The sequence below is a fragment of the Equus caballus genome, chromosome X (assembly GCF_041296265.1).
Source record: "Equus caballus isolate H_3958 breed thoroughbred chromosome X, TB-T2T, whole genome shotgun sequence".
NCBI lineage: Eukaryota > Metazoa > Chordata > Mammalia > Perissodactyla > Equidae > Equus > Equus caballus.
In genome coordinates this window covers 75,818,105-75,935,251 of record NC_091715.1, presented here as the reverse complement: position 1 = coordinate 75,935,251, position 117,147 = coordinate 75,818,105, and the positions used below count along the sequence as shown (strand labels likewise).

At 36.2% G+C, this 117,147-nt stretch overlaps 2 protein-coding genes and 2 non-coding genes across 8 annotated transcripts in view; 2 read left to right on the top strand and 2 right to left on the bottom strand.

Annotated features, from left to right (window-relative positions):
* The window catches only part of LOC102148267 (TLR adapter interacting with SLC15A4 on the lysosome), a 15,346-nt gene extending 1,712 nt beyond the window's left edge, over positions 1-13,634 (bottom strand). Inside the window, exons 1-3 of one of the 3 annotated variants that reach the window (XM_070257919.1) lie at positions 13,569-13,634; positions 1,784-1,959; positions 1-749 (exon numbers count right to left, since the gene is read on the bottom strand). The exon at positions 1-749 is cut by the window's left edge and continues 1,712 nt beyond it. In XM_070257919.1, the coding sequence (XP_070114020.1) occupies positions 1-707 (707 nt within the window). In that variant the 5' untranslated portion in view covers positions 708-749; positions 1,784-1,959; positions 13,569-13,634. Of the gene's footprint in view, positions 750-1,783; positions 1,960-3,272; positions 4,011-5,233; positions 5,481-13,568 lie in introns of those variants that run through there. The other 2 variants (XM_023633399.2, XM_070257918.1) reach the window with 2 other exon arrangements.
* On the top strand, positions 5,005-8,985 carry LOC100630699 (uncharacterized). 2 transcript variants are annotated; one of them, XR_291139.4, is made up of 3 exons: positions 5,005-5,153; positions 8,237-8,404; positions 8,802-8,985. It is a non-coding gene; the product is annotated as an uncharacterized protein (transcript). The 2 variants fall into 2 exon arrangements; XR_011434943.1 differs by lacking the exon at positions 5,005-5,153 and adding an exon at positions 5,262-5,751.
* A 2,066-nt stretch (positions 13,635-15,700) lies between the features above and the next one.
* On the top strand, positions 15,701-15,804 carry LOC111771676 (U6 spliceosomal RNA). The gene has a single exon (XR_002805604.1). It is a non-coding gene; the product is annotated as a U6 spliceosomal RNA (small nuclear RNA).
* Positions 15,805-26,029: 10,225 nt separating this feature from the next.
* Positions 26,030-88,994, bottom strand: SH3BGRL (SH3 domain binding glutamate rich protein like). Of its 2 annotated transcripts, none has more exons than XM_001501152.7 (4): positions 88,517-88,994; positions 37,397-37,582; positions 33,610-33,690; positions 26,030-27,371 (listed from the first exon to the last, which is right to left on the bottom strand). In XM_001501152.7, exons 1-4 carry the CDS (start codon positions 88,559-88,561, stop codon positions 27,339-27,341), a joined length of 345 nt encoding a protein of 114 aa, XP_001501202.1. In that variant the 5' UTR covers positions 88,562-88,994; the 3' UTR covers positions 26,030-27,338. The 2 variants fall into 2 exon arrangements, with proteins under 2 accessions (XP_001501202.1, XP_005614359.1); XM_005614302.4 differs by lacking the exon at positions 88,517-88,994 and adding an exon at positions 46,689-46,833.
* Between the last annotated feature and the right edge of the window lie 28,153 nt (positions 88,995-117,147).

Sequence of the window (117,147 nt, the reverse complement as noted above, 5' to 3'; positions counted from 1 at the left end):
AGATTGGTTATGGAGTGGCACCTAGTGAGATTTTCTTCCAAAAATTGTTTGTAGAGTTCGTCCACCTTTTTTTCCATATAACTATTAAGCATAGAATTAGAGAGGGGCTGCTTATGAAACAGCATACTTTTGTCTCGAATTTCATCCCCATTCAAAAGCTTTGAGGCAGGTAGATTCTCTAGAGGCTCAATGACAGGAGAATGACCCCATGGTATATCTACTGAAAGTAAAAGTGGACCATTAAAAGCATCATCACGTATGTGTTCCACAAAGCAGCCCGAGTCATACATGTTTCCCACATGGTCTCCTCCAATCTGTAGGTCAGGATAATGCTGGCAAATACTTGTACATGACCAAGATCGGTATAAATCCAGTCGTCTTTCATCATGTTGTTCTCTCTTTGGAATGGGCAATGCAACAGACACATTTCCTGGAAGGGATGCACTTTTGCATTTTGCTACAGTTATCTCATCCACAGATTTTATTTTATTTTTACTATTACTTTGCTCTGTTAAGCATTCTTTCACAACCTTATCTTGATTTTCCATTTTATCAGAGGAAAGTGAATTGTATTCTACATCTAAAAGCTGCTTTTTCCAAGTTTCCTTTTCATCATTTGAGGTCTTCTTATATGTAAGTGGTCTGCAATATTTTGTATATTTCTGTTCTTTGTATAGGAATTCAATTAGGAAAGCTTCTCCAAGCATTTTGTTAGACAATGTTTCTAAACAGAAGAGTGCAGTATATTCCTGTAATATAAAAGAACTCATTAAGGCAACATACATTAAAATGTCAAATGAAGACTCATCTCCTACATGAAACACATGTGATTTAGAGAGGCAGTATTGCTCAAAGGATAGAGAATAGGACCAGAAGTAAGGTGACTTGGGTTTCGATTCTGCCATTAACTTTTTAATATCAGGTAATTTATTTACCAATCCTGGGCCTCGATTTTCCTATCAGTTAAATGGTGATAATAATACTCCCTGATTTCTTTACAGGCTTATTATCAGGATAATATTATATGGGGTACATGCAAGTGTTTTAAAAAGTACACTTATACAAATTATATAATTATTTTAATACATATATTTAGGTGTTATAAATTATTTACTTAAAAGTTATTAAACTGCCTAACCCTTCCTCTATCTTCAAATAGCCTACTTAAAATCAAGCCTACTTTCAAAGAATTGGTCTTAACTGTGCTTTTATTAATGTCATTTGAGTCAAACATTAGAAAAATTACTATATTTTTTAAATGTATACAAGAGATGGATATTTATATATAGTTTGAATTCACGAAAACTTTCTGATTTAAACTATGGGTGTAGCCACTTACTTTATCAATAATCTCAATGCAAATAGGTTTGTCAAATTCGTTACCATGCTTTTTTCTTTTTCTTTTGTCTTTCTCTCCCTCCCTTTACCCCGCTTTCTTTCTCTCTCTTTCTGCTTTCCTTTCTCTTTCTCCTTTCCTCCCTGCCTCTCCCTCCCTCTCACCCTTCCTTCATTTCTTTTCTTTTAGACAAATCTTACTTCCAAAAGTACTTATTTCAGTCTTTTTAATGGTTCTTTTGTGCAATTTTAAGACTTCTAATTTTCCCTATAAATTCTACAAGGGTACAAAAGGAAAAAGCAGACTTGATTTAAGACACAATTTTCTTTTTATAGATCTATAGCGTCTACTATAAATGTTTTCAGAAAACCTACTTATTGATATATAAAGGCTTTTTGGAAGAAAACAAAATTATATGAACCAAAATATGTAAGAATTTAGACTTACTTTTCTCGAATGTCAGGATATCTAAAGATTCAGTCTTCTGAGATTCCAACAGTACAAACACAGGAAAGTCCCTTTTGACTTGTTTCTCAGCTTTTGCTTACATCTCAGAAAGATAACTTTAACCACACAAAATGAATTGGTTCTGCTTTCCATTCAAACCCTAGGACTGAACGAAACTAATAGGAAAATACAGTGGGTTGGTCACATATATGATATGGTAATGCTCACATACCAAAAGAGGATCTTGAAAGTGTTTATTCAAGATGCAAAATACAATGACGGTGGGAAATGTTAACAGCAATAGCTTTCCTCATTCATGTGAAGATGAGACAAGACTATTTTATTTTTTTTAAGTAAACAAAAGCAGTATGGTAACCAGCATATTTTGTAACAATTAATAATTAAAAATAACTTAAATGGCCATCAGAAAGGCAATGGTTAGATAAATTAAGATACATCTATTACATGAAATACTAAACTCAGGATTTTTTATGATGGAATGATAATAAGCATCTATTAAGTAATTACTACATAATAGTCATTCTAAATGTTCTACATATGCTACATAATTTAAAACAAGAGCTCTTATCTCCATTATACAGAGTAAACAAAGACAGAGAAAGGTTATTTACTTGTTGAAGGTCAGAAAGCTGGTAAATGGTGGAACTACAATTTTCACCAGGCAATTGAATTCAGAACCTATGCTCTTATCACTACACTGTATTACCTCTGTGTGTACTGATGGACTGCAAGTTGTAGAACAATATATACAGTATGATTCCATCATGTATTGAGTGTGTACTATGTGCCAGTCACCATTCTAAATACTTTACATATACTGACTAAGTTAATCCTCATACCATCTCTATGAAACAGATATTATAATCTCCATTTTACCTATGAGGAAACTGAGGTGCATAGAAGTTAGATAAGATGCCCAATATCACACAGTTGTAAGTGACAGTCTGGGTTTGAACCCAGGCAGCCTGGCTTCAAAGCCTGTGTGTTTAACTTCCCTGCTATAACTGACCTTTTCTTACTTTTACTTGACTTAATGTATGTAATTATGCTTGTGGAAAAGGATACAAATCAAATTGTTAATAGTGGTTTCATCTGGGAAGAGGGTGACATGGAGAAGGTGAAGGGGTAATTTTACTTTTTACTCCCTATATTTCTATATTGTTTGAATTCTTCTACAACGAGCACGTATTCTTGCATTATTTGCATGTTTGAAAAACAATTCACATACTTAAAAGGATAAGAAAAAAAGCTATACTACCGTCTTTAGAATGTATTTTCCCAATCTCACAGGTGTCTGGTGCATTCTTTAGAATGATTTTAAACTCAGACCAAACTGCCAAAGTAGATTGTGAAGCATAAGCAAAATTTCTACACAATTGATACTTTTGGCTACAATTATCAATACAGGTTTTGTTTGACAAATAATTATTTCTCGGGCCCGGCCCTGTGGCACAGCGGTTAAGTTCACCTGTTCTGCTTCTCAGCGGCCCAGGGTTCGCCAGTTTGGATCCCGGGTGCAGACATGGCACCGCTTGGCATGCCATGCTGTGGTAGGTGTCCCACACATAAAGTAGAGGAAGATGGGCACGGATGTTAACTCAGGGCCAGGCTTCCTCAGCAAAAAGAGGAGGACTGGCAGTAGTTAGCTCAGGGCTAATCTTCCTCAAAAAAACCCCAAAGAACAAATAATTATTTCAAAGTAAATTATCACAAACATCCTATAGTATAAGTTAATTCTAATTTTGTATGCCATACCACCCAATTTCTTTTGGGTTGTGAAAGGTATTCTCTTGTAAGAAATAGTGTATTAATCTAGCTTGGCACCAAGGGAATGGCTCACAGCGAAGTGAGGAAATATGTCACAATACCACACCAGAAAGATTATGAAAACAATTGTAAAAAATGTATTTTATACATCTACTACCACAAAAGAATACTAAAAGAAAATGGAGATCTCAAGTTGTTCCTAACCTATACGCCTTCATTGATTATATCCCATCTCCTTTGCCTCCTTCACCCCTATATGCAGCTGATCCAAATTCTAGCGTCCCCTGTCCTAAAGATCTCTGCCTTTCACTACCATCTTTTCATTCTTGAATTGCTGCAGTCACTTCCAATCTTGCACCCTTTCAAATCCACTTGACATGTTAGACTGATCCACCTTTCACACAAACCTGCTAAATCCTTCAATGGCTTCTAAGAATCCACAGATCAATAATAAGAATAGATAAAATTTATTGAGTGCCTTATAAGGGAAAGACACTCTTGGGCAACATCTTCACTTATTTAACCTTCACAGCAAATCTGCAAGTTAAGATTTTTCACATTTTTACAAAACCAGGAAACAGCCTCAAAAAGACCAAAAATCAACATCTAACATGAAACCTGAAGGTCTATGTGCTTTTCCCTGTTTACTTTCTCAGCTTTTATTCCTTTACTTGCTCCCCAAACTCCAATTATTGTGTTGCTTTATGACTGCTCCTTCTACCTAAAATTCCTTTATTCTTATAATTTTCTGGCAGACTATGCATCCTCAAGGTTTCATTTTAGCTCTCATTTCTTCAGGGATACCTCCTTGATCCCACCCAAGCTGGTTTAGATATCTCTACATTGCATTTACCTCATATTATCAGTTATCACTCTCTGGGTTCCTTGAAGGTAAATGCTTTGTCTTATTCAAATTGATGTGGCTGTTCCCAAGCAACATGCAAATAATCTGGCATTTGTTATCATCAATAATAATTATCAATTTCTGAACTACCTAAATGTCAGACCGTGTGCCAAACACTTTTACATACTCAATTCACTTAATCTTCACGATGATGCTGTCAGGTAGGCATCACCATTCTCACTTTAACAATAGAGAAACCGACATTCATAAAGAACTAATTTGCCCAAGTTCCATAGTTATTGAGTGGTAGAATCATGGAATCCAAATTTGCCTAACACAAAAGCTGGCGCTGAGGTTCTTTGGCATTTCACTCTCATTTTCCATTGCCCATTTCTAGCAAACTCAAAACATCCTGTAAATATCGCTGTCTTCAACTACTGGAAAATGTTAAAATTTGAAAATAAAAGCTGGAATAATGAGCTGCTAATGCAGTGAAGAGAAAGCGGACATTAAACCTCTGAGGTCATCAAATTACACAAGAGGAAAAGGAAGTGCTAGGAGAGTCATCGACTATTGCACTCACTATTACACAAACCAAAAGGTCAACTCCCAGAAGGAAAGGGTGCCCAGCAAATCACGTCCTCAAGAAAGGAGGGGGTTTGGAGAGGGAAAGGAGGCACCTCCCTGGGCTAGGAGAAAAGGTAACAAAAGTTGCTATGGTGGTCCCGTTCCACCCAGGTAAGCATTGGGACCATTTGTTCTATCCCTTAAACCTAGGCAACAGAAGTTTTAATTTGTCTCTTTTCTTCACTTATTACATTGTATTTTGGCCATTTTCTCCCTCAGATGTCTCGGGCCTTCATTCGCTGCTGCGGCTGCCGAGCACCAAAGCTCGTGCTCGCCACTATTCTCAAGCAGGGAGATGGGAGAAGGAGCAGCAGGAATGCAGAGTCCATTTGCTCTTAACCCCTCCTCCCCTGGGCCTGGCACGTGAGGAGAGAAAAGAGGCCTTAACTGGAGTTTATCACCCCTGAGTTCAGCCTGTCCCCGGGCCAGTGGGGGTCTACTGCCTCCTCGTCACAAAGCTCCTGGCGTTCAGGAACGATCGCTCCCTGCGCCACAAGGGCACTTGTTTCTCAGCCAATCCGGAGCACAGGGGCCGTTGCCAAGGGCCCTGGAGGAGGGCAGGGCCTAGCGCTGGGATTTTGCGTCTTGTAGCTGAGCCAAAAGCAGGAGTGAGGTGGCTGACTCCGGGTTACTTGTGCAAAGTAGCCTTGGAATGGAATCAGTGAGCTCCATTAAAGTCTATTATACCAGCGTTTTAGGGTCTAGGGAGGTGAGTGAAAAGAAAAGGGCCTCAGCAGGCAAAAAAGATTAGAGTGAAGACATTCTAGTTGGAGACTTCAGGATTGTGCTAAGACATCCCCTTCTTGCCTTTCATCTTTCAACTCCCTCCTGTCTAAATTTTTAGGGGTAGGAGGTGCAGGGGAGAACAGAGAATGTAGTTAATGCCCTCAGCCAGGTTGTCCTCTGGAAACTGATTGATCTGGAACGTTTCTGTGTCCTGAGCTCAACCATCTTAAGGGCTTGAATAATTTTGCATATGTTTCAAATGGAAGAGATAAAGAACGCTGTTTAGGATGAGAGAGGAAAAATGCCAATGAGTGAACAGCCAAAATCCTCAGAGAAGACTAGGTAACTTCCAAAAGACAACCTGATAGTTAATTTCTAAGAACAAGGTGTATTTGCATAGATCAGACATTTCTTAGATCAGAATTTAGATGAATTATATTGACCAGGATGTAAGAAGTTTTATAGAATAGTGCTTTCCAACAGCAATATATTGTAAGCCACATATGTAATTTTGAATTTTATACTAGCCATTTAAAAAAAAGAGATGAGATTTTTAATATATTTTATTGAACATGAAATATATAAATGTTATATCATTGCAACATATCAGTACAAAAATAGAGATGTTATGTATTCATTTTTCACATTAAGTCCTCAAAATCCAGTATGTATTTTGCATCTTATAGCACATCTCATTTTGGACTGGCCACATTTCAAGTGCTTGATAGTCACACGTGGCTAGTGGTTATCCCATTAAATAGTTTAGTTAAAGAAACCATTGTATGGCTAATAAACTCATTCTGCAAAGTTATGGAGAAACATGAAAACTGAAGGATTTGGAATTGATTATGAATGGTTGACAGACATTCATCACACTCCTGCGTGTGTCAGACACCATGATAGGCTCAGGGAGGAGTGAGATTTGATCTCAGCCCAGAAAGAGGGCACTGCTTTTGCATAAAAGCTTGTCAGGGAGATTAAGGATTTCATCTGGGTACAAAGAAACAACAAGAACAAGAAACAGTTTAAAAAAGAAAAATACGGGCCATGTGACTAGTTTTTTTTTTAAACGTTATGATTTATGTTATTGGATATGGTACTAAGAGTCTCTAAGAGGGAATGATTAGGAATTAATAAAGACCACAACGAATGCAGCAGAGGACTCACCCAACTGTTGGTCTGTGTCTCTCAAACTGTAACATAAAAATTATCTGGAGGGCTTATTAAAACATCCCTGGGACCCACTCCCAGAGAATCCGATTCTGTCATTTTGAGGTGGGGTAAGGCTTATGCTGCTGGTATTGTGAAGCCCTCTCAGACTAGCACTTGTTTAAGCAACTGTTCTTCTCTTAATGGGTTCCTCTGAAAAGGTTTTGAAAGGTCACTATAAAAATGTGACTTAAGTCACATGCACCATGCTTTTGTAATTTTAAAAACGAATGAACCTCATAAAGTGGAAATGTTGCATTTTGGAATTTCAGAAATTTCTCAGCTATTGGTTGGAAATATGCAGTTTTCTAAGCATGACTGGATTACATTTTCAAGTTATCAAACAAAAACCCTACTGACATGCACTTTCACAGAAATCCCACTTGAATAAGCTGGGGTTTGTACTTGTTAAGTTGCTTTCACATGTTTTCTCATTCTAGCATCAGAAGTTTTATGCAACAAAATTGCTCAAGATCGTCATGTTAAAATATAGAAACCTCAAACTTTAAAATTTATGTTATAGTTATTATCAAAAAAATTATAATTATAAAATATGTTTAAAAGATAGCCAACTATTACAATTTTACTTTAGTAGTAGTGTGTGTTTCAGGAGAAAAGACAATGGAGGAAATAGTCTATTAACACATGATGCAAATCTAACAGTTCATATGAGAGGACATAGCATGAACTGGCCACTTTTATCCACTCACATATTTGTAAATCTTAATCCCCTGGTGTGTTTATTTTATTTTACTTTTTTGCCCCATGAATTTTATCTGTATACTTAGGCATAGTCTCCAATTATGGTTTAGAACATATACTGTGTTTCCCTCAAATTTAAAAACTTGGTATTATGTCCATTTCCTACAGAGAGCTACCATAGATATTAGTATAAATTAATGCAGAGATGAGTTCAAAAGCCTGCTTCAACTGTTAGCAGAATGTTCATACCACTTCATGTGCAGTATGACATCAATCTGATAAATATTCATAACTCATTAGACATATTTAGTCCTGACTGACCTTATTATAATTCTTCATATATATATATAAAACATATTTATATATTACATATATACTCTATATGTGTATGTGGTGTGTATATATCACAAAAAAATTACCTTTTACTCCTCAAATATCACACAATTAAAAGCTGTTCCTTTTCCATAGCATAATGGATGGAGAAAGTAAAAATAAAACAAAATTTGGGGATCAGTTGATTAACATATTTCTATCTCTCTATATCTTTGTCTATCTAGGTGAAACAGAGACAGGAAGAAGTTATCAGAATTTTAGATACTTACAAAATAAAGTATGAATTAATAGATATTTCTCTCAGTTTGGAAGTACTCGAAGAAATGAAGACGAAGGTTTCCACTCCGCACTCTCTACCACCTCAGATATTCAATGGCAATGAATATTGTGGAGTAAGAATAAATGTTCATTTTTGTTTTACTTTCACTTCATATCTTAAGGTCATATACATGGGGAAATAATACATTTATAGGGTGTGAGGGGCTGCTTTCTCCATTTATAAAATAACTTAATTATGTTCCCAAAGTCAAGGCAATTTATACTTTATTATGAAAATGAAACTATATCATGCTGCTTATTTTGGGATACTTATGTAGTATTTTTCATCAGATATTATAGTATGAAATGACTGATGCTCTGGGAAAAATTTATTATCTAACTTAGTTGGCAGAGGTTTGCAAAGGCCCAGGAAAGATAATTAGCAAACTTACCTAGACACTTAAGTTTAATGACTTCATAATTGGGAATTTATCAGCATTGATATTAAAAGTTAATTTTAATTCCATTTAGGATTTTGAAATGTTTCATCAGGCAAAGGAGAACAAAGAGATTCTGAAATTCCTGAAGATGGAATGAATGAGCAGTTCATGATACAAAAGATGTTTACTGACATTGATCTGCGTATACATCTATATTCACCAGTTACTTTTAATTATAACAATAAAACTTTCATTAAAGATAATTGCTACCTAGATTAAGTTGTAATCACTAACATGTTTGTCTTTACTATTTCAATCATGCATTAAAATCATTTTTCTATTACACTGTGAACATTTTATACAGCTGTGTAAAAAAAATTATTAAATACTTAGCATCAAACTTTTCTTCTCACTAATAGTTGTCAATTTATAGGCATGAAATATACTTTTAGTGCAATTTTATATTTACTTTCAGCTTTATTTTTTAAATGTTTCTCAGTATATTTAACAAAGGCTTAGATACTGTAATGGAGCTGTTTAAAAAAGAGAGAGAAAAAAGCAGATCCCTGGGCCCCGTTTTAAGTCCTCCTAAATGGAAATTGGAGAGGGAATAGGCATTTGTATTGTTAACAAACTCCACAGGTGATTTTTTTTTTCCTTTGTACACTAAAGTCTGGAAACCAATACTAAAGAATAACAACAATTTTAGGTCACCCCTCCCTTGACCTCCACTTCTTTTTTTTTTTCCTTAAAGATTGGCACCTGGGCTAACAACTGTTGCCAATCTTCCTTTTTTTTTTTTAAGGATTGGCACCCGGGCTGACAACTGTTGCCAATCTTTTTTTTTTTTTCTGCTTTATCTTCCCAACCACTCCCCCCCCCCCCCCCCCCCCCCCGTCCCGTACGCAGTTGTATATCTTAGTTGCAGGTCCTTCTAGTTGTGGGATGTGGGACGCCGCCTCAACGTGGCCTGACGAGTGGTGCCATGTCCCCGCCCAGGATACGAACCCTGGGCCACCGCAGCGGGGCACGCAAACTTAACCACTCGGCCACGGAGCCGGCCCTGACCTCCACTTCTGATAAAAAAACGGTAGTCTTCTTTCAAACCTGTTTCTCCTCCTGTGGTTTCCATCTTGTTGAATGGTAAATCCATCCACTCAAACTCCAACTCAGAAACTTGGGAGTCATCATTAATATCGCCCACTCCCTAACCCCCATATAAGCAATCAATCACCAAACCCTAGATGAGCTAGTCTTAGTATCTCAGTTACCCCACACTTCTTCAGCTCTCTAGCTATTGCGTTTGTTTGTATCTTCATCACTCTTGTCTGCACTACTGCAATAATATCTTAGCTCACTAATTCCGGTTTTACTATTCTAATACCTCCCCTCCACATTGCTGCTAAATCAGTGCTTTTCAACCTTGACTGAACTTTGGAATCACCTGAGGAACTTTAAAAACCATAATGTCTGGATACCTCTTTAAGGATCCTAAAATGCAGCTAAAGAAGTTTAGAACAATAGCATTAGAGAGATCTTTCTAAAACATAAGTTTAATCAAGTCTACATAGCCTGCAGCAGAAAGTTCTCACAGTGTGGTGTAGGAAAACCGCATTCCTCAGAATCATTGGGCCAAATATGCAGATTCCTAAACCCTCTCCCAGGTCTCTAAAGTGGAGGCAAAGATATTTGAATTTTAAATGAGTAGCTCCAGATGACAATTAATTTTTGAGACGTGTTGATCCATGGGTTAAAATCTAAACTCCATACTCATTCTCTGAAACCTGCTTCTGTAGATCATTCTTTTCCCACCTTTTAGTTGCATCCGCCTCTCTCCCCCATTAATCTTACTTACCCATTTGTAGTTTCCTAAATGTATCAGCTTTTCCCACACTTGCAGGCCTACATAGTCCCGCCATCTGCTTGACAAGTAATTACTGATAGTTGAAGTAAAACTCCACTAGGATGCTTTCTGTGACGTTTTCCCCTAATAGAATGAAATACCGATTTTCTTTATGATCCAGAAGGTACCCAGTACCTACTTCTATCTGAGCACTAGTTAATAGTTTAGAACTATTGCCTCCCTTGAAAGTCATAGTTGCCAACATTTCTTTAGTGCTCACTGTTTAAGGCATTGTTCTAAAGTGCTTTACATGAATTTATCTCATTTAATCCTCACAATCCTATGAGGTAGGTGCTATTATCATCCTCATTCTACGGACAAGGAAAATAAGTTGCCAAGTAATAATTTTCACAAGGCTATACAGCTAATAAGTAATAAACCCAGATTTTGGCCCCATTGCATAGGAAAAGTAAAAGGCCCTTTTTGGACAGAAGGGAGAAGGATCTGAAAGGAGAGAAGGCCCAACAAGTTGAGTCAGTGGTGTGGTTCCCTATAAAATGAGTCCCATAGATTGGCCCTTCTTATGGTCAAAATCTTCAGAGCATTGGGAGAATAGAGTCCTTAAAAATCCCAGCTGGTTGGGGCTGGCCCCGGGGCCCAGTGGTTAAGTTCGCGCGCTCCGCTGCAGGCGGCTCAGTGTTTCATTAGTTCGAATCCTGGGCGTGGACATAGCACTGCTCATCAAACCACGCTGAGGCAGCGTCCCACATGCCACAACTAGAAGAACCCACAACGAATTAATACACAACTATGTACCCAGGGGGCTTTGGGGAGAAAAAGGAAAAAATAAAATCTTTAAAAAAAAAAAAAATCCCAGCTGGTTTTAGGGGGATCAGAAAACAGAAAAAACTGGTGCTTCTTATTTCCAAACTCTAGCCAGAGAAATCTTGCAGCCTCTCATTGCACCACAACTGCAGAGTTGCAGTTCTTAAGAGAGGGTCAAGGATAATGGGAATTGAGGGCAGCCTCATAAAGCCCAAATCTCCATTACATGTAGTGAATGAGAGGGCATCCCAAACTTTCCCATGGCTCCTGTGGAAATGAACAAAGACCAACCAGATGAGAACAATTAAAGGCTATTTTTTCACAAATTGCTATAACAAGGAGTCAGCCACCATCACTTGCATTTCTCAGAGATTCAAAGGTAGGCAAAGGAGTGAGATAGCTTTATAATAGGAAAAAAAGTCTTCAGGTATGCCTTGATTGGAAGCTGCTGGCATGGGGAAGTTGGAAGCAGTCTAACTTACAGGGTATCCTATGTTGCGCTGTTAGAGAGACATATTTGGTTTTCTCCAGTTAGTCCTAAATTTGAAGCAGGGCCAAAAATTAGAGAAGCTGGCAGTTATTGATCAAGTCCTGGTGGTTTTAGATTGATTGCTGCAGAGGTTATTTGATTTCCTGATAGCTTGCGGCAGAGGTTGTGGTTTGGCTTCCTGGGCTGGCTGTTGCAGGTTATGGGTTAGAATTACATTTTTATATAAGGACTGGCCTTTGTGTTTGTATATTTAGTCTCACACTCTACTCCAAGAGAGGATCAAAGGTGGCTGAGTGTGAGCCAGCAGATATAGAAGGCTTCAAGTTCAGGAAATGGATGAGAGACTTTTGTGAACCTGGTGACCAGAGTAGAAGGATATAGCCATATCAACCACAGTTAAAAAATAATTTATCCTTTAAAATAGAGAAAATGCCTACCATGTACAAATGGTTTTTTTCCCCTTTAACACCAGAATTGTCTCTCTAATATGATCAGATTGAAAAGCATCAATGACTCTATTTCCAGCGGTAAAGATGGCATTGATAGTCCAAGGCATTGTGTGTCAATAGAGAAATATAAAATATCACCATTGGATACTCCTAATCAAATACGTGTAAAAGACAAGGTTTGGGTGAGCATGTATTTGATGCCTTAGAACATTTTTGTCAAAATCATGAATATAATGAGACTGGCAAGCTCCTCCTGACTGCATTAGAGAAAGTGGGGAAGGGAAAAAAATACTGTTTTGTGATGTTTCTTTTCCAATTATAAATATATATTGAGAAATAGATTACATGTATATAAATGTAGAGAGAGATAAATGTAGATAGAGATATATATATACCTATAGATATATATTTATTTATTATCATGATTTAAGAGGCATTTTTCACTAGAGATCATAACCAAAAAAGTTTGAAAGCCATTATTCTAATGAGTTGAAACAGATGACCCAAACCTAAAGTTAAGGCTCTTTTACATTCTTTTTTTTATATATTCGTTCTTTCAGACTGTGTGTGTGTGGGTGTTGGTATGTTTGGGTGGATGTGTGACTGGCTAAAGAACATTTGAATTGTTCTGATTCCCTTCCTTTGATGACAGGGGCGTAATATTGAAATTAGAAACTGATTTGTTAGTTTTGAAAAATAGAGGCACTGTATATAACATATCCAACACAGAATAAGGGTCAATAAAGGTAACAGTCCAAAGTATGAATAACCAAGATATATTTCAATAATCTTACCATACTTATACAGAGACAGTCTTCTTAGTAGCATTTGCCTGATTTAATTATTCAATATGAAGTCAGCTTATTAAATCAAGTACATTATAAAGATGAGTCACTAATAATTTGTTTTACACTTAATCTTAGCCGAAAGATCAAGAAGCAATAATAATTTGTTCTATATATCCAGTTTATAGGCATAATTTTGAGGGATAACTGACATATCAGTCTATTAGCCTTTGTGTTCAGAAAAGATATATGGTATCTAAGATGTGAAAATATATTTTAAAGAAGTATGAATATATAAAATTAATAGTTCCTTAAGCAGAAACATTTGTTCCTCAAGTTCAATGGCTTTCAAATTATTCTTGGTAGAGCCTTAGGGGATCCCCAGAGTTATTTGATGTTCAGTAGGGAGTGGGAGAGAGAATAGAGCCAAACTTACACTCCCCCAGATACACATAAGTACACATACCTATTTCAGACAGAAAAACTCCACTTACGCGTCTTCCATACTGGGTCCCTGCATCATATTTTCTTTGAAGAAAAAGTTGCACCAATCACATTTTAAAAAGACTAACTAGTGATTGCTTCATAACCAGAAGTGGTTAGTATTGAAAACAGAAATGTATGTTTTTGAAAAAAATCTTCAAGTGAGCACTTTATAATGATTTTTGTCACTTCATAAACTTCTCTTTCAAGGTGACCTTAAAAGAGGCAGAGTAGAAACATCACTAGATTGAATAAGAAGTCCAAGACTCAACTTATTCTTGCTTTTCAAGTTATCAGCTTTGTGTTCTAGGGTAAACATTTAATTTTTTTGGCTTTCGGTTTCCTGTTTGGTGAAATGAGGTTGGTTTAGACTAGATTAAAGTAGCAAATAAGTTTTAACTCTTGTGCCAAATCTGATGATTGTTAGTGCCTTTCTAAAGCAACGTAACATGCTTTAAAACAAACAAACAAAAAAAAAAACAAGAGCACGTCAAGTAATATGTAAAGCACATGACTAAATGACAAAATGCAATACATTGCTGAGCAGAGACTGACAATCAAGGGATGTGAATGGGGCAGGGAGGGAGGGATGAATAGGTGGAACACACGGGATTTTTAGGGCAGTGAAACTATTATGTATAATATTGTAATGGTGGATACATAACATTATGCATTTGTCAAACCCATAGAACTGTAAAACACAAAGAGTGAAGCCTAATGTAAACTATGGACTTTAATAATTTATCAATATCATTTCATTAATCATAACAAATGTACTACTACACTAATGCAAGATGTTAATAATAGGGAAAGTAGTATATGGGAACTGTACTTTCTGCCTAATTTTTCTTTAACCTTAAACTGATCTAAAAAGTAGTCTATTAATTAATTTAAATTTAAAAAGTGGAAAAAAATGACGTGGACCGCTCACCACAAAAGCAAACTGCAAAATAATGGTAGTAGGGAAAGTTTTAAAGAAGAATAAAAATATATTAAAGACTTGTCTACTTCAGCTTCTTATCTGATCACAGGCACTCCCACATTAGTAATATATGTGCTGACCACACACACTCTGTACTTTACCCATGCTGAAGTACTGGTAGTTTCTTCAATGTTCCATGATATCTCTTGCATCCAAGACCAGGAACATGCTGCTTCACTCCCTTTCTTTACCCGGCTAACTCTTCCTTAGCATTTTTGTCTTAGTTTATACAGCAATCCCCCTTACCTGCAGAGGATATGTTCCAAGACCCCCAGTGGATGCGTGAAACCACAGATAGTACCAAACTCTATATATACTACATTTTTTTCTATACACACATACCTACGATAAAGTTTAATTTATAAATTAGACACAGTAAGAGATTAACAAGAATAACCAATAATAAAATAGAACAATTATAACAATATACTCTAGTAAAAGTTACCATAGATCTCAGCCACCTTAGCATATGATTTTTTTCTTTCCTTAAATCAATAACTTTCACGTTTTCGCTTAAAAGAAGAACTTTCCAGCTTGTCTTTGGCATATCTGAATTTCCAGCATAGCTACACTTGTGCTTTGGGGCTAGTATTAAGTAAAATAAGGGTTACTTGAACACAAGCACTGTGATACCACGACAGTCGACAATCTGATAACCGAGAAAGCTGCTAAGTGACTAACGTGTGGGTAGGGTATGTGGCATGGATACGCTGGACAAAGGGATGATTCATGTCCCTGCTGGGATGGAATGTGACGGCATGAGATGTCATCATGCTACTCAGAACAGTGGGTAATTTAAAACTTATGAATAGTTTATTTCTGGAATTTTCCATTTAATATTTTCGGTCTGTGGTTGACTGCAGGTAACTGAAACCACGGAAAGTGAAACCACGGATAAGGGGGAACTACTGTATATCACTTCCTCTAGGAAATTATGCCTGATCACCTCCTATATCCACTAACACATAATGAGGTATCTATCCTAAATCCTCTCTTAGCACCATTTACTTACCTTTCTCTAATAGAAATGCCTAGTAATTTGTCCACCATCCACACTAAATTATTACTTTCTTGAAAGTAGAGACAATGTCTTGTTCATGGTAGTATTCTCACCCCTAAAAAAGTACCTGCTAGTGCTCACTTTGGCAGCACATATATTAAAATTGAAACAATACAAAGATTGGCATGGTCCTTGCACAAGGAAGACACGCAAATTCGTGAAGTGTTCCATATTTTTAAATTAAATAATTATGTGACCTGATAGAAGTGTTGGCTAATGCTATGGTGGTAATCATATTGCAGTGTATAGGTGTATCAAATCAACATGTGTACACCTTAAACGTATACAACATTACATGTCAATTATATCTCAATAAAAAAATTAAAAGAAAAATTAGAAAAGAGGGAATAAAATAAAAACATCCTTTTAAAAAAAAGTGCCAGCTATATAGTATGTGATTAAAAATATGGGTAAAATGAATGATTAATTATAATTACTACTCACAGTACCACTTTAAAATTTAGACATTACAAAAATGTAGAGAATAAGATTTTTAAGACAGAGTTCCTTGATGACCTAGAACACGTTTTCCTTTTTTGATCTCCTCAGAGCATATCAAATAAATTGTAGGGAACAAAAAGTGTAAAATGAAGATGGAAGGGCTATTCGTTAGTCATTAGCTATATAGACAATGTACCACTTGCTGAGGTGTCAGTCACTGTACCAGGTGCTTAATTGTGTTTTTTTCTGATCTCCACTCCAAGCTAGTTATTATTAATTTAATATACAGTCTTCCCCAATGTTTTCACTTAATATTTTACTCCTTAGAAGTAGTTAAAATCATATTTGGTCTGCATATACTTCCTCTATATATCATGAAGCAAAGTGAAAAGAAATGGAATTATCCATAATTTCTCCCAAACTCCATCTACATGAACAAACCATTTTGATTGTTTTGACTGATAACCAATTCAAGCCAGGCCAGAAGCTGTCAATCCAAAACTTCATTTGATTTCTTCCCCTGACTAGGTTGATAAAGTCAGCACAAGAATAAAAATGTTTGCGAGCAAAAAGCCAGATTAAAATTAAACAAGCTAAATAATTGAGGTAAAATCTGTACTTTTCCTTCTCTGTTTTTCTAAATCGCTTGCATATATTTTTCTCAAAATTCCATTTCAGTGCAGACTTTCTGTGGCCATAGCAACAGCAACATTCAATAAGACCAGGATCTAAATTCTAAGTAAATAAGTGTCTGAGCCTCATTTGACTTTATAGTCAATTTTTCAGAAATGTATTTATTTTACATATGGGGCCTAGGAGTAGAAAGGGGAAGAAAAGGGTGGTTTCTTTCATGCCAACATTTAGAGTTGATGAAATGAGAGGGAAAACCACAGATTTTGAAGTTACTGGGACTTAGGTAACTGCCATTTCCCAACTATGTGACCTTGGGCAAGTTACATAACTTCAGTTTCTCCACCAAAAATATGGCGAGAATAATACTTATTGCATTTAGTTAGGGTTCTCCAGAGAAACAGTACCGACAGGGGCTATATGTATGTGTGTGTGTGTGTACACATACACACACAAACACACATATACATTTTAAGGAATTGCTTCACATGATTGTGGGGGCGAGCAAGTCTGAAATTTGAAGGCCTGTAAGCTGAAAATTCCATCAAGAGTTGATGTTGCAGTCTTGAGTCCAAAGGCAGTCTGGAAGCAGAAATCGTTCTTCCTCAGGGGGCCTAGATCTTTTTATATTAAAGCCTTCAACTGATTGGATGAGGTCTGCCCACATTGTGGAGAGTGATCTGCTTTACTCAAAGTCCAATGACTTAAATCTTAAACACATCTAAAGAATACCTTCACAGCAATATCAAGACTGGGGTTTGACCAAATATCTGGGCATTATAGCCTAGCCAAGTTGACACATAAATTTAACCATTATACCTACTTTTCATGGCTGTTGTAAAGATTAAGTGAAATTATGTAGGCAGAGGACCTAGTAGAGAACTCAGTGTAGGCGCATAGCCTTCACCATGCCCAGTCACAATCTAATACTTGGGATTTGAGTGAAGAAAAAGGTAAAGTAAAAAAGGTGGTCTATATTTTCTGGAGCCATTTTTGCTTTACTTAAATGTGGGGGAATGGAAATAAAATTGCTGAAACAGGTGCCCATTACTGCCTCTCTGCCTCTTCCCCTACATTAATCCATTAGTAATGCTAAGTAATTACTCCAGTAGTAATGAAAATTAACAACTCAATGTCTTCAAGAATCTCAGTCTGTTAAATGATTTGACCAATTTCTGAAATTGAAGTCTTTTCTTTGTCCTTTCATTTTTAATGTGGGTCATTAGGTTAACCACCCCATAGTATGGATGTTTTAATAATAAACCTAGGAAGATCACCTACTTTTAAGGCTGTGTGATTTTGATGAAACTTCAGGGAAATCTATTTTTCCAATAAATCCCATGGCATGATAGGTTAGAGGACTTGAAGGCATACTGTATTTCCATGTACATTCCAAGCAGGTTAGGGCCAAAAAAAATAATATGTTAAAACTTTTGAATTTGTTGAAGAAATCAGATATATTTTATTATGAAAGACAATCATGCTGTGCTTTTGCAATGGTAGACTGAGGAGCATGGCAGAGCTCGCCCCAACAAAACTGCAATTTAACTGAAAAAAATTATTTTAAAAGTAATTGAAAGTTTCTGTAAGTTGTCCTAAGGGCATACAGCTAAATTGGATTAAGACATGACATTAGATGGTAAACTAATTCCACAGAAAGAAAACCAAAATGGTAAATATGGTTAATATGCATATAAAAACACCTCTATATTGGTGTTATCCTCTTTTCTCATAGCTTCTTTAAAAGACATAAGATTATATAAAGTAATGATTAAAACAATGTATTGTTGGATCTATAATATATATAGATGTTATATGTATAACAATACTAGCACAAAAGGGAGAGAAGAGAATAGAGCTATATAGGAGTAAAGTTTCTATATCTTACTGGAATTAAGTCAGTATGAATCTGAGGGTGATTTTGATCATTAAAATGCATGTTGTGTGCTGTAGACAAAGATTAAGAAAATAGTTAAAAATGTAATTTAAAACTACATAAAGAACACATACAACTCAAGAACAAAAAAACAAACAACTCTAGTAAAAAAATGGGCAGAAAATCTGAATAGACATTTTTCCAAAGAAGACATATGGATGGCCAACATGCACATGAAAAGATGTTGAACATTACTAATTAATAGGGAAATGCAAACCAAAAACCACAATGAGGTACCACATCACACCCATCACGATGGCTATTTTTAAAAAGACAAGAAATAACAAATGTTGAGAGATCTTGCCAAGATGGCGGCATAGGCAGACTCTCAACTCATCTCCCCGATTTCAAAATATACTACAAAGCCATAGTAACCAAAATAGCATGTTACTGGCACAAAAACAGACACACAGATCAATGAAGAGAATCAAGAGTCCAGAAACAAACCTACACATTTATGGACAGCTAATATTCGACAAGGGAGCCAAGAGCATACAATGGAGAAAGGAGAGTCTTTTCAATAAATGGTGTTTGGAAAACTGCACAGCCACATGCTAAAGAATGAAAGTAGACCATTCCCTTACACCATGCACAAAAATCAACTCAAAATGGATTCAAGACTTGAATGTAAGACCAGAAACCATGAAACTTCTAGAAGAAAACATAGGCAGTATGCTCTTTGACATTGGTCTTACCAGCATATTTTCAAATACCCTGTTTGACCGGGCAAGGGAACCAATAGAGAAAATGAACAAATGGGACTAGATCAAACTAAAAAGTTTCTGCACAGCAAAGGAAATCATCAACAAAACAAAAAGACACCCTAACAATTGGGAGAAGATATTTGCAAAGCATAGATCAGATAAGGGGTTAATAACCAAAATATACAAAGAACTCATACATCTCAACAACAAAAAAAACGACAACCCAATTAAAATATGGACAAAAGATTTGAACAGAGATTTCTCCAAAGAAGATATACAGATGGCCAACAGGCATATGAAAAGATGCTCAACATCATTAGCTATCAGGGAAATGCAAATCAAAACTACAATGAAGTATCACCTCACTCCGGTCAGAATGGCTATAATTAACAAGACAGGAAACAACAAATGTTAGAGAGGGTGTGGAGAGAAGGGAACCCTTGTTCACTGCTGGTGGCAGTGCAACCTGGTGCAGCCACTATGGAAAGCAGTATGGAGCATCCTCAGAAAATTAAGAATAGATCTACCATGCGATCCAGCTATTCCACTGCTGGGGATTTATCCAAAGAACTTGAAAACACAAAAACCTAAAGATACATGCACCCCCTATGTTCGTTGCAGCATTATTCACAATAGCCAAGACTTGGAAGCAACCTAGGTGCCCATGAAAGGACGAATGGATAGAGAAGATGTGGTATATATACATAACGGAATACTACTCAGCCATAAGAAATGATGAAATCCAACCATTTTTCACAACATGTATGGACCTTGAGGCTATTATGCTAAGTGAAATAAGTCAGAGGGAGAAAGTCAAATACCATATGATCTCACTCAGAAGATAAAAACAACCACAAACAGACACATAGCAACAGAGATTGGATTGGTGGTTACCCTAGGGGAAGAGGGGAGGGGGGAGGGCAAAAGGGAGGATTAGGCTCACACGTGTGGAAATGAACTATAATTAGTTTTTGGGTGGTGAACATGATGTAATCTACACAGAATTAGAAATATATTACGATGTACACCTGAAAGCTATATAATGTTATAATCCAATGTTACTGCAATAAAAAAAAAAGAAATAACAAACGTTGAAGAGGATATGGAGCAAAGGGAACCTTCATACTCTGCTGGTTGGAATGTAAATTGGTGCAGCCACTATGGAATACAGTATGGAGATTTCTCAAAAAAATTAAAAATAAATCTACCATATGATCCAGTGATTCTACTTCTCGGTATTTATCCAAAGAACACAAAAACACTAATTCAAAAAGATATATGAGCTCTTATGTTTATTTCAGCATTATTCGCAATAACCAAGGCTTGGAAACAAGCTAACTGCCCATTTTTGAATGAATGCATAAAGAATTTGTGCTATATAAATATACAATGGAATACTACTCAGCCATAAAAAGATGAAATCTTGGCATTTGAAACAACATGGATGGACCTTGAGGGTGTTAGGCTAAGTGTAATAAGTCAGATGGAGAAAGCCAAATATCGTATGATTTCACTTATATGTAGAAGATAAACAAACAAACAAGTAGATGCACAGAACAGATTGGTGGTTATCAGGCGGGAAGGGAGTGGAGGGAGGGTGACAGTGGTAAGGGAGCACATTTGCACAATGACATATGGGAACTGGACTTTTGATGGTGATCACAGTGTGGTCTATACAAAAGTCAAAATACAATGATGTACACCTGAAATTTATATAATGTCATAAACCAATGTTACCTCAAAAAATATATATATAATCTAAAAATGATCAAAGAAATTAAAAAATTACACTATGAAATATCCAATTGACTTAAAAGAAGGCAATAAAAGGGGAAGACAGGAACAAAAAAGGAGACAGAAAAGAAAAAGCAAAATGACAGATGTCAATCAAATTATATCAAGATAACATTAAATGTGAACAGATTAAACAAACCAAACTAAAGACACACAATATCAGATTGGATAAAAAAGCAAGATCTAATGTTATACTGCCTAAGGGAGACACACTTTAGATTCAAAGATAATAACTGGTTGAAAAGGAAAGGATGGAAAAGATACAGTATGAAAAAAACAACCATCAGAGAGGCAAGTGACAATACTAATATCACACAAAATAGACTTAAAACAACAGAAATGTGATTAGACAAAAGGAGGGACATTTTATAACGATTAAATAGTCATTTCATGAAGAAGATAAAACAATTATAAAACAATATACACCTAACAAAAGATCCCCACAATAAATGAAGCAAAATCTAACAGAATTGAAGTGAGAAGTAGCCAACTGAACAGTAACAGTTGGAGATGTAAATACCCTACTTCCAATAATGGATAGAATAATTAGGCAGAAAAGCCACAAAGAAATAGAAGACTTGAATGAACTATAAACCAATGAGTCCATGTAGTCATCTTTAGAACACCTCAGAGAAAAATGCTAGAATATGCATTCAAGTGCACATAAAACATTCTCCAGGATAGATCATATGTTAGGCAGCAAAACAAGGCTCAATAAATTTAAAAGGATTGGAATCATATAAAGTATGTTATCCAAACACAAAGCCATGCTGTGGTAGGCGTCCCACATATAAAGTAGAGGAAGATGGGCATGGATGTTAGCTCAGGGCCAGTCTTCCTCAACAAAAAGAGGAGGACTGGAAGTAGTTAGCTCAGGGCTAATCTTCCTCAAAAAATAAATAAATGAATAAAAGAGATTAGGCACCATGATCAAGTGGAACTTATTTAATGAATGCAAGGTTGGTTTGACATATGAAAATCAATTAATGTACTATAGCATACTAATAGAATAAAGGGAAAACATATGATGATCTCAATAAATGCAGAAAAAGCATTTGACAAAATTTAAAATTCAACACTGTTTCAAAATAAAGACCCTACAAACTATAAATAGAAGGGAACTTCCTGAACCTGATAAAGGAGTTCTTTGATGAACCCAAAATTAATATCATATTTAATGGCAAAAGACTGAATGCTCCTCCTAAATCAGGATCTAGACAAAGATTTCTGCTCTCAACAATCCTATTCAACATTGTACTGGAGGTCCTATCCAGGACAATTAGTCAAGAAAAAGAAACAAAATACATCCAGATCAGAAAGGAAGAAGTAAAATTTTTTTCTCTTTGGAGTTGGCAGGATTTTGTATGTAAAGAAATTTTAAGGAATCCACTAAGAAAACCTATGAGAAGTAATAAACAAACTCAGCAATGTTGCAGAATACAAAATCAAAATATAAAAATCAATCAGGATCAATTGTGTTTCTATATACTAGAAATGAACAATCTGAAAATAAAATTTAGAAAACATTTCTATTTACAATAGCATCAAAAGTAACAAAATAGGAATAAATTTAGCAAAAGAAGTATAAAATGTATACTCTGAAAACTAAAAACCATTGCTGAGAGCAATTAAAGAAGACCTAAATAAATGGAAAAGCACTCCACGTTTATCAATCAGAAGACTTAATATTGTTAAGATAGCAATGCTCCCCAAATTGAACTAAAGTTTCAATGGAATCCCAATCAAAATCCCAGCTGACTTTGACAAGCTGATCCCAAGATTCATATGGAAATACAAGGGACCTCGAAGAGTCAAAAAATCTTGAAAAGGAAGAACAAAGCTGGAAGACTCACACTTCCTGATTTCAAAACATACTACAAAGCTACAGTAATCAAAACTGTGTGGTACTGGCATAAGCATAGAAATATAGATTGATGGAATATACTTGAATGTCCAAGAATACACCCTCACATTCTTGGTTATTTGGTTTTTGACAAGGATGCCAGGACAATTCAATGCAGAAAGAATGATCTTTTAAGCAAATGTTGCTTGGACAAGTAGATACCCACATGCAAAAAAAAAACAAAACACGAAGTTGAATCCCTACTCCATATCATATAAAAAACCTAACTCAAAATAGATCATAGGCCTAAGCGTATGAAGTAAAAATGCCCTCGAGAAAATAAAAAGACAATATATGGAATTGGAGAACATATTTAGAAATCACATATCTGATAAGACTTGTATTCGAAATATATAAAGAACTTTTACAATTCAACAATAAAATGACAAAAAACCCAATTAAAAAATGGACAAAGGGGCCGGCCCTGTGGCTGAGTGGTTAAGTTCATGCGTTCTGCTCTAGTGGCCCAGGGTTCACTGTTTCAGATCCTGGGCACAGACCTATGCACTGCTCATCAAGCCATGCTCTGGGGGCATCCTACATAGAAGAACTAGAGTGACTTACAACCAGGACATACAACTATGTACTGGGGCTTTGGGGAGAAAAGAAAAAAAAAAGGAAGATTGGCAACAGATGTTAGCTCAGGGCCAATTTTCCTCACCAAAAAAAAGCATACAAAAAAAATGGACAAAATATTTGAAAGGACATATTTATAAAGAAGATATACAAACGATCGTAATCACATAAAAAGATGTTCAACATATTTAGTCAGAGAAATGCAAATCACAACTACAGTGAGATACCACTTTACAGCCACTAGCATGACTATAATCAAAAAGACAGATAATAACAAGTGTTTCCAGGAAATGGAGAAATTGGAACCCTCATATATTGCTGGTGGGAATGTAAAATAGTGCAGCCACTTTGGAAAAGTTTGGCAGATCCTCAAATTTTTAAATGTAGAACTACCATATAACCCACTCCTATATATATACCCCAAAGAACTGAAAACAAGTGTTCAAACAAAAAAATTTGTACACAAATATTCATAGCAGCATTACACATTATAGCCAAAAAGTGGAAATAATCCAACTCTCTATCAACGGATTAATGGTTAACAAAATGTTGTTATACCTGTACAACGGAATGTTATTCAGCAATAAACAAAATGAAGTACTGATGCATACTACAACATGGATTAATTTAAAAAACATGCTACCTAGAAGAAGCTCGTCACAAAAGACCACATATTGTACGATAGCATTTATATGAAATGTTCAGAAAAAGTAAATCCATAGACACAGAAAGTAGATTAGTGGATGCACAGGGCTGAGGGAGGGGAAAATGGGCAGTTACTGCTAATGGATACTGGGTTTATTTGTTGGGTGATAAAATGTTCTACACTTAAATTGTGGTGATGGTTGCACAACTCTGAGAATATACTAAAAAAAACTATTGAGTTGTACACTTTGAATGGATTAATTTTGTGGTATATGAATTACATACAATGAATATGTTAAAAATGCAATCATGTTAAAATAATCATGTTAACAGTATGTTTACTATTTAGATAGAAATTCAAAATTTTGTTTGCCTAATAAAAAAAGAGATAACCGATAACATTCAGGGACAGGGTTGGGGAGGTGGGGAGCAGAAAACCAGAAGGTTCAAATTAATCAAATGTGAATGTCTCTTAATCACTTTTATTGGAATTCTTCAAAAGAAAAGGAATATCTTTTATTTTACATAGAATAAAATGCTATCAATGTAAATGTTTGGATCTCAAACATCCATAACTGGGTAATAAAAATCATGTGAATCTTCTTTTTCCCTTTTGCTGAATGAATGGAATATGTGCAATGAAACCTGACTCCACAAAAATTCTCTCTATTTAGACTCTCCCAAGCAATCTCTGTTTCAAAAATCTGTTTCCCCCTACACTCAGATTTCCAGAGAACTGTTGACATTTAACAATACAATCAACAACCAATTTGCATTGTTTGGTGAAAATGGAAATCTTCCTGAAGGTCACATATTCTTAAGGGAAAATTAGCTCCAAAATGTAAAATAACAAATTAGCAGGTCTGATTTACAAACAGAAAGACGTCAAAGAAATATAACAAGTAGCAAGGATTATATTTTCCAGGCAATTTTGTGAAAATTCTTTGTAAAGCTTACCTTAATATTCAGAATTTCACTTGCTTTTCTTGTATCTACCAGACATATAGTGCTCAGCTGACAGAAGGACAGACCTCAATTAAGGAAGGCTCAATCCAATGTTTTACTTTAAATATACATATTTTAATTGTAAGATATACTGTAGCAGATATAAACATCTCAAAAATGTCACCTATTTTTGGAGAATGTCTGTTTTTGAGTGTTAACTTATTTGATATTAAGATAAAAGTAAAAATGGTCACATAGAATACTGCAAATAGCATCACCCACATTTAATAAAGCTTAGGAGAAAATATAGACCAAATTTTTTCTAGCATTTTCCAGCTACAACAAAGCACCCTGTTTTCTCTAGTCTTCTCCATAGCATTTTTTTTTTCTTTTGGTGAGGTACTTTCACCCTGAGCTAACGTCCGTTGCCAATCCTCCTCTTTTTGCTTAGGGAAGATTGTCCCTGAGCTAACATCTGTAGCAATCTTCCTCTATTTTGCATGTGGGATGCCGCCACAGCATGGCTGGAAGAGTGGTGCACAGGTCTGCACCGGGATCTGAACCCACGAACCCTGGACAGCCAAAGTGGAGTGCACGAACTTAACCACTATGCCACTGGGCCAGACCCTCTCCATAGCATGCTTTTAAACAACAGACTAGTTCTTTGGTTGACTCCTGTGTGCACTGCAAAATTCAGAACCCTAAAAAGGAAATTTAAAAATCGCATTCAAATGTTTTCTGTTATTTTCTCTTTTGCCACCCTCTAAAAAATACATTACTCATCTAAAATTACTATTATATTATTTAGAAATTCCAGGAACACATAAATTATGTTTCTAAAAGTACTGAGTTTATTTTAAAGCATCACATCAAGTTTGAATCTCAGTAAACAAAGCCATATCTTCATTATACGTTGACTTTGGCAAAGAGCACAGACTTGCATATGTCAAATGATATGATAAAGTAATTTAAAGTAAAAGGTGTTTGCTTTTAGTAATAAAGTGGTGTGAAACTAAAGTACAATATGTACATCTTCTGGGTAAGTGATTTAGGCCATAATGTTTCCTGTCTTCTTAGGAGTTTTCAGAATTTAACATTTTAAAAATTGACCCTTTTATCTGATACTTGTGCTATTCACTGGAATAGAGGCATAGAGAAGATTCTCTCTTCTTAGATTAATGTATTCACACAATATGTGCCTAAGCTAACACAAAAAGTTCAAATATCTGAGAGATAGTGGCATTCATGATCACAGTTGTTTTAAAAGGGGGAAACTACTAAGATTTTTTCAGCAAAGACCCAAGGAAAACCAGCCTTGGACAATGAATGCTGATCTATTTTATAAGAGTTAATTAAAAGTCTGAGCTCTTTGCAAAAGGATGCCATTTTAAACTTACTTGCCATCCCGGTTCCATAACATACATGTGCATATTTCACTGGGGCAAGCGACTTAGAAACATGATTGCATCATAGCTGTGTAGTTAAGCAAGGAACTTATCAACTGAATGCATCTATTTTTTTTTGTGGGAGGTCATCTGTTCTGATTGCTGAAATATGCAATAAAAGGCTACATTTAGAAGCCTTGAAAACCTGTGGTTCAGTTCATAGAAGTTTCAACTACAAAAGAATGGGAATGTTATAATTACCATAGGAAATTATAATGTCTGACATATAACCACTACTTGAAACTACTTTTTACTCACAATAACGTCACATCAAATGGTACATATTTCACTAAAATTAATGAGGCAATTTGGGAATAAGAGACAGACTCTTTCTTTCTCTCTCTTATTTTAACTTCCTCAATGTAGAGCTACAGACATACTTAAGCTGCAATAATAATACCAAAAAAGGGGAGAGGTGTTTGCTTTTTAAAATCATTGAAGTATATAAAATGCCTTGGCAGATACTACTATTCTATGACATCTACTTAAAATGTTATGTTCATCTCCCATTCTCCTCATCATAAAGTTCACATTTTAATTATGTTTTCATTTTGATTGCTTGCATGCAAAAACAGCAACTAATCTATTATTTCAACATGAAGCCTATTTCTTTTGAAGCCAAGATAATTTTGTTATTTTATAAAAGCAAGGAGACTCCTTTTTCAGGATGCTTAAGGTGGAATGTTTAAGATTCATGCTTGCTGCTTTGCCTGAGCTTCTGCTTCCTGAAATGAAAAAACAAACAAAACAGATTTAAATATCACAAAGCAGACATCCACGTGTATTTTTGTTAGACTATATGACCTCAAATTACTAAGAATATTCACAAGCAGAAAAATGGCCTTCAACAAGAACTGCTCAAAAATTCTTAATAGAAAAACTATAAAATAGAAACTTCTTTCTAGAAACAGATGTAACAGAGGGCTGCATAATAATCACTAATGGAAATAATTCTATAGAAGCAAGTGCTTTATAATTATATTTGATTCTTTATTTAAAAGTAGCTGATTTACTTTTTGCGTGATTTTTTTTAAAAACTGAGTGTTCAAAAACATTGTCACCTCAAGTTTACAGTTAGTTGAGTTTTGTTTAACTAAGGTTTAAATTACTTAGAAAACGTGCTACTTGTTAAAATGTTGTTGCTTTCAAGTTCCACGATAGTCGGCACAAAAAGAGGACAGGTTATCTTTCTTCTCTTCTCTACAGTGAGTACCTCTAGCATAGGAACTCCGACCTATACGTATGCTCTGGCACCTAACATAGTACATGACAAAAAATACATTTCAAGGAGAGTTTATGGAACTAAAGATGGGTGGCAAGAGTGACTGTGGTGAAAGAAACTTCAGACTTAAGTTGTAGAAATCATGTACGCTAGACAATATCACTCTAAACACCTGTCACTAATTGAACACTTAAATAATTAATAGTCTCAGGAAGAGTGGGAGCAGCTGAATATTCCAAAACGAGTCTTTGATACTAGCCCCCTAAAAAGAGGAAAAAGCCAAAAATGATGCCAGGTTTTTACAAAAAAAAAGGTAAAAATTAAAGAAAGAAGGAAACCAGAGAAAACATTGTAATTTATTCTTAATAAATCCTTAACAAAACAGATGTAATACGCTATTGACTCACCTTCCAAAACCCTTAGTCAAAAAAAAAAAAAAGAGTTCCAAAGCTCTTTTGAAACTTCTAAGGTAGAGTTTGGCTGTCAAAATGAATATATCTTAGACCTACATTATCCCTTTGGTTTCATTTTATAGAACAAGCTTCCAAGAATTTCCTCACACAACACAATGAATTTTATACTAAGATCTTTCAAAGGCCTAGCATATATAGTTGGGGAAGCAGTTGTATAAAAATGTGAATATGTCCCAAAGTGAAGTCCTTTTTCTTATGAGCATATAATGCCTCTGAGTAACTAGTATTTTGGAAACATCCTAGTTCCCTAAAGTCACATCCTATCAATCTTTGCTGTAATTCACAAATTCCTTAGCTCTCACATATCCTTTTTAATGGAAGAAATTACTAACACAGACATCCAAAACAAAAGGCAATTTAAAATTCTTTGTAATTTGTTTTTAGAATACATCATATTTAAAGTAAATTATTACTTATATAATTACATTTTATTCATCAAATATGTAAATTGTGCTAAAAGCCTTCTTGTTACCTAAAAGTAAGTAGTTAGTATTTATAGACTCATTAGCTATCTAATCAACCAGAGAGCTCTAGAAGCAGGCATACGAGATGTTCTCCCCTCTACTCCCAATATAAACATCATTCCATAAATGCATTGGTTTTCAGTCAGATAATCCTGGGTTCAAATTCTAGCTATGCTACTCAGTTATTATGTAGTCTTGGACAAATTATTTAAATTATATGAGCACCAGTTTCCTCCTCTGTAAAATGGCACTGAGGACACCTAGCTCATAAGGATGGTGTAACGATAAAATGAGATGTATGCGAAGTGTCTAGTTCAGTGTTTGGCCCATTGCAGGCATCATGCTTTTCTCCTCCCAACTTTTTGACTAGTAAATAAGACCAAGACCACAGCTAAGTGATATTAACACAGAGTTTCTCTTGGAGATGCAGTAAAATAAGATGGGCTTAGTAGAAATAGGAATACTTCAAATCTCACAGCAGAGACAGATTCCATGGCCCCTCCCTAGAGCAGGGCATTCAATCAGAGCTAATGACAACCTTTCTCTAACCAGCATCATCTATTCCCTCGACATATTAGGGAACATGGCTTTTCTGGGGGAATGGTTTTCCTCTCAACACAAAGATCACCAAGTTTTTATTTTTTAGTAAAATTATATCAGTTATTTTACTTCATATCTCAAAACCATCACTTCTACTGCAAAGCAAGAAATGCTAGTGCTAAGAAATGACCTTTTGTATTGATAAAATAGAGTAAGTAGTAAGTATTAATATACTTTGTTTTAAACACATCCAATACACAAAAGAAAGTAAAAATTATTTGTCTTCTACAGAAAGATTCCTTGCTTTATGGAAATATTTGCCATAAGGCACTGTTAAATATCAGGCTCCTTAGTTCATTGGTTTTCAGTAAGTTTTAAATTTAAAGACAATGTATGGTAATTATTTGGAAAATAAAGAAAGGGAGAAAAAACCCCACATATATTAGCTATGGTTCCTTTTAGTCTCTTTTTGTCCTAAGCATAGATTTTAAATGTAATTAGAATATTGATTATAGGGTAAAAACAATTCTGTAGCTCATTATAATGCATCTTTTCAGAAACTGTCATTTTTTAATGAGAGCACAAGTTCATTCAGTGGATAAACTATTTTTGTTGATCCAATTTTTGGACGTTTAACTTGTTTTCGAAGTTTCAGGATTATATATAACACTTTGACACATACTTACATACATAAAATTCATTCAGTGTTGAATTAATTTGGATGACCCTACTGTTAGACATTTAACTTGCTTCCAAAGTATTAGGATTATAAATAACATTTTGGTTTATGTTTTTATCCATAAAGCTTTTTCCATGTATAGAATTATTTCATTGGGCTATAATACCCAATGTGAAATTACTGGGTGAAGAACTAAAAGGTCTTTTTTTTTTTTTGTGGAGGAAGATTAGCCCTCAGCTAACTACTGCCAGTCATCCTCTTTTTGCTGAGGAAGCCTGGCTCTGAGCTAACATCCGTGCCCATCTTCCTCTAGTTTATACGTGGGACGCCTACCACAGCATGGCTGCCAAGCAGTGCCATGTCCGCACCCGGGATCCGAACCAGCGAACCCCGGGCCGCCGAGAAGCTGAACGTGCGAACTTAACCGCTGCGCCACCGGGCCGGCCCCAAGAACTAAAAGGTCTTTGAGGTCTTTGATACATATTTGCCATTCTGGTTTTCAAAAGGGAGTACCAAGTTATACTATCACCAGTAATATATGAGAGCATCTGTTTCAATGCACCCTTTTAAGTATTCAGTATTATCACTTTGTTTTATCATTGCTAATTTCAGAGTTGAAATTGTATCTCAGTTTATCACATTTCTTTTATTAAGAGTGCATTTTTCCAATGTGAGAAAACTAGCTGTATTTCTTAATTTGTATACTTTCTGTTCAGCCTTCTGTTTTGTATCTTTCTTTTTGGAAAGCTTATTGTCCTGTTAAATTAAAGGTGAAAAACTCTGAAACCTGAGCTGAGGGATAGAGAAATCACCACTCTTATATCAAATTTATCACTTTTAGTCATGGAAAAAACCTATTAAATACCAACATTCATAATCTCCCTCTCACCAATCCACCCTTCAACTCCATTGTCAATTCCAGACTTCTTGTTATCCCATCTATCACAGCTTCCTCTTGTTCCACCTTTGATAACATCCACTGTTCTTTTCTCTATCCCTACTCTTAGGCTTAAACAAGGATGGAAAAAAACACTATAACCAAGCTGACTGGCTCCACGATGGGTTCATCAATGGTAACATCAGCTGCACTCTCCATATCGCTCAGTTCTTCCATTCATGATCTTAGCCTACTCCTTAGCCTATTTTCAATGAGTGAATCCTTTCAATTCTCCTCAAAGCTCTAATGTTCCAAATTTTCCATCACTCCCAGAAGATGACTTTTCTTCCTGCCTCACACTAAAGATAAGACACTTTTGGGGCCGGCCAGGTGGTGCAGCGGTTAAGTTCGCACGTTCCACTTCGGCAGCCTGGGGTTCCCCAGTTTGGATCCCGGGTGCAGACATGGCACCACACGGCACGCCATGCTGTGGTAGGTGTCCCACATATAAAGTACAGGAAGATGGGCATGGATGTTAGCTCAGGCCAGCCTTCCTCAGAAAAAAGAGGAGGATTGGCAGTAGTTAGCTCAGGGCTAATCTTCCTCATAAAAAAAAAGAAAGACACTTTCAAAGAAGGATACAATTTTTATCCCTCTCTCCTCATTCTCTCCAATCTCATAAAAAAACTGCATGTCCTCTCCTTTCCAAGACCAACTCCTCCCATGGATCACTCACTTTTCTCTTTCCTCCATGACCTTTGCTTCATTTCACAATCACCCAGGTTAGAGACCCCAGAGATAGCTTCAATTCCTCCGAGTTCTTTACTTACACAAGCACCTCGTAACTTGCTAAATCCTGTCACATGTAATTTTTCTGTATCTCCTAAATCCATCTCCTCCTTTCCATGGCTGCTGTCCCACTTTAGGCCCTCTCCATCACTTTTTTGGACTTTTAAAGTACCCTCTAATGGGTCAGCCTATCTCTGATATCTCATTTCTCCAATGTTTCACAATCCATACAGCTTCCAAATTTATTTTCTTAAGATTTAGATGAAATCATATCTTAAAATACAGAGATAATCATATCATTGCCTTTCCCCATTTGCCATCATGGCTTTAGATGCTTAAAGGATAAAACTGAGAGTACCTAGCACAGCATTCATAATCTGGCCCCAGCCTACCTAGTCATTCTCGCCTCCTAATGCATCCTCCTCTATTTAATATGTCTTATTCTGTAGCCATGCTGCACTGCACTCTTCTCTCTGAACACACCATCATGTGCAGCTACAGTGGTTCCTGTTGTTGCCTTTGTGAAAGACATCATAGTGTCACTTCAGTATTTTGGAATCCCTAACAGCTCAAATGCCACTTCCTCTGTGAAGCTTCCTAAACTCCTTAGTAGTAATTTATGATTATTTCCTCTGGACGCCTACAGCACTTTATTCACACCAATCTAATAGAAGTTACCATAGTATGTCTTGAATCGTAATTATTTGTAGACATATTTGTGGTATAATTATTTGTATACATGTCCATCTCTAAGTTAAAAACACTTTAAATGCAGGGATTATTCGGTATTCTCTGTATTTGCCTCACCATCAATGTCAAGCCAGTGCTTGACACTCAATAAAGACTTGTTGAATGAATAAATGAAGGAACGACTCCTACTTTTAACTGAAGGAGAAGGAGTCATCAGTAACAGAAAAAAAGACTATCCTTCTTTTCATACTTTCTCTAATCTACATTGAAATCAATGACTTAACTTGGGTTTTACCAACTTGTTTACACAAAAATGCCTTGCCTAACATTTCTTTCAACTTAAATTACACAAAGCCTAAAGTAAGACATTTTATTCATGGAAAAAGAAAGTTTGGCAAGGAAACAGAATTTCACAGTGACTCAGACACAATGCTAGTAAATGGTTTCTAGTGAAAAATCAGACAATGACACAGACTCTCAAAATTGGAGAAGGAGCTGGAGTTAGAAGAATCTGTTTAACATAAAATCAGTTGCTAAGAGACAAATGTAAAATGATAGAGCAAGGGACATACATTCTGATTAAGTCAGCCCGTATGGAGATCTATGGTAAAAAGCAAAGGTATATTTAAAGTCCATAGCTTTGAGACATTTCATTAAACAGGCAATTTAATTTTTGATTCTTTTCTTTCTATGGTCTCCCCTGGGAATACTGCCACTTCAAAAATTAATTTGTTATTGGCAGGGTAAAAGCCCCAAATTTAGCCAGCAATTTAGTGACTAGTTTTGAACTCAAATGCTCTTAGTTAATTTGAATGGATGATTCTAGCATTTGCTCTCACACAAAGACAATAGATGCTGCCAAGAAGATTACTATGAACTAAGATGCTTTCTGTCGATAGAAAACCATGCATGATGGCTGGAATAATACGAGTCTTTAAAATTGCTAACCACTTATTTGTGAACAGGTCAATGAGAAATTTGCTGCCTTGGGCAGCTTGATGGGGAAGTCATTCAACCTACCTCCTACTCACCTACTTCATGTTTATTTGCTTATGCACATCTGTCTCCCCTACTAGAGATTAAGTGCATGCAGAGTAGGGACATTTCCTTTCAGCTATGTTGCACTCCCTCTGGCTTAATTTAAGCACTTAATAAAGGTAGAAATCTTGCTGATTAAAAAACCCAGCAGCAATGAAATGGCCTATAAAGCAGGAAAAAAGGAATCATACCTTTGAACCAGGTGGGGCTGTCAAGCCTAAAAAGGCATACACTGCATTATTTTCTCTGGCTTCAAAGAAGGCATCATAGTCCTTGGTGAAAAGAAGGCAAGAATTAGCAATATGCAACCAAGAAAGCAAAGAAAAGAGGAAATTTATTCAAAATGACCTGACTGATCAACCTCATTGGAGGCAGGCAGGCTAACTAACTTCCATAATGCTAGAATTCTGGAAAGAGTAGTAAAGAGTCAAGGCTTACTGGATTCCATTTAATGTGGGTTAAAAGATATGCTGCTCTAAGGGGCAGAAATCGTAAAATGCCTTATCCCACATCACATAGAATTTAGATCTGCCTCAGGGCAAGCAGCTTTCTCCACAGCCCAAAGCAGCCAACAATTTGCCAGTAAGAGGTTACTTATTTCTGGTATGAGGCTGTTGCTCCAACTCCCCATTATTTCTCTTCCATTATTTATTAAGGTAGAGATGTCCTCCGAATCTACAGTAAACCAAATATTAGCTAGTTATGCCCAAGGCCATAAGAAAAGTAAATTTGCGCTCTGTTTGGAGGAAGGGAATGAGATTTTCATGAAACATGACCGAAAGAACAAACAAACCACTAAAAGGTTTCAATCCGGGGATCCAAGAAAAGCATCACATGACTGAATATGGCTGGGTTTCCTACTGTCATCCTCTAACCCACCAAGCATGCTCCAAAAGTAACAAATAGAATTGCCTAAATTCGACTATGACATATAATCAATAGCAAACCTACTTAGAAAACACTTGGCCTTAGTTTGTTTGATTTAAAACACACAGCGATATGCTTGGCATTTTGGCTGATTTATTAGAGGTGAAAAGCACTCAGTATTTACTGGCTTCTGTAGAGATTGCCTCACTAAAAGATTGCTAATTACAGGGTTCTTTTCTAGCATGTATAATTCCTGGCACTTGGAGGATCTGGAGGTATAAAATTTAGAGCCTCTCAAGCCATTGATGACCCTAAATTTGAACCCCACGCTAAGAAACATCAGAATTTCTCTCTTACGTAGGGGTTCTTTTAACACAGTTAGAATTGTTTATTGCCACTGGGATATCCCCAAGGATTGACTCAAAGCATCTTTTTGTGTACCCTAGAGGTTGACAAAGGAATAAATCCCAAATAACAGGCACATATGAGCAGCCTCACAGACTTTGAGTTCAATATTCAAAAGTGAAACTAACTGGATCTTGATACCAATTCCATACTGAGATACACAACCTATAGGCTACTCAAGGTAAACAAACAATATACATCATATCTATACTCAACCACTTGGAAGTAACCTCAAAATGCTAGTGAAAAGAATTAACAGTCATACAAAAGGTATTTTTACTGACTATCATCAAAGCAGCAAAACCAACTCGTGTCAGTCTTTAAATTCATGTGAAAGAAAATAGTTCTTCAACTATATTAAAATCTGACCATAAAATGCTATGTAGGGGACTCTAGTTATCTCTGTTTCAAGTGTTTTGGGATCAAAATATATTATCATTTGTTGGCCTTGGTCCTAGCAATCATAAACAGGTTTGTAACTGAGAGAAAAGAGCATCAGTTTCTCAGTGAAACCAGATTAATTAATTTGTTCCACAAATATGTACTGAGCACCCACTATGTTCCAATCACTGTTCTTGGTGCTAAGAATATAAGAGTAAAGAAAACAGACTGTGACATATATAGGAATTCTCTTGTGGAAAAATAAAGATACTTTATTAAATCTCTGGGATTCTAATAACATTAATCTAGAATGTATTCTACCATATATTGGTATCATATTAATTATCATTGCATGGAAATGTGTTTTAGTTCTTCATATACACAGCATAAGCTCTTTCAGAACAAAGATTATCCTTATAAATTTTGTATCTTCTATAGCACAGCCTCATCTGTGTAGGTGGGGTACTTGTTTCAGTCACATTCCAGTCTGGAAATGAGAACTCAAGCCATAGTTAAGCGGTTCTCAACAGGAGGTAATTTTGCCCCCATGGACATCTGGCAAAGTCTAGAGACATTTTTGGTTTTTCACAACTGGAAGGACGCTACTGGCACTCATGGACAGAAGCCAGGGATGCTGTTCAACATCCTACAATGCACAAGGCAGCCTCTCACAACAAAGAATTATCCAACCCAAATGTCAGTAGTGCCAAGGCTGAGAAACCTTGAGACAGTTTAAACAAGGAAATTTAATATGAAGAACTACTTAGAAAGGATTAAAGAGCTGAAAGACAAACAGGAGATGGTGAGGCAACCCAGAGATTAGCAACAGCAGGAAGCTGTTAACACAGCTAGGGCTGAAGGGAAAAGTGGAGAAGGTGGTATTACAGAATCCAGGAGCAGGACACCCTGGGAGAGCTGGTACTACAAAGGAGATGCAGTCACTGTCATGGACACCTCCAGAGACAGGAAGGAGAGGGATACCTTGGCTTTTCCTCTCCTCCTGTCCACTACTTTTCCAACTGGTGCCTCCTGTTATTGGCCAAACCCAACAGGTAACCAGTTGGCAATGGAGACTGGAAAATGTAATTTGCTAAGGTCAGCCCCTGACAATACAGAATGGAGCAAGAAAAGAATGACGATGGGATCTTTGAGTAAACAGGAAAATGAATGACCCAGTGGTTTAATAGAAAGAGTAAGAGCTTCAGAGTAAAACAGATCTAGGTTTAAATCCTAGCTGCCTCACTTACTAGGCAAGTGATTTAAGAAGTCAGTTAACCTCTTCTAGGCCTCACTTTCTTCATCTAAAAAATAGGAATAACAATACTTACTTCATGGAATTAGTATGAAAACTGACTAATATAATACACAAAAAGCATGTAGCACAATAGCTGACATATGTTTTCTATGAATGATTGCTATGTACTCTTCTCCCTAAGAGTCTGTATAGAGTCGCATCTTAATTCTTATCATTATTAAACTCCTAATTCAGTGCTTGGCACATAACAGGCACTCAGTAGAAGTTGGATTCCTTTTCCATTAACAAATATTTGTTTGTTGAGTCTCACTTCCTGCCCCTTCCTTTCCACCTTCCCATTTCTCAGTGATATGTGCCTTATTTCCATAACATATTCCATTCCTTTGCAGTGTGGATTCTGAGTGAGAAATAAAACATATAAATGTGCTTTCTCAAACATTATCCTTATAATCCAAAATGTATTTGTTTTCAAAAGTCAAATAAATTGAAATTTCTGCTTCAAAAAGGAGCAGTCAAGACAATATATGCTGGTTTAGATTAGACTGCATTACCTCTCAGGCCTCTTCAGGGCCCTGAGATTCAACAGTTTGCAGAAATTTCATATATAGAGGCATTGAGTTTCACTATCTAAATGAATAGCCTAATTGCCTTTTCTTTATCTGTAGAGTATGTCTTTACACGTTGGCCCTGTTTGCAGCAACAGGTGAAATCTTCAGGCCTACTTCAGAACTGACAAATTCAATTAACAGAGAAAATATTTTGTGCTGATAAACTTTTCAGTTTTGCCATACCTCTCCCCTACTTGCTCTGAATTGGCACATGAAAAGATTCCCACCAAAAAGTGACCTTCTCACTCCCAACTATATGTCTAAGGTCTATATTTATACATTTACAGGTAATTTTTTGGTGGATGACTCCTAGTAGAAGGCAAAATACCCCACTGCCTCAGATGGAATGAGAGTATGAATGAGAGAAATGACTGTATGCAGATGTGGGGATGGGGGTGAAAAGGATGGGAAGGATTTGAAGCAATCTATTTGAAAAAACAAGAATTTAAATTTGTTCCTTACCCCACGGTACTGGCTTTCATTGAAAATCTGAGGTGGCAGGGGATATCCTGTGGCTGGCCGACTGTTTTCAGGCACATTTTCTCTCATCCACTTCCGATTTTCTTCATTGGCTGCAATATCTTTTTCTTCAAATCCTATTTTGTTAGCTTCTAAGAAACCCAGTACATCTTGCTGTTTCTTCTTAATCTAGGGCCCAAAAGGATAAAAAACTATATTGCTGAACAAACAGTTTTTATCGTTTTTATTTTTCAAATTCAAAAGAAGTCACTGTTTCTGAACTAGCAGAAATGAATTTAGACATGGATCAAGAATTTGTGGTTTCACAGAAGATATATGGTTTTGTCTCTTTATTATTTTGTTTTTAACAATGTCTCACAAGTGTATTGATGAGTTTTCAGCCACAGATCCTTTTATCAATCTGAATTTTTCTTTTTTCCATTGAAAATTCCCACATCGAATGATGCAGAAGCAAGGCTGGTTGATGCATACCAATAACCTAAAGTGCAGTTAACTCAAAAGTATGAGTAGTGAGAAGCTGTGTTTTCTGATTACCTACAAGCCTCTCTAGTTTCAGCCCTTGTTGAAAGTCTTTCCAAACGACCAGAGTCTACTTCTCGTCTTAACAAGCATCATATAGTGAACAGAAATTAATCCTTCCTTGAGAATGTTACAAGCCTCTGAGTCACTCTACAGCTCAGTTTTCACTGTTTAGAATAGAAACCAAATAAGAAGATATAAGAGCTAAGCCTGCCTGTATATTAAGTTTGGAGTATACCTGTACTACTCCTTAGCTGTTAACACATGCTGCTAAAGGATCTTTCATGTATCTGTGCTACTTTTTCAGCTAGACTAACAGGTAGAGAAAATACACTTATTTTGTCTCCTAATCATACCTAGGAGAGAGCTTTAATATATAAAATTCATACTTTTTAGTCAGGCTTCTCCTCTGATATGTATTTCTTTTAGAACCCTAATTCACACATCTATGGTAATTTACCCAAATTTAAAACTATTACTTAACATTTCTGAGCTGCAGAGCACAATCAATAAAAGTCTCTCCATGGAGTCACACTAAAAAGACACAGATGGAGCAGAAGCATCAGAAATATAAAATCAAAAGAAGCAGTCCTCCTAATGGAAATTAAAATTCAAAATAAGAAACTTCCACACAGTCAAGTCCCCTATGGATTTACACACACACCCCCACCACACACATATGCATACATATACAGAGACTACATTTTTGTCCTTCTAACTTGCTTATGATTGTGGGTAAGTAATTTTCTTTCTTATCACATAACACCAGGAAAAAAATTCTGAATTTCTCCCAACAGGAACTGAAATTTCTATAGGCTATTTAGTTCAGAGTAGAATGCCCTTCTTTAAAGATCAGCTACAATACAGCAAAATTTGCAACAAGATAATCTTTCTAATGGGAATTCTATTTCCATATTAGCTTATAAAATCAAACTTTCACTCTTAAATATAGCATATATCTTCCTCAGGCAAAAAAAAGAGGAAGATTGGCAACAGATGTTAGCTCAGGGCTAATCTTCCTCACCAAAAAAAAAAAAACCTTTGGAGTTAAAAAGTTATTAATATCTTTTTCAGTACACAAATGCATTTGCAAGTGGACAATGGCACTGTCCAGGAATTTAAATCAATCTTTTTCAAAGAGCAAACCACGCTCTTCACCTCCACCCAAACAATGCCAAGTTATTTCTGCCCACATGTCAAGGTCTGAGATTCAAGGTATCTTTCCCTCCAAAGTCACAGAGCAGGGCTCCTGAACAACTGCTGCCTGGAGGAAACAACTGCTCTCCAGCTAGCCTCAGTCAGCTTCTTGTCTGTCATGCCAAGGGTCAAGTTTCTTTTAAAGGAAGTAAACTGACAGTTTCTGCTTTAGAAGGTGCCAGTGTGAATGTTCAAACCCAAAGGAAGAACAAAACTTCAGTAATCATGCTTCAAACGGGAAAAATTGAGTCTTTTTCATGAAAGTGCCAACCTACCATAAAACATTTAATCAGGGTAGGGTTTCTGTCTTGTTTTATAATCAATCTCTGTCACATTTTCTCAGCTGATGCTTTGATGAATATTGACAGAGGTTCCAACTATGATGCACTAAAATGTAAAATGATCGTCTGAAACTCTATTTAGTAGTATTCAACAATATTTCTTGGGTGCCTTTTCAGTGCATAAGAACTTTATAAGGTTCTCTAAAATGTCTAAAGAAAAATAGCAGAGATTCCCTCCCAAGATTACAATCTAGTGGGAGGGATCAGGGATAGATATATTAAAAAATTCAGGGGCCGGCCCTGTGGTGCAGTAGTTGGGTTCACACGCTCTGCTTCAGTGGCCTGGGGTTCACCAGTTTGGATCCTGGGCACGGACCTACACACTGCTTACCAAGCCATGCAGTGGCAGGCGTCCCACATATAAAGTAGAGGAAGATGGGCACAGATGTTAGCTCAGGGCCAGTCTTCCTCAGCAAAAAGAGGAGGATTGGCGGTGGAAGTTAGCTCAAGGCTAATCTTTCTCAGCAAAAAGAGGAGGATTGGCGGTGGAAGTTAGCTCAAGGCTAATCTTTCTCAAGAAAAAAATTCAATTACAACATGATACTTAAATATGAAGCTAAGACAATTATACAAGGTGGTGAGGTGAGAGGTGCCAAGTGAATGACAAAGCCAATGAGTACAAGGAACTTAAAGGAGAGAGCAAGTGCTTATTGCTATTATCAATGCCACTTAGGCTAAGCTTAACAATGATAGCATGAATACTAAATACTACATCCATCTATGTTACAGGCAATCTATAGTTTTATTGAAAGGATAATGTACTTAGTAAAGTTCTATATAACTGGCCAGCTGTGAACACTGAGCTCACAAATGTTGTAACATATTACACTAAAACAATGAAAGTAGAATATTACAAAATGAACATGGAAACTTTCAAAAATGGATGCTCACAACTTCTATGACTAAACTCTTACACATAATTGAAGTCTATAAATGAATAAACAACTGTGTATTTTGTCCTTTTTAAACAGGTTATAATTTGTGGTCCACTAAACTTCTGCAAAGAGAAATTCAGATATATAGATTCCCTCCAATTAGTTCTGTTTATTTCAAATGCTGCCCTAGGAAGGGTCATTCTACTTTGTAGGAATATAATAAGCCTGTCTTTGCCTAGCCTGGGCCTAAGGATTTAACAATGAGGTGTAGGAAGAGTGAAAAATAGCATTTAAAGCTGCCTTTTCAGCCTTTTACTAATCTACTTACAAAATAAACCTAAAGGGAAAATCAAATCTGAATCCCCAGTTAGTCTTCTGGCACTGGATCACTACAGTGTTGCCACTGTGTAGTCGTTTGGTAACCAGAGAGATCTGTATGCATTTTTAAATGAATACTGTCATGAGTCCTTAAGCCACTGGCTTCCTATTTCTTAATCTAAGGGTACAACCACAGCAAGAGACACTTGTTTTCAGCTTGTTGTTTTGCAATGTCTTCAAAAATGCTTCATTCACAATCAGCCATGTAAAACTTATAATTCAGGGGCCGGCCCCATGGCCGAGCAGTTAAGTTCGTGCACTCCACTTCGGTGGCCCAGGGTTTCGCCAGTTCAGATCCTGGGTGCAGACATAGAACCCCTCATCAGGCCATGCTGAGGCGGCGTCCCACGTAGCACAACCAGAGGCACTCACAACTAGAATATACAACTACGTACTGGGGGGGGGGGGTGGCTATGGGGAGAAGAAGAGGAAGAAGAAAAAGAAATAAAGAAGAAGATTGGCAACAGATGTTAGCTCAGGTGCCAATCTTAAAAAAAATAACAAACATAATTCATATCTCTTTACCAACAAGTCTGCAACAAATCTGGGTTAAGATGACTATTAAGAATTTTCTTGTTGATCTCCCACCTCCACTCCTAGTTCCCTGGAGTTCTCCTGACAGATATTCCAGGATGTGGCAGCATAAGAGCACAAGCTAAGGTTTGCGATTTTACTGCTGCCAAAAGAAAAAGAAAGCTGTTATTATTTTCTTTTTTAGTTGCACTTCTATCACATCATGTCTAACGAGATGCTGAGGCCCAAGTAATTTCAAAGATAGAGCCTAGTGTGAAAAGAGGAGAAAGGAGATATTTAAAGGTAGTTTCTCAAAAATAGCCATGTCTCAAGGTGATCATAGTAAAAAAAGTATAGTCTTGTCCTTTTTCTGGGTTAAAAAGACTTTTCTTGACCAAATAAAATATCAGTTCTGAATAATCTCATCTATCGAGCCCTTTCTTATCTGACACTTTTATCTGTCTATGTTTTTTTCCAGTCAGAAGGAGCTTTAGTCTCTCTCCCATTCCTTCAGAGACGGCTTTATGTGTGGACCCAGGAGGCTGTGAAACAAGGAGCACTGGGAGTACCAACCTACCCTAAAATTCTATTCTTCTGATGCCTGAAACCCTACCGTGACTGATTCTACTTTGGTTTTCACAGAAAGAGCAGGTCGTGTGCATGTTTGGAATACAGGGAGGGACTGCCTGGGGAGACACAGATAAGGAAGACAGTGAAGCTTCTTTGTCTGTTTTAGAATTTTGCCCAGTGTTGTCCCTACATAAACTCTAACAGAGGATCACAGGAAACAGCAGCAGAAATCACTTTCCCAGATAATCCCAAGAGGAAATTTCCAAGCCTTACTATCCCTGTCTTTCTTCCTTTTTTTTAAATAAGCAACATACCCATCAGTTAAGAAAACAAAGTCCAACAACATTTGCAAAGAGCAAAATGATCTGAATACAACACACTGCTCACTTGAAAGTAAAAACAAGCTTTAACTGAGCGGGTAGCAGACAGAGGGATTAAAGTTCCTTATGACGCTGAAAAAGAGTATAGACAGAGGAAACTTCCAGATACGAAAGGGTTTATAGGCGAGATTATTCAGAACTGATATTTAATTTAGTCAAGAAAAGCCTTTTTAATCCAGAAAATGGGCATGACTGTACTTTCACCTCTTCAGGTGAACTTCATTCCCCCATAGTCTTATCAAATGTACATGCCAAGAGAGGTGTTAGCAGATTAATAAATGATAGGTATAGATTTGGCCGAAGGCTAAAAAGCCACAGAACTGAACCATATACTGTAATTCTGCCACTACACTGGCTCCTACTGGCCAATTCCAAACCCACCTCCTACTGATTAACTTTCAAGGTTCTGCATAATGAGGCCCTGGTCTATTGACCTCTCTAAAAATATGCATTCCCCTCCCCACCCCAGATCAGATCAGGCTGCCTTTATTTTCCCTGAGCTTGTTGTGCCCAAGATCTTAGTGCTTTTAGTTCCCTTCAGCTGCAAGTCCTCCCTCTCTCCACTGATGCAATTCTAATCTATTCATGCAGGTTCACTCCCTCTGTGAAGCCCTTGATGGCCACTCCAGTCCTCTGCCTCTGGCCTCCAACTGTCTGCGTCACGCAGTCTGGAGGTTAATCAAATAGTACCAATGTTTGCTAATCTTTCTACATGTCAAAGTCTCATCTCTCGATTAGTTGACCAGCCAACTGAAGGGAGAGGCCATGCTTTTTGCTTATGTTTCCCCACAGAGTGCTCACCTCTAGGCTAGACACAAAGTAGATACTCCATACTGATTGATATCACAATTTTGTTTTAAATTCAACACCACCAAAATGCTTTTTTAAAATATTTTACTTTAATAAACTTTAATTTTGGAATAATTTTAGATTTACAAAAAAATTGCAGATATCATACAGAGAGTTCCCATATAGCTCTCACTCTGATTCCCCTATTGTTAACATCTTACCTCACAGTGGTTCATTTGTCACAACTAAGAAATCAACATTGGGGCAGTACTATTAACCAAACTCCAGACTACTTAGATTTCACGGGTTTTTCCACTAATGTCCTTTTTTTGTCTCGAGATCTCTTCCAGGATACTGCATTACATTTAGTTATGTCTCCTTAGTCTCCTCTCATCTGTAACAATTTCTCAGACTTTTCTTGTTTCCCATGATAATGAAAATTTGGAGGAGTACTGTCCAGGTATTTTGTAGAATGTCCCTCAATTCAGGCTTGTCTGAAGTTTTTCGTTTTTTTTTTTTTTTTTAAAGATTGGGCTTGAGCTAACATCTCTTGCCAATCTTTCTTCTTCTTCTTCTTCTTCTTCTTCTTCTCCCCTAAGCCCCTCAGTACTTAGTTGTATACTCTAGTTGTAGGTCCCTCTAGTTCTGCTATGTGAGACGCCACCTCAGCATGGCTTGATGAGCAGTGTTAGGTCCGCACCCAGGATCTGAACTGGTAAAACCCTGGGCCCCCAAAGTGGAGTGTGAGAACTTCACCACTCGGCCATGGGCCAGCCCCTGATGTTTTTCTGATGATTAGATTTCCACACTCTATGTTTTGGAAGCAAGTCAATAAGTCAATTAAACTTGAATAAAGCTGGAAAAAAAATAAGTCCAGTGCTATAAAGCAAGCTAAGTGCTCTTTTTAAAATTCTTAAGGCACGCTGGGAATCTACAATACGTTCCAGAAAAGTTTGAAAAAACTTAAGGAAGTTTGAGAAAAGTAAGATGGCTATAATCAGTAACCTCTAAGAGCTTATTCAAAAGTAATATATATCAGTCTTAGTCAAAGTCTTTGTAACTCATAGTCTTTGAGGCTGACTGGGCTGAATTTCTCATAGATTAACTATTATCTGTAAATATGCCTTCAAAAGAAATTTCCTGAATTAAATATCTCATCCATCAAATTATACTGATGGGTGCCCCAAAATGAATTGGAGAAAACTCCATCTATTAGTGTGTTTTATTTATGTTTTAGCCACCTTTTTCAATATCCGATATTTCTGCCACCCTTCAAGTACTGATGAGTGCAGAACATACAATATGGCTATATACATTCCATTTACCTAGGATTTGAGTGCAGAAAGATACTGTTGATGATTAGTGTTTGCACACAGTTTCTTGCCGTCCCCAACTAGCAAAGTAAGTCTTTATTCTCCAAAATACTCCTTGGAAATCCTAGAACAAAGTTGATTAGAAGGTACAGCCTCAGAAATCTCCAGAGCCAAACAGAGCACCTCACTGCTAGCACATTCCATGGTAGGGAGATAGCAGCTGCTCTAAGCAAAGCAGAGAAGGATTGAAGCTCAAAGGTTTCACAAGATTTAAAGCTTCTGGGCTTACAGGAGCTATGGGTTCATCCAACAGACAGAGACACTTTGCGGTATCAGAAGGTGCTCAGTATTATTCCCAAATTCATAGGAATTTCAAGTTGTGGCAGTGTTCAGACAAGACTGGGAGACAGATATTGTCTTCTTATTATTCATACCAATTACAATTAACATTTATAGAAAACCAATTAAGTGATAGCAGCTAAAGTAGGCGTTTTACAAATGTTATTTAATTTAATATTCATAATAGCCCTGTAAGGTGGATACTATTACCTCTGTTTTACAGATTAGAATACTAAGGCTCAAAGAAGTTAAGTAAATTTACCCCAAGTCACAAAGTAGTGGATGACAGGGCCGGCATTCAAACTTGGATGTCCCTAACTCCAAAGCTTAAGTTTGTTCCACTACATTTCTCTGTCCAGCTTCATGATATTTTTTATGGATTTTTTCTTAAGAGATTTTTATATAACATCAACAACCTATTACAAATTGTGATACCACTTTTCATGTGTTCTTACTATTTAATTTAATTATAAATTCTACTTACCAGATTATGATTTTGCTTCCATTATCATCCAAATGTGTCTGTACACAATTTAATCAAACTCTACATCATTATAAACAAAAAGTGACTGGAATACCCAATTCCAACCCTAGGATCCTGGGCTTCAAGGCCAACATTTTTACTCTGATAAAAGTAAAAATAAAATAGAGATATTTTTATGGTCTCAAGAAATTTATAAATTATAATTATAGAATTATAAATTCCATACTAAAAGATGAAATAAGTGATGGAATGTAACCCGCTCTTAATTAAAGTCTGGCCTCTTTCTGCTACTGGAAAGTGAGTGGATTAGGGCTGGGCTAAGACGGGGAAACAAAGGGACACAGACCCCACTTTAAGGTGTGCTAACAAAGAGCTGCAGAATTTTATATGTATCAGGTCCCTCTCTGCATTGCACCAAATGTAATCTCACTCTAAAGTATAATATAATAATTATTATTTATTATGTGCTTCCTATGGGCCAGGAACTATACTAAGCCCTTTACATGTTTATCTTATTTAATTCTCACAATAATCTTACACAGCAACTGCTATTATTTTCATTCCAGATTTACAGATGAAGAAACTAATACTCAAATAGATTAGAAACTTTCTCCAAAGCACACACTTGCTCAAGACCTGTCAGTGTAAAAAGCACCACTTAAACAATAAGTATAATGAATAACAAATAATGCGCCACCAGCTTGTTATCTCATGCTAATTAGGCTGTCTGTCAACTTAATGACGGCTCGTTGAGTGCAGATATGGCTCATAATTCTTTCATATAATTCTTAATTTCAAAGCTTGCCCTAAAGTAAGAGCAAGAAAACCTGTTGATTATGTTAAGGGTTTATACGAGGGCAAATTTTCCTAGATGAGCCCTTCTACCCTTTCCCACGTTGAAGTTCTGTGATAACGAAACAGAAAAACATGTCACAAGCAATAAAAGCCTCCTGGAACTTTAACACCTGGTAAGAAAAAGTTACAGTGAAGAAGCAGTGATTCATACAAACTCTATTGCCTTTGCAAAAAAAAAAGAGGTGCATCTCCATTTAAAACCGTCATGTATTTGGACAATTAAAGCGTGAGGTTAAGAACATTCTAAAGTGCTTCCACAAAAGCGTCAGTGACTTGACATAGGTGTTTCCAGGAAATGAGTGCTAAGGGGCAAACAGGGTAACAGGTGCTTTATGCTGTTCTGGCAGCTTTGGGAGTGCCATTAAAGCAAACGCCTTCCTTGAGACAAATCATACTGTTATAATCAAATATCAAAGCTGAAAACTTGTGACAAGTGCTAGTCTAACATATATGGATTTTATGTTCCAAAACATTTCAGACTAAAGTTTGCATCAAGAATTTAAAAGTAAACAAACCACTTCATTCCAGCCTCCAGGTCCCTGCCCTAATCACTATCATTATCAACTCAGTACAGTGAGTTTCTATACAGATTTCAATCCTCTTTAGGAGAAATCTTTCATAATAGAATGAAGGAAATTTGATTGGTATATGAAGAGGTACAAAATTAAGAGGTATAAAATGCTGGTGATTTTAGAATCAGCAAAGATGTTCTCCAACTCACCATCTCTACGAACCAAATTCTGGCAGTAAGGAAACTTAATTACACAAACCACGGGTTTCTCCTAAAGCCACACTTCCTGCAAAATGCTACAGGGCTTCTAATTCCGGTTAGACAGATTCTCCAGGCAGCCTTCCCATATAAGGATAAGCAAAAACACACAAATCCTCCAACAGGCTGACGTAAGATCACAGGGCAGGCATATGAGAACCAAATATGGTAGCTAAATTCTCCAGCTCACAACAGATTTTTTTTTCAAAAAAGGCTGTAACCAACAACTCCAAGCTATCAGTTCTTGAATCACAAGAAAAGTAATAAGCAATTAATTGGTTCTTATTAGTGTTAACTGGATGACAAATATGAGCCAATCTACTGTGTATTACATTAGCTCTGCCTTTTTCTTCTTTTCCTTTTCTACTGCAGGAAAGGTCACTGTGAAATGTGCTGCTAAAGTGGACACATTGAACAACAGAGTGGTGGATTGGAATAAATAAATTAGTCAAAGGTGCCCCTGTACAGAAGGAAATACATATTTCTCAAGTGCCTCATGTGAATAGCTTCTGCCCCAAGGTAAGGAAGGTACTATCCTACACTATTACCAAGGAAAATATCCATGTAAGTGACACCATTTGTTACTAAGGATAAGTCCTGAGGGCATCCTTGTCCTCACTTGAACTCTAGAATAGAACAACACCCTGGGATCTGGTTCATGGCCATAAAGAGAAGATAATTTCCCCTACTTCTCACTACCAAAACCCCATGATTACGAACAGGTAAAATACTGTCTTTCTTTCTTTCCAGTGATCAGAGTTCCAATTAGCATTATCACATGCCTTGTTTTTTTAATTTATTTTTATTTTTATTTTTTGCTAAGGAAGATTAGCCCTGAGCTAACAACTGTTACCAAACTTCCTCTTTTGTTTTGTTTGAGGAAGATTAACCCTGAGCTAATATCTGTGCCAGTCTTCCTCCACTTTATATGTGAGTCGCTGCCATGGCATGACTTAGGAGTGGTGTAGGTCCACGCCCAGGATCTGAATCAGCAAACTTGGGCTGCTGAAGTGGAGCAAGCTGAACTTAACCATTATGCACGGGGCCAGCCCCATGCCTTGGTAATTTTGAAAGCTATTAATTCAGTCAAAGTCAAATAAAATCAGAAGCATTCTGAGAGTGTGCATCAAGAGCCAAGGAAATATTCACTTCTGGATTCCCAGTTTAAGTAAATAATACAAAAGAGAGTATAAATCATGTTCCTTGAAGAGATTATGCAATATTTTGGTGTGGTTTTTTTTTATTGTTGTTATCTTTAATTTATTCGTTTTTTAGTGGTGGGGGATTGAAAATTGCCTGCATGTCCAACCCTTCGGACTTGGTTAGGTAACAGTGGTGTGATCATTCAAAAGACTGCTATGAGCACACAAGACTAGACAGAAATTCAAACACAATTATTACGACTGCTTAGAGATAGATAGCAGGAGTCAGTACTTAGCACCTTGCTTGGGAAACTAAGTTGTGTTGGGATCACGAGATTATGTGAATCAACCCTGCTAAATTTTTCCAGTTGTGTTATATGGCCTTACATAATTTTTAAAAATATTTCAGTCAATTCACATATATTGAGCTCTTAGTAGACGCAGCATAGTATAGTGGAAAGATCATAGACTATGGAAACTGTGGCTGACACACACTCTCATGTGGCCCCCTATGCCTTGTATAATCCCCACCCCTGGAGTGTGGACAGGACCTGTTACTTGCTTCCAATCAACAGAATATTAAAAAGATGATGGGATGTCACTGTAGTGATGATTTTATGTTATCTAAGCCTTTATCATTCTAGCTGACTCATGCTTGAGTTTCTCTCTCTCCTTTGTTGGCTATGAAGAAGCAAGCTGCCATAAGTACTACATGAGTTGGTAAATGAATTCCATCAACAACCACATGAGCTTGAAATGGATTCTTCCACAGTGGAGCCAGTCCTGACTGACACCTTGATTACAGCCTTGTAGAGGACTCAGCTAAGCTATGCCAGGACTCCTGCCCCACAGACACTGTGATATAATAAATGTGTATTGTTTTAAGCCACTAAATTTATAGTAATTTATTAACACAGCATAGAAAACTAATACAGAACCTAAATGACTCGAACTTGAATCTCAGATCCTCCACTTACTATCTGTGTGGCTAACCAGGTTGATTAACCTCTCTGAGCTTCATATTCCTCATTTGTTACTTGAGAGTAATAACATTCACCTCCAAGAATTGTTGCACAGAAAATTATAGCTAACAGAAGCAATGTGCCTCTCACACTGCCTGCCACAAAGTAAGCTAGACTGTAAAGTATAAGATCTCTCATAGCTGGACCCTTGTCTATCTTGTTCATCATTTTATCCAGTGCTTATTATCATATTTGACCCATAGCAGGTGTTCTATAAATAGCTAACAAATGAACAAAAAACGAAAATAAGGAATAGTAGCTACTATTTTAAATATACAGAAGGAACTGTAGTTATACATAATTGAGAGGGAACTTTTGCACTCAAGGTATTAAAAACAATGAATTACTCCATAGTGCATCAATTACAATACAGGACAGTTTTTCTGGAGCGTATGATAGTGAGGGTATGCAGATTAGCCAGACTCTGTAATCAAACATAAGAAAATTGTATCAAAATCGCACAATTCAATGTAACCTTTTGAAAAGCTGCTATCAGTATCAACAGAAGCTATACATGAGGATGATAAAGAGATCTTTAAAAAGCAGTGTAGTCGCTAGGTAGTCAATGTAAGGCAAGTGGTTTGTTAAATGCTGGGCTGATGCCTGAGCATTCATAAAGTCTAGTGACTTTCTTCACTCACTTCATGGGGCTCTGGGAAACAAGATAGGCTCTTTAGCACACCCAGCAAATGTTTGACGGACCAGTCAGAGACTGTAAATTTCTCTCTGAGAAACCTTAGAAAGATGCAATTATTTATTGCATTGCAGCAAAATTCCAGAAGTGTGCTCAGAAAAAGTGTCGAGCAAAGTAAGAAATTTTATTCTGATAACAGCCCATAAAAAGGTGCTTTTGATGTAAGAGAGTCCAATAGAAAGTTGACTGGCAGTTAAATATTGTTAAGCAATATATTTCTTAAGCCCTAGAGTCAATTTCCTGCCATATTGTAAAATTGCTCTTTTTCCTAGATAGGCTACTTTATCTACTAAACTGCTCCAAATGCAAAAGAATTACCAACACCAACTGATACATAAATCAGAAGCAGTAGAAATAATTCCAAAGTTAAGTCAATTTGAACCACAATCACTATACTCACAACAACCAGCTAGTTTTCACTGAAAAAAATCCACCAACATTTGTTTCTGTGAAAAAGGGGAACCCAAAAGTGGCGTGAAACAATGATTAAATAAGTCACTGACTTAACCTCTGAAAGTTCCCCAAATCATTCTATGAGGAAGATCAATAATGCTCACACATACAAAGACACATCCACATTCTCAGAAGTGTAGTTCCTAATGACTCTAGGTTGAAAGAAAATTATTTCTCCACTTCCTTTTATTTTTCAAAGGGAAAAGAAGCTACTTTGCAAATGTCCTACTGCATTTTCAACCCAATAAAATATCTCTTTGCTAGGACGAAATTCTCTCTCAGTACAACAAAAATATTTTAAGGCAATGGTTTTTCAAATTCAAGAGTGGTATGGTGGCAAAAGAAAGAAGGGGAACAAAACATAAAGAATGATTCAGGGAGGTTTGACCTATTGCTAACGGCATCACTCAAGCAGGGAGAGAATCACAACCTAACACCCACCATGAGGCAAACCATCAAATGCAGGAAAGAAACATTATTCTTTTGCTTTTTGATCAAATTCATAGAAATGGCACAAAATGCCCCAATTCAACTCACTTAAATTCAATTTGTTTTCTCTTTAAAATTACTATTCTATCAAATGCATAGTAACAGGAGATATCAAATCTTTGTACACATTATCTAACTAGGTAATTTTCACAAATAATTCTGTCAGATTTTTAGATCATGGGTCATCTTTCCACACAATGAAACTTTGTCTAACTAAATAGCATGCTTTATTAATGTCATATAATGAGACAAATAGGCATGGCTTTATTTTTTTAAAAACACTGAAAACAAACACAGTCACCCAATTTAAAGTTAATCCTTAGTACAGCCTATTCAAGGTAAAAGATTTTAAGTGGTCTTACACATGTGATGATTGCAATTTTTTGCTTTTTTAAGGATTTGCAAGAATCTCCACAAGGAAATGTATATTACTAAAAGTTGTTTACATGAATGCTTCTTCAATCTTGTATAGGCTTAGACGGTAGATAATTCTTGGTCCAATTACCTTCACACACACAAAAAACTGCATGTCCCTAGTCACTCTCTCTAGACACTTCTGGGAAAATAACTGCTAATCACATCCAGCTGATGGCAGGTCCATAAGCATAATCTTTACACCTAAAGGGCTGCCCATGACTTCAGAAAATAAAAATAAAAACAAAAAAACAAATACTACTTTTTCAGACTACCTTAGCTGTGGAACTGATATTTTTCCTCTATAGTTGGTGAGGTGATAATATTTCATTGCAAAGGAAATTAAACACTTTCAAGGGAGCATGGCAACTTAGAGAATTCTGTATCCTGGCCAAAACAAATTCACCTGCCAGAGGAAAAAGAACTAGTTTGAAGCCTTAGCTGAGCAGTGGGCCCCAGATGAACATTCCAGAGAACAATATGAATGTACTCCCAGACTCAAGCCAATAAAGCATGTTCCAAACTGTCCAGATGAGAACTGCCATGTATTAGCTAATTAGTTAAATAAAACCAGGATCAAATGGTCCAAGAAGTTAACCAACTAGTAAACTAAGGTTGCTAAAACAAAAGAGGCCTGGGTCATGTAGTTCTGTGGGCTCATCAGTGAGTTTCTGTGTAATTTAATTACCACCAATGCTAATTTGGACTACGACCATCAAGAACAACATGTCCAGCAATAAGAACTACTCTCAAGAATGGTGAAAGATCTGATATTTCTACCCTACTTGCAAGCTAACAAGTAAACCTGCCACAGTTCTAAGGATGGTGGCAGAAAACATGAGACTTCTGGGTCACAGGAACAGCAGCAGCCAGAGTATCAACATTTTCTTGTACCTGTTGCCTGATCCTCAATTCCTATAGGGTGACAGAGGGGGCCAGGTTAGGGAACTTGGATCTTTTATACTAAGCAATAAGCAAATCTTCCCTTTCCTTCAGAGAGAGACACTATCTCCTCTTTTAAGGTTGGCTGTATCTTTGAAAAATAACACAAAACAAAGGTAGTCAGTGCCTCTGCTCACAAGGCGTGCACAAACGCAAGAGACCAACAGAGAATTGTCTGCCAATATCGACCATTTACAACTTATTTGGCTCTTATAGAGTTCTCAGCTCTTGTCTTACAGGTGTCTGAAGGGGAAGCAAATCTGAAAATCAATTGTAGTTTTAGGCGATGAAAGCCTGTAACTTCACCACCTGGTAGAACAAAAATTTGTGGGAGTTAACTTACACAGCAATTCAACTGAAAACAGAAATCATAGATTCTTCAAGAATCCATCAAGCCAGACTGAACTGTTCTAGCTCCAGAGAGAACACATTCATTCAGCAGTCCCTCATGAGGTGGGTTGCTTATTTGTAAAATCAATTGTTGTGATCAACCTTACATCTTTAACTTCTTTCACTCTAAAACTAAATATCCATATGTGTGCCAAAAGACAAAAAGTCAATCATGACCTCATTTTAAAGTCTATACAGGCTGCAAAGCATTTATTCTCTCTATAAATATGCTTTTGCCTTAAGGATTATGATCCTGATTCAGGAAATGATTTGTTAAAAATAAATCTAATACTAGTTAAATTTAAAAAATAAACCTGGCAGTTATCACTACAGAATCCTTATTGAAAGTAAAGTATATGAAAGGACTTTAATGTCTGGTGTTACTACCAAAATGTTATGTAAGCAAAATTGCTTTTTAATTTTGTTTTGACTTTAATCAATATTAGAAGTAAGCATGTCATATCGAATAAAATTGCAGAAATTAAAATACTCATTTTACCTTATGATTTTTAAAAGTGTTGCACTGCTTATTGCAAATGTGGCCAATACCTGTGTAGGATCCAAGGAAAGTTCATATACTGAAAGCTGAGGCTCAATTATAAGCCAGTTTCCATGGTGAGCCAATAAAATATAGTCTCTTTGTTAAGATTCATATGCTCAAGGGGAATGAATTGTTTTAAGGCATCACCTAGTGATCTGACAGTAGATAATTTATTGAAATATATCTGATTGCCCTGAGCATCAGATTCACTCAGACTATAGCAAATAATCATAGGTATAATTAACAGCAAACAGGTGCTGAATCCATGCCTAACATGGCCTTTTTAAAATTTGAATGTTACTGATTAACTCTGTGCAATCTATCAAAGCAATAATATTTCATAAAGTCTGTTTCTTGATTGGTAGATATGCAGTTTCTTTATACATTTATGAATCTTTTAAAAGCTCTACATGATAAATATTTCTTTTTTTTTTCTTTTGAGGAAGATTAGCACTGAGCTAACATCCTCTGCCAATCCTCCTCTTTTTGCTGAGGAAAATTGTCCCTGAGCTAACATCTGTGCCCACCTTCCTCTACTTTATATGTGGGACACCTGTCACAGCATCGCTTGATAAGCTGTGCATAAGTCCATGCCCAGGATCTGAACTGGCAACCCCAGGCTGCCAAAGTGGAGTGGGTGAACTTAACCACTGTGCCACTGGGCTGGCCCCAGTATTTCTTAATGATTCTTCTTCATAGAATCCTGCAACTTTTTAACATTAGGTCTGAGACACACAAACACTTCAGTGACTAGTTTTGCAGGGGAACAGGGAAAAATCACTAAATAATCCCAGCCTTCCAGAATATGTGGAATTCCATTTTTCTTGGTGTAAAGACAAGTAGAACTGTTGAAAAATAGTTTAAAGAGAGTTGCTGCTATACTCTACTTAATTAAAAAAAAATCTTTTAAAAAAATTAACATCTTTTTCTTCAGTTCATGTTTATATAAAATATCCTGGCAATGAAATCTTCCCCCGCGCCCGTCCTCAAATCCTGTAGATTAGTTCTTGTTCCACAGCCTAGCTCTTCTGGGAGCATAAAGGGAGAAAACACTGTTTTAAAAATGTTTAAAATTTAGTAGGATACTAAATTCAATTTGTCACACTTTAGAAGAATACTTGTGATAGTTATACATTTTTAAATACTTATGTTACGTGCTAAATATTACACCAAGCACTTTACACGCATTATTTCACTTTAATAGATGAGAAAACAGTTCTTACAACAGTTAACCTTGCCCAAGAAGACACAGCTAGAAAATCGTAGAACAGAGATTCAAAGTAAGCAGCTTGACTCCAGCTGCTTGAGTTCATGATCTTCACCACATTATACAAATGGAAGTTAAGTAATTAAGTAAACTATAAATAAGGAAATAATACTAGTAATTTTTTAAATAACTAGGAAATTTTTCATTCTAAGGATTTAAAAGGGGGAAGCCAACTAGTCAAGCCAATGGAAACATCAATGGCTTTAAACTAATCAAAGGAAAACTATAGAATTAAAATATAAAATTACTTTAAGACAAAAAAAACATACTTTAAGCAGTTATTTACATTTTAATACATGGTTTTACCTAATACATTTTCCTAGCATTCATTTCTTTTCAAGTCTAGAACTGAAATTAAAAATGGATTCAAAATGCTATTTCATAGTATCCATTAAAAAGCAAGCAATAATCATACAGTTTATTAGGTTGCCCAACTTAGCTTATAATACTTAGGAGAGAGCTAGCTGTTCTTTGCTTTGAGAAAGTCTTAGGAAATTTCTTTAATTATACAGTATTCATTTAAAACCAGTAGGCTTTTTTTTTTTTAAATACCAGATATTTAGATTAGCATCTATGGTATAACTTAAAACTGTATTTTTTTTCCTACTCTCTACCAGATGGCATGTTATCGAATATATTCTCCTTGAGGCTGTGCTGAACACATTCATTTCCTAAATAAACACACAGCTGCTGAACAGCTCAGAGAACAATTCTCATCACAACTTCTGGTCAGTATGATCTGTGGGCTTCATGTACATGAAGGTATGATTAGTGAAGATCTGGAAATTCTGGTCTTTCTTATCCCACCGCTATATAGCCAGTTTAAACAAAAGTTAAGGCTGGAATATTTCTTGTAACTACTACATGTGCAGACACAGATGGAATTTATTTGTAATGTTAAAATTTTCCACTGAAAAGGCAGCTGCAATTATTTTGCCCTTTTCTATCAAGATGTCTGGTATACTGGAGTAATTTTTTGTTCTAGCTTAGCACAGAGTAGGGACCTCACCAAACCCTCCCTCATGGCTGAAAATTTGTTTCCATAGAATGGTCTGGTCTGAAAAGAAAATGTGCATGGTTTCTGTTTATTCAATGGGGCAGCAAGACAGAATGAACTATCAAGCTCCTCCATCAAGCATAGGGAAGGGACACATTTCGATACATTCAATACATGCCTAATTCCAATAAATTTATCAGAATACAATTGGAAAAAAGCATGCCTCATGCTTGTTTGTGAACACCATTTAGTGAGGAAATAAAAGCTTATACTAAGGTCTAAATTATGCATTTTTAATGTACATATGGTTCTCCTTATGAAGAGCTACAATTTGGCCCTAAAAATTTGTTCTTTAAAGGAGAAAAAAGTATTTGAAGTTGGTAGACTTTATATAAATTAGGCTACTGCATACCAATGCATGCATACATTCACCAACCATACTAAATAATTTATTTTAAAGAAGGAGGAGAAAGAAAGAGAGGAGGAGGAGGAAGTACAACACTAAACGAGTTATAGAAGGTATTATGCCTTAGATTAAGAAGGGAAATAATCACAAATCTGTAATTCTAAAATATGGAGGCCTGAATGCCACTCAGAAGATTGAGTTAAAAAAAAGTTAAAACCTCCACTATATTAAAAATATTTTAAATTTATTTTTAATTATACACCGTGAAATTCACTCTTTTGGTGTACATTTCTATAAGTTTTGACAAATGCACAGAGTCATGTAACTACCAACACAATCAGAACAGTTCCCTTACTCTTGAGCTATCCTTTTGTAGCATTAATTTTTATAATTAAAATTTCAGTTCACAAATATTCTTCTTAACAACTATTGCATAGCTACTTGCTGGTTTCTTTCAACCCTTTTGCTGAATATAAGAATTCAGCTTTTTCACACAAATGGATAAGGGTATGTATGACAGGTCAGCAAGCATTTATAAAGTGCATGTTCTGCACCCAACATTGCACTAAATGCTGTGGGGACTACAAAAGAATATAAAAATACTACATAGGAAAGGAAGATCATAGGCATATGAAACTTAGTAATATGAGACATTATATAATGGAATGTTTAACGGTGAGCTTCACATTATGAAAGGGATTCTTACCTTAGGATTTATGAGTCCCCTAAAATGTGTATTTGCATGTCTTTGGGAAAAAGCTCAAGAGCTTTCATCAGATTATCAGGCTGACTAGAGTGAAAGGTTTATAGGTGTTTTAGAAAGGAAATTAAGAATGGAGAGGTAGGGTGGAAATAATTGCTGGTAAATCTTGTAATACAATAAACAACAGAAACACTTAACCTTCACATAGGACTTTAAGTTTTCGCATCCACTTCTTTCATTTGAACCAAGAAGCATTTGGAGAAGGTGCTCAGGTAATGAAATGAGACGAGGGAAACAGAGATTAAGGAAAATCAGTAGAGCAGTAAGTAGTACATAGGATGGGTTGAAAACAGACTATAGGTAAGAATACTGTTTAGGTCTAAAGGGACAAGGGTCAATTAGAAGGTGTAAGCTATAAAAGCACAGAGGAAACAGAGAATCTAAAAGACATTACTAAAAGAGAAATTGATAGGATTCGCTGATGGGTTGGTTGGGAAAGATTAAGGATTAGGATTTATTTAATCAATCATTCATTTAACAAGTATTTATCGAGCTGAGTCTATTAGGTTCCTGGCACTTGTTCCAGATGTCAGAGAAAGAGTGATAAACAAGACAGACAAGGAAGGTCCCTGTCCTTACAGAGTTTATAATCTAATGAAGGGAAGCAGACAATAAATAGGAAAACAAATTAATAGACAAAATAATTTCAGATAGTGATTAACTGATAAGTGTTATTAGTTATCAAAGTATCAGTATATATGAAAGATGACTTCCAAGACACAAAGTGGACAAGTGCAAGGGAATTAAATATGTGCTAATTAATGGACTAGACTTTTAAAATAACTCATCTCATTTAATGAAAAGATGATACTGCCAACGACACGGGACCACTGGCAAAAACAGGACACTGTGAAGGTAGATCTTCTATATGTATGTGTGTTGTCCATGTGTGGGGGGGTATATCTAAGAAGGGAAGGATGGTTAGAGAAAGGGCGAGGAGTAAAGATAATAACTTAAGTTTTAAATAAATTGAGCTAGAAGTCCTCTATTTTAGGGAGAAATCAACCTACGGGTATGATAGGAGAAGGTACTATCTGAACAAAAAAAACTACCTTGTCACAGCAAAACAAGATGGTATATTCAGTAAATGCTATCTTTACAAATAAAGAGGTTTTAGTTTAAAATAAACATATAATGGCTATTTACAGTTAAGTAATGAACAATTGGGAAATTAGTGCACTGTGCTTCTCTTTTGCTTTCTACTTCCACAATTAATATAGTTGATATAAGTGTTTCTCCTTTATAGAGCTCTTATCACATAAAAGCAAGCTTGCTAATCCTACTAGCCCCTGTGTGGAAAAAAAACTCTGAAAAAATATATACACACATTTACATACAAGTCTTGTTATCCCTACTAGATTACAATCTCCTCAAAGGCAGATCTCACACCTGATTTATGTTTGTGTCTCCAGAATACCAAATGGATTGCCTTATACATTGTAGATACTCAACAAATATTTTTAAGCAAAGATCCTTTCAAGAGAGAAGAGCTTATTTAAACCACAATGCATCACTTGAATGCTTCTCCTCTCATGAGAATACTAGTTGGATTTATTCTATTGGCACTGTAACCACTGTAAAATGAGTTAGTAGCAGTATTTTCATCTTTCATTCAAAGCCTGTTTCAGTCCAATTCTAAATAAGAGAAGTACTTCAAGAAAAGCAGAGTATATGGGGGCCTAAGAACTAAGCCAGAAAAGAGGCAGGCAAAGGGGCGAAGTAGGTGAAAACGCTTTGCTGGCAACTCTGACTCCTCTCAGGTTTTTATCCTCCTCTCTCCAAGTCCTAAGATGTCTTCTGTTTGTGAACAGTAAAGAATCTTTCTTAAAGCTGTTAAGCAAATTTTGATGCATAAGCCACTAGAAGATCTATTTAGAATTGGTTAAAGTTCAAAGATGACTATATATATATAGTGTGTGTACATATATATATAGAGAGAGTGTGTGTGTATCACACACATACACAATTGTTTTTTGCTCTCTGCCTGCCTAGTTTGAGAAGGTAATTCAAAGATGAAAAATACACCTTGCGGCAACAAGCATGAAATTATATGCTGCATATGGGCATAAGATCCCAAGGTTCATAAAAGATGAGGCTCAGTTAACGTTTTCATGGAAATGTGCACTCTTGATCAATATTTTAAAATTAGGTAGTGTCACACTATTTAACTACCACCTTACAACTGATAGGCAGAGATGACTACATGAACATAGTCCCAAATAAACATGACTTGTCCAGTCCTATAATTTACAAGTATTCTTCCACCACTCCTTTTTCTTGGCTTCTTTTCCCACTTTTTTTTGATTTGTGTTTCATAAAGAGTTGTGAGGATCTGCATAGAAAAGCCATGTTAGAAAATAGAAAAGGCATGTTAGATACAAGGATTTTAGAAGTCAGGATGGGAAACCAATCTTTGGCAGACAAAAAGGACTCAATAAAAACGGGACCAAATGGGGGCTGGCCCCGTGGCCGAGTGGTTAAGCTCGCGCGCTCCGCTGCAGGCGGCCCAGTGTTTCCTTGGTTCGAATCCTGGGCGCGGACATGGTACTGCTCATCAAACCACGCTGAGGCAGCGTCCCACATGCCACAACTAGAAGGACCCACAACAAAGAATATACAACTATGTACTGGGGGGCTTTGGGGAGATAAAGGGAAAAATAAAAAAATCTTAAAAAAAAAAAACGGGACCAAATGAATTAATACATATAAAGTGCTTAAAACAATGTCTGGCACATAGTACGCATTCAGTTAATGTTAGTTGCTGTTATTACTGATGTTATTATTACTTCCATAGGTGAAGGAGGCAGTATTGGTGTATTGGCAATAACACTGGACTTTGAGTCAGAAAACTTGCTTCAAAATTTGTCAATTCTACCTAATGAGTATGTGATGGTAAGCAAGTCACTTAAATTTTCTGGGCCTCAGTTTCCTAATGTCCAAAACAGGGACATGAGTACTTATGCTCACAGGTTATTACGAGTATTAATGTGAATATATGAGAATATATGTGAAAGAACTTTGGAAATGTAAAGAAATAACAATTTATTTATTTTTTTAAAGATTGGCACCTGAGATAACATCTGTTGCCAATCTTCTTTTTTTCTTCTTCTTCTTCTTTTCCCCAAAGCCCCCCAGCACATAGTTGTATATCCTAGTTGTAAGTCATTCTAGTTCTTCTATGTGGGATGCTGCCACAGCAATGGCTTGATGAGTGGTGCTATGTCTGTGCCCAGGATCCCAACTGGCAAAACCCTGGGCCGCCGAAGCAGGGTGCATGAACATAACCACTCAGCTCCTGGGCGGCCCCACAAATAAGAATTAAATTCAATGAAATCACTTGACTTTTCTCTCATTACCATACTCCTCACTTGATTCTTTCTAATCCCCATAGTCCCAAGCCTCCAAGCTGTGTCTGCATTCTTACTTGGGGTTCCCTTATACTTCAAAGTCATATCAGGACTTCTTTGCACTATTATTGTATTTTCTCTGTCTCTCTTACACACACACATACACACATACACCACAAAACAAACTAGGCTTCAGGTCAGTTTCTTTCCCTTTCCCCTAGAATCCTATGTATTCTATCTCATTTGAGCCCCTGGACTAATACTAATTCCAAACATTGCCACTTCTTCTAGAAAGTCAATATTCATTCTCCAAATTATGTAGCTTTCAGCCCTTTTAGAAAGATCTGGTTTGGTCATCCCAGGTCCTCAGCTCCATAGCCCTAGTTACATATATCTATTCGATGCTTTTTGATGCTGCAGCTATTATTCAAAATGCAGATTCTTGAGTCACATTCCCATAGATCCTAATTCAATAAGTTTACAGCATCCATGAATGAAATTCTGAGCAAGCATCCTGTGAGATTTCTGAAGCAAGTGGTTCCCATACCACACCGTGAGAAACAATGAAATGTTTATAGAAGACTTAACATTGAGTTGACTGGCAGCCATGTCAGGACGAATGGTTGAGAATGAGAAGCAAACAAGTAAAAAGTAGTTGTCAGCTAGAAAACTGTAGAAATTCAGTGAGGAGCAGTCAAGTGATAACACCCCAATGGTCTCAGGGAAAGAGATGGCTGGTTACACAACTACTTAAGTGAGTTTGTGCAGTTGGTGGTTATATAATAACAAGGAGAAAAGAAGGGAGAGAGGAAGCTAAGAGAAGAGTTGGCAGTGACACCTGAGGATAGAAGCCATGGGTACAGTTAATAAGTGGCAAAATAGGGATTTGAACCCAGATCAACCTGGTTTTGCTATACTAGTGGATTTTCAAACCTTAGTGTGACTTGGAATATAATTCAGGAGGTCTAAACCTGGGCCCAGGAATCTGCATTAAAAAGCACCCTCTAGGTGCAGGTGGGCAGTCTGTAAATCATAGGTGAGAAACAATGAACTATTGCTTTTCACTGCTTGCGTAAGGCACTATTTCTCTCCCTCTTCCTATTTCCATGTCAGCCTTTCAGAGATACCCAACTACCTAGCAAGCCCCAAACTCCCTGACCACTTTCCTCTTTTCCCCATCCTTCCAAGCTCTGGGATCTTACAATAAGAGACTCCTTTAAACTTCCCAAAAGATAAGGGCAACTACCTTTCTGAGATAGCTTGGTAGTGGTCTCTGCCAAGCATACTTGATCCTAAACCATTAAACTCATAAACACATTTTCTTTGCTAAAGTTAAACATCATCATCATCATAATGATAGCCTTATATTTTATCAAGTGTGCACTATGTGCTAGGCAGTGTGACGCATTCTTTCTTGATCACATTCTTTCTTAATCTTTAGAAGAAATCTGTAAGGTTGATATTATCTTTATTCGACAGATAAAGAAACAGAGTCTCTGAGAGGGAAAATTTAAGTAATCTACTCAAGACAACTACCAGTAAATGGTGGTTTAAACCACTACATGGGATTTGAACTCACGCAACCTAAATCCAAAGTCTGTACTCTTAATTGCTCAGTTCTACATCCTGTGGAAACCCAGATGTTTCATGACTACTTATCAGCTCATAAATATCTGCAACAACTACCAGCATGAGTCAAAGACAATGCCACAAAAATTTTAAAGGCAGGGGAAAAGGACATAGTCTAGAGTCCAGAATTATAAACCATTATGATATTAGAATATGTCTGGTAACCCTCTATTACCAAGCTTATAAAGTCATGATCAAGTATTTATGTGACTCAAGATCCAGAGAGGTTTAATGATTTTAGAAGGAGACAGAGTTGGAAAAAAAATAATAATTCCAGTTGAGTCTCATCTAAGAACTTTGGAATTTTTGTAAGATCTATTGCTATGTTAAATATCATATATCCTGTCACAACAGAAGAAAGTTTTTCCATGTTATAAGATAAAAATTCAATGGAGAACATTTTGCTGTAACATAAATCATAAAACAACATAATCAACAATCACATCTACTGGCTATATTTAGATGCAAAATAATCAGAACAACATCGGAAGAAAAGAATCATTAAAATTTTAAAAAGGAAAAGTTGCACTGAACTATTCATAAATGCCACTTTGTAAAATTCATCAAAGATGACTAAAAAGAAAGTGAGGAAAATCATTTCCTCATGCACAATGCACAACTGATTTTATAATGTTTGCTTTGTTATTTTTAGCAAGTGAGTAAGTTAAGGTATTTCTGCTTTAGTGCAACCTACTTGAAGTGGGAACCTACTTCTTTACATGTAATTCGAGGAATTTAGAAAGGGCTAACCAAGGGACCACGTATGTTTTCGTGACTTGCTTCAGATGACCTGTGAAAAATAAATTATTCTGGACCATGGAAAGAGCCTAGGCAGTAGAGTTAAATATTAATAGTAAAGTCAACCAAAGACAGAATAATCTGTTGAACCATGGTCTAGAAACAACACAAGCTTTCTCAAAAGGATCTTCAAAAACATTGAGGTAATTAAGATGGGCCTGCCAAATGAGGAAGTACAAAAGCAAACAACTGCTAGAATTTCCGTGTACTCCAGCCTTACCAATTCAAATTCACACTTATTTTACCAGCATTAACATTAGCTAACTTCTGCCTTTCTTATAAGAATAAGGATAATGTAAAATCCTGGGTATAGATCCTGGCTGTGCAAATTTACTGGCTATAAGACCTCAGTTGAGTTATTCAAATACTTTGAGACTCAGTTTTCTTATATATAAAATGGGCATAATATACGTACTTCATAGAGATGTAAGGACTAAATGAGAGGAGGAATGTAAAGTGCCTGGCTTTGAACCTGGCATTCCAAAAGCACTCAATAATAGAAAGTCTTTCCACACCCATTTCCTCCTTTTTTCCTACTCATTCTTCAAACTTAAGTCAAAGTCCTGCCTTCCCCAGAATATGTTCTAGGCACACTGATTTTCCTCATAGCCGCATTCCTATAGCAGTAGCTTCTGATCTGTGGTCCAGACATCACTGTGGAGAGGGGTAGTGAGGAGGAAGAAACAGAGTTACTGTAAAGGGCCTACAAAGCTCTAAGTACACAAAGCATTTGCTAGAGACTGAAAGAGTAAGTCCTGCACTAAAACATACAACTCGGTTTTCCAACATGTATAAATAATGTTGTGTAAATTAAAATACAAATTCATTTCAAAGTGTTATCAAATTCATGGTAGCTCTTTGTTATTTTCTTAATCAATAGATAGTAAAACTTCAACTACTATTATGGTAGATTTCCATATGTATACTTTGAAAAGCTAGATCCCACTAGCACAAGTGGTTCTATAGTTGTACGATGTTCTCCAGTTGTTTCAAGCAGGCCTGGACTGGGGGGATGGAAGTGAGGCACTGACCTCAAGTGAAAATTTAAGGGGCACCGAAAAGCTCAGTAATCAAGATAAATAATACTAATTTTTTTAATAAAAATCTTAATAAAAAAATATATGCTGAACAAAATATCAAAATTTTAAATGAAGACGATTCAACAGGGCCACGATTATGGTGAGGTGAGTGAAGTGAGTCAGACAAATGCAGGGCAGATCCTGGTTCACAAACATATTGAGGTTTTGACCCTGTTTGTCTAAAGAAGAAGGAAAGACTTGGTCACTATTTCATAATATGAGAAGTGTTCATTAAAATGTTCAGCTGGATCTCTGAAAGAGTAAACTAATCCATGCCATGAGTGCTTTCATAAAGAAAAAGTTGCCTTTGGCATGCAAAAACTAGAGCAAGCCCAAGAAAGAAAGAGAAGGCTTAAGAAGAGAGAGAGATGGGTATGCACAACTAAAGTCTGAATTAAGTAATAAGAAGGACAGTTCTGGGAGAGTATCAATTAAGCAGTAAAAGTCTAGCTGTTCAAAATGGCTGACAGCAAGCGTACATTTATTTTCCAGAGGGCAGGAGACATCATCTTCTTTATCGTCATTATCATCATCACTACTATCTATTGAATACTTACTGTGTGCCAAGCACTACAATGAGAGCTTCATCTTGTTTAGTCATCACAATGACTCTGTGATGTATATGGACTCCTATTACCCCAATTGCATTAACTGAGTTTTGGAGGGAATTAAATGACTTGTATACAGTGCTGTACCTAGTAAAGGATTTTAGGTACACTATGAAGTAATCTAGGTATACCTGTAATAATAACAAAAACAACAATAATATCAAATAACATTGAAAAGTTACTGTTTTAAGCATTGTGCTAAGCATATTATCTCATTTATACTTTATAACAGCCAAGTAAAGTAGGTATTATCATCTCTGTTTTTTTACTGAGGCTTAGAGAGGTATGTGTGTGTGTCTAGATAATACTATATATATATAAATACATTTCTAGGCCCAAGATACACAGTATATCCAGTCAGCCATTCAAAAAACATCAAGCCAACTTGGGGCCTTCACACCCCAAACAAGGCTGACTATGTGGCCCAAACTGATTAGGTATTTTCTATTTTTCTCTACCTTGTTCTTTAGCCCATAAAAACTTCTTTCCTTCAGCCCCATTTTGCAGTTCTCCAAATGGAGACTCTCTGCTTCATGAAGTGTTAAATAAGGTTTGTTTGTATCACCTCAATTGTTTTCTTTAAACATTTTTAATTATTTATATATATATATATATATATATATACACACACACACACATATAATATGTGAACATACATAGATATTTAGCATCTACTACATGCCAGGTATTATGCAAAGTACCACACACATTATCTCATTTAATTTCATTTGCTAGTGCACAGAGAATATTGCTACTGCAGCCCTGTACCCAAAGCTGCCACTTTTACAACTTGGGTCTTCCAACAGCTTGGCATTAGTCTTTATCTGAGTTCCATAAACTATAAGGCTCTGAAAGACTCTCCTAGGGACATTATTGCTATAACCTATGGAAGCTTCTAAAGGTTACAAAACCAGAGCCAAAGATTCTTGGAATTTAATTGGAAAATATTCACATTTTAATTCCAAAATAAACTGACCAGCACGGTTGTGTGGTTTTTCTGAAAACACTTATGTGTTATTTTTCTACACCAATAACCAATTCTCCAGATCTCTGACACCAACTGGTGTCTGACAACACAATACAATTCTGACACTACCTGGAGTTAGATGGGATCCCATAAATTAGAGGGCTCAGTCCTACAAGACTGCCCTCAATTCAGATGCCAGACACAAGTGGGGTTCCCAGGTGACCCACACTTCTACATGGCCAACTACTAGTTTAAGGGTTCCCACAATCCTCCCTCAGGATCAATCATTCACTTACTATTACAGTTTATTATAAAAGATACAAATGAGCAGCCAGATGAATAGACACATAGGGCAAGGTTTGGAAGGGTCCCAAGCACAGGAGCCTCTGTCCTTGTACAGTCAGGGTGCACCACTCTCTTGGAACATGGATATATTCGTCAACTTGGAAGCTCCCTAACCCTGTCATTTAGGGGTTTTTATGGAGGTTTCATTATGTAAGCATGACTGATTAAATCATTGATCATTGATGACAGAACTCAATCTCCAGCCCTTCTCCTCTTCCCCAGAGGTTGGAGGGTGGGGCTGAAAGTTCCAACCCTCTAATCATTTGGTTGGTTCTTCTGGAGAGCAACTTTCATCCTGAAGCTATCTAGAGGTCCCACTCTGCCAAGAGCCACTTCATTAGCATGAACTCAGGTGTGGTTGAAAGGGGTTCAGTATGAACAACAAAAGGGACTCCTATCACTCAGGAAACTCCAATGGTGTTAGGAATTCTGTGCCACGAACCAGAGACAAAGACCAAATATGTATTTTTTTTAATATTCCATAATGGTATTTTAAAATTTAAATAAGTCATTTTGAAAACTATTAGCACACATTAATTTCGCACAAATTGGATATTCTGTTTTGAACTTAACTATATTTAAATTTTCAGCAAATTTTGACTACTTCATCACAAAATTGATGACACAATCACCATTTAACAGATATCAATTCAGTTAAATTAACAACTGCTAGCAGTTGGTAAGAGTTAGGAATGCCCCCTTCAAGCCATCTGCAGCAACAAGTCAACTGCCTTCCAGCAGAGGACAAAGTCCTAAAATACAGTTCACCACTTTGTTTAGACCTCAGTTTCAGATGGAAATGATTAAAAAAAAAAAGTGTCCAAAGCTATAACCTAAATTCCTCTCTTCTAAAAATGACAAACGACAGACACTGATACCTTCAAAGGCTTACAATATATACAAAATAAATTGAACTCTGTTCATTTAAAAAAAAGCCTAATGACAATGTGCTTCACAGCTGCTTTAAATAATAAAAAGAGGAGTGATGAGTATTGCTTGACTTCAAATTCACAAATGGAACTTCATCTGCAAGTGCATCTTTTTGGATACATGTCTGGTAAAATGTTTCATTCTTGTTGGCAGAAAACTATTTTCCTGAAAGAGTGAGTGAACAATGTTTGTGTTCACAATCCTTTACTAAAATAATATTTAAACCTACTTCTGCGTGGACATTTTTCAAGGGCAATCCAACATGTTTTTTCTGGCTTCTCTCCCTGAAGAGCCACAGACCACCAACTAGTGAAAATATTTGCCTTACTTCAACGTATCAACACACTGTTCTAAAGAACACTGACCTGGGAGTCAGGTGACCTGGAATCTAGTCCCTGAGCTACAGCTTTTTATATATATCATGAGGGATTTGAAATAGCTCATTTCTAAGGACACTTCTTACTCTGGCATGCTGTTTTCCATGAAGTCTTCCACTTTAACAGCCAGATAAACCAGACAGGACAACCGGTGTGCAATTCTCCCTGAATCTCTAGCTCCTCTAGAAACTAGTTGGAAAAGTAAGCCCTTGCTTTACCTGAAGAGTGTTCTGTAAAGAAGTACACCTTCTAGTGACGACTTTCTCAGTAAAAAGAGTTCTCTACTTAGTTTACACTAATGAAATTTTTGATGTTACAAGTACAAACAACTAAAACTCTTCAACCTACTGTGACCTAATTAGGAACTCCAAGGGACCAATAATCTCATTTTGGGGAAAGTAACTACAGAAGACCCCTAGAATACTTTTAATGTTAAGGCAAGTGAGGGAAACCCAGTTTTCATTCCATTTGGTTCAAAGTACAAATACAGATATACAGAAGCTTATCTTCGTGTGTCAAGAGTCAAGGCCACACATTACAGAGATGAAGGAAGTCAGGGATATTATGTTCATAATAGTAGTGCAAATAATACACACTTTAAACTTGTAGAGGATTTTAGGGTTTATAAAGTTTGCCATTGTGCTCTCAAGGCTCTATTTGATCTGTCTTCTGACTTCTACTCCAATTTTATCTCAAGTTATTCATTTTGCTCCAGCCACATCAGGGATCGCCTGTATTCCTCAAATATGTCGAGCTCATTTCTTCCTCTAGATCTTTGCAGCTGCTGTTCCTCTGCCTGAAATATTCTTTTTCTTGCATGTCATCTACCTGGTTTTCTTTCTTTCCTTCAGGACTAAGCTTAATTATCACCACCACAGTGGGACATTTCTTGACCACACTATCTAAACTAAGTCTCTTATGCTCTCACACTAAACCCTATCCTCTTCTTTCACAGCACTTATCACAAGTTGTAATTATATATTTATTTATGTGTTTACTTCTTTAATATTTGCATTTTCAATCAGAATGTAAGCTTAATGAAAGTAGGGGCTATGTTCACTGCTGAATTCCCAGGGTCTAGCATGGAACCAAGCACAGAGAAAATGCTCAAAATATACTTGACGAATGAATATATAGGTACCTATTCATTACAACAACCTCGGAATAGGTAGAACAAGTACCAGTATACTCATTTTCTAGTTGAGGTCACTGATGTTCACAGAAATGAGGGGACCTATAACATAGCTATGAATGGTGGAACTAAAACTCAACCTCTGAACTTCCTACTCCAAATCCAGTGTACTTTCCACTACACCACATGTGTAGAAACTCCCTAATTACTAGTAACTCCATGTCATTTAATCATTGACACTTCCTCCATAGCCTCTGGAAATGAATTCTAGGCAGCAGAGATGAATATGCATCACAGACTTCCCTAAAAAAGAGTTACCCAATTATCTGTGTTCTTTTCAAAAGAGAACTGACATTGCATCCAGGACACTCAGGATTCCCAAACTTAAGTAATAGTTAGTCTTAAAACCTCTAAGTGCTATATGTAACTATATGTATATATATGTAACTTATAAGCTCACAATTAATGTCATTCAGTTGAACAAAAGAATTTAGAGTTATATACTCAAAACATATGAATAAAGTAAAGTGGATTGACTATACACTATGGTTTAAAATGGACTGTTATTGTAAACACATTAATATTAACTACCACTAGGAAAGGTCTATACATACTTATGTGCAATCTCTGTAATCATTATTTTCTAAAGCCCTAGTATCTAAAACTCTCTGCTTAGTGAAATATATGAGAGAACATGAAGCTACATTATCACAGTTTATTTTGTAATAACTTCTGTAAATTGCTAGAGTGCAGAAATCCAAGAAATGAGTGAAGTATGTTATCATGTGGGTTAATACTCCAGGCATTAGTTCGCCATTCATTTTACTCAGCCCCTTCTTGCCTTAGGCTATTTGACAACATATTGAGCTTATAAGAACTAAAAAAAAAAACAAACAAATTTTTTTTAAATTCCATGATTTAAAGACTAATTACAGGTAAAAGGCTATTATTACTTAAAGCTTAAAAAGCAAATGAAATCATTGTGCCTTTTAGATACTTATCAAGACAGCAAGTAAAAAATAATTCACTTCTAAAGCAAAAGTAAAAACACAAGACAACTAGTTTTCTATAGGCTAGGGAGCTGTCAACAGTCCCATCTGATAGTTTGTTCAAGAATTTTTGTGCATTCTTCACATAGACTCAAGCCCCAAGGGTTTCGCAAGCAATGAGACAGGCTCTCTGTTCTGAAATAGACCCACCAGAGTAAGTGCATATGGTGGTGAGAAATGTACAGAAGAGAAAATTTCGGTTATTTTTAAGTAGAAAAATAAAATGGAATTCACAAACGAGACATTATTTGATTGCTGGTGATCTTCTGATCAAAATAAAATGCAGCAGTTTTAAATTCATGAAGTAACTGAAAAATTTGTACCATGTTTCTCAGTGGTGTGGGATCTAACAACCAATTAACCAACATTTGGCCTCTGGTATTCTATTTTTCACAATGATACCATTGTTGTGAGAAGCCCAAAGCATTTATTTTGGGTACAACTTCACAAATCTCTTCAGGACAGGCTTAAAAGGTCTGTAATACAGGCAAGGTTAAGCCCAGGTTTACCTAAGAGGAACAAAAGCAGGACAGAGTTAAATGAATTGGCCAAGAATACAAAACATATAAATAGAAGAGTGGGGAATTTCATTAATTTCCTATTGTCATAATAACAAATTACCAGAAATGTACTAGCTTAAAACAACAGAGATTTATTCACTGACAGGTCTGGGGGTCAGAGTTTGAAATTAGTCTCATGGGCTAAAATCAACATGGTAGCCGGACTGGTTTCTTCTGAGGGCTCTAGGGGGGATTCCGTTTTCCTTGCCTCTTCTAGTTTCTAGAGACCACTTGCAGTTCTTGGTTTGTGAGCCCTTCCTTGCATCACTCCAACCTCTTATTTCCACCATCATATCTCTTACTTCCCCTTCTGTCATGAAATTTTCCTCTGCCTCCCTCTTATATGACCTTTGTAATTACATTTAAGGCCCACCTAAATAATCCAGGATAACCTCTCCTTCTCAAGATCCTTAAGTTAATCATACCGGCAAAGTCTCTTTTGCCAATAAGGTAACATTGACAGGTTCTACAGATTAGGACCTAGATATCTTTGGGAGCTATTATTCAGCCTACCTCAGGAATAAAACCAAATGTAAACACATTCATGATTCAGCCACTAAGCCAAGGGTGACTGACCCACAGCCATATGGCTGCTGTGGGTTGTTATTGGTTTTCTGTGTGAATCTGGGATTTACTCAAAAGAAATAACTCATTGTCTGTCTGTCTCTCTGTCTGTCTGTCACTCACACATTGTTAAGACAGATTATTGATGTTGTGACTTAAAATAAAAGTGTTCTTTCAAAAAACATACAATAATAATGAAAATATAAAGAAGTACTCGTGTCAATTTGCAAGAAGGCAAAACATTTCATACTAAAAAAATTGAATTTTGTTAAGTCCTAGCTTGAAGATGGCCATTTATCAGTAGACCAAGATGTAGAGTAAAAGCCAGACCTTTATACCAAAAAGTGAAAAGGATGGTTGGCAATTATCTAGTAAGTTCAAGTATTGCAAATTAAAAAAATCTAGGTAAATCAGATAATTCCTTATCCCTACCTCACCCCATCCCACACTAAAAATATCTTTACTTGCATAAATTAATTCTGGAAATTCCATATGAATTACAAAGATTAGTTTTGACACCAGCAATTTATGTAAAACTGTGTCTGTTCTCCCAGCGAGCGATGTTACTAGTGAGCTGTGTGATCCTGATCAAGTCCCTTCGGCCTTCTGAAACTCAGTTTTATGTGTGAAATGAGTTTAGAAATAACTAAATTTAAAGTTCCTTTCAGATTAAAGGTTATTACTATGAATGACATAAATCGCTACCTAGATCTTATTATAGTGAAATACAGCACAATCTAAAAATACTCATTTAAACCAGCAAAATTCTAATCATCACTCTGCTACTACTTCTTTAAGAATGCCAGAACTAGTCATTTAATATCATCACATCCTTGTTTTCTGCCATTAACTGACGCTTAACAACTTTCATATAAATTAAATATCTCATTGCTTATTATCTTCATGAAGTTTTGAGAATAAGCCAATTATTATATAGCATGTTAATTGCCTTTAATATGAGAGATGGCTTATTTGCTTATTCATAAAGATCTTAGGCATAGAAAAGCAGGGAGACTTGCTTAAAATCTCTCTTGAGGAAGAAAAACTTTGGGATTAGACCTCAAGATAGCCCTGTGTTTGGTTCCTTCTGCCAAACTGTCTCTATAACTATCTATATTATATAGTCAGAAAGTGTTCATATGGAGATTGAGTTATACTGACAATTCATAACATACTGACTCTGTCCAAAGTGATGTGTCTCTCTCAACAAAACAAGCAGACAGATACAATCCCTGTGATGCCAGATTAGATATTGCAGGGTTCTGATCACAGTCCCAAATAGACAACTGCAAAATGAACGAATCATTGGAAAAATGCTCAATTGATACCTACAGGAATCTTATTCTGCCTCTTCAATACTGGCAACATTCTAGAACCTCCTATTTTCAATTTTCTATACATGTCAAGGGAAACCAACACTATTTAATTGGAATACTAGTATATTAGCTTCTCTAACAAATTACCATAAATTTAGTGGCTTAAAATAACACAAATTTATTATCTTAAATGTCTGGAGGTCAGAAGTCCAACACGTCTCGGTGGGCCAAAAGCAAGATGTTGGCAGGGCTGTATTCTATTCTGGAGTCTATAGGGAGGAGAGAATCTGTTTTGTTGCTTTTTCCACCTTCTACAGGCTGTCCGCATTCCTTGGCTCATGGCCCTTTCTTCCATTTTCAAGCCAGAAATGACTGTCAAATTGTTCTCATACGGCATCCATCCGACACTGACTCTCTTCTCCATCTTCCACTTATAATGAGCCTTGTGATGACATCAGTACCTACTGGATAATCCAAGATAGCCTCTCCTCTCAAGATCTTTTGTTTAATCACATTTGCACAAGTCCCTTTTGCCATGTAAGGTAACACAGGCACAGGTTCCAGGGGTTAGAATATGGACATCTTTGGGAGGCCATTACTCTGCCTACCATAACCAGCTCTAATACTAATAATTAACCCACTGTGATGGTACATACGTATTCACCTGTGTAAATTCACCTAGCGAATTCATTCAGTGAATGTAGCCGTAGTAGTCCAATGATCATAAAAATGCCCCTCTTCAATTTGTCCTAATAGAAAATTAGGGATTTGAAAATCACTTTTCCACTTAATTACGAAACAAAAGTACAGCTTTTATCTCTATCACAACATTTATTCCAGGTGACATTGTTATCAGAGTCTTACCAGTCACAAGGAGTCCAAACACACCATTCATCCTAATACACTTTTATTAAAATTTATTGAATTTCTCAGAAATGTAACTATATATATATCTCCAAGATTTCATTGAAGACTTACACTAAAGGCTTCAGGATTAAAAAATTTTTTCAATCATTAGTCAGGCTCAAATTAGAAGGTGGTAGACAGGATGGTAAATGACATAAAATATATGCATCATATGGAATATTTGAAAGAACTAGCAATACTCAGTCTGGAGACAGACATCCAAAAATTATCTTCAGAAAACTGCGAGGAGGCATGACAGAGGTCTTACCTTAGGTGAAGGGTTCTGATAACAAGGAGAAGATTTACTTCCAAATACAAAAATCCAAACCACTGGGTAGAGGTTACAACAAACCACATTTTGGCTTAATTTAAAATTCTTTTTAATAACTAAATTTACCTAACAATGAAGCGACCTATTCAAAGAATTACTAGAAGTTGTATTTACTAACTTAGTAGTTAACAGTAGTAGTTAGTAGTAGTTAGTAGTTAGTAGTAGAAGTTAACCAGAGTTGTCTAACAATGGAACAGTCTATTTGAAGAATTACTATAAGTATCAATGGAGAAAGTCAGTATTTAAAAGGCTGTGAAAAAGAGAAGTTTGCATTGAATAAAACGTTAGACATATTAGTCTATAGGTCCAGTTCACCTAGAAGATTCTATGGGTCTGTAAATAGACTTCACCAATAGATACAATTCCTTCCATTAAAAATCTTACACTAATGCAGCAACACTTTATTAACGCAGCAACATTATTAAGAAAAGTAAAGCGATCAACAAGCAATTACTGAACATCTCTTATGGGCTAGGGATTGAAGACATATATGATATAATCCCTATCCTCAAAGAGTTTAATGGAGTGATCAGAACATGGTCACAAAAAGACAACTGACAATATGATGAACATCCCTCATGAATCATAAACAATAAGTGCTAAAGGAATAGAGGTAGAGAGAACTGCCTTACTTTAAGTAGCCAGGAAAGACTTCACTAGTGAGGAGGAAGAAGGAGTAAGACCAGGGCCTGTGGAATGGGAGAAGAAGAATAACTTCGGTGGAGGAAACACTGGGAACAAAGGAACCGAGGCGAGGAAATAATTCGCACATGCAGGAAGTAGTAAGCCCAGATGTTTTGACCAAAGAGTGCCTCTAGTGCAGTACTTACCACTGATGGCACAGAAGAAGATTTTTAGTACATGAATGAAGATGTTTATTTAATTTTACATGTTTATATTAATGAGCAATAGAAAAAAACAGAATTAGCACATCAAATCCACGATTTCATAGATACTATTTTTTGGGATAAATCAAGTGCTTTATTCGTGCATGCATTTATTCATTCATCCACTAATTCCATAAGCATGTGTTCATTACATACTTTCTGGGGACTAGGCACTGTGCTACAGTTGGAGAACACAACAGAGATGAACAAAACAAGGTCCCTAACCCGAAGGAGTTCACAGTCTAGTGGGGAAGACAGCTATAAACAATACAATATGCAGTGATACTAAAATATGCACAAAATGTTACTGGATTATAAAAAGACACTTAACCTACATTGAGGGTATTTTCCAGAGAAAATTAAAGTATATTTAGGAAGGTTAATATGGCGATTCTAGGTGGAATGGATTGCAGAGGGAGAGACAATTGAGAGGATGGTTGAATTTTCTCCAAATAAAAGATAAAGTATGAATTTAACTCAGCTTAGATTTAGACTGTAGTTCTCAGAAATATATACATTATCAAATGGGTGCTGAGATTCCTAAGTCATGCCCTCCTATTACTCAAGTTTAACATTATCAGTGTAACCCCATTCACTATGGAATAAAACCTTTCATAGGAGCAAAAGTTCAGCTAATGTTTACAAATCCGTAAGTTTCACTAAAGAATATCCAAAAGAACACCGGGCTGAACATAGGTGTCCAAAAATCTGACAAAGGCCTAATTTTAAAAAGAAACTTCATTTTTTCAGAAGAAAAATTAATTTACTACCCACTGATAGGTTAAGATACAGCATTCCTCTTTCTGAGGACTTGACTTTATTTACAGCATAATTGGTAGTGACCTATAATTTTGCTTAACAGCCCAACTAGGATCATTGTGTTTCCTTAGTCTTAATTATATAAAATTAATAGAATTGGTATTGAGAGTGGCAAAGCTTACCTCAGGCTTGAAGGGCTTTAAAAAAAAGCCTGGGTATTGAGTGAAATATAGTCTCTACCTGTACAAGGCTTTTATGAGGAAGTCAGCTTTACTTAGCTCTGCATATCATTCATCAGGTTATTATCAGATCCATTATCTTCTTTAGAAAAGACTGAAGCTGAGTCAGCTTCAAATCAGCAATCTCCAAAAAGAAACTACAATAACAACCCCCTCATAGTTTCTCTAATAACTTTTTAAAAGTCTGTATTCTCATTCCCAGAGGTGAGGAAAAAGAAGGAAATAGACTGTTGTCAAAAAAAAAAAAAGACTAAATAAAGGATGATTTTGGTCCTTTTATTATACTGTGTCAAAACACGAGGTTTAAAGAAAATATAATCAAATTATAAGGGAGGTTCAAAATAAGCTTCTTGTAAAAACATGAAGTTAGTAAATACAAACCACCTTAATCTCACAGATTAATTGTGACCTGAAATAATGTCTTCTAATATCTATTAATGATTCACTCTTAGTCTTGCCTCTAACTATGTGGTTTTGGGTTAAACACATAACCTGTATCTCAGCTTGTGTTCCTGATTATTCATAAACTGTACTTTGAAGAAGTCATATTTGAGGGATATACAGTAGGGTTTCACAAAATTTGTTTATAATATAGGATGGTCTCGAGACCGGAACCTACTGCAAATTTGCTTGAAATAGTTGAAAAATAGCCAAAGAGAGTAGATTTTTAATATTTTACAAATAAGTATAAGAGCTACTAACTAATAGTTTCAGAAGAAATGGAGGGTGAGGAGGAAATCATCCAAAAAGAGAAAGATCATTAATGAAAAGAATGTGATCATTTTCAGTAGCATAGGATTCTCTTTCTAGAACACAGTATTAAATATACAAAAGTCTTTATATGCTACAATTTCTAATTTGGAAATGTGAATGTCACAAGCAATATTATTAGCCTGTTTTCTCGAGTTGAAAGTCCTGTATGACCTTTCTTCGTACCTTTTTCCTTGCTTAAAATATAACTTTTTTGGGACACAGCTTTTTACTAAACCTCACGCTCAACTAACTGCACATTACTGTGCATTATTACAACAGCATCAAAAAGAACCAGAGAGAGAGGAATGGGGGAAGGGTGAGGGGTAGAGAGAGAGAAACAACATAAGAATCTACAATATTTTTCCTTAAGAGAAGAGTTCATTTTCAATGGAAAAGGAATAACAGGTAGGACTCTATTCTGTGCCATATTAGGATTTCAAAACAAAACAATGTGCTAAGGTTCTTGAAACCTAATCTTGGAGTACTAAAAACAAACGCAAAATTCAAATTTATAATGGAAAATAGAAAGGGTATTCTTCCTTAACAGTTTTAACAAATTATTTTGGGCTGCTAATGGAAAAGAATTTTCATTCAAAGGAACTCAAAGTACTTGCTATTAATCACATTTTTAAAAATCTAACATTCCTGGGAAGTAGGGATAAGGTCATTTCTTCTATTTTATAGAGGGGGAAAAAGCACAGAGATTAACCCATTATCCTAAGGCGTTTACTCCCAGATCCAGAGCTCCCTTGTTGATTAGTATACTAATGATGGAAAGGATTGCAAACAAATTACTATTAAACATTAAAGAGTCACAGTCTTCAGTTCAGAGTTCTAAAATAGCTGTGTTTTCTCTACTACAGCAAGCAGTATAATTCATAATTTTACAAGACAATATTTTTCTGGAAATTGAATTTTTTAAAGGCATTGCGTTAGGTCTTACATTAAACATGCCATACAATTTTCTTCACTAATAACAAGATCAACTATCATAAATAAAAAATGCCCAAAACTTGGGCTTGAGGGATTTATTGATTTAAAAATGTTTAAAATGCTTATTTTGAGATTATACTTTAAATTCAATAAATCAAGAGTCTTACAGAATAACTAATATATGGGAATATTCCATTACGGCATCATCTGAAGTGTATTGATCTACAGCCATGAACAATACCCAGAACGCTTCCTAAAAAAGTAGAGGAACAGAAGAGAAGAAAATAAAATCATCAGACCTATTTTAAGCTTTCCAAAACAAGCTAGGTTGTAAGCTCTTTTAAGACAAAGACCTGGTGCCCTACAGAGGTGAATATTTTATCAGCAGGTATTTAGAAAATATATGTTGAATTGATAACTGGTGGATCTCTATGTACTGCATAGTGCTTTACTTTCTTTGCTTCCATGGTTTCAAGAATCTGATCTCCCTCTTCGCTACACAAAAAGAGGTAAAAAAAAATATTCTTCATTGGTCACCCAGATTTCCACAATCTTAGTCCCAGAGTCTAGAACAACAAGGAATAGAAATTAGCACTGCAGCATACTACCAAGGGAGGTTGTATATTTCCTTCTTTGGAGAGTTTACTAAGAGAAAGTTGATTACAATCTTTCTGGGACAGTTCACAGGCAGTCCTTATGTGGATGGACTGGATGACCTCCTATGATCTCTTCTATCCAGATGCTTCTAATATTTTATTTTCAGTAAGTTTGATACTGATTAAAAAAATGGAAGAAACCAAAAGCTATTATGTTTTTTAACAATGGAAAAGAAACTTCCAGTGTTATACTCTAGGTTTCTTAATAACAAGTGACATTAATCACAAAAAGATTAATTTTTCCCATGCCCTTTTTATCTAGATATGGTTGTTTTAGTCTCCCACTAAAGCACCATCATAAAAATCTGAAAGACATAATGCTATTTTAAGAACAATCTGGTACTAGGAGAAAATTTATCCACCAGAACAACAGGTCCCAAATGGATTTTGACGCTTATTAACTCTCAGTAATGAGGCAATCTTCTTCTTTTTTGTTGTTGTTGTTTTGAGGAAGATTAGCCCTGAGCTAACATCTGCCACCAATCCTCCTCTCTTTGCTGAGGAAAGCTGGCCCTGAGCTAACATGCATGCCCATCTTCCCCTACTTTATATGTGAGACACCTGCCACAGCATGGCTCGTCAAGTGGTGCCATGTCCACACCCAGGATCCAAACCGGCGAACCTCAGGCTGCCGAAGCAGAATGTGCGAACTTAACTGCTGCACCACCAGGCTGGCCCCAGAGGCAACTATTTTTGACAGAGTTCAAATGTTGGGGGGGAGGAGAGTTAGAAATATGTTGGAAGCAGGAAGGAGAAGCTAAAATGATCTTTACTTATCTAATTATTTGGTGGAAACATAAAGAGAAATAATATTTCAGCACTTAAGCTCTTTGTCATATGCTTGACCAAAGTCAAACATATTGAATAGCCCCCATACTGGAAAGTCTGGCTCAAGAGACGATCCTTATCAAATTTAATTACAGCAGTGGCATGAACTAAACCCAAAGTAAATAAAGCACATTGATATGCAGAACCCTGAACAAAACATTAAACCATACTTTTGGGACTCCTTTAATCTTTGGAAAAGAAGGAAAGAGCTAAGGAGAGTAGGAAAGGTTGAGACAAACATAAGACCTTTGCAGTGTTATAAATAAAGGAGTTAATGAACACACCTCAGATTTTTGTAAAGAATAAGTGTTTACACAAAAAATCAAGGCCAGGGTGATCCCAAGGTGAAGGGATTATAGAGAATTGTAAAAGGCATTCTTCAGATAATGAAAAAGGGGCCTCGCATCCTTTGTTCCAGAATCCCAAGGTAAGTGATAGAAATAGGCAATGAACTTGTCATCACTGCTACATTTGCCTTTAATCAGAGCTATATAATAATCACGCCTGTGCAAAATGTTCAAACGTAAGAAGAAGTGCAAATTGTGCTTAGGATCTACTTCCCACACGCTTCTCTAGTGAAATAGCAGGAAAACTGAGGGAAGTTTGAATTTAACTAATAAACTATCACTGTTTTCAGAATAGTTATTCAAGGAAATCACTGTCAGGGTGACTGGAAGGGGTGGACAAAATACTTGGAGGCATTTGTTAGTGGGCAGGAGAATGCTGATTCCTGTGAGACAGGGTACCAACTTTCACATAAGAAGTCCGTAAAGTACTTCTGCGTTGGAGCCTCTCATATATGCCTCTTTATTTGCAGACCATGTAAGTTAGTCCCCAAAATTGACACCCCCATACTCCCTCCCTTATTCTGGCTCAGGGAAGAGGCTGAGGAATCTTTATTCCTGGTCCTTTTTTGCCCTTGAGGACCTGAGTCCAGAGTCTAGCCCGGTGGGTGGCAATAAATATTTTCTGAATGAATGAATGAATGAATGAATGAATTTTGGGGTGAAAAGAAGAGAATCCCCAGCACCCCCTATAGATTCAGAATTGGCAGGGCCTATCCACATAATTTAGTAAAATTGTCCACTCCATGTAAGGCTCTACAGTTGAGCATCTCTGCCAAGTGTTTATATGGCATGTGTGTGGACATACACTATTAAGTTTGGTCAATGTAGAAGTATTAAACCGGAGCTCCATAAACTCTCTGATCTAGAATTTAATAATTTCATTTATATGGAGTCCCAAATTTCTAATTCCTTTCCATTTATCTTTCTTTGTCTTTTTTTCTTGAATTGCCTTCACCCGATCCCAAATCAGCCCAGAAATCGTTAAGATATCGATATCGGCCTACACTGACCTTCCAACTTTATATTCTTTCTAGTTTCCTGGAAGCTAGATTAAAATTGGGGAGCAGGGGACTAAATGTAAAAGACTAAATTGAAAAATAACAGCCAAATTGTACTTTCTTATGACTGAAATAATCCACCTCATAGTAAGAAGTTAGAGTGTAGAGAGTAATATTTTCTAAAGAGTCAAACTTGTCTTTACTGAAGTTTGGCAAGTGGGGTAATGTAAATTTCCAGCTGTTCTTTATAATTTCTATAAGAACTTCAACTTTTCTGCATATCCTCTTACAAGGGTAATTTAAATTTACCACTAAAAATAAATATATTTTGCTACATTGTCAACGTAGATTTTATATGGTAACTCAAATTAGCAAAGGCTTTTATAACTTAAAGACAATGCTTTCTGAAGTAATTTGGATTTTTCTTGATAAAAAGTGCTCATTGGACATTTTCAAGTAGAAATAATATAAAGATGTTTATTTGGTTTCATTGTTCTCTAATCACAAATATTCATCTTCTCTCTCTGTCATAATTTCCAAAATATTAACTCTATAATATTTCAACCACAAGTCATTGAGTTACTTTAAACTTGATTCTACAGTGAAACAAAAAATCAACAGTGTTCTAATAAATCTAGGCTGGGGAAACTGACAAATAGGATTTTTCAAGGCAAAATCCCAGCTCACTTAGTTTTGTGCTTTTGAAATAACTCTAGAATAATGTCATTTTAATTCTTTTCAGCTATCTTCCTTCTTTCCTTTCACCAAACTGCTCAAATATTAGTCTACGTACTCACCTCTTCCTCATATGCACCACATTTCTCAAAGCTTCGCAATCAGGCTGCTGTCCTCACCATTCCACTGAAACTGCTATTTCCAAGGTCACCAATAATTTCCTTATTTTGAATTGAACAGCCTTTTAAAATCACTTTTTATGATTTCTGTATGGCACCAGCAACAATGCTCACCCTCCTTGAAAACTCTTTCCCTGCCCTTGCTTCCATGAAAGGAAACTACTCTGATCTCTCTTAATGAATCTTCCTGTTTCCTTCTGCAGCTGCTTCCTTTCACATCATCCTAAACATGAACATTCACCAAGGTCCTGTCTTTGTTCACAGCCCTCTTCTCATCTGACTCTATAATTCCTCCCTCCATGTGAGCTCATTCTTTCCTATGGTTTCAAGCACCTCTTTGTCAATGACTCCCAAATCTACTCTCCAGGCACCATCTTTCCCAAGTTCTAGTCATGCATTTCCCACTAGTAACTGCACATCTCCATTCGGATGACCTGTTTACACTTGAATTTAAACAAGTCATGCATTCATCCATCAACAAATATTTATTTAGAAACTCATCACAAATAAGTATATTCTGGGCAGTAAGAAGCTCATGGTCTGGTGGAAAGTAAATAAGTTGTCGATATCACTGTTGAATTTTGAAATAGTACTAGTCTAAAGTAGAGCTCTACAAAGTACTTTAATTATGACAGGTCCATCAGTATGAGAGGAGGAAAGCTAGGACATAAACCGTAAAAACATTGGCTTAGCCTGAAAATCTGTTTTTTTATGTACAGAAATCTGCCTTACATGACATAAAGCAATTACTGTGGTAGAGACAATCTCTATACCTTGAGAAAATGTCAAAAAAGAAGTTTTAACGCTATTATACACAACATGCCACCTGTATTTTTATCATATGCTTTTACATAGAATAAGGATTCATCATTAATCATATGAAATGAAAATTCCTCCACATTTTTATTGAAACAAAATAGACACATATATTAATGTCTGCCATTTCAAGATCAAAGATTTCAAGAAATCTTATGACATCAAATGGTGGTCCTTTTTGCAAGTGTGGGTATAGAAGTAGGTCATCTCACTAACTGGGAGATAATCTAACTGCTTTTCCTTATAATTGTTTGTTGGAGCAATCCATGTTTTGATAGCCCTAGGATTCAGATTTTGCTTTTTTCTCCCCCCAAAATCTTTTAACGTGAACTGTTGCACAATACGGTATCTAATTGTTGTACCAACAGCCCCTTTTTAGCTGTTCTCTATAGATTCCAAGCAATAAGATATTTATGCAATGTTTCCCTAGTTTTACACATTAACCTAGAAGTACAGTTCTAATACTTCTCTATCCAACCACATTATGCAGTAAAAAAAATCAAATTCATCTCTGGAAATGAGTGACTTTCAAAAAGTAATTAGATGTTAATTTACAGTAAATCCATTTGGGCATCTAGACATAAATTATTTAGATAAGACTGTGTTAGATACTTTGTGTTCTAAAGCATCATATGGTACATAACTTTTCATGAAATCTAGAGTCACTGACTTTTGAAAGCACATACATGCCGTGTGGCTGGTGGGACCTCTCCCAAGCAGTCCTTGACATTTGGGCAGGGTAAGGTTCCCCTGGAATGTGTAGTTTTAGTTTCCAAAGTCAACCTTTTGGTAGAGTCAGACTAAATTCCAAGTAAGATATATACTCCTCTCTTAAGTACCCTATGCAGAGCCTGATCATAACCATATAATTTCTAAGGGGACACAAACACATGCCAAACAAAAATCATTCTTCAATGTCAACTTCAAAATGTAATCATAAGCCCTAATGCAACTGGACAATAAGTAAATGTTTAGTCACATTTTCCTTATAATATTTTTGTACTTGCCTTTCAACAACCTCTTTTTTAAAAAATCACATAAATTCCAAGTCTGGCATGGAACTGGCACTATTCTGGACCTTGTCACACTTCCTTCTTATTCCCTTTAAAACTCACCAGGTGTTTGTCTTGTCACCTGGCTAACTCTCTATATCACCACTACTACCCGATTGTCCTGTCAACATTGCTCAGAAAATTTAAATTTAATACATTTATTCCTAAAATTTTACATAGAAATTCTCTGAAAAAGGTTCATCCCAACCTCTGCCTCTTTCAAGCTCAAAATATTTAGTTGACGCATAAGACCAATTATGTTTAAGTTTCTGAAAGTGTGAGATCAGATTTGATAATTTTCAGTAACGGATTTCCAATAATAACACTTGTATATGCTTTCTTTCATGATACTTTTCACTTTATGTCATTTATATTCTACTTGTGAGGGTGATAAAAAACAAAGAAAGGTTTAGTGACCTACTCAAATCACATAGGCAACAGCCAATAACACATACCTCATCCTAAAGCTATGTGCTCTAATTAAAAGCTTAAAATCCCTTCCAAAAACAGTCTTACCTTTTAGTTATACTGCCTTACGCAAGGTAATTTTCTTATACTGGGATAAAGGTACATGTTCTGCATTCTAACTAATAGTATATACTGAGCTATTATGACTTTACTTTCTGCTCTGAAGAATTCTAAGTTATCTACATGATGTAACAGGCCACCAGAATTATTATTGGTACTGCTACAGAACAATTAATTAAGAAGTACTTTTCATGATTTTCCAAGTTCATCAGAAAAGCAATTTTGCAATGACTTTTAAATTAGTTTCAGAGCCACATTCATAGTGGGTAATTAATAAATATCAATCAGAAGCAGAATAGTATAGGGACTAACATCATGCGTTCTGGAATCAGACAAACCTACAGAATACTTTGCTAGAGCTCTGACTCTGTTTCCCCTTCATAAAAATGTGCATATAAGAGTACTGATTTCATTGAGTTGCCACAAAATTTTAAAAATATAATATATGTAAAGTCCTTACCGCTATACCTGGCATATTTTAAGTGCTTAACAAATGATAGCTCTTATTATTATCAACTAAAGCTGACAAACAACTTGCATAAGAAACTAAAGTGAGATGAATTATCATATTTTTAACATAATTACTAATTGTCTATGCTCGTCTTCCTTCTGAATCAAGTTTTAAATATCACACTGGATAGAATGGTTTCTGATATCATACAGTTAAAATATGTTACACTTATGATAAAACAAAGGGCTGAGTTGTGGTGGTGAAACAGACAAATTTTTCATGTTGTAACTGTTAACTGAGATGAATATTCTGTGGTATTTAAAAGGTGAAGTTCTATTTGTCTTGACTCACTGTTGGAAATCCCCTAGGCAATAATGTTTGGCTCCACTCCAACTCTGTGGTAGGGTCTCATTTCCAGAAAGGACTAAGCGAAAGGGACAGAATTCAAAGACCAGAGTGCAGAACCAGAATTTACAAGTTATAGCAGCACTGCCTTCCTGATGAATTTAGAAGATTTACAGAATCATAAAAAGCTATCTATCTTTTAATTACGTTTGTCTATAGCCACACGGAAAACCTTTTCAGGGAAGAGAATCAACGTCATAAAAAATCAATATGTGGCACAAATGCTATTTAAAACCATGCCCTTGGTTAGGCAATTTTACAAAAAAAGAAATAAATTGTATATGGAAATGGTACTTCTAACCTCCCTATCTCCCCCACTCCTAGTTTACTCTCACATGCAGATTATGAAGGAAGGCACATTTGCCTGGTAGGCCTCATCCAGTCTTTTCCTTTCTTTTCAGGCATCATCCAGCCTTAAATGGCAATCTTACTCACATGATAAGATTTTAATGTACTATCGACATAATTTCTGTTCAATACCTATAGTCTAAAAGGATGTGTAAATAAAACAGTGCTTAGGAGTGGGTTCCAGAGTCAGAACAACCTGAGTTTTAATCTCAGTTCTGCTATTTGTAGCTCTTTGATCTTGAGCTACCTACCTAATGTTTCTGGATCTTAGAGATATTCCCTCCAATTACATGAAATGGATATAACAATAGTACTTACCTCACAGCATTTTTATAAGGATTAAACTAATTGTGATAACATACATAAAGCACTGGGCACAGTGCCTTACATATACGATGCATAAATAAATGTTAGCCTTTATTATTAATTACTAGAGTCAAATCTTAATTAGTCATGGTAATGAAACAAAAATTCTAGTAACACCGACATTGAATACTTTTAAATATACCATCTTTGAATTTGTCGTGATATTTTTAAATTTACTTTTTCACTGATGTTCTGACAGTCTGCAACACTTAAAACAAATTAATAAAGCCAAAATGTGAGGGAGTGGGTTAGAAAATAATCCCTTTGCTTAGAATTCTTCTCTACTGGCCAAGTGTAAAAAGTCAGCTTTGTCTCTCATATTAATAATAACAATCACCATAAATGAGCTACGCCTTCTCTCTAAATGTGTGTTTGTTTAATCTTGGTCTGGGTTAGAGGAAATAATTAAGTACTGGGTTTAAAAGGCCTCCTGGTGGGCTACAAAGTAGAAGTGAAAGCAAACAGATGGTCAGATAGTCACCAACATATTCTCAATCTGTTTGATTTTATCAGTAAGAAATGAAATTCAACATTCACCCTTGATAATTCAATTCAAGCAGAAAAAATTCCTGTACAAGATATATGTTTGACTGCACAATATATATTTTAGAAAACAACTTAGAGATTAACTACAGAGAATTAGAACATTCAACCTGATTGTGTCTGGGGCTTCAATTTATTTTTTTTTCCACGCCAACCCAGGGGGAGGATTGACTTTAAGGTCTATTGATCAAAACCTTTCCTCAATAGAGTAACTAGTCTTCGAGCTAGAGATGAATCCATTTTATGCTTCTCTCCCACCAGATTATGAATCTTTCACTAAACTTCCACAATACATTCTTCCCTACAACCATTTGACTTCTAAGTATCTGTTTAAATGCTCAAGAATCATCATTATTGACAACTGTGTTTCCCAAGCCTCTTTAAGTTGGGCCAAATTATTCCAAAGACTTTGCCACTGTTGCTGTGAAATTCAGGAAGTCAGTCATCAAATACAAAGCACCAAGTTGAAGGAACTGATCTTGAGTTCCTGCATTTGCCATGTGAAAGCTGCCATTTCCCACTGTTGGGGGCATCCAAAAAGCACGTCCAGTCATCTGATGAACAGTTTCCGATTTTGCTCTTCTAAGTAATTTATAAATACCTCTAAGCAGCAGTCAAACAAATCTTGGTAGCTATGACAAAGACTACAGCATACATCAAATCAATGTTTAGTTCATAAATACAGAGACAGAGCAGCAAAATACTCTGTCACTTAAGATGCAATTACTTGAGAACCCTATAGTTGAAGAACCGTGGCTGGTTGTTCTATATCCATATTACAAAATGAAGAAAATACTGTAACTAGTGACTCATATTTTGGCAAAGTGTCCATTTTATTCACTTGTTTTTACAACTTGTGCACTGAATACTGCTACATAGGAAAATTATGTTTATTTCATTTAGTATATGGACAATTAAAGCTACAACTAGTTTATATTTTAGCAATCATTAAAGAGACCATTTTACCAAAGTTATTCCATAAATAAAACCCTCAGAAACCATCTACCACAATCTAAAATTTCTACACCAAGCACACCTAGAATGCAAAGAAGCCATGAAAAGGAGATTATTATGGATCTGAGGGAAAGAAGTATGGGAAGAAAACTCCCAAACCAGTTACAATTCTCCAAGCTATCATCACTCTAGCAATTCTGATCAAAGGCCAATGTTTCTTTTTGTTAAAAGTCATTGAAATTTATTGTTATATAGGCTCTGTGCTTACTATCCCTTTTTCATTAAATGTAAATTCACAGGGCACTACAATCTCGAGAAGAAAAAAACATGGTGTATGCTACTGTGCTACAGCCAGTCAAGACATGCACGAACAGGCAGAAATCACATCCTACAGACAGATAACTTGGGAGTTGCATTCCTGCTAAATGGTTTCCTGAAAAGAAACAGTATTAAGACCTGAATTTTCACACCTTGACCTATAAAAGACCAGTTCCAAATATGCATGTCTTCTCTATCTCCCTGGCCTTGTGTGAATAATCATTTACCCTACTTACTGACATTCTCCTTTAGACATCCTATTCCTCCTCCACACTAGCTCCTCATTTTTCTATTCCCCTATATGTATATGCCCAGGCAATTCTTCCCCTTACAGGACTTACTCGTTTCCGTACCTCTCACATCTCATGTTCACATTTATCTCCTTATGCCTCCTAGCTGTCATGCATCACTGGCAGGATGTATTCCTTGGTAGTTAAACACATGTTATTTGGATTCAAACAGTTTGTGTTGGATTCTGTGGCTTACTAGTTGTATGACCCTGAGAAAGCCGTTTAACCTTGCTGACCCTGTAATTCCTTATCCTAAAAATAAAGATAATCACAGTACCTAATTCATAGGACTAGAAATTGTCAAGAAAAAATGAGATAGTACCTGACACACTTAAGTGTTTCTACTAGCTATCATTATTATGGCTACTATCAAGAAATCCCTTGCAAAAACCAACATACTTGCTTTCATTTCTAAACTTTTGAGAAGCAAGTGCTACTCCTCTGAATTGGGGCAGAGTTGAGCACAAAGTTTGAAAACTTTTTTTTGCTTTTTAATCGGCCTATGGAGGAAAGGGAGACTTGCGGCAGAATAAATTAAAATCATCTTGCAATTATCACAGATCCTCCTCTACCCAATAAAACATCTAACATTGGTTATTTTTATGACAATCATTAGAGTGAATGAAAACAGTCAGGGATTACCAGTCCAAAACCAAAACCTTCTTAAAATATTCTTCAGACACTCAGTCACTTATAGGAGTATCTCATTTTGTACAACTGTTGGGTTCACATCAGGATGTTTGCTCCAAAATTTCTAAATCGTGTGTTAAAAACAGTATGGCAGTAAGCTTAAAGGAAAAGTCTTAGTATTGCAAACTGAAGAGTCTCCATTTGTGTTCTACAGGAGCTCTTCCTGAATTAAACTCACTTTATACTGTTTTAGTATTATCTAAAATACTTTAAACTTATAATAAAACAAGAATTTATTTTGGCAATATGCAGTAGAATTTCTTTTTCTTTTTTTTTTTTTTTGAGGAAGATTAGCCCTGAGCTAACATCTGCTGCCAATCCTCCTCTTTTTGCTGAGGAAGACTGGCCCTGAGCTAACATTTGTGCCCATCTTCCTCTACTTTATATGTGGGACGCCTACCATAGCATGGCTTGCCAAGCGGTGCCACGTCCCCACCCAGGATCCGAACCGGCAAACCCCGGGCCACTGAAGCGGAATGTGCGAACTTAACCACTGGGCCACTGGGCCGGCCCCTGCAGTAGAATTTTGATAACAGACTCATAAGAACTATAATTACTACAACAATAGACAAATCTCTAGTTAAGATTTAAGAAACTTAAATAAGAAAAAAACTGAAACAAATCACAAATACTATAAATATTTCCTATTTTCATAGTCTTCAACAATGGAGTCTAATAATGGGCATAAAAGGAGACAGTAGTCATTTTTAATGTTCTTAGGAACTCAAGTTTTAACAAAGAGAGAGTTGCAGTTGTTCTTACTTGAATAAAAATTCTGAAAGGAGTTTCCTGTTTAATCTGCTTTCGGGGGAGGAGTAGAAGAGGGAAAAAGCAAAGAATAAACAGCAGTATTGAAATGTGTATCACTCAAAGTGAAACTAACTTCCTGATCTGTTTAATCTAATTAGGGGTCTAACTAAGGTATTAAACTGGTCTTAAAAATTTTCCAATTTCTGTTTTGGACTTGAGACTAACCAAATATTACTTTGAAATATCAAAATGAATATATATGTAAACTAATAAGGCAAGAAACTCATAAAGTGAGGTTCAAAAGCAATATAAAAAGTCTTTTTTTCAACCTAAACTTGCTAAAAAAAATGAAAGGTTAAGTATTCTATTTCAAAACTATCTAAACACATCCACATATGGTGGGTGGTGAGAAGAAACAAGATTCAAGGTTCTTGTAATTTCACATAAGCTTCAGTTCTATCCCAAATCCTCTTCGGGGTAAAAAAACAAAAGAAAAACAAAAATACACAACAACAACAACAAAAGCATGGAATAGCTGCTGTTCTAAAGCTCAGAAGAAGGAGGTAGTTCCTACACCCTACATCCTGAACCCACACATCTGCTCTTGCCACTGCTGGCTTTTCTCTTGAGTTTTAAAAAACAGAGACACTTTCATTTATCATGGATATACACTCGGCTTTCATTCCAGTTTATCCTATTGCTCCCCACAGCTGCTGAAAAATTGTTATTCTAAATCAACCAGCACACGAATGGGGGGAATGTCCTATAATTTGAAGAAGCAGCAATTCCAGTTGGCCACTACATAAGAAGCCACTTGCTGGTTCCCTTTCCAGGTCTCAATACTATATTTGAAGCAGTTTGGAACTGTTAGAAGCAAAATCTCTTGAAAAAGAAAAAAAGTCAAAATAAGGGACAATATGGAAGAAAAAAACAGGTCCCTTGTCACATTAAGTTTTTAAAAAAACCACAACTTTGTATCATTGTTCCCAACTTCCGCTCCCACTTTGCCAAGTTCTAACAGAATCTTTAGGCTGAAGTTAAACACCCTCTCCTACACACTCGAAAAATAACTGACTACAGGGGTCTCACTCTCTGAAAATAATCACAATGCCTTAGTAGGCCTCCACTCAATCGTCGTCAGTTAGAGCGTGTTTTACATTCTTTACAGATGTGCACTCCTGCCCCTTGTTTCAGTACCTAGAGCACATGTCAAATGTTCCATTCTTGAAACTCACCAGTGTGTGCTTTTACTTGATTTCTTTACTTAACCCTAAAGACCCTATACCGCCATCTCCCATCTACCAAAACTCGGTAGCTTTCTTTTTCCTTCAAAGGAGAAATGTGGCCCTAACGTCATAAAGCAAACAAAGCTCAACTCCATTGAAAACGAAATCGATGCAACAAAGGGAAGAAAGGGAAGAAGGGGGGTGGGGTGGGAGATACGTGTTTCTTCCAAAGGAGAAGCTGCCAGACGAACTTCTGCAATTTAACGGTTCTGGGGCAGCAGCAGACTGAGGTGTAGGAAAACAAGAAAGGTGAGCTCCCCACCCTCCTTACCGCCGTGGAGCCAGAGGAAGATGCAATATACACACGGATCACCATCCTGGGAACAGCAACTGCGGTTGTTTGGGTCCTGAAACGGCTGGAGAGCAGCTGCAGCAAAGGCTGGAATCAAGCTAGGGGGCCGAACAGAGGTTGGAAGAGAAGGGTGGGGGAAGGTAGAAGGGGAACTCGCTGGAGCCCCGCCTCCTCCCGCGGCTGCTTTTACTGGGCTCAGAGCGCTGCAGTCCCAGCCCCAAACCCCGGAAGGCACGGGCTTATTTGCATCATTTCTAATTTTTTTAAATAGGGAATCTCGAATAGCACCGCGAGATCTGTTGAAACATTTAATTTTGACTATTCCCTGCCCGAGGAGAGAGGGAGAGGAGAAAGAAAAAGAGAAAGGGAACATTGAATTGAATTAGATTAGAATGAAAGACCTTTTCCGACGGAGTCTAAAAGTTGTACGCATAACTTCCTTCTCAGAAAGGTATGCAAATAAGGCAGAGCTTCCTTGAAAGAGGAAGCTCTGTTGAGTCCAGACGCTAGTAAGAAAGCCCATGCTCTCAAAGCTTTGTGCATTTTTAGACTCCTATTGTGTAGTGATTGTTCTCATGTTAGCTGGTGGCAGGAATTGGGCACTGAAGGACTGAACGATGCCACAGAGGTTTAAGAAAAGTTTCAGGTTTCCCTAAGCCCAGAAACGGCAGGATTAGTTTTCTTTTTGAGTTTTGCTTTTTGTTGAGATAGGGAATCCTGCTTCTGTGAGAATTCACAGGAGGCCTGATTGACTGGCTGATTCCACAATGGAGGAAGAAATTGCAAACCAAAAAAATTGAAAATACAGTGTAAGAAAATGAATGATTTTTGTTTTGTTTGCTTTTTAACTGACTGAGGAAAGGGAGATTGGATCATATGTTGCAGGAGATGTTGAAATGGGGAAAGGAAACAGCAAATAGTTATTTGTAGTTCTAGGGAAATGAGCAAACAATTGACCAGAGACAAATGTCCAGAGAGGGAGCATATACTTCAGAGTGTCTTTTCAAGTTCTCAGATTATGTGAAAATAACAGAAATAAGGAACTTGCCAGATGATAAGTGCAGAGAGGGAGTCAGTCACCTGTCCTACTTCTTTGCTTTTCTTTTGCATTTTGTCCTCCCTCTCCATTCTAGTGGTTTATCACCTTTGTATAGGTTCAATAACTGTAATAGCTTCCTAACTGCTCCCTGTTCACAGTTTGTCCCGTCTCCAATTTATGTGCTCCATACAACAACCTTGAGAGGTGGATATTATTACATTAGTTTTATAGAAGAAGAAACTGAGACTCAGGAAAAAAAGTAATTTTCCCAAAGTCATATAGCTAATAAATTCCAGAGTCAGGACTAGACCTCAAGTGCAACCAACTCCAAAAGCCACCTTCTTAACCGTCATTGTAACACACTGCCTGGAACAGAGAAAGTACTCAATAATCGTTAGCTGTTCTTCTTCCTAGAACATCGCTTTTGTATGTCACTAAAGACAACATAGCCTGAAATACTTAAGATAGCTCTCCACCGACTATCAAGCAGAACCTAAATTATGTTTATAAGGAGCTCCGATCATAATCTGACCTTACACTATCTATACAGTCTTACCGTTGCTCCCCCAAACTGACTTCCCTGCATAATCATTGTTGATTCCCCACTGCAATCACCATACTTTTCCCCATTTTTATGCTTTTGCTCTTCCTGTCCGTTTCTTCACCTTTTCCTCACATCCTCATACCCTTTTCTGCCCTCTACATCTGTCCAAATCTCAAAATCTTTATACAAATGATCAGGCAGAACTAAGTCAGGGTGATCTAGCCACCTTCATCATTGTCGACATCAGGGTGACTTGTGCTTCCCAGCCCATAGGACAGGAAAATCTTCCTTCAGGTTTCGATTTGGCAAGGTGGGTATAATTTGCCATATACTAACATAGTCCAACATAATCAACATTTATTCTATGTGGACTTATAGTCTCTTTTGAATTGATGAAAAAAACAAAGAGAAAGAAAGAAAAATTCTTCTATTTATTCTTCATACTCACATGACAAAATTAATATCTCCATAGAACTGAACAGCAAGATTAGCAATGAGTTCAGTGGCTCTTATCTGGAACTTTCAGGAATGGGAAGATGATTCCTGATGTTTAATTTCTTTTAAATACAAATGTATTAATCTAAGTGAAAATTTCCCCAATAAATTGATATATCAACAAAGTCTGTTGGTTCTTATTAAAAGCACTTCAGATACATGGGGGACAGGCTTTACCAGTATTTTTATCCTAGAAATTAACATTATAGGTTATATTAGACTTGCTCCTTACTATATTCAACCATCCCTGGAATGTATATTCTAGAATAGTCATTTTTACTTCACTTATTCCTTCACAGAGCAGTCCTCAAAACCATGTGTTCATATAATTTGACTGGAAATGTTAAGACCTAATTAAAAGATGAATTAGAAGGTTTTCAAACAGTGTTTGTGACCTATTGCCATAGGAAATCTATTTATCAATCAAATGTTATTTTTCAAAAATTATAAAATAAGTGCATGCTGTGTGCAGAAAACTTAGCAAATACTGAAAAGAAAAAAATCACCCATACCCCCATATCTGAAGATAAGGACTTTGAATATATTGGTGTAAGCCCTTCCAGGCCTAGAAAAAGATAGATAGGTGAGGGTGGGTGTGAGTGGTTGAGATAAGTGGCAGGAAGGAAAAGAGAGTGAATGTATTTTAAAAATGTATTTATCTAAGATATATACTGTTTTATAAATGGCTCCTTTTCACTTAGGAAATATGTTTTAAAATTTTCCCGTGTCAGAAAATATTATTCTACATGATATTTAATAGTTTTACATGATTCTATTTTAAAGATGTATCAAAAGTTATTTTAACAATTCTGTTATTGAATATATTGCTTGTGTTCAATTATTCTATATTATAGTTAATGCTGCAACATATATTTATCAGTAAATCTTTGTCCATATCTCTAATAACTTCTTCAGGATAAATTCTCAGATGTGAAGTTGCTGGCAAACTGTATAGGCATTCCAGCCTATTGTTACAATGTTATAATTTGAGCCCATGTTATAATTTGCCATGATTTAGAGCAGAAATGAATGTTGATTTCATTGAAGAACTAGCTGATGTTATCCCAATCACAAGAATTGGGTTCTGGAGGTGTGAGGTGAGGCCTACGGCCATGGTTGTAGAGAACGTAGTCTAAGGGCAGTTCTTAGCAGGTTTTACTACCCTCTCCTCCCTTATTGATTTTCCTAATGTAGGTCCCTAACATTCGACACTTTTCTGAGGTGGTAGGTAAGTTCCTACGAATATTTCCCTGCCCCATGTCCCCTTTGATGGACTAAGTGTTACCCGGGCCCCTGGCCCCATAAGACATTAACCACAACCCTGCTCAGAACAAGCCTAATGCGTTGTCTTTAGTTTACAGGAAACCACAAAGAGTGGAAAGAGGAGATGGCTGAGACATAGGTCAAGTACAATTAAAACTGAAGGGAAAATGGCAGTCTAACTTGACCTGACATAGACCCCGCAGCTCATTATACGCTCATTGTAATACATTACCATGCTACATACACTCACCAGTGCCATGACAGTTTACAACTTCCATGGCAATGACAGGATATAACCAAAAAAGGAAAGAAAATAGGTGGCACCCTTCTTCCTCCAAAAAGCCTGCCCAGTTCCCTGAATAACTATGAATATTCCTCCCCTTTATTACCTTGACCCCTTATAACAGCTGCTTAATTGCCCTAAGAGCTGAGAAGTTAATTTGTGAACTTAGGTTCCCACTTTTCCGTTCTTTGGCTGTTGAATAAAGCTTGTTCTATTGAACAATCAGCTTCGGTCTCCTTTCAAATTCATGACATGGAACAGAGGAAGAACCCCAAGAGGAAGAGCAAGAGATCTTTCCTGGGGTCTCTTCCCAGTTGGGGAGAGTTCAATTGGTAACACAAGTACTCATACTGGTAACAATGTCAGAATGAGTACAGCACTACCCAAAATATACATTTTGGTTCCCTGTTCTGAATTTTGGGGCCAACCGCTGAGCTAGAGAGTATAGGAGAGTTTCATCACCTTTTCTTTCTCTGGTAGTTCCTCACTTTCTTGTCTAGACCTTTGATACTTTTAAGCAGATTTTTGTAAAGTGTCTTCTAACATTTTAAATTGCCTTTAGCAAGAAGGCTGTTCCAGATCACCTAGTCCACCACTGCCAGAAGCAGAAATTTCCTCTATTTTTAAACTTTAGAGAAAGTAAAAATATTATTTGCCCCACAATACAAAAAGAAGACTACAAAATCACAATTAAGAAATATTTAACAAAATATCTACAAAACACTAGTGTCAACTTCTTTAAACATTAAATTTAGTATTCATAAAAATTTCCTTTCATTTGAAAACAATTTAGAACTTAGATTTTTTTCCTACATCAGCAGAACTTCCAAGTGTATGTAGTAGTTGGAGGGAAATCACTGTCAAGCATAATTTAATGATTTGCTTGGTGCTGAATAATTTTAAATTTAAAAGCAAAGTTATAAAATCTTACTAATATTTTCATTTAATATTTATATTTAAATAAGAGCGTAGGTAAATTTGAATTTTCATATTTTGATACACCGTGGAGAGGTGTTTCCAAAGTAAAAGTACCTGGGTTCTTGAGGGTCTTCAAAGAGCCTTGACTGTTGGATGGAACCACCAACGATGTTATTCAATGATATTCTGGTCCCACCTTTCTGCCTGCTCTGGCAGATGGGAGACTAAGAATACAACATTTTTCCTCTATCAGCAGACAACATATTAACACATAAATATCTAAATCAAAAATGAAATCCTGCACTTTGGAGCACTTATTGTTGTTCTCTCCAAGCGTCAGCAGCAAGGGCAATATTTGCAGTGGAGATAGGGTTGGTTAAATAACAGAGTACTGTGTTTAGGAGTTTTAAGCCTGTCTTAGTCACTCGCTACATGGCAATGTGCATCAGCAGGAAGCAACTTTAGGATTTGGTGCCAGAAGGTGTCTTGGACGTATTGAGTCCGGAGTTCTGATCTCACCTAAGACGTTATGTCCATAGTTGTAGCAGCTAGAGGGTGCCACATACCTATGAAAAATAAATGTTCTGTGCTTGGAAAAGCAAGACTTAAAGATAAAATCTTTATCAGCTCTGTACAGAATTCCAGCACAGGAGTAGAATGTCATGTCTTCCATTGTCCCTGAGAAGTAACAAGAAAAGTTCTCAGGGAACAATAGGACTCCAGGTAAGAGAAACAGCTATGTCTGAAGCCTTCTGACACTTTCAGTAAAAACTACTGTCGCGTTATTCTTTCATTGGGTATCACTGATTCCAGAAGAGTAGTGAGTCAACCTGTGAAGATAACTCAGTTATCAATAGAAAAAGATGTTAATGGGGCTAGGGTGGAGGGTGATTTCCCAGGTAATATTTCTTCCAAACAGAAGCCTGCTTTGAGATCTCTTTCATATACATACACACACACATACATACATGCATACACACATACATCACAATTTATAGAACTATAAATCTGAAAAAGACCTCAGAGATCAGTCTAACCCCTCAGCTCCCTCCATACCCTAACAACATGAACACCATCAAGTGGTCCTCCAGGCATTGCTTGTGAACACCTCCAGTTATAATGAACTCACAATTCCTGAGGCATTCCCCATTCTGGTTTTGGTCAGCTCATAACTTTAGAGAATTTGTTTCTGAGGTTGAGCTGACAACTATTTCCTTTTATGTTTCTTTACTACTAATAATTCACAGTTATAAACTCATCTCTATTCTTGTGAAAGCCTTCATATTAGGAGGCCTTCTCTCCTCTAGGTTAATATTTCCAGTTTTTCTAACCATTCTTCATATGCTGTGATGTCTAGAGGTCTTTCCTCTAAATATGTTCCAGTTTGTCAGTTGCTCTCTTCTGCAAAGGCTGGTCCCCAGAACTGAATGTCAGGTTCCAAGTATGGTATGACTTGCATCATGTAAAGTAGTGTGGAGTCCTTGTTCCGGACCCTGTGTTTCTATTTTAGCCCTCCTTGTCTGGGGGAATCGTTACCTCATTGATGTTTTAAACTGCATTTCCTTGATTACTGAAAAGTTTTGCACCTTTTTATATATTTACTGCCTTTTGGATATTTTATTTTGTGGAATATCTGTTCAGAACTTTTGCCCATTTTTAATTTGTCTTTCTTCGTTTCTATCCCAAATAGCAGCCTTGTGTCTCTTACGTGTGTTGTAGATAAATTCGTCCAGCCTGAGGCTGGGCTTTTTACTCTTTTAACAGTATCGTTTTATGAACAATAATGCTAATGATTATTTAAATATATCAGTCTTTTTCTTTATAGTTAGTTAGTTTTGTGGTTAGGTTTACATCAGTTGTTTAAGAAATCTTTCCAGACCCCAAGGACATGAAGATGTTCTCTTATATTCATTTATAAAAATTTTATTGTGGTACTTTTTACTTCTAGAGCTACAGTCTGCTCGAAATTGATGTGCATGTAAGATTTGAGATATGGATCAAATTTAATTTTTTTCCAAATAGATATCCAATTATTCCAGCACTTGTAATTAAAAAACACTTTCTTTTTCCACTGCTTTACATTGCCACTTTTGTCAAAGAGCAAATGATCATCCGTGCTTGGGTCTGTTTCTGGTATCTCTATTCTGTTCCATATTTGTCTGTTTGTCTACCCTTGCACCAATGCTACACTATTTTAATTACTATCAATTTTAGTATCTTGAAATCTGGTACAAGAAGTTCTCCTACTCTGGTCTTCTTCGTCAAGTATCCTGACTATTTGTAGTCCTTTAAAAAAGTTAGAATGTTTGTAACTACAATGTAAAAATACAATTGATTTTTGTGTCATAACCTTGTATCCAGAAACATTGCTAAACTCAAAATGTTAATATTAATAATTTATCTATATGTATTTTGGATTTTCTATTTACACAATTTTATCATCCAAGAAAAATAATTCTTTTTTTCTTTCCAATTTTATACTTTTTATTTTTATTTTTTTATTGCACTGACACCTCCAAAACACTCATTCTTCTTAACATTGCTGTGTAATAAAGGACTCCAAAACTTAGTGGCAAGAAACAGCCATTTTATCATGCACAAAGGTTCTATGAGTCAGGAAATCAGTCAGGGCACAGCAGTGAGTACTTGTCTCTTCACTACAGTATTGGAGGCCTCAGCTGGGAAGTCTTGAATGGGAGGAGTCACATAATGGCTGGAGGCAGAAATCATCTGAAGATCCTTTATTCACGTATCTGGTACCTATGTTGACATGATTCAAAAATCAAGCTCAGATGCCAGTGTTACCTAGAGTGTTTGCAAGCGACCTCAACATGTGACTTAGGCTTTCTCATGATATGGCAGCTTCAGATAGTTGATCTTCTCACAATGCATCTCAGAGCTCCAGCAAACAAGGCAGAAACTGTATCAGCTTTTATGACCTTACCTCGGAAGGCACATAGCATTACTTCTCCAAAGAGCTATACTCCAGAAATAAGGAAAACAGAACTTGACCAGACTTCAAAATGACTTTGATTAGATTAAGGTATTCTAAGACTGCTCCAAAAGCAAAAGTAATTCTTCTTTGGAATAGGATAACATCATCCAGAGCCTCATTATTACCAAAATTTTTTCATCTACACTGTCTAGCACTCAACAACAATCCTGCTTAAAAAGAGAAAATATGTAAATGAAAACCAAAGACCAAGAGAAAATCATAAAAGTAGCCACAATAAGAAGACATATTATCTTCAGAGGAGGAACAATAGGACCCACTGCTGACTGCGCCTTGGAAAAAAAATGTGAGACAGAAGACAATGGAAAGATATGTCCAAGGTACTGGAAAGAACACAACTGTCGACTTAGAAGTCTAAAGCCAACATAAATATTCCTTATAAATCAATGTAACGTAAAGACATTTTCAGATAAACAAAACAGAGTTTTTCTCCAGCAGTCCCAAACTAATTGAAATACTAATGGATGTATTTCAGGCAAAATAAAAAAGATTACAGATGGAGGCTGAGAGATGCAAATTGGCATGAAGCGTCGTGAAAGTGGTAATTATTTGAGTAAATTGGAAATGAACAATGACCATGTAAAACAATGATAATAGTGTCTTCAGGAGTTTAAAATATGTTCAATTAAAAGATAGGAGAACATGATAATGTAAATTGGATAAATGTAGTTCAAAGATTGTTATATTATCTAGGAAGTGGTAAAAGTGTATATTTATATGTATGTATCTATTTATATCTATCTATATGTAAACAAGCTAATAGAGGATTAAAATGGAATAACTAAAAATTAATCTAAAAGAAGGAAAGACTGGAGAGGAAAAAGGAACAGAGGTGAGACATCTAGTAGTAATAAGTTAAATATGTCAAAATGTATATATATGAAATACATTGCATGTAAATAGAGTATCCCATCTAATTAAAAGATAAAGACTGTCAGACTGGATAAGCATAAAACCCAACTTTATCCTATCTATAAGAGACATATGTTAAATCAAAATATACAGAATGGCTGAAAACAAACATGAAAAAATATACAATGCAAAAACTAACAAAGAAAGTTGGCATAGCTATATTAACATGAGACAAAGTAGATTTTAAGGCAAAAAATTACTAGAAGTATAAAAAGAATGTCATCATGACAAAAGACTTAATTTACCAGAGAAGATATAACTTTTCTAAATTTCTATGTACCTAGTCACATAGCATTAAAATATGTAAAACAAAAAGGACATAATTATAAGGAGAAGTAGACAAATCTACAATTACAGTGGGATATTTTAACAGACTTCTTGCAGTAACTGATAGAAAAAGTAGGCTAAAATCAGTACCAAGACATACATGACTTGAAAAACACAATTAAGAACTTTGACCTAATAGATATAAATAAAATATTGCACCCAATGAATATGTTCTTTTCAAGTGCACACGAAATATTACAAAAATTTACATATGTTGCACCATTAAGTCTCAATCAATTTCAAAGGACTGAAGTCATAGAGAATATATTAAACTAGAAATCAATAGCAAAAAGAAAACTAAAAGATTCCATATTTTTGGAGAAATTAAGCAATGTACTTCCAAACAATCCATGGATCAAAGGAAAAAATGATCATTGAAATTAGAAAATTTTAAAGTGAATGATGATGAAAATACCAACACGCTAAAACTTGTAGTGTGCAGCTAAAGCCATGTTTAAAAGGAAATTTGTAGCCAAGAAGAAAGTTGAATGTCTTTGACTAAGCACCCAACTCAAGAAAGCATGTTAAATTAAACCCAAAGAAAATAAAAGGAAAAAGGAAGGATATAATAAAGGTAAGAGCAGAAATTACTGAAGTATAAAATAAAACAGACAATAGAGGCAGCAAAGCCAAAAGCTGGTTCTTTGATAAAAACTAACAAAGTTAATAAACCCTTAGAAAGAGTGAATTAAGAGAGAGGGAGAGTGAAAGAGAACCTGCAATGTCCTGTCTCAGGAATGAAAAGGAAACATCACAACATATCCAATAGATTTTAAATATATGAATAATTTTAAGCCAGTAAATGAGATGAAATGGTCAAATTCCTAGAAAAACACAACTTACTAAAATGTACACTGAGTAAACTAAAAACAATAGTCCTAAAACTACTAAATATATATATATACATACAAACATATACAATACATATAAATTGTATATGTAGTTAAAAACTTTTCCACAAAGTAAACTACAGGTCCAAATGGTTTCACTGGCAAATTCCACCAAAAAAATTAAAGAATAAAGAATGCAATTTTATTCATATTTCTCCAGACAACAGAAGAAAAGGCATATTTCCTAATCATTTCAAAGCTAGCTTCATATTCATTTCAAAGCCTGATAAGTATATTTTAAGAAAAGAAACCCATAGGCCATTCTCACTGTTGAAAAACAGAAGAAAAGTTGCTAAACAAAATGGTATCAAACCAAATCCATAAGAACATAAAAAGGATAATACTTTATAACCAAGTTGGGTTATTCTAAGAATTCAGTATAGGCTCAGTATTTGAAAAGCAATCAATGTAATTTGCCTCATTAGCTGGATAAAGGAGAAAAATCATATGATGATCTAAATAGATGGAGAAAAGTAATTTGATAAATTCAACATCCCTTCATGATTTAAAAGGAATACCAAAGTAGGAATAAAAGGGAGCTTCTTTAATCTGATAAAAGATGTGTACAAAAACCTACAGCGAATACCATACTTACTGGTAAAATACTAGAGTTTGTTTTCCTCTGAGAGTGTGAATCAAACACAGATACCCACTATTTCCTCGTCTAGTCAATCTTGTGCTAAGATTCTAGCCAATACAATAAGACAAGAAATAGAGAGGCAAGATGATTAGAAAGGAAAAAAATTAAATGTCATTATTTATAAATCATATATAAGTATATAGAAAATCCAAAAAATCTATAAACTATTTTAAATCATGAATTTACTTAGCAAGATAGCTGGTTTCAATATCAATATATAAATAAAATGGTATTCCAAGATAATTAGCAACGCCCTTGGGAAATGGGGTTTCAAAAATATATCATTTAAAAGGGGCCAGCCCTGTGGCTGAATGGTTAAAGTTCTGCGCGCTCTGCTTCGGCGGCCCAGGTTTGCTGGTTCAGATCCCAGGCATGGACCTACTATGCTCATCAGCCATGCTGTGGAGGCATGCCACACACAAAATAGAGGAAGATTGTCACGGATGTTAGCTCAGGGCTAATTTTCCTCAAGCAAAAAAGAAAAAAAAAGGAAGATTGCCAATGAATGTTAGCTCAGGGCGAATCTTCCTCATCAACAAAAAAAAATCATTTAAAATAAAGTATCAAATAACTAATAACAATCTATTTCTTGATATAGGATATAGGCACTAGTTACACAGGTGTGTTTATTTCAATTCATCAAGCTGTACCTATGATTTACACACTTTTTTTGGTACATATGCTTTATGTGTAATATACTTCAATAAAATGTTACTTTTTAGGGGCTGGCCCAGTGGCATAGTGGTTATGTTTGTCCACTCTGCTCCCGCAGCCCGAGGTTCACAGGTTTGGCTCCTGGGCACAGACCAGGCATGGACCTACTACGCTCATCAGCCATGCTGTGGCAGGCATCCCACATATAAAATAGAGGAAAATGGCCACAGATGTTAGCTCAGGGCCAATTTTCCTCAGCAAAAAGAGAAGGATTGGTGGCAGATGTTAACTCAGGGCTAATCTTCCTTAAAAAAATGTTACTTTTAAAATATTAAACTACAGAGAAATACAAAAATATGGATGAATCTTAGCAACATAACATTGAGTGAAAATATTAAATTCCAGAAGATTACATATAGCATGAAGCCTTTTTTATAAAGTGAAAACCAGCTGAAAACACCTGAAGTTATATATATATAAGATTACATATATATATATTTCTCTTTGGAATGCATTTAAATGCAATAAAGCTAAACAAAACAGAAAGCCAGGGAACAATGTAAACTGGATTTGGGGTAGGTGACCCAAGGGAATGGAATGGCAGGAAGAAAAATATGGTTGTATGTCAAATTACTGTCAAGGCCTAAGTTTTGTTTTGCGTTTTGGGTTCGAGAATGCTTATTACATTATAGAAGCTAATTCACTAAATAAACAACTAAAAGTAGTCCATGTATGAGACCAATGAAGAGAGTATGTCTTAGAAAATGTCTATAATGAAGCCAATTCTGTGCATCTGAGATGCAAAATTTTAAAAAATAACAAAAATTATGATGAAAAAAGTTTGATTTCAACTTAAAAATATGTGAAGGAATATATATGCTTTCAAAATTCTTTTAGGACTTACACAAGCAAAATGTTTAAAGATGACTGATCTAGGAGAAGTTTTTCTATCTTACACTAATAAAGTGAATTTTTTCAAATGCTTTCTAAAAATTAAAATATAATATGTCTGCTCATTCTCCTTTCTACTACTCTAGTAACTCTATGAAGAAACAAACGAGAACGATATTTTCAAAACTATATCTTATAAAACATTATTTTGGGGTAATGTTGATAAGTAATGCACACACACACACACACACACACACACACACACATCCCACAAAATAGTTCTGTGCTCATGTTTGGTTAAGATGCGTACTATGCTACCCTGTTAGAAACACAGAATACACTTCTGAACAGTTGTGCAGTAAATGCATGTGATGACATATGCTTAACTTTGATTAATCTCATGTTTCCTAGATTTATTTGGTCGTAGAAAAGATTTTTTTTTTGCGCCACCATCCTTTTAACATTCAATGTTCTGAGGGATGCCATTTAGGTTAACACTGGTCTATTGGTCTAGCATTCTTAGTGAACCCATACTGACTTTTAGTGATCACTATTTCCTTTTCAAAGTACCTATTAATACTTTTAGAAGCTTAGAATTCCAGAGTTTCATTCAAATAAATAACATGATTTTCTCTCACCATCAGTCTTATGGAACTTCTCGTATTCTTCTTCTTAAGAGTACTAATAATCACCCCTCAATTTAATTCACTAGTACCCTCACTACTCTTCTAAGAAGTTGTTTCCCCATGCCTGGAAAAAAACACTTTTGGAGTGGTTATTATGTGCCAAGCACTGCCTACAGCACTATATGTACGTTATTTCATCTAAATCTTCGTAATAATCCTGTAAATAGCTATTATTGTCCCTATTTGACAGAAGATAAAACTAAGGCACAGTGTGTCAGTAACTTGTTCAAGGTCATGTAACTAGTAAAGAGAGAAGCAATATTTCAGAAATAGGTTTACTTAATTTCATGTGATCTTAACCACTGTGCTATACTGCCTCCCTGAGGACAAAGAACATATTTTATTTATATCTTAATACTTCAGAATGCCTAGCATAGTAGTTGCTCAAAAAATATTTGCTGAATGAATGAATATACAAATAAATACATTTCAGCTGGGTCAAGGACTTTCATGCATACAAAGAATTTATGTGCTATAGGAAAATATCTCGATCAGTCTTGGAACATTGATTCCTATTTATTAATATTGTTCTACCCCTACTAGTCTAGAGGTCTGTCAAAATACCATTAATGTCTTTCAAAATTTGTCCTTGACATTCTGGAAACTAAACCAAAAGAAGATTTTAAAAACAGCTTGATAGATTGTTCATACCTTGAATAAATGACTGACTGTAGAATGTGTGAGGTTTCCATGGGTAAGTGCATCAGTGTAATGAACAAAGATTTTTTTTAAAGTTTGATTCTTGGGGCTGGCCCATGGCCTAGTGGTGAAATTCAGCCTGCTCCGCTTCGGCAGCCCAGTTCCATTCTGGACACCCACCTACACCACTCGTAGGCAGCCATGCTGAGGTGGCAACTCAGATAGAAAATAGAAGAAGATTGGCTCAGATGTTCACTCAGGGTGAGTCTTCTTCAGCAAAAGAAAATTAAAATAAAAAAATTAAAATGTGATTCTTATTTTCCACTAAAGAGACTCTATTACTTTACTAGAAAGTGATCATCCTATATATCACTAAGTATTGTGATAATATTGACATCATATGTTAACTTAGGAATTACAGAAAAAATTATTTCTAATTTTTCAACCTTTCTCAGTTCAACATCCTAATTGAATCCCCACTATACTCCAGGAGTTTACAATCTCACAAAGACAAACAAGTCTAAGTAAATAATTCTAATATGAGATAGTCATAAATACAATAAAAGAGACAAAAGCAAGATCTTATAGGAAGAGATTCGTTAAGACAAGGTGGACCTAAAAAGGTTCTATTCATTTGAAAGACAGTTTACTGGGCAACTACCACATGACAGGTATTGTGCACATCATGAAAGAGACAGAGATGCATTAACATAAATCTCTTACACTGGGGCTGGCCCAGTGGCACAGTGATTAAGTTCTCACATCCCGCTTGGGTGGCCCGGGGTTTACTGGTTTGGATCCTGGGTGTGGACACGGCACCGCTTGGCAAGCCATGCTGTGGTAGGCGTCCCACATATAAAGTAGAGGAAGATGGGCATGGATGTTAACTCAGGACCAGTCTTCCTCAGCAAAAAGAGGAGGATTGCCAGCAGTTAGCTCAGGGCAAATCTTCCTCAAAAAAAAAAAAAAAAAAAACCAAAAACCTCTTACACTTAAGAAGTTCATAGCTCTGGGCTGAACCTCTGATAGCGTGGTGGTTGAGTTTGTGGGCTCTGTTTCCATGGCCCAGGGTTTGCGGATTTGGATCCTGGCACGGACTTACACACTGCTCATCAAACCATGCTGTGGCAGCATCCCACACACAAAATAGAGGAAGATTGTCACAGACGTTAGCTCAGGGACAATCGTCCTCAAGCAAAAAGAGGAAGATCAGCAACAGATGTTAGCTCAGAGCCAATCTTCCTCACCAAAAGTAAATAAATAAAAGTTCATAGCTCTGACAAGAAACAACAATTATGGTACTGACTGAGGAGTGTTACAGAAAATTTCATATAAAATGATGTGGGAGCAGAGTAAAGGGAAAACTAAATCTTCTCGGATGAAATGAGGAAGGCTTGCTAAGGAGTTACTGTTTTCTTTTAAAATGTTATTTATATTGTTTTGAATATGTAATATACTGAAATGATTCAAAAATAAAGCAATAAATCAAGGTTTATATTGAGAAGTTGCAATCCTATCTAGTCCCGACCTGCACCACCTTCCCCTGCCCCATACAAGTGACTGCTTTTATTAGGTCTTGTGGATACTTCCAGTGTTTCTCTATATAAATACAAGAAAATGAAGATATATGACATAATCATTTCTATACTTTTTTTATTCCAAAATATTATGCTATAGATTCTTTTCCTTTTTTCCCCTTTCTTTTCAGTTAGCTATATATCCTAGAAATCTTCCCATAGCAGTATATATAGAGAGATTGCTTATTTTTCTTTTAATTGAGGTAACATTGATTTATCATATTATACAAGATTCAGGAACACATCATTATATTTTGATTCTGTGTAGACTACATCATGTACACCACCCAAAGACTAATTACCATCCATCACCATACACATGTGCACTATCACCCTTTTCACCCTCCTCCCTCCCAGCTTCCCCTCTGGTAACCAGCAATCTAATCTCTGTATCTAAGTGTTTGTTTTCTGTTCCTGTTGTTTTTATCTTCCACTTATGAGTGAAATCATACAGTATTTGACTTTCCCCATCTGACTTCTTTTGCTTAGCATAATACCCTCTAAGTCCATCCATGTTGTTGCAAATGGCAAGATTTCATATTTTTCATGGCTGAGTAGTATTCCATTGTGCATATATACCACATCTTCTTTATCAGTTCACCCATTGATGGGCATTTAGGTTGTTTCCCAGTTTTGGTTATTGTGAATAATACTGCAGTGAACATAGGATTGCAAATATCTTTTCACATTTGTGTTTTTGTGTTCTTTGGATAAATACCCAGAAGTGGTATAGCCAGATCATATGGTAGTTCTATTCTTAGTTTTTTGAGGAATCTCCATACTGTTTTCCATAGTGGCTGTGCCAATTTTCATTTCTGCCAGCGGTGGATGAGGGCTCCCTTTTCTCCACATTTTCTCCAATACGTGTTATTTCATCTCTTGTTAATTACAGCCATTCTGATGGGTGTGAGATGATAACTCATTGTAATTTTGATTTGCATTTCCCTAATAATTAGCAGTGCTGAACATTTTTTCATGTGCCTGTTGGCCATCTGTATATATTCTTTGGAAAAATGTCTGTTCAGATCTTTTGCTCATTTTTCAGTTGGGTTGTGTGCTTGTGTTGAGTTGTATGAGTTCTTTATATATTTTGGATATTAAACCCTAATGAGATATATGATGTGCAAATATCTTCTGCCAATTATTAGGTTGCCTTTTTGTTCTGTTGATGGTTTCTGTTGCTGTCCAGAAGCTTTTTAGTTTGATGTGGTCCAATTGTTTGTTTTTTCTTTTGTCTCCCTTGCCTTGTGAGATATGGTATTCAAGAAGATACTGCTAAGATTGATGTCAAAGAGCATACTGCCGGTGTTTTCTTCTAGAAGTTTTACAGTTTTGGGTCTTACATTCAAGTCTTTAATCCATTTTGAGTTAATTTTTGTGTATGGTGTAAGATAATTGTCTACTTTCATTCTTTTGCACGTGGCTGTCCAGTTTCCCAAAACCATTTATTGAAGAGACTTTCCTTTCTCCATTGTATAGTCTTGGCTCCTTTGTTGAAGATTAGCTGTCCATAGATGTGTAGTTTTATTTCTGGGCTCTCAGTTCTGTTCCACTAATCTGTGTGCCTGTTTTTCAGCCAGTACCATGCTGTTTTGCTTACTAGAGCTTTGCAGTATATTTTGAAATCAGGGAGTGTGATACCTCCAGCTTTGTTCATTTTACTCAGGATTCCTTTGGCTATTCAGGATCTTTTCCTCTTCCATATAAATTTTAGGATTTCTTGTTCTATTTCCACGAAAAGTGTCACTGGGACTTTGATAGGGACTGCATTGAATCTGTAGATTTCTTTAGGAAGTATAGACATTTTAACTATGTTAATCTTCCAATCTATGAACATGGAATATCTTTCCATTTCTTTGTGTCATCTTCAATTTCTTTCAATAGCGTTTTATAGTTTTCAGTGTACAGATATTTCACCTCTTTGGTTAAATTTATTCCTAGGTATTTTATTCTTTTTTCTTGTGGTTCTAAATGGGATTGTATTCTTAATTTCTCATTTTACTATTCCATTGTTAGTGTATAGAAACACAACTGATTTTTGTATGTTGATTTTGTATAACTTTACTACATTCTTTTATTATTTATAATAGTTTTTCTGTGGATTCTTTAGGGTTTTCTATGTATAAAATCATGTCATTTGTGAATAGTGATGGGTTTAATTCTTCCTTTCCAATTTGGATCCCTTTAAGTCTTTTTTTTCTCTGATTACTCTGGCTAGATCTTCTAATACTATGTTAAATAAGAGTGGCAAAAGCAGACATCCTTGTCTTGTTCCTGTTCTTAAAGGGGTGCCTTTCTGATTTTCACCAATAAATCTGATGTTAAATGTGGGTTTGTCACATCAGGCGTTTACTATGTTCAGGTACTTTACTTCTATACCCATTTTATTCAGAGCTTTTATCATAAATGGATGCTGTATCTTGTCAAATACTTTCTCTGTTTCTACTGAGGTGGTCATGTGATTTTTCTTCTTCATGTTATTAATGTGGTGTATCATTTTCATTGATTTATGGAAATTGAACCAGCCCTGCATCCCTGGAATAAATCCCATTTGATGATGATGTATGATCCTTTTAATGTATTGTTGTATTTGATTTGCTAGTATTTTGGTGAGGATTTTTGCATCAGTGTTCATCAGTGATATTGGCCTGTAATATTTTTGTCTGTTGTCCTTGTTTGGTTTTGGTATCAGGGTAATGTTGGCTTCATAGAATGAGCTAGGAAGCTTTCCCTCCTTAATTCAGCTGTGGAAGGTATTATGATTCTAAGATTATCCATTTCTTCTAGATTATCCAATTTGTTGGCATATAGCATATCATAGTGTTCTCTTATAATCCTTTGTATTTCTATGCTGTCCATTGTAATTTCTCCTCTTTGATTTCTGATTTTATTTATTTGAACCTTCTCTCTTTTTTCCCTTGGAGTGTAGCTAAAAGTTTCTCAATTTTGTGTATGTTTTCAAATAATCACCTTTTTAGTTACAGTGAATTTTTAAATTTTTTTTAGTCTCTATTGCATTTATTTCCACTCTGATTTTTATTATTTTCTTCCTTCTCCTGATTTTGGGTTTTGTTTCTTCTTCTTGTCTAATTCCTCTAGGTGTACTATTAGATTGTTTATTTGAGATTTTTCGTGTTTCCTAAGGTAGGCCTGTATTTCTATGAACTTCCCTATTAGTACTGCTTTTGCCATATCCCATAAATTGTGACATGTTAGATTTTCATTTTCATTTGTCTCCAAGTATTTTTTTATTTCTCCTTCAATTTATCATAGACAGAATAGTTTTCAGTAGCATTTGTTTAATCTCCACATATTAATAGCTTTCCCAGTTTTCTTCGAATAATTGATTTCTTGTTTGATAGCATTGTGGTCAGAAAAACTGCTTGGTATTATTTTGATATTCTTAAGTTTATTGAGACTTGCTTTGTGGTCTAATATGTGATCTATCCTGGAGAATGTTCCATGTGCATTTGGAAAGAATGTGTATTCTGATGATTTCTGGATGGAATGTTCTGTACATATCTACTAAGACCATCTGGTCTAATGTGTCATTTAAGGCCAACATTTCCCTATTGATCTTTTATTTGAACAATCTATCCATCAATGTAAGTGGAGTGTTAAAGTCCCTTACTATTATTGTTCTGTTCTTTCACCTTTTATGTCTTTAATAATTGCTTGATATATTTAGGTGCTCCTATGTTGGGGACGTGGATATTAAGAAGTGTTATGTCCTCTTGTTGGATTGATCCCTTTACCATTATGTAGTGCCCTTTTTTGTCTTTTGTTGCAGTTTTTGTTTTAAAGTCTATTTCATCTGATGTAAGTATTGCTACCCCAGCTTTCTTTCCATTGCCATTTGCATGGAGTATCTTTTTCCATCCCTTCACTTTCAGTTTGTGAGTGTTTTTAGGGCCTAAGTGTGTGTGCTGTATGCAGCGTTTATATGGGTCTTGTTTCTTTACCCAATCAGCCACCCTATGTCTTTTGATTGGAGCATTTAGTCCATTCACATTTAAAGTAGCTATTGATAAGTATGTACTTATTGCCACTTTGTTACTTTTTTCTGGGTGTTTTAGTAGTTCTTCTCTGTTCCTTTCTTCTTCTCTTGCTCTCTTCCCTTGTGATATGATAGCTTTCTTTAGTATTGTGTTTGGCTTCCTTTCTCTTAATATTTTGTGTATTTATCATAGGTTTCTGGTTTGTGATTACCATGAAATTCATATATAATAACCTATGTAAATAGCAATCTATATTAAGTTGATGGTCTCTTAAGTTTGGCCTCTTACTAAAAGCCCTACGCTTTTACTTCCCTCCCTCCACATTTTATGTTTTTGTTATCATATTTAACCTATTTTTTTTGGTGTATGTATCCTTTAACCTGTTATCATGGAGACAGACATTTTTAGTACTTTTTTCTTTTGATCTTCATATTAGCTTTATAGGTGGTCGATCTGCTACCTTTACTGTATATTTGTCTTTACCATTGATTTTTTTTCCTTGATAATTTTCTTATTCCTATCTGTGGTCTTTTATTTTCCACTTAAAGAAGCCCCTTTAGCATTTCTTGTAAGGATTGTTTAGTGTTGATAAACTCCTGTAGTTTTTGTTTATCTGGAAAACTCTTTATCTCTCCCTCCATTCTGAATAATAATGTTTCCAGGTAGAGTATTCTCAGTCATAGATTTTTTCCTTTCAGCACTTTGGATATATCATGCCACTACCTTCTAGCCTGTAAGGTTTCTGCTGAGAAGTCAGCTGATAGCCTTATGGGGTTTCCTTTGTATGTAACTTGCTGCCTTTCTCTTACAGCTTTTAGGATTCTCTCTTTGTCTTTAATTCTTGACATTTTAATTATAATGTGTCTTGCTGTGGGCCTCTTTGGGTTTATCTTGTCTGGTGCTCTCTGTGCTTCCTGTACCTGGATGTCTGTTTCCTTCCCTAGGTTAGGGAATTTTTCAGCTATTATTTCTTCAAATAGGTTCTCTGCCCCTTTGTCTCTCTCTTTTCCTTCTGGGACACCTATAATATGGTTGTTAGTATGCTTGATGTTGCCCCAGAGGTCCTCATTCTCTTTAAATTTTTTTTCTTTTTACTACTCAAGTTAGGTGTGTTCCTTTACTCTTTCAACCAGATAACTGAACAATTCTTCTGTGTCACCTACTCTGCTATTAATTCCCTCTAATTAATTTTTCATTTCCATTATTGTAATATTTTGTTCTGATTGGTTCTTTTTTATATTTTCTAATTCTTTGTTCAAGTTCTCACTGTGTTCATCTATTTTTCTCCCAAGATCAGGGAGCATCCCTATGACAATTAGTTTTTCCTTTTTATCAGGTATGGTGTTTATCTCTGTTTCATTTAGTTCTTTTTCTAAAGATGTGACCTGTTCCTTTATTTGGAGCATATTCTTTTGTCTCCTCATTTTGCCTACTTCTCTCTGTTTATATATATATACTAGGTAGATCAGCTACAACTCCCAATCTTGGAAGTGCCTTCTTATGTAAGAGATGCCTTATGGGGCCCAGCAGTGTATTTCCATCTTATCATCTATTCCAAGTATTCCAGGAGTGTCCCCTGTGTGGCTATATGTGTCCTTCTGTTGTGGTGGCATTGCTCTTGCTGCAGATACATGGGTGGGCTAGGCTGGCCCCCTGGCCAGCTGATTGTAAGGCTCAGTTGCATGTGGCTGCTGTGGTCACTTTAGTCATTTTATCGGGCAGGGCAAGCCCCCACATGGCTGTCTGGGATGTCTAATAGCACACAATTACTGCTGTTTTTTCTGTTAGCAAGTCAGGCCTCCAGTGTGGCTACTTGCTAGGCTTAGAGGTTCACAACTGCTATCGGCCTCTGGCCTGTGAGGCTGTTGTCAACTCTCTCAGGAGTTCAGATGAGTGAGGCTGGCCTCAGGCATGACAGCACAGAATCATTTCAGGTGTTGCAAGGTGGGGCAGATCTCTTGTGTTGCTGTTTGAAATGGCCAGTAGCACAAGTATTCTGTGGCTGACACACCCTACTGCCCATGAGGCCCCACACATCCTACCAATGGAGGCCCATCCTGAGCACATGCCCCATCAAGGTGGACCCACTCACCCTACTACAGAGGTCCCACACACCACACCTACACAGACTTACAAGTTCCCCATGGTCTTGCTGGTGGGCAGGGCCAGTTCCTATGGTGGGCTTCCTGCCCTGTCTGAGCTGCATCAAATCAGTGCTCTAGTGGGCAGAGGAAACTCCTGCATTAATAGGCCAGAGGAAAACATCCAGTGGCGTCTGCCAGGATCTGTGTTAGCACAACTGCACTAATCACAATAATAGCTGCCACCAGTGTCTCAGTCCTTGGAGGGTAGGCCCAGCCATTGCTTGACTCTCTCAGGTGCTCTGAAAGCTTAGCAAGTGAGTCTCTTTTTTTTTTTTTGGTGAGATATATTGTCCCTGAGCTAAGATCTGTGCCAATCTTCCTCTATTTTGTATGTGGGACACCACCACAGCATAGCTTGATGAGTGGTGTGTAGGTCCACACCCGGGATCTGAACCCAGGAAGCCCAGGCACTGAAGTGGAGAACACAAACTTAACCACTATGCTGCCAGGCTGGCCTTGCAAGTGAGTCTTTTTTACCAAAGGACTACGCAACTTTCTTTCTTATATTTTTGTGCTCGTTTCTGGAGTGAGTGACTCTGTGCATGGGCCCTTTAAGAGCAGGCTTTTCTTTTTCTGAAGTTGGATAGTTTTTCTGGGAGTATTTCCCATTGGTTTTTAAAGCCAACAAAGCCGGGTATTATGGGCATTTGTCTCAGTTGTGCTGAATTCAAAGCCTGGGATGTCTGCTGTGGCTTGGATCTCCCACTCAGATCCCCTTCTCTCGGAAAAGCTTCATACCTTTAAAATTTCTCCTGACCATGAAGCACTGTGGCTAAGATGTGGATTTGCCCTCAGCAGAGGTGCATTTATGCTTCTTTCACCCATTGGTTTTGTCCCTTGTTGTGGGAATTCTTTTTATCCAGTTTCCAGATCTCTCTTAGAGGTAATTGTTCCACAGGTACTTGTAGATTTGTTGTATTGGTGGGAGGAGGTGAGTTCAGAGTCCTCCTATGCTTCCATTTTCCCAGAATCCTAGTCCTTGAATTGAGAGGTTCCTCATTGTTTTTTAAACAGATCCACAGTACTCCATTGTATGGGTGTACCATAATTTGTTCAACCAATTCTCTAGTGATGGATAATTGGGTTATTTCCAACATTTTATTATTACAGTTAGTACACCAATAAATGGCATTGTATACATATGCAGATATATTTGCAGAAATTCTCTTTAGGATTACTAAGTCAAAGGATACATTAATTTGCATTTTCAATAAATATTACCAAATCATCCTCTATAGGGATTGTCCTATCAAAATATGTGAGAACACTTATTTCCCAAAGCTGATCAGTGAAAAATCTCTCTCAGTTTAGTTTAATGTATATTTCTCTTATTATGAGTGAGACTGAGCATTTTTTATATGTATCGGGAATTTGCATTCCTTTTCCTCTGAACTGTGCATTCATGTCTTGTTTTCATTTTTTCTATTGGATTTCTTGTCTTTTTCATATCAATTTCTAAGATTTCTTACTAAACTAGGAAGTTTAGCTCTCATCTGTAATGTCAGATGCAAATATTTTTCCAGTTTTTCATTATTCATTTAATTTTTTTATGAAGCTTACTTTTTTTGTCATGTGAAAGTGCTTTTTGTAAGTAGTTGACATTATCTATCTTTTTTTTGGCTTCTGGATCTTGAACATAGTTTAAAATGCCGTCCCTTTCCCTCGATTATAAAAAAAATTCACCTGTGTTTTCTGCTCATCCTTTTGTAGCTTTATTTTCTTTCAACACTTGGAGTTTATTCTGGGTGTTCAGTGTACATTACAACAATTTCTTTGCATCTATTCTTTCCTTTGCTTTTTTGGGAATATTTTAAAGCAAATTCCAGATAGCATGTCTGTTCACTCAAATACTTCAGTATGCATATCTAACTGATAGGACTTATTTTTCTATATAACCACCGTGCCATTATCATACCTAAAAAAATTAACAGTAATTTCTTACTACCATCTAACACCCAGGCTATAATAAATTTTTCCTGATTACTTCAAAGATTTTTTTACAACAATTTAATTTTTTCTCTCATCAGTATCCAAATAAGATCCACACGTCACGTTTGATTATGTCTCTTAAGTTTGTTTTATTCTACATCCCCCCTGCTTTTCTCCCTATTATGTGTATACATTTAAGGAGCAGACAGAGGAGAACCGGAAGAGTGCAGTGTTGCTCTTTAAAACTGGCTTTAGAGCCTTCTCAAATTCTTTGGAGAAAGAGATAGGATTTAAATAAACAAATAACATTTAGCTTTGCCCAACATATTTAATTTTATCAGGACATGTGATTCATAAAAAGTAATTTGCTTTTGATAAATCTAAATTTTATTGCATTATCTAGAATTCTTCAAATAGTTCCTTGTGAGCGTACTTATCAGTTCTCATTTTATATACTTATTGTCATATTTGAAATATTTTCTAATGAGAGGACAAAATAATTTCAGTAATGTATCATAATTTGAGTACAGTATGTACAATGACCCTGAAGCATTGTGGCCGGAGTGTAGTGAGCAAGGGTTCCAGTGACTTGAGATGAAGTGCAAAGAGACAGGCAGATGTCAAACCATGCAGGCCTTCTAGGGCCATTGACAATTTTGTCTTTTATCCTGAGAATAACAGGAAGTCATTGAAAAGTTTTAATATTTCAAGTGTACACCTTGAGCTCAAGAAAATTCTGAATATTTCTATGTCGATTAACTAGGTCACGTAAAAAATATACAAGGAAATGTAACCTGTTTGGCTCTCATCCACTAACAAGTAAGTCAAAACTGAGTAACTTATGTTGTCAAGCCTGGAAACCATGCCATTACATTTCTGTTCACATTTCCACCAACTCCTGAAGTTTATACAGAACTAGAACTGACCTGCTACCTGACATATAAGAATTTAAGGTTCAAAAGTTTCTATTTAAAATGAAAATAAATTATCTTTGTGAAAAAAGAAAATTTGTATCAATGTTACCTTTTGGGTGTTAGTTCAGTGCCATTCATTACACCTCTCACCTAAGGTGAATATTTTTTCTGTGATGAAAGCTGCAATTTCATTGCCATTGGTTGGTCCATTTATAAAATCCCATCTTCTCATAAGCAGATCTCCAAAATGCATTTTATCAATAACTTAATGTTCACCACATGAGACTTAAGTTCTGTGCAATACACAAATTAGATTTTAAATAAAAGCAGATTCCCCTGAGTCATAATACCAATGTGCTGTTCTTATGATAGTGCTGTATATTTTTACATGCTCATTTCAATCTCTTAAAATCAACCTTCTTGGAAGGCAGCATATTGTAGCAGAAGAAACTTCAGGATTGAAGTCAATCAGAACAAGATCCCAATTCCGCCACTTATTTGTACTATATCTTGGCCAAGTTACAGTCTCTCTGAGTCTCAGTTTTTTCATCTACATAATAGTACCTAACATGCAGAGTCTTTGTGAGGATTGAATAAGATAAAGCTAGTTTATATAAAACATCTGGCACATAGTGGATGCTCAATATAATTATGATGTTTTATTGTGATATTTAATAAAATTAAGATAGATTTGAGATATATTAGCATTTTTCAGTATATATGTTACCCGTTGGCTGATAATCTCTCATTGATAATTAATACAACTCTTCATTGATATATCTCATTGATAATCACTCATCGATAGTGTTTGAGGAATCATTGATTTTACTCTTTATGCTCCCAGTGTGTCCACTTATAGTCCTGTAAATTAGGCCATTAACATTACTAGACAAAGTGATTTTGCTTCATTTTCTTAATATATTCAGTTCTTTTTCTGTTATGCATTTATTTTCTTATTAGAAAAGTAATATAACCGTAAGTGACTTTCATTTCCCAGGCCACATCATCATGGATGTAAAATTAGAGTTATTCTGACAATCATCAGATAGTATGTCTATGATTATCAACTCACATGCTTCAAAAAACCTAGTGCCTGCTCTACCTCACCTTACTTATGGCCCCAGTGCATCACAAACAGGTTTGAAAATCCTTGGGGAACATCTCTCAGATGCCATGTGAACCAGTCCTCTTGGCTGCTACTTGGTGCCTCCCATTTTCTTCCTCTTCTTGCTGTAGTAATGCCTCCTGTCCTTGCCTATGCAAAAAGAAGCTCTGGAATCCATTGTCTGTTAAAGCACTGCTCATTACTGATGGCTGTTGAAGGTTCTTACTGCTGCTGGCACTCTCGAACATCTTTATACTAAGATTGCTGATATCTACTGCCCTTGGCTGGGAGGGATATCTGGACCAAGGATGTCATCTCGTATCTCAGGTTGCTAACGTTAACGCTCTTGATACTTAAATATAAGGATTAAACACTTAATGTGTCATTAAAATGACACAACTGAGGTGAAATAGCTGTGTAATGAGGTGAAATAACTCGTTACATTTTCTACTCTTTTTCTTGTTTGGTATTCCTCTAAGACTGAAATGTGATTCCTTGTCAGCAAGCTGGGTCAGTGACTAATCCAACTGAGTGATATATACCTGTGCTGTGATTGGAATCTCTCTCTCTAATGGGGCTGACCCGTTGTCTTTGAACTCATCTTGAGTTCTATGACTTTTTCTTCCTTGAGGATGAGTTACTTTCCAAGAGGTTCTTTGGCCTTTCAGGTAACTAGGGTCCTGGCACTGCTTTTCTACCATTCTCCAAGTATGCACAGACATGTGGAAAACATAAGTGGAACAAAACTTGGGTGCATACTGAAACCCCCTAAAACTTTCTCTTTCTGGTAAAAACTTTGTAGTACATGCTACAATCTGTATCTTCGTTCAGGATCAATTATTGCAAGAATGGGAAAATAAGCAATCTTTTATCTAGGCACTCTAAGCTTTGTTCACAGCCTCATATTCTCACATACCAAACAACCCTGGACTTTTTGACATGCTCCCCTGGCACAACCAGGGTGATAGAATAAAGCTAGGTTATAATCCAGATTTCAAATCACCTCTGCTTTTTCAAGATGAGTATTTTCCTTTCTGTCTCTGATCTCTTTTACCCTAGAGAAGTAGGCATCCAGGTTCTTTATCCCTTCTGGAACTTTCTGAGGCCTCTCTGGAGGAAGCTACATTAGAAAGCCTATGGGTATGGGTATACAGACTCCCTTGCTTATGATGACAACCACTTCTGACTCACTCTTTGCCCTAGCTTCTCTGTTTCCCATGAATATCAGACACAGTCAACTACAAACTTTTCGTAGGCAAAGGACAAATGCTTCATCCTCCTGTCTTAGTTCTCAAGCACTGGGCTCACGGATGTAGAAAAAGTATCTTTCCCTAATTCATCTGTAGGCAGTAAATCATATTCGTAGACCCCCCCCATATTAGATCCACACTATTTTCAGCCAGCTGTTTTTACACAGGTAGTGACCTCAAACTTTAGTCCCACTAGATGGGGTGTAAGTGTTCATCTGTCATTCATTTTATACTGGACAGGGAGGCCCAAAGTCTATAACAGTACTCATCAGCCATCTTGGAGTCCCTGGCACCACACTTAAGCACTGACACTACTGCTGTGGGCTCCAGTGATGTTTCATCAAAGAATTTCCTATTGTTTCTCACTTTATCTAGCCACACGATAGTCAGGCTTACTGAATTTCCATTCTCAACACTCTCTCCAAGTTACAGGGTCTGTGGACAGTCAGGATTCCCGCTAAATATCCAAAAATGAAAGGAAAAAAAAAGTGGTGTTTTTCTTAGAGTCTTCATAGCCAAGTGCTAAGAATGTCATGTGCTGGCTCCAACCGTTTGCTCTGCCCCCACTCCCCATTTCCGGGTGTTTTCAGCAAAGTCCAATCAAATCTCTTAGGTTGTGAATCTCCTGAGAGTCATGATGGGGTGGTTCTGGACTTTTGTGTGCCCACCACCTGCACTACTTTGCATTATAGCTTATGTATAGAGAACCATTTCTTCCATAAAATCTAAGCAATTATGATTAAAATCCTTCAATTTTGGGCATGATGGGTGAAAGAATTTGGCTTCCAAGAATCTGCTATCTGGTTTTAAAAACAAGACGTCTTTCTTCATTAACACTACGGGCTTGCCATTATGAATTGTTTCCAGAAAGGCTGACAAATTTGGACATCTTTTGCAGTATGCAGAAATTTCACAATAGATTAAATGTCTTCAATCACCCTTGGTAAAGAAAACAAAAGAAAATCCAGGTCTAAATTAGTTCCAGGGTCTTTAATAGTCACAATCATTGCTAACGCTCTCAAAAACATATGCTGATATCCTCTGAGAAAAATGAAATGTGTAAAAAAAAGGATGTTTCTATTTCCCTTGCACAGGCTAGTGCAAAACTTGGCATATTACCTGACTGAGTATTTCCAAATTACGTAATTCTTAAAGTAAAATCTTAGTCACCCTAGAAGAATATTTTTTGAACTGCAGATCATAGCCCATTAAATAGTGAAATCAAGTCAGTGGGTCACAAACAGCATTTCTAGAAAATGAAGTAAAATAGGATGGAGTAAGAAATATAAACATACATGGCATTTAGAAAAATAATTTTGTGAAACTTTTGTTTCATTTATATATTCACATGTGTGTATGTATGCATATATGTTTGTGGACAGAGCCATAATATCTATTTCATTCTGTGGATAGTAGTCAAAAAAACTCTGTATGATTCCACTTACAAGTGGAAGATAACACACGGACAAAGAGAACAGATTGGTGGTTACCAGGGAGAAGGGGGGTGGAGGGTGTGCACAAATGGTGAGGGGGCACACCTATAAGATGACTGACAAATAATAATGTACAACTGTAATTTCACAATGTTATAAACTATCATAACCTCAATAAAAAAATTTAAAAAAATATTTGAAAATCATTGTTACAGAAGAGTCACCAATTCCCTTGGCCTAGATGTCCCTTTTCTCTTAGTTCATGGTACTCTGTATCTATCTTATACCCCATAAATTGAGGCAGTAAGGATTTATATAGGATAACATAGCTGACAGCTACTACAGATATTGTCTGGAGGCAGGCACAAATTTTCAGATGTGTTTGCTAAAACAGAGTACTAGGTACTCTGGGAATTCAAAATACACCTAATTTTCTCCATGAGGATAGTTTCTATTTCCTATAGGTTGAGTACCTGACATAGCATATCTACCACCAATTTATGCCCCGTAACATCTAATCTGAAAGTGTTATTCAATCCCTTCTCCAAGACAAGCAAGAGGTTGGAGACAGTAAAGACCAAAGCAGGATATAGTATCCTAAGAGTCAGTGCCAGTAATGATACAGAAATGACTATTTGGGATCTTGTTGGTCATGCAGTTGGGTTGGCTAAGACCAAGAATGTATGAGCCTTTGCTTAAACTTCTCTGAATTTTTTTTGTGTGAGTCCCTCTTGAAGAGCATTATCACAGAACTAGTACTTTTCTAGGGATCTTTTCAAATTGGCTATACTCAGATGGCTTGGGACTTTAAATAGCCAGCATCCATATTCTTCACAGCAATGCTGTCATTTAGAACCACGAATACTTCTATGTAGTTCATGTAATCCATCACCTTTCCATTAGGTACTGTGACATGGCAGAAACTTTTGGTTTTCTCTGAAGTATCCTCTTAAACTGAAATCATCAAAATTAAGTTAACTCAGATTTTAAACTTGGAATTTTCAAGGATGATAGCCAAGAGGAAGAAATAGAGATTGAGAGTTGTTTTTGATTTTATTTGTTTCTA

Coding starts and splice junctions, on each gene's coding strand:
- SH3BGRL (XM_001501152.7), bottom strand. CDS start 88,561: ATGGTGATCCGTGTGTATATTGCATCTTCCTCTGGCTCCACGGCG. Junction 37,583..88,516: donor CTTCCTCTGGCTCCACGGCG/GTAAGGAGGGTG, acceptor TTTGGGCCCTAG/ATTAAGAAGAAACAGCAAGA. Junction 27,372..33,609: donor CAGCCCCACCTGGTTCAAAG/GTATGATTCCTT, acceptor TTTTCATTTCAG/GAAGCAGAAGCTCAGGCAAA.